Raw genomic sequence first — 144,179 nt, forward strand, 5'->3', positions numbered from 1 at the left:
GGAATTCTTTGTTGTAGTACGAGGCTGGGGTTTTTGACAATACTGGGTCTCTTTTTCCAATTTCCAACAGTTTGTTACAATATAAATGGTAAAAATTTAATGCTAGTCTCATTTAGGGACTAATGCCACAAACTTTTTGTTTATTAAAAAGATCACAATCTAATGTGATAGTCAATACAAAAAAAACAAAACAACCCGTTAGTTTTTACCCAAATTGTGAATCACACCCGAAACCTTTTGCACGGCAGTTGCGATTATGGCCGTTCAACCAATAAGACAATCAATACATTACAAAGCTACTATGACAACTAAACTTTTAGGCGTGAAGTTAACAAGCTGTATTCTTCTAAAAAGAATAACAAAAGCGTGTAAAGTTCCGTCAAACAGCCTGCAATACAATGGTGGTAAATGTACGAACATAAAACAAATATAATTAACTACATACATACATACATACATACATACATATATACAGACCTACATAGGTAGGACGCGGACGAGGCAGTGCGCGAGAAAATTCACCTGTTCCCATAAATTATTTAGACATTTCACGAGTATTTATTTATTTAAACCTGTACGGAATTGTGTTAACGTATTTTAAACTTTCATAGGTTACATTTTAAGGTGGTTTTAGTGAAACAGCTTGATTGATCTGATAGTAAGAAGTGGGAGTGTTGAGTAAAACTCCAGCGTTGTTCAAGAAAACGGATCATCTGATGGTAAGCAATTAGCGTTACATATTATAGACACTCAGAACCCTTAAGTTGCAAGTGCATGTCCAGATCATTACGGTTCATGTCAAGACTTATAGAGTATGCAACGCATGCAACGTCACACCTTTTAACCACGCAGGGGTGCGCATTACGACACTTAATGCTACTACACAATGTACACCAGTCACCCACTTTTCCACCATTTGTGTTATAAGTACTTTTTAATCACCAAATAAAGTATTCTATTCTATTCTAATAGAAGGTGAACCTATTGGCATATACCCGGAACAATAGCAGAATGGGCTACCACTGAGAAATTTTCGAAATACCGAAAAAAGCTCAGTAATACTTGCCCGACTCGAGAATCGAACCCAAGACCGGCAGTCGCACTTGCCGCCACTGGTCCAACGAGGCAGTCTTATAGAGCTTTTCCAGTATTCGAAAATATACATATAACATTAGCACGCTGTCTGGATCCATACCGAATATAAAGCAGTAGAATATTGCACGAGACTCTTTAAATAATGGCGAAAAGTGGGTTACATCTACTACAAACCTTTACCTAATCAGAAAATAAAATGTGTAAACCTATATTTCACTTAAAGACCGGCAAAACAATTGCCCCACCTAGCCCATTTCTTTCCCAGCCCATTCTAAGCCTAGAGCCAAGAAATGCACCAAGTAAGCCAGGATAAAGTCTACCGATACGTATTTCACAGGCGGTTTGAATAGGCTTGCAGCTCGCAATATGCACCGGGATATAAGCCGGGTATAAATCTGCATGGCCGGATAATATCCGGGTGAGATAGTAGCTCTTAGATTATTAGCTGGATATTAAGACTTAAGTTTCTGTTATATCTGTTTGGATAGTTATATCCATGAAGCAAGTACTAAGAGGAGATGCCATAATGTAATTGTGCAGTGACATAAAAATACGGCCCTGCCCAATGATATTATAAGTAAAAAGGTGTAGATAGGTTATAAGAGCCCAGAAAATTGCAATTTAAACATTTTTATAGTATAGGACCGCTTTATTTATATATTTTTTTAAGGGGGGAATATCATGCAATGACTTCTCTCGGCTTAGGCTAGACGAGAGAGAGTGTCAGACTCTTACTAACAACAAACTACCCCGGTCCTATTCCTAGATAGAAAATAGAGAGGGACGTGGTTTGTAACGTCTCGCGCTCCCCGTAAAGTGTCACGCATTATGTTAAAGGGAAATCCAGTTATGAAATCTCCTCTTTGTATTTGCTTCATGGCTTGTGGGCATGTCATTGTGTGGTGTATGGTATATGTTCTATGTTAATCGTTTTATTGGATCCTTCTGGGTGATAGTATCAGCCTTGATGTGAGCCATAGTGTTGCTTATTAGTTGGGTTTTAAGGTTTAATTTTAAATTATAATATGTGAGGGTTATAAACTGTATAGAATATACGTGATTACTCGTTTAGTTTCAAGTCATATGTGGGGCCCATAACCGTGCGCAGTGCTCGCCTTGTGAGCCAATTATCTGCAATAAGAAAAGCTCTACTAGTTTCGAGTCACACAGGGACTCTTTATCGTGTATTCTCTCTCTCTATCTGTATTCTCCATTAATGTACGTATGTAAACCGTGATTTTAAGCTAATTTAGTATGTCACACGATAGGTATTATAAAAACATTTATCCGCAATGTAATTAATGTCTCAAATATTAGTGATATAGATCACTAAAACCAAAAATTAAAGTCTAAAGTCACATCATCAATCACAAGTGTAAAATATCTTTCAAACCACGAACTAAAATAGCCCAAAACTGTTGCCAATGAGCCTCTGACACTATCATCTATCAACTTCTAATCTTTTAAAGTATTTCAATCTTAGCCCCTATTTCTAGGGACCCTAAAATCTTCTATAAAATATCTATCAGTATAATGGTAAGCGTCCACAGGTCCGCATCGTACGCATCGCATGACTGCGTCCACTGTATCGGCAGCGTTCGGATTGCCGACGCGAGTATTAGCAATCAGATTGCCGATGTCACTTTCACTCGGATTTTTGGCATCGGCATTCCGTATGACGTCATCGGTACGCATCGCATGTAGGCATTGCCGATGAGCAGTCCGTACGATGCGGATCAGTGGACGCAGTTATATGAGTTTCTATACAAGACTAACTAAAATCCGTTGCGTGCGATGCGTCCGATGCATACGACGCGTCCGATGCGTACGGTGCGGGCCTGTGAACGCTTACCTTAAAACAGCCAAGTTTTCATTACCTACAACTAGCATTAATTTCATTTTGAACGTATTAATAAAATAATTCATCAAGTCTGCACAATTTACTTAAATTTATACATGAACTTGACGAAGATTTTCTAAATTAAATAAGCCCTTTCCAAATAATTTAAGTCATTTCTAAGTATTCTAAGTTATCTGAAAGTGTAATATTGTTATTAAAATAAAATATTGAACGCTGAAAATCTAATTAAGTGTATCTAGGTTTTAGAAAGTTAATCAAGACTAGAACGAGTACTAGACTTCTTTTTTAAGTTTAATAGAGTACTAGATTAGTTCAAAATAGGAATAAATTAATATTAATTTCAATTAGATCATCGTAGATGCTTTTCAATTTAAGCGTGTTTCGTCTATTTCAACTTGTATTCTGAATTCTCATAAATATGAGAACCCGCTGTCTGGATATGTATGTTGTATGAACATGTATGTTTGTAAACGCACTCACGAAATAGGAGAAAATTCTAGTGTGGGGCAACGTTACAAACCAAAAAAGAAACTGGAGTCAAGGATGAATCTATTATATCAATACCCACTCAAGTACTAAAACGCCTTTACTTTCAAACCAATACGTTAAACCATAATACTATCAAAATTTAACTACCTTCTTCAAAATTCCACTCAAAAGAACTATGACATAAGCGAAGCCACGACCAATAACTAGTTCATCAGACAAAGGTTTTACAACAACTTTTTTCTCTATTGCGTGGCTTAAATAGTGACAGTGATAAGGTACCATCACGATTGGTACAATAAGGGTCTGGTATCAAAACAAAAGGTTTGGCGCAATGCGGCCATTGTGGGTACCTGCCAATGATCCGATCACAATGGAAAACACCGCACCACTTGTAACCCACACTTCATAATACAATGCTGGAATTGTTTACATGGCTTCTCTGGCTACTGCTGGAAAAACCGCAGTGGATGTTGATTTTTTTTTGATAGGAGAGTTCATATGATTTTATGTTTCGTTATAATATATATTAGTGGCGTTTGTAGATGAGACGGGTTAAAAAATAAAGATAATTAGCATATAATGACACTAAGATTTACTTACATACATACATACATAACCTCACGCCTGTCTCCCATAGGGATAGGCAGAGATAATGGAACGCCAATTGCTACGAATCTTATAAAATTACTTAAATTAACTACAGCTCATAAGTTAGTATGAAAACTACTCATTTGTTGCAGGTAATGACACACATCATGTCCACTACATAGCTATTAGGTGTTCACAAAACATCAAGTTACGCAAAGAATGTCTATGTTAAGAGACTATCGACGCTCTTCCATAGCGATTTTTTTACAAACTTATCAGTTGCAGTGTTTACAAAACGTAACAGATATTAAAAAGAAAAAAAATATAATGCTTTCTTTAAGCCAATAAATATTAGTACAATACATGCGTTATTAACTCACGACTTTGTCTCATTGTGGTAAAGCAATGTCTCAGAAAGCCCGACTTAACATTCTAACTACTTCAAAACCTATTTTCATTTATCTCTTCGGATATTTCAGCAAAACTTTCCACAATCCAATAGCATAATTTAAGTACAAACAAAACACAAGTTCCCAACAAATAATCTCAGACACAGGAAACGTGTAGGCAACGAGAATCCTTTTAGAAATTACCTAATATCTGTAGAACATAAGGCCGGCACGACACTACATTTTCGTGAAGCTATTAATATGAAAAGTTTGATCAAAAGCCAAACTTTACCAATCCCTGTCTGCCTTTTGTTGCCAGCCTAAATTAATGGAGGTTGCAAACAAGAGGTCTCCACAATATCGAGCATGTAACAGGCCAAGTAATATTTTTGATAGCATTTTTAGTTGAACAAAGGTCTTGTCATTATTAGGTAGAATACCATGTCCGTTGTTCCTGCTATAGATAACAATGAGACGTATTGAGTCAAAATAAGGAACTATGAGGTAATATCTAATATTATAATACTTCCTAATATCAATGACTTTTCGTTTTTACTGCGACAGTGGTTGGTTGAAGTGAACTTAAGGTGATGTTAACGCCATCTAGCGTGAAAATTAAAGCCGTTATTATAGTTGAATATGATGAAGTAGATTTAAGTGTGGGAGAGCCGTGCCGAAGCACGTATGGGCCGACTCGACCGGAGTGATACCACGGCCTCACAGAAAACCGACGTAAGACAACGTTAGCGTTGTGTGAATGAGGTTACCAGAGGCCCAAATACCTTATCTTCCCAATCCCCGATTTCCCCTACAACAAATTCCTTAAATTCCTATACTTGAAAGGGCCGGCAACGCACTTGAAACGCCTCTGGTGTTTCGGGTGCTCATCGGGGGCGGCGATTGCTTACCATTAGGTGATCCGTTGGTCATTTACCGGCTTATACCATAAAAAGTAAGGGACATTTATTCAGCAGTGGATGTCTTCTTCGTTAGTTAGTTTTGTATTAAACTTCACTTTCTTCAGTCTACAGAATATTCTCCCTCGTCTCGTTTCTCACATTGACTAAGAATTTCATAATTTGAATGGCCAATGCAATATTCATGAGGACAGAATAAAATCGAAGATATCTATTGAATTTTACATGCGCTTAGAATACAAAAACGGTATCACATTTAAGTTAAAATAATCAAAAAGTTTAACCGCCGTACTCAGAGTCATTTAATTGTTACTTAACCCAGACCTTAGCAATTGTTTTCGATACAAAATCGTTACTAAGGATTAGGTTAAGTAATCATTAATTGTCTCTGAGTGCAGCCTTAAGTCTTATCACCTTAATTGAAAGTTCAATTTTCCCTAACAGGGAAACGATCACAAAACAGGTCTTATAATACAGAATATTGGAATTGATCGTACTAATCAAATATAATATAATGTATAAATAGTAATAATTCTTGCTATATCACAGTTGGGTAGTTACCACGCATAGCTCTAATGTCTCGGAAACAATGACCAAACAATGTTCTTTCATCGGCTGCCATCTTGTGCTGCGTTTACATTTAAGTGAGTAAGCAAGCTAGTTAGTGGGAGAGTAACCAATGATAGATCAGTGGAAGAACTGAAGTCATACACAATTACACAGTTCAATTATAGTACGTAATAGAAGAAAATTGTAATCACTTCTACTCTTCACGTAGATAGGTGACATAAAAGCCAACTAAGGTTGTGTACTAAAACTTTTTTTTATATAACGTTATGGGTCGACGTTTGAACACTGTCTTGCCTAATGGTAAGCGGTGATGCAGTCCACATTCGAGCACGTCTGCCCGTGAACAACCCTTCGTACACCCTTACACTCCTTAACAGTTCGCATAAAGGAACTTGAAGTGAACTTCGTGCGAATGGGTGAGACATCCCGGTGGACTTCAGGAAATAGGACCTTACGCTGATCATAACAAGGTTATGGTAAAACCCCCTTTTACAGGGCCAATGTTGGAATATCAAGGACTATTTTTTTATGGACTAGGTGGCAAACGAGCAGACCTGTCACCTGATGGTAAGCGATCAGCGCTACCCATAGGCGTGTGTCCATCAACACCAGAGGAATTACAGGCGTGTTGCCGGCCTTTGATGATTGATAATCACACTAGTCCTCCTAGACAGTTCACTCGACCAACACAAACGCAGCACAACGATTTAATGAGCGATAAAGCTGTGTTTATCCTTATGTTTCTGTATTTTTCTTCGCTAACTTTTATAGGTCGAGTTGAGATAAAAACAAGATTATAGTTGTAGACTTAATAACGGTTCTTCTTAGATTTGTGCTGGTAGAATCTCCTTTGTTTCTCTTAAGCACTTGGCATGTTTTTGATCTAGAATATTCTAGGTCTTTTGTGGTTAAATTTCAACTTAGTGTTTATGATGTAAGATAGCGTATTAAGCAATCAAAGCAACTAAACATATTATAATGTTTTAAGTTTACCTCAGATCTTCAGCAAAACAATAATTATTTTTGTTGTCAAAGTAGCTAATTACCCCCTTTACCAATCTTCCCAATCTCCGATTCCCCAACAACCCTTAAATTCCTAACCCCCAAAAAAGCCGGCAACGCACTTGTAACGGCTCTGGTGTTTCGGTAGCGATTTCTTACCATCGTCACCAGGAGATCCGTTCGCTCGTTTACCGGCTTATACTGTAGAAAAAAAAAGCTATCACAATGCCTTTCAATATACACATTTAAAACAAAATCAAAAATATCGAAAGAGTAATCCTCACATACATACAAAATATAAATACTGCAATGTAATATTTATATGTTAATTTAGTTCTGAATATAAATATATTGGAACAATTGAGTGCAGAGAACGATAATCCCACTCGAAACCGGCGTATAACCGAGTCAGGTAGGTTCAATTTGCACAAATATGCACCTGTAACCGGGACAGGGTAGACAAATGAAACAGAGACTACCTACCTACTATTTAAAGTATATCTTTGAATAACAGTCACATTCCAATTGTAGATTGTCATATTTAAGACTTAATTGAGTCGTTTTTGGAATATACATACACGCCTGTGTCCAATGGGGGTTGGCAGAGACAATGGAACTCTTTTTGGAATATATTAAATGGAATCGCTTAACAGAACGTAGGTGGCCTTTATTACTATAATATATTAATTCCAGAAACGTTTTTTACTGAGTTTAGTGGAAATCATAATGATTTCTCTAATTAATAGAATAATCTACTGATGATGAGTCATCAGAGTCGCCAAAAGATAACCATAACACCAGAGGAGTCCCAATAGCGTTGTTAGCCTTTGCAGGGGAGAGGCTCCAGTAACTTCACTCACAAAGTCAAAAACAACACAATATCACTCCGGTCAGGCCAAAGTGTGACTGTGCCACGTGATCATTCCCTGAAAATTGTAAAACATTTTAGGTGGGTAAAAACAAAAACAATACGCTACCTACATGTTGATATACGAAAGGTGTCCAAAAATATTTCAGTTCCTAGCAAAAATATTCATTCCTGGAAACCTTACGAGTATAGGAATTGCCTAGATTGTAGTTTTGTTTTATTTAATCCGATTGCTAGGAGTTTTGTAACTAGGCAGTAACAAATACAGGATAACATCGTTCCGATTCTATTGTAGAAACATTGAGTATTTATATTTATTTATAGATTTACATAACAAAATATGTAATAGAAACAATTTGTAAATAGATTTACCTAGGTATATATTTTATTTAAGTTTTTAAATAGATTTATTATAATTTTGCTAAAATGGGTTCATGTATTTGTTATATCTATATAAACTTAGTAACAGAAGGTACTTTATAATATGTATTCTAGTTGGACCTACAACATGGGTAAAGTGGCTCAACAATGGCTTCAAACACAAGAAAAAACTTAAGAAGAATTCTTCAGAAACTGAAAATAGAAATTTTTTCTTTCTCTTGAATTGAGATGACCTACAACATCAATTTAAACAACTGAAGTTAATATCCGATCATCATAGTTCAAAATCCATCTTAATTGCGATCGGGAGTCAATAAGAGGCATTAATATCTAACCGCTCTGAATCTAAAATATCTGGAGTAATGAAGAATTTAGACAGAAACTCACTAGGATTAATGTCTAAAATCATCAAGAACGCACCACGATAAACCATTAGGTACAACTTAGGGGCGGTTGATATGTAACGTAAAATACGTCGAGCGTATCATTGGTTGAGTGAAAACAGTCAAATGTTTTTCTATACATTTGTCTGTTCTGGCGTTACGCGACCGACGCATGTTCCTGTTGAATAGTGAACGCAACCTTTTTCATTACACTGGCAATTATTTAATTTAATTTTATGTTGGCAACTCTGTTACTTTTTTATTGGCAAGTCATTATACATTGTTTTTCCCTCCAAAATAATCTTTTCTTTATAATTTACCTAAAGTAATCACTATAATAATTATACCTCTAATAATAATCCAACAGATATGAACCAACCCTTAGGACAGATGAAGTCTCTGTCCTTCCAAAACACGAGACTACTCTATGCGTACGTGTTAGAGACTATCCGGAATAAGCATACGATTTTCTGCAGTGCCTCTTCTAATAAAAATATTGCTGGGATTCAATCGGCTCGAGCTGTGGGCGTGGGCTAAATTATAATCAGCTGCGATATCGAAACGGAAGTCGTTTCAAAGGTAATCCCTTTGTCTGAGTAATGGGTAAACGATGGTAAAGGATATACTAGAATAAGGATAAACAACACTACACGTTGTTTGGAAAGATCAAGAAGAAGAAAATTGGTTTGTTGTAACTTGTAATGAGAGGATTTGTGTCTATGTTATTGGCTGTTTTGTTTTTGTTTAATTATAAAAAAAACTAATCCGTCATTTAATTAGATACAGAACTGCCTCGTTGGTCGATTCATAGATTACTGAGCAAGAGACGCAACGCGTAAGCACCGAATTTCGGGTGCGGAAATGTTTAAATTTTTCAAATATTTACAATAGGTAATAAATAGCCTTTAAATATCAGTAAATAAATGATAAATGATACCGGGATATTTATTTTGCAAATAGGTTATAAAATAACACTTACACGTCAATCTCTTAAATAACTAGATGAGGCCGGCATTTCCTATCCGACTACTCTGAGAAGAAATGCCGAAACAAACTCAGAGGTCATAGTCTCTTTTAAAGTCCAGACAAAATCAATTAAAGATGTCGGAGAAGTTGATTCTGTAGTGGTCTTTTGAGGAAAGAACCACAGCAGTTTGAGCGGACCTGTTCAGATGGCAGCACGCATGTGTCAGTTTACAATCAGCTCAGCTGACGCCTGTTGCTGAATGATCCGACGAACAACACCAACCAAAAGAACATTTGGGTAGGCCACACAAATGCTCAAACTGTCAGAATATAATTTACTAAAGATAGATTGGAGTGGAAAATATCCAATGCAAATATACTCTAGTGTTGAAGTAAATAGGTACGGATGCGGTATTGGCAACTTGGATATAGGATCAGTGAGTGAGTTGTGGACGAATCATCGTGTTGTAGTGAACTTTATGAATATGCTTATTTATAATGTCATTGTAGGTATGAACGGAGCGTGTTAAAGTATATCAATCACTCTATAATATTATAAATGTGAATAAATATAAAAGTTTATTTGTTTGGATTTTGTCCGTCAATCACGCTGAAACTACTGAATAGGTTTTGGTGAAATTTGGCATAGAGACAGGGTATGAGCGGACTTGGATAAAATGATACTTTTTATCCCACGACAATATGCACAAAACCACTGGCAGAAGCTAGTTATCCATAACATCTTTGCTGGTCTTGTAATGCAAACACTTACCTTGGGTTTGAAAGTAACACGGGTACAGCTATTACTCAATTCTCAACCAAAGAGAAATTCATACCTTATAAATCTGGAGCAAATGAGTAGACAAATAGCAAGCTAAAAGACCAGTGCACCCTAAGGACATTAGCAACAACAGAATGAAGCGAAAGAAGTGTGTAAGAACAGTGGCAATTGGCGTTCCATTGTCTCTGCCTACCTCCATGGGAGACAGTAGGTCCTGTATGTATGTAAAAATAAATTACAATACCATGTTCGTCACTTCGCAGCTCCTAAATAATTGCGACCTAGCGCCTGGCCGGAGAGAAAGGGGTGAAATTTGAGTCACGAGCAAACTAAACGTAACCGTGGGTAGGTAGCACTCATAAATATTGTAATCAGACCAAACGCAGTACCTTCCCCGACTGAAATATATTTAAATTCACCCACTTACGTATTCTTTGAGTTTTTTTAGCACCCATGATGAGTGTTTCTATTGGCAATCATAAGGTTTGGGTGAGGTTTTATGATGCCGCACTCAAATATTTCGTAGGAGAGTTATATCGAACTAAGCTGAGCTAACCTAAAGTAAGAATGGACTGAGGGACTGGACATTTGATAGAGACCGGGCAGCAACTCTGATAAACCCTGAACCTTTTATACTGAGCTCTAAGTCTTCCTGCTACTGCCAAGCGAGGATATTATGGCAAATGCAAACCTCTCTCGCAGGCAGCCGCTGGATGCCGGTCGCTTCCAACCGGCCTATCTGGAAGTCATTGGGGGAGGCCTATGTTCAGTAGTGGACGTCTTATGGCTGATATGATATGATGATGATGATGACGATAGTCCATTTCAGTTGAGGAAGGTTATGGGATATAAAACATTACTCTACGATAATGGATGAAACCGCGTGGAGATATCTAATATCTGATAAAACACGTTGGTCACATGGAGATAGCAAGGGCAAAAAGACACAATTATCCACCAGACTCTAGCTGTGCCTCTAGTTACTCAATACTTAATTATTTAAAGAAAATGCCAGCAGCCCAGCAGAATAAAGCTTCCCTGCAATGTAAAAGTAACAAAATTAAACGTGTTTCATTAATTTACTAAATACTGTACAAGAATAGGCACTTAACATTTAAATTATATTTACTTACAGCCCTGAAATATATCTAATTTCATTATTAATGTCGTTTGTATTAGTTAGGCCGTGTAAGCACTAAGTAAGGGCGGTATCACAGAGCTGAGAACTGTTTTTAATGTACATTTTGATACTTAACTCTGTTAATTAAGTAGTAAGTGTCATTTTTGTGTGATAACTATCGTGAGACGTGCTAAATTAATTAAACAAGCGGTATACTTACGTGAACGTCACCGCGGCGCGCACGCTGCTCGTAAATTAGAGTCCCGTTCTGACTTGAAACTAGTTGAATGTTTCTCCGATAGTTCACATTTACGTCATAATTACATTTTTATTTTCTTTGATTAATTTAATGTGGTGGAAACCCCTAAACAAAATTTTATAAGGAGCTTAGGCACACTACGCGAGCTGTGGACTGCCTAGCTGGTAACCGGGGCTCCGGCTCGAAAAGCAGGAGTAGAACCGGGGTGGTTTTTAGTCAGTATGAATCTGAGACTCCCTCTCGCTTCGGCCAAGGTGGGAGAAGACATTGGATGATTTTCCTTTAAAAAATGCACGATACACCATTGAAGTTTAATAAGAAAAATTAAGAGATATTTAAGATAGTCTCCAAAACAGTATGTCTACGTCTTAACTCAAGTCACGCATCACTCAAGCGACATATTAGACAGTATTCTAGGTCTCATTTTATCATGTTTGTAGTATATCAAACGATTCTACATTTATACACACACATGTAACCAGATAATTAGGCATAAGAGAAGAACAAGAATGTGGTTTGTTAGGAACCTGTTTTGTCTATAATTTTGTGTTTAAGTACTTATGTGCCTAGGTATGTTTTGTAATATGAATAGAGCTGTGTATTTAGTATTTAGATTTACTGCGTAATTTTTGGTCTGTAATTTGGTTGTGTGTTTAGGTAATGTGATGTTTCTGTGGTTTGATGTTGAAGTTGTTGAATGTTTAAATGTTGATGAAGCGAAAGAGGTACGTTAAAGTCGTAGCACAGCCTAGTAGATCTTCGTAGTATAGCTACGTAGCACATCTCTGGTAAAAAAAAAACCCTTAAAATGGCTGTAAAAAAGAGATAGAAAGACAATCCTCGTTTTATCTGGTTCTATTAAATATAATATGTACGTTTTTTTTTTTTTTATTTGTAGGAAAATGGCAAACATATCGTAAGCATAGAAATCCTTCACTGACTGTTGAGTAATATGTCTACACTACGTAATCCACACTGACATTTATCAAACCAAATGCGGGTAGTTCGAGAAAACGTATTGCTAGAGCCAATATAATTACACCCACCTACACACGATTGAGTCAGTGTTCGCATAACTATGATTGGTAAATACACCAGAATTAGACAGTTGGAGGTCAATAAGAAAATAAATACAACAACGTCACGCCTTTTATCCCTGAAGGGGTAGGCAGAGGTGCATCTGCACATTACGGCGTGTAATGCCACTTAACAATGTATACCCACTTTTAACCAATTGTGTTATAAGTCCCATGGAGTAAGAAAATAATGAGGTAAGTATTTAAAAATGTATGCAACATACCATACGACAATTCTTTCAGAATTTAAAAGTAAAAGAATGGCCACTAAAGAAAATTCAGAGTTCCTTTATTTAAGCTGATAATTCCTTACTTTTTTTAGCATCTAGCTGTTCTATACAATGCCATATTATAGTACAAAGGTAAGCAAACATAATGATGGTCGTATTTGGAGCGTAGCTCTGAAACAAAGCGAGCGTCGAAGGTCACGTACTGTCACTAGGTACGTGACCTCTTTTACTTTCTTTTGTTTTGAATCACTACCTACTTACCTAACCAAAAGGGTCGGATTACCTACCAACCTATTTAAATCCCGCAAAAACCAAAAATAATATTATTCCCATTCATATTTTACCAAGCATTCGTAAAACCTTACCTATAAATTCAAATATGTATTCCTTTAACGAAAAATATACGAATTCCTCAGAAATACTTGGTCCGTAGACGATTCAATGGACCCGAAGGGACTACATGAAAGGGATTAAATCATATAATCACAAATTAATAGGTCACTCTCTATACGAAACGTCGGTAAAGCAGTTAAAAGTGGCTTTTGGAAATTGGGACGGCTTGGCATTAAAACCGTCGTGGCGGTAGAGGTCAAAATTTCATTTTCCCTAATGAATAATATCCTCAGAGTGCGGTCATATATCTCGGGATTCATGAAATAATATCTACTTTGTGCTTCGTTTGCACAGGCTAGTGGTTAGGCGAGTAGAGTAGTGAAGGGTAGCCGAGCCGAGACAAAGGAATTAGAAACAGAAAGTAAAATTACTTACTTTTCAGTGATTGATAACAAGTCAAAAGTTTAAACTTTCATTCTAGTTTCGAGAAGTTCTTAGTTTAAATGTTTAGTATTATTACTAAGTCCATTAGGCCCCCGTTTACAAACTCCCCTAAATAAAACCAGTACACGCACCCTTCTAACAAAAACAGACAAGGGCTTTACGAGTTTTTTTTTTACAAAACTTAAGGGAGGGTTGCACATGCACTTTCCATCTGCCGTTCTCACAAAATTAAGTATGTAGTGACAAAGACAGGAATAGCCACATGGCTTAACCTATAAACCCCCTATGTTTTGAAATGATAAGATTTTCATACAGTTTTTTTGTCTAACTGTACCAAACGATTATAAAGTTTAAAATCCCACCCAAAAAGACAAACATGGGACGAGTTGCACAATAAAAATAATATTTATTTAGATTTTCTGCAAGTCGTCTTAAATGGGCCGTAGGCATGTGGGACGAGTTGATGAATTACCCAGTTTCTGTCATCTAGGTTCCTACGCATCGGTCGAATGAATCAGAAATCCACTAAGAAAGGAAAGACTAGACTACCAAGCGATTTTCGAGTGCGTTTTAATCCAGTAGAGTAACTTGCCCAATGTATTTGTTATTGGGCAATCACTAGCGTCGTGCAAACGGGTCTAAAGTGAGACTAATGTCTCATATCTTAATAGGAATCTCGGTCTCATAATGTCCAAGTCATCAGCGTTTTCCGAAAATACCCTTCTTAAAGACCACCGCCCCAGTTTTGCTGATTGCTTCATTTTTTTAATAACCTCGCTTCGTTTCAATTTGAATTGACTCCCCGTAATTGGGTGCAAAATTTTTTGAATGCAATGTTTATCTTAGTATTCTTAGTTTAAGTCGTGGTATAGACGAAGATGTAATGCTTTTGTTGGGTAAGTAATGTTATGCCTCCTAAGTCTAGTAAGTAAATAGGCACCTAACGAACCCTTGTTTAAAAAAATCCCCTTGTTTTAAACAAGGTGAGTTATGAACAAGACTTATTTGCTACTAAGGTACTAAGAGTACCTACATATAAGATTAGTATGTTAGGAACACATAAATGTTACAGAAGATGTTAGAACACAGAATATTAGAACACATAAATGTTACAAATGACAAGAAACTTTAAGAAATAAATACTTTTAATATAACACAATTAATGGTGAAACGTGGGTGTAGGTACTAAATGGCATTATAATGTGCACCTGCCTACCTTTTCGTGGATAAAGGGCGTGACGATACGAAGATACTTTTAAATAGATTGCTTCGTTATTATAGGATTTCTTAGTGTCATGGAACTTGTGGATATGCATTTACAAAAATATATTTTAGGTACTCGTGGATGCGTTTAAATAATTTCACAAACCACACCAAATTGTTATTAATAACACAAAAAAAAATATATTATATATTTTTTCTATAAGGAAATCGAAGACCTTTGCCCTGCAGTGGGCAATCATGAAAATAAAATATAAAGGAAATCGAACCCGCACTACCCCAGCAGCCGAATGTCTAACAACTGCACTAAAGTTTTAAAAATTCACGTAAATTAAATCCTATTTTTTTTTTCTCTTCGAGTAAATCACGGGTTAGTAACTCGCAGTATTTTTACTACAAAAATAAATTAAAGCGATTGAAATAGTTATTTGGTTTTACGCCCTCTGTGCCACGAAAAGATGATTATATAGAAAGAACTTTTGACAGATTACGGAGGTAGGAACGTAAAGTTATATTTTCTGTTACTAGATAGCGTTACAAGTACTCTCAACTCCCATAACAATTTCGGTTATTTATTTTATGTTGGTATGGTTTTAAGTAAACTTATTAGTTGTTAAACGTATGAATTTATCAATGTTATTAAATATGTTAAAAACTAATATTTACTACTATGTTTTGATTTGATTATCTGTGGATGTCGGTAAAGTAGTAAAATATAGTGACTTTTATCTGTGTAAAAGAGCCATCTACCGCATCTGTTACGAACTACGTTCACTGAGAGTCTAGAGAACATCTTTTGAATATACTGATAAAACATTTAACAGAACAATCCACTTTCTAGTAGATTTCCCTTTAATATCAATTATTTTTGAAATAATTATTCAAATATAAGAAAAATGTTAAATAATATTGATATTTCACGCAGATCCGTACAGTTTTTAGGAATTATTCTTACGGTAGTAACGACATCTTCTGGGTCAACTAATGAGTTTGGTATGTCATCTATCGGAAAATGTTGTCAACAATGGATTTAGTTCACATTCTTTCCGGGGCGCTCACAACCCAAACAATGAATACCAACATGGTGGCAATGTGCTACACAGTTTGAAAATGCAGGTCGTGTCATGCTTTGAAAAAAATCATTTTATACACGAATTTGGTGGAAAATGTCGGACCCTAAACGTGCTACTCTTATAACAGTGGGTGCTCCTAAAAGTGCAAAGAATAATGTGAACAAAACAGTGAGATTAACTATAAATTTGGATGAAAGCAACGAAAGTAAATATCCGGAGCTGAATTACAAGGAACTAGTCATTGCAGAAGAGGTAAGTTATAACAGAAAATCATAGCAATTTACGCAACCATACTGGTTTTCCAGCTCTTTGTAGTGCAGGGAATCTGCTAAAAAAAATTCAAGGCTTTAAGATTGTCAGGACATCGGCTACAGCCGGTTTCGTGAGGTCTAGATGAAATTGTTTTAGGATATTTTTTGCTTACGTTACACGGTTTTGTATTAGGTTTGTGACATGAATTTGCGTCCACGGGCTGCTCGAGAAGCTCAGATAGCGGTCGCCATGTTTGCAACAATCATAGAAGTTCGTTGTCGGCTTAGAACATCATTTTACGAGAGCAATGTTTTGATCGCTAACACGTTGTGATTAAAGTTGTTTTAGCTCCAATATGAATATTTTTTACATTGTTATTCCACATAAATAACTTGTATAATGATCAGACACGATAATGCATTGCGTACGATATCAATAAAACATGCGAAAGTCTTGATTTCAATGACCTAGGATAACCTACCAATTGTATACGGTATCCGGTAAAAGTAAGGTACAATTTTAGGTTACATTTTAAAATTTAATTAAAATATCTTATAAATGAAAGTATGAACATATGTTTGCAATATGAACGTACATAAGTAGTGTATATATGTATGTTTATCATATAATATGAGATATAGAATGCGTGTAGGGAACGGAGATACTAGATAGCGTATCGTTGTACTGTTCTAACGCATTATTGGGATAATGGGATTAATTTTGACCGATAGAAAGGGTTATTTATTATGTATTGAATGCGTATATAGAATGTTTGGTTATGTATTTGTTTTCAAACTTGATTTGCAATGTTGCCAAGTTGGTTTCGCTTGCAAAATGCAAGTTGGCAGATTAGTAGCTCGACCTTTGGTTCTTAGGGAGCTTTTTTTTAGTTTTCTTGTGCTTGTGGCTGTATATTAGATCGATAACAGTAGATAGTAGGTATTTAGCGAGCGTGCATAGGTTATGTACTGGCTTTATGTACGTTTGCGCGCGTGTGTGAGTGAGAATTTACTTGATAGGTAATCTGTGTGTGGTTTTATTTATTTTTTAATGTTTTTTTGTTTGTTTTGATGTTATGCGGGACGTATTTATTTATAGAGGAATCGTAGTTGCAGATTTTGTTCCGCTCTGCGGTATTGTTATTTTTAGTCGGCGGTGAGATGTATCATTTTATCAAACAGGTTTGGGTTGACTTTGTGGGAAGTTTGATATTTTTTTATGGGCGGCGCGCGTTCATTTATTGTCGCGCGGGTTCTTATATTTATGGCGCGCTTTTATCGCCGTTATGTCAATGCAGTAACGTCTATTATTGTATGATTTTTGTTAATGACATTAAAATATTACGGTATGCAATTTGTAAATAAAGTGTTTATGCGTTTTCTTTGTCTTATATCGTATTGATAGCATAATACCTATATTATGTATATTGTTAACCGGTTCTATTTAGTGTGATAAAAGTTTTTTTGAGGGAATAATGAGCAGTTTTAGGTATTTTATAAGATTGTAAGCATTTTTATAGGTATTTATGGACATAGATAATAGAGACTTCATGTTAGAACTGGTGTCGGATAAATCACGATCATGATGACGTAATCAGTGTTTTATGTTATTGTCATTGTACCTATTATCAATTTATCATCCTTAACTATTCAGGTATATGACTAATATGATTAAATATGTAACTGTTACACATTTATTTCGAACATTTTATTGATTCTCCATTTTAACTTTCGGCCGTTTCTTTATCAAGATTTGGCGCGAAGGGCCGGCGTGTAATCACGCCCATTCATTATAAAATTCAAATTGAGAACACTTAACGACAGTTATGAACTGCCATTAACATAAAAAAACTTCATGTTAAATACATAAGAAACAATTATGGTCCTTAAACCTTTTGTTATAAAGTTTAAATTACACTAATAAAAGTGGTAGGTAAATAAAAACTTTATCACTCAGGTATTTCTTTTGTGTTATGCATTGTCTGCTAGTAGTTGTTGTAAAAAAAGTTTCCTTTAGCAGTTTTAAATTGCACATCAATATACACTTTCTCTTGAAGTCATAATTAGATTAATTAGACCAATATTTACATTAAATTGTTTAACTCAAGTAGGTACCATACCTATTCAGGCCTAAGTAATTATTGTCTGTACTCTGTACCAATATTGGCTATCAAACGTTGGCCCCAATATTATACAAACAATAAATTTTATCTAGAAATCAATCTAGGTAGGTATTGTATTAAAAAAATATCTAAGTCTTATTGCATAAATGAAATATCCAGATAAGATAATCTTTAAGACATTGAGTCGGCCTTTGTGATATTGTCTATGAAGAAGACAAAAAATTATCTTTAACTTGCAAGGCTTGCAAATAGACCGAGACATAATCTTATGTTAATTTCAACCAATCAGAGCGCACTAATGGCTGCAAGTCAAACAAACATTCTTATTGGTTTAAAGTCATGTGACTTTTTTTTCAGGTAGCAATTTTATATAACTCTACATGAATTAGCATTTTTTTTTTTAAGTAACTACAATAGCTGAAAGTGCTGTAATTTGAAAAATCATGTGTGAGACTTAAAAAAATAATTTAATGATTAAAATCAATTATTTGTTCCATTCATTCAGACATTTACATAACTAGTGTTGCCATCTCTAAAATTTGCATCCAGAACAAGTCACAAAGAAACACCATATTTTAAAACTCAGAACCAGAACATATCAACAGGCTATTAGTCAGATTGTTCAGTTAGCTTCGATAGCAAATGAAACCCTAGCTAGAATTTCCCTAGTCGTTTTCTAAACTATGATTGCATGAAAATGTATGTTAGTTACTTGACATGACATCAATGGCTTCCAATTAGTTGAATTTAAAATTCTTGTAAACTCAACACTACATGAGTAGGGGTAACTATAACATGTACCCAAGTCTCAATGCATTAATGGAAATGCAAAATAATTTTGTTTGATGAATAACAAGAGTCATTAATTTCAGGCAAACTTAAATACCTAAATGTGATGTTTAGTGAATGGAATTACTAGAATTATAGTGATAAATGGAAATTCCATTAAGAGTGTGTGTAACCTCATAATTTAAAATCTTGTTGGTTATTTCCTTAAAATGTGACTGCAGTTTACATCAATGCCTATTTAACATAAAATATGTTCTTAAACATACACCATATTGCCTGTATTAATTTAAAATGTTTTTAATTTAATATTTGATCCTAAATGTATGTAAATGTATAACACCTACATACATACATAATTTTCACTGTATCCTATGTATGTATTTCATATACAAATATGTGTACCTACTTAGTAATTGTTTGTATAATCTTGACCTACTAATTGTATGCAGAATGAATCCTAGAAATCTATTCTATGATAGTTATGTTAATTGATATTGAAAAGGATTATAATATTTTATTTTTTGCTGTCATCTAAGTTATGAATTGTCGACATATTAAATTTTATGCACAAGTTTGAGACTAGTAGATCATATAATAATGGATGGTATCTTGTTTCATTATGTATATTGAACACTGTGCAACAGTCAATTATTATAAACCTTAAAGCATTCGGTTGCAGGTATTATTATTACCTTTTTTATGGAGACTGGTGCAATGAACAACTATCTATTTCTTAAATTATTTTATAAATGAAAGTAAGGTTGATTTATTCTTTATTTTACACCATTAGTGCCATATTTAATCCAGGTAACTATAATATAAAAATGAATAGTTGTGCTAATGAATCTGTTGCTAGACAAAAATCGCGAGAACAGCGGAACCGATTTCGCTAATTCCTTTTTTGTTGGGTTTGTATTGTCTAAGAGAAGCTTCTTAACTATGTAAAAAAAAACTTGACAGATGTGCAGAAAAATTTCCAAGGCGAAACAAAATTCGCGAAGACCGCTAGTTATCAATATTAATATTGAAAAAAAAAAAAATCTTATACATATAAGATTAGGTGCCTACCTATACCTATTTCTTTTTTATTTAAGTAATTATGAGTCTATGGTATAGTTTATGCTAATAAAAAAACGTGGCGCTACACTTGACCGACCTTCAACTCAAAACGTAACGATTTCTGTTGTTTGTACATTACGGCCCAAGAGAATGCGACGCTCGAGGCCACAGGTTCATAATGCATTAATCTTTAGCGAAATGTTCTACATAAGTACTCGACGGCACGTCAAGTTATCCTAGTATACTTTTAATTGATTTTCAACCTTATTATAGCGTAATTAAATTGGAAATTTAATAGTTCGGGCTAACTCGATATGCTAGTACCTGATCTTTAGTGAAATGTTCTACATAAGTACTCGATGGCACGTCAAGCTATCCTAGTATAATTTTAATTGATTTTCAACCTTGTTATATCGTAATTAAATTGAATAATATTATGTAAGTAAAATCTGCTAAAATAGTATTATTAAATTATTACTTTATTAATGATTAATGCCTAAGATTTGAATTTGATAGTATTAATTGATGTTACCAATGTTATAAATTTTAATATATATTTTTTTTATGTAATTTTGCCTATAAATGTTGTAATTATAATTTTGATACTATTTAAACAATGTTACCAATTAATATGTAAGTAGATTAAGTACTTTTGCGGTGCCCAATAGGGCCCATAGTTGGAACATATTACTATAAAACTGTCGACCAAATTGTACACTATGGATGCATTAAAGTGATTTGATTTGATTTGATTTGAACATTTAATAGTTTAGACTAACTCCATATGTATCTGAACTTCGCCAAAGTACCTGTTCAGAGACTAATAGCGCTGATGTTGTCAGGTTAGGTATTAATATTATTCCAATTTGTATTTCCAGAGAAAGAAGAAAGTTGATAGAGAGAATGGCAAGACCACAGCAGGGCTGGATCCATTCTCAGAGAGTAATGATGATGTGGTCCGCGTCGCCAGGCAGTTTGAGCAGAAATATGTAAGTAAAAACAATTTAATACCTTTTATAAGTAGACTATAGAATAAGACATGCTGTCGTATTTGATTTCAACGCCATCTACCAGATTAAACTGTAAATCTTATTGTTCTGTCTTTGCAATAGTTTCATTAAAATTAGTCCGGCCGTTTCTGAGTTTACTTGCAAATAGTCATATTTTTAACGGACTTAAAAAAGGGGTTCTCAGTTTGACCTGAAGACCTGTTTGGTTGAACCGATTTTGATGCGGTTTTCAGCATAGTATTTTTCAGACTTGGAGAAGGTTTTAGGTATATTACTCGCCTTAAAAAATGAAGGCGGTTCCACTTTTTTTAAGTTTTATTATTAAGCTTATAATAACACAACCTGATGATGATAAATGATGGATGATGACTAATTTAATCATGTTTGTTATTTTCCAGGGCGGTAAAAGTACATATGGCCGTAAGGGCAGGTCGAAGCATGATGATTTCGCCGACATCGGAGCTGGCTACGATGAAAATGATTCCTTTATCGACAATACGCATGGGGTAAGCTCTAATTGTATAATTTCCTAAGCCAAAAATATATAATTTTTAATAAAATACAATAAAATATCCCAAAAATAGTACGACGATTATATTATTTTTATAGCATGTTTTTGAGTAATAAAAATATGCTAATTAACGCAAAAATTTGATGACTTCTTAAGTGCGAGCGACCTATTACAAAATTCATAGAAAACGGATCGTTTTTAACATTTGGATAAAAGTATTGAATTTGACTGGTTGAGTAACTAACCAACATATTAATATGGATTCTATTTCATTTATTTGTTATTTATTTCCTATATTAAAACTATAATGAATAATTCTAATATTTTTACATACCATTTGTGTTTGGGCATATAGTGTATTGTATTTCTACCATTAGTTAGAATCCTTTCTTGCATACATATTTTGAAATGAGTAGGTATCTAGTAATTTGCTACAACACATTAGTGATGCGTATAAAATAATAAATTCCAATTGTACCGTTACCCATATTTCTCCACGTACCTACTTATAAAATAAATTTTACCGTACCGCCACAGCAATTATGGGCAGAGCTAAACACTAACTGGGTCATTGTATTTTAAAATAGGGACTGTCGTACCGTACCGAATGTTTTCAGAATGCCCGTTTTAGACTTGTGTTAGGTCAGGTTGACACAGTTCGAAAATAGGAATCAAAATGGCCTTTAGAAGTCTAGATATTGACATAAGATCTGCTGCCATAACATAGGGAAAAGCCTGCTAAAAAGGCCTGGTGGTAAGCAATCGCCGCCGCTCATGGCCACCCGAAACACCAGAGGCGTTACATGTGCGTTGCCGGCCTTTTGAGGGTTAGGAATTTAAGAGTTGTTGGGGAATCGGGGATTGGGAAGGGTAATTGGGTGATACGTATTATCATGCAATACTAATGTTAGCTATCTAAATCGTACATACGTAAAGGTTTTAATAGTGTCACTTTATATTTATTTCGAACTTAATGAGATTAATCGGGTTTCTGGCTTCCTTTGTGTTATCTCTGCCTCAAACTAAACTGTCGGCTATTGAATGTCTGTCTGTATATTGTATTTTATTTAAACACACTTTTTACCTGTTTTATATATAATTTTATCCTTATAGGAATAGTTTATATAATAATATAAAGTATATACCTAGCTCATAAAACCTAAATAGGTCATAATTATGATAATAGGTCTTAGAATACGGACATGATCACATAGTCTTTTATTAGTGGCACCATAGGTTGGTATGGGTGCGACTTGTTCTATATAAAGAAGGTATACTGTAACATGTATGGGCTTTTAGTATACACTCTTCTCATACGGAGTATGTTGATCATCACACTTACTGAAGACCGGTTTGCTATTTCAGAATGTTCCATCAGTACACATAGGTTTCTTTACAAGGTTTTCCTTTACCGTATAGCAATGGTGCCTAAATAAAATAAACTTTAAAAAACCCAGGAACTCTTATGCTCTTATAAACAAAGAAAATGTACCTAAAAAAATACCTGAAAGTAATATTCAATTTAAATTCCAGTACGACGAGATGATCCCGCCTGAGTGCGACACCTTACACGGTGGATTCTACATCAACTGCGGCTCGTTGGAGTTCAAGAGTGTGGCCGACCAGTCCGCGATATCTGATGCTGAGCCCGGAGGCAGTCGGAGGAATAAGGTTAGTAAGAAAATTGATAGAATTTCTAGCAGACAGTACCAAGTCTAGCTCAGAATCCATGATTATGTCTTTGGACCCTCTCCTAAGTAGACTGACTTTAGATCTTAGACCCTAGATCTCCGGATCAGTCTAGCTTTTCATGGGATTTCAAAGAAAGAAAACCATTATGTAATATTATAGTTGCAAAGCTTATGCTACCTGGATAATATCTCTATCATTATCATCAACAGCCCATAAGTGTCCTCTGAGCAAAAGCTTCCTCACACATGGGGAAGGTTGCGCATGAAACATCGTCTCACTCATAAATGTTACTTTCTCCACAGAGGCGTATATCTTCAAGCAGTAGTGAGGAGGATTCGTCAGACAGAAGTTCTTCGGAGTCCAGCCAGGATGAGAAGGATCCCAAGGCGATAGCCAACGGCGATGTAGACTCGCACAAGACTGAACATCGGAAGAAGGTAAGAAAACATCTGATTTAGAATAATATAATAGAAGACAACTTTAGAATATGTAACATTCATGCAGCAAGTACAAAGAGAGAGTACACTGATCATACACTGTGACTAATGTTATTATAAGTAAAAAGGTGTAGATAGGTTACAAGCGGTCAGAAATTGTAGTCATGTGGCATGAGACGAAAATGTGGTCAATTGGCAACATGTGTGGCATGGGACTGCATGTTGAAAAATAATGTATAACGTCCCGCGCTCCCCGTAAAGTGTCACGCATTGTGTTAAAGGGAAATCCAGTTATGACATCTCCTCTTTATATTTGCTTCATGGTAAGAATGGCTTGCTAGAAGTGGTTTAAAGTTACATTCAAAGCAATATATCCTATTGGATCGTTGTTAAGAGAAAACTTCTGAAAATATAAATTAAGTATCCGCTCAATATAAATTAATGTATAAAAATTCTATCTATACTCTAGTTAGTCTAGCTTCCTATAAGTTATTTCAGAACTAATGTTCTAACAAAGACATACCAAATTGATAACTCCTATAACATACAAGGTCACACAAAGGATAAACACATAGCTAATACATTTTTTAACGTAAATTATATTACGTATAGATAAACGTTTGTTCCGTACAGATAAGATTGCTAATATGTTGCATTTGGTTGACAGAAAAACAAAAAGATTGATAAGAAAACGGCCAAGAAAGTGCGGCGCACTGACTCATCGGCCGCTACGTCTGGCAAGCAGACTTCTGATGGTATGTGTATAACAAATCAGGTATAACTATGATGATTTTCTTTTAGGTTTAGTTACAAGTTAAATGGGTCAGGTCTTAAAAATAAATGATTTCTATTCTATTCTTACCAAGATAGATCAATTTGCTGACCTGTATCCCAGCATTTTATATGTACTTACCTAAACCTAAAAAATACAATGTCATAAAGTATCTTTGAAATTTTAATCATATACGCAAGATTTGTTGTATTCTTATAGTAAAATGTTAACCAAAAACATGCAGATGATATCTAATCTTCTCTCCAAAACAAAAAGAACTACAAATTCAAATTTTAAATCTCTGCCTACCTTAATAATTCTTGCTCTTTCCAATTAGAACTCCCAAATTATAAGGATTTTATGTCATAATACATGGATAAAGCGAAATTAATTATCGGATTGTATTAAGCTATCTATAATATTATCTAATTTCCAGATAATGCTCACGGCGACGGTGAGAGCGCAGACTCGCACACGTCGCAGTCAGACTCACTCACATCCAAACCCACGCCCAGCTCCGAGAATGCTGCCACTTCAGATAGCTCAAGGTTAGTATTCATAAAGTAAATATTGATTACTTAGCTATACATCATTAATGTTGAAAGCCAGGTTTATCGTCAAGGTAGATGTTTGTAAGCAATAAATCAATAAATAAATAGCTGTGACATACGGACGGACGGACAGATAGACAGACATGACGAATCTATAAGGGTTTCGTTTTTTTGCCATTTGGCTACAGAACCCTAAAAAAGTTGTTTAAATCAGCCGTGCTATGCTATGTGCTATGTTATATTGCTGTGGATGCGTTTGGCTTTCACCAATCATATTCATTGGTACACATAGCTTAGCACTGGTGGATATGGACTCGGCTAAGATATGTTTTTATATGGAAAGATGCGTGCTATGGATATCGATAGTAGGGTAGTCAACCCTACTATCGATACATCGCATACTCGAGCTGCGTATATTCATCGCACAGCTACATAGTTTAGTATTAGTGAAAACGATCACATAGTTTCACAGCTTAGCTACTTATTACATCTTCGTAGTATAACCACCTAGCACATCGTTGGTAGAATAGCGCCCTTAGTCTTCCGTATTTCATTATAAAAAAAGTAAACACTTATTTGCACCCTTCCCACAGAGACACAGAGACCAAAGTGGAGGTGAAGTTGCCGGCGGGCGTAGTGACCGTGTTGGAGTCGCTGGAGAGCTTCGTGACGCGCCAGCTCGCACAGAACCCCAACACGCCCAGGAAACAACTGCTCGCGCTCACCGACGAGTACATTATCAGGTAATCATATGCTACATGGCTAATGCAGATTTATATATTAATATGTAATGTTAATGTTACACAAATAACCGGATTTATAAAGTCTATAATAGTTTTATGGATATGTTTTAGTGCACAACTAACATCTTAGTTAGATTACATGAGTTTGAAAGACTGCTAGACTGCTAAAAATTATTTTAAAATGATTCAGTGTATCTTTTCCACTAGCTAGATATTTTATTCATAATTCATCTATTATTTTTACAAATAGAAAGTATGGTCAAATCAATGACCATACTTTCAATGTACTTGTAATGCTTTTCAAACGTATTTCATTATGGATTAACATGATAGTTTGTTAGACTTTTTCCTCGTGACATAGCATCAAATACAGCAGACAATTATATTAATATCCTTCTATCCTGCCCCCAGACTGGAGCAAGTGGTGTCGGAGTCGTCGTGCGAGCCGCGCGTGGTCCGTGCGTGCTGGGCGCGGGCGGCGCGGGCCCTCGCCACCTCGCGGGGGAAGCTGCTGCAGCGGGCACGGGCTAGGGCGCAGCGACCCACACACAGTCAGTATACTACAACATTCTACTTCTTCAAAAGGGTTTTAACACGTTCAGTGCCAGTTAAAAAACGCACACTGAAAGTGTTAAACTGATATCGTATTAAACGTCGCCTGTTTCGTAAAATTAAATTTGTTTTTGACGAAATTTGACAGACATGAACAGCAAACTGCTTATGTTTTTAATCCATTACTTAGATGGGGCACCATTCCACACATAATGCCACTAAAGATGGACAATGTTTGAAACTTACAAAACCTAGTAGCAGTTTACTTCTAAACAGAATTAAATTTAAGATACATTACTCGACAATGTTGCTTATTGCTACAACAGTATTTTAAATCTAATTAAAATTGTTCACAGACTCAACAATTGCTCAAGCAACCTCAGGAACGAACACTGCCAACTCGACTGCCCTATCCACATCAACAACAGTAACAAACCACAACAACAAGAGGAAAGCTGATGATGATCTCGCTGACTTTGATCCGGACAACCTGACTGATGGAGAACGAGAGGCTTTACTGGTTGAAACTTTGTTCAGGTCAGCATCAAATCATTGTCAGTTTAAGAGATTCAAAAGCAAAGTAGAAGGAAAGGCTATAATGATGGCGCATTTGTTGTAATGAAATAAACATTAGATAATGTTATCCAATCAATATTCCAAATTTTAGTTTTATAATTAATCTGAAAGGAATACTCCTGAACATTACTTTGCTTAAATAGAAGATGGAATGCAGTGTTCTAGTATAATGGTTGTGTTCCATTCCAAATAATTCCTTACATGGTCATCAAGCTTATAAGGTATCACCAGAGGCTTCTGGTATTGTCAATGGATACTACAGTCACTGTTTACTAACAGGTAATTTTGTTGCATGAATCCATGTTAAAATTACTATACTTTTCTAAGAGTTAAAATAATTGGTTTCAGGTTAAAAGCGCTCATTGATGAGAAGAAACCAGCGATGATAGCTAATTACAATGCAGAATGTGAAAGAGTACAAGAAGAAAGGTGAGGAAATAAGACTTCTTATTGTTAACATTCTGAATTTTTAAATATAATTTTGTTTAACTAAACAAAATCTATTATGATTCATATGATATGATTGATGATTATGATTCTTGGTTCATTTTGTGTACAATTATAAGGTAAACTATATTGGTGTTTATGTTTAGATTAGTGTTAGTAAGTTATCAAACATATTTCCAGAAAAAAGATCCAGATAGCATCCGCGGCGGAGGGCGTCCCCGTAGTGGAGAAGCGGCTCCCGAAGCGAAGGTTCCCGTGGTGCGCCCGTACCCGCGCCCTGCTGGCCCGCGCCACCACCCTCGCCGGGGACCACGCCTCAAGGGTACTCATCGCACGCGTGTTGCCGCTCTTCCCGCAGGGCTTCGTCAGGATGCCCACCCTACTGCGCCAGGCCGAGTAAGTCAGCTACCGACACCATTGTAATTCCAATAAAACTATAAACTTACAAGTTATACAATGTGTCGTTCTCATTCCAGTGTCAGTAAACAACTGAAAGCAACAGACACCAAGCGGCCGCGGCTAGGCTCAACGTCCCAGCCGGCCGCCCCGAGCCAACGAACTGAAGCTCCACCCGCGGCGCCGCGTCCCGAGCCGACCCCGGCCGCAGCCGTAGTCCCAGCCCCGGCCGTCGCCCCTGCGGCCGCGGCAGCCCCCGCGTCCTTCACCGAGCCCATCCACTTCCCCAGCTCGCTCACCGTCACCACTACCACCACCAAACAGTCTCCAGACAAGATTGAAGCTCCCGTCACTGCTGAAGACAAAGCCCCCTACAAGACAAATTCTTTGATCTTTGGCTCCTTAATCAACCCTATTTCTCTCAGCAAGGACCTCATTGTAGATAAAAAAGACAGTGACAAAAAAGAAGAACTATACATTCCCCCCAACAATATAGGCAGCATAACTATTACACCTGTACCTAGTAATCCCCCTAAACCTGAGAAAAAACTCACAAATAACAATGTCCAAGCATCGACAGTGGATAAGTCAGGTTTAATTAGAGTTAAATCACCAGCAGCCTTGAACGAAATGGTGAAAAAAGATAAAGTTAAGAAGCCAGAAAAGAGTCAAGTTAAAGAGAAAAGAGTAGATTCGCCGTTACATGTAGATACGAGTTACCAGCCGAGTAAAAAAGACCCAAGTCCGAAACATAAGGAGGAAATACCACAGAAGCAGATTGAGAGTATGCGGGTGAGTGAGAACAACATCCCGAGACCGGCGCTAGTTCCCGTTCACCACTCGCCGACGTTCGCGAAACCTGACAAACGGCCGCCCGAGGTGAAGCGGAAGAAAGACGTTGTCATCATCTCGGACGTGGACCCGCTGAGTGAACAGGAACCTGTCGCGGTCGACGACAGCAGCAGCGACGTGGAGCTAGTGGAGGACAATAGGACTGACAAAAGTGAAAGTAAACGTGATAAAAGTGAGACAGTGCCTTCCAAGGACCGCGTGAACTATGACGCTAACAAAAAAGTGAATAATGTGAAGTGTAAGAAAGATAAGGAAGTGCATAAGAGTAGTGAGAGTGAGGAACCTACCAATGATGATATTGATACGCTCATGAGGAATCTCAGGGAGATGGAGGTAATGTACTCTAATATCTTAATTGACCCCATATCTTGCTAGTTTTTGTCGAAAGAATAGGATTTTTTTTCATTTCTTCGCCTATTTCCTAATATAAGGCTGGAATCCAACATCCTAGTACACACTTGATGATTTCATTCTCTTGACCTTACCCAAGAATTGATTGAGTCCATGTCCTTTTGCTATACATCCATGTCCATGCTAGCAAATACTTCTTTGTATATAAAACTTATTTGTGTTACTAATTTCCTAACATTGGTGGTGGCTTCAAGGCCTAGTCGGCCTCTTTCTGTATTTTATACCCTTTCTTTACTAAAATAAATGCTAACTGAATACTGATTTATTCATAAAATTTACCTTTATTTTGTTATAACATGCTTTGTCATATTGTTATAAACTGTAATTAATTAGTCTTGGACTGCCAATAGAAAACCCTCCGCTAATGTGTGTCACCTGTGACCCCTATAGTGTTTAACATGTTAATCAAATTAAAACATAACATGACTTGTTTATTCAATGTTTATGAATAATACAGTAAATAGTTTGCAATCACATCTTTGCACATACATTTCATTAGAAAAATTACATTATGTAAATGCCTCATATTCCTTGAAATGTACTGCTTAATGCCTGAATATCTGTTGTACTTACTCTCAAGCTTAGTCGATTTTAAACTCCAATGTATAAGCAAAACAGTTTATTTTGCCAAGTTATTATGTTCTGGAATCTGAGACAGTCGCAAGGAAGTAATTTTCGATTCCTTACACATTTCAGCATTCTCAAGAGCCGACAAAGTTCAACAGTAATTCTTATGGAGGTGTGATAACCAACGGTAATTATTATTTTCAAATAACTTAATACTTATATTAAAATATTTGGCTAAATAGATGTGCCTAGATCATTCTCTCAGTTCTCTTTGGGTTAATTTTATTTATACTCTTGTTTCAAAATGGGTTTATTTTAATATTTTATGATTTTATTATAACCTAATGCTTTCAAAGGGGTCTTTTTAACTTAAACTATGAACATTATAATTCTTCATTCTTGGTCACAGTGTAATTGATTAGATAGTCCATTTACTTCAGCCTCTAATATGAAATGTTAGTGCCTAACACACTTTTGGGTTTAGATTGTTGACCGTTCAATCAGTGAAGTTCCTTTAAACCTAGAACCTTTGCAATTACATTCAATTGTAACTATTTATTCCCATATTGTATCACAAAATTAGTCAAGTAACTAATATTGTCCTTAAATTGCTATTAGACAAATTACACTGTGACAAGATTAACAACTGTTCTTAGATCACTTAGTATTGCTAGGAAGGGCTAACTTAGTCTGAATCAGTTGGGTAAGAATACGATTTATGTCAACTAGTGAAACACGAGAGGTCTTCCAGCCAGCCCGCGTTCCCGCGGGGCGCTGTCTTCGAGGCCCGAGACAGAGACAAGCTGTAAGTGCAGCATATAGACGTCACTCAGTACATAGGCAATGGAGTGTTTTAGTGTCAGGTTCCAAATCATTTAGGTTCTGTATCTTCTAAAATACATAGTTCACAAAGTGGATCGTGAATATTTATGTAGAAAAAACTAGAAATTGTGAAACATTGGTTTAGAAAGTAGTTAATGAAAGAATGGCATTTTGAAAAAAAGTTATCAGCATTGTCCAATGTTTATGAAATTAGACAGCAAATAAGCTACAAGTCCTAATTAATACACAAGTGAAATAAAAAGATGTTTTTAATCAGGCATTGCTCATTGAATTTTCAATTTCAAAAAATCATATTTATTACTCCATTGGCTTGTTACTCTGTGTTCGATCATTGTGCTTGTACAGCTTCTAATAAGGTTGTAACGAGTTTGCAATTAAATTCTACTTAATTTCAAAAATTAATATAGGTATTTCACTTTTAAATAGTGAGCAATAATAGTATGCTCATTTGAAAATAATTTTAAGTGAGCCGTTTGTATATTATGGTAATTTACTCTTAGCCAAACCTCGTTACAACCTTCCAGCCTCGATTTCATGCCCTCTGCTTTATGTAATATAGAACAAAATAACTATGCTATCATTCTGATTAATTTAATGTATTCAACTACTTTGTCGAATTTGTCTTCTAACTGTCTGGAGTATTGAGAATCGTAAACTTTTAGAAGAGATGATAATTAACTTGTAGGCTTACTTACGTAACTCTTGGCTGCACAGCGCTCAGTTATGGGCCCCTGAAGTAACTTGAAACTGGTTGAGTGACCTCGTATAGTTACGTGAGCAAGCCATATTAAATATTTCTCACAATAGTTTTGATCCGACTTCACCGCAGTTAAGAAGACATTTAAAAAATGTAATTAATAATTCATGTATTCCATGTAAATAACTTACATAAGCTTTCATATATGTACTAACATTTATGTATGTATTGGTACTTACTGACTCGTATTTGTATTATATTGGTTTAATATATGCTAATTAAGGCTCAAGGATTTGTATGCAATCCTTTCACATTTACAAATCTTCACCTTTAAAAAAACATGCAATGTATTTATGTTATGTTAACTTGATATCTTATTAATCTGTTTTAACCACGCTCCTTGTATTAACAACTAATTAACTATGGATCTTGTCTGTCTGTCTGTCTGTCGTTAACTCACGTGGTCAGTTTGCTAAGTAATGTAATAACTTTTAATAGAAAGTCGCTTCGGTTTTTTGTCGGACGTCGGACATTTCGCCCCTTCTACCTCTCATCTGGAAATCCCCTTCAGTCTAATCCTATTACCTTATATGTATTAAAAAATAAAAGTGATACAATGTATGTTTTATGGCTATTTGAATGCCCTCCGTCTTTGATTGTATAATATTTGTTATTGATGTACCTATTATTTTTTAAAATATGTAAATGTTTATTATTGTTTATACGTGTGTTAAATATTCAGAAATCATTATAATAGAAGTTTAATTACTTATGTATTTTACAATAACATTTCTTTGTCTCAACAATAAGGGTCAACAAAAACTATCAGATGACCAATAGTTATTTGTCATTTACTATTTATGTATATCTCATGTATGCAATATGACTGAATTCTTTAACTGATTATAATTGATTATATTTAGTTATTTGTAGCAAATATTGTACTGTTATTTCAAATAAATGTAGGTAACTTTTAATGTCATTGAGATATAAACCTATAATTAGCTTTTTGTTAAATTATACCACATTCTTTAATCAAATTGTACAGCTGTTGGTTTCCAATATTATTACCTTAATAGATGTCCCAAAAGTATTTAAAATTGTATCCTGTAGTGGTTCATTACCATGCTAGTTCTTCAGATATGTATTTTGAATAAACTAAGTTGTAGTTACTCAAAACAACCATTTTGAATTATATTTCATGAAGCCATACTTTGATGTAGTTAAATATTTTGAGTTGACATATTGTATGTAAAATATTTTGAGTTGTATACTATTGCAAGCAATGTCTATAGAAGGTTCCTTTGTTTCAGTACAGAACGCACTTCTTTGAACAAAATGGATGGATGTAATGGCATCACAGGTGAGGGCAATACATTTTATGTTCATAATTAGTTAGTTGTTTTCCATTCACTGCTAGATAGGACTTAATAATAGCATTGAGCTCGGTGTTCAGATCTTATGCAATAATTTTGCACTGTATTAAACTATAATAAGGGATACTATCTGCTGGACCAATAATGTTTAGTATTTTAAAGTTTGGAATCTCCCTGCAACCTGAAACTACATATTTATTGAATGAAAACTCGGTGACCCCTTGATTAGTAGTTGTTACATTGAATATGTCCACCTCCATCATAATAGTTGATTACAAAACTGCTGAATGAACCCTAAGGACTTCTTTATAAGATCCAGCAACTCCGTGCCAAGTAATATTGTAACTAAATATATTTTTCTCTCATTTCAGGCTGAAAAGCGGAGCAGTAGAAATCACAAGGATGTTGTAACAGTTACATGAAGAATAGTATGTATATCACAACCGAACTAGCCGCTACTGGATTACTGAAACTGTAATATTGACGCGTCTCTACAAGTTGATAGTTCGTGTTGTAGCCAACGTATTATATTCTAACTAGGTATGTCATATAAATGATACTTTATAAACCCCAAATAGACTACAGGACCCTCAGTACGGGTTGGTTTTACGTTTTAACGAAATCGAAACGAGACCATTTTCGGAGCTATTATTGGCCGGCTTCAGTGAACCAACCAATCAGAGCGCCGAACATGATCTCGTTTCGATTTCGTTGTTCGTACTATACTCGTACTAAGCCTCCAGAATTGCACTTTTATACATATTTTAAAAACTACGTAATTTCGACATTTGATAACTGTCTACTCTCTCGCACTGAGATCAGATTCTGTTTTAAAATTCAGACAAATATGTTTTAATGGAAAATCTTATGACAAGTCTATTCTGTAATGGTCTTTCTAAAAGAAAGGACCATACAAGTTTGAGTGGCCTTGTCCAGTAATATAAAATACTTATTCTATTCCAGTGAATATCATATTTTAATGTGATGGCCTAAAGTAGTTCTTGATTTTGCCATGAATTGGCCCTCTTTTAATGTTTTAGACCTCATTTAAGAAAATTTTCCTAATACTCTTCTATACATTTCAAAAACGTTTTCAATATAATGTCAACTGATCTAATCAAGTGACTAAACCCTGTTCTCATTAATTTGACTTATTGCAATCTTTCTTTCATTACCTTTTTTAGATATAGACAAAACTGTCTTTCTGTCCAGTGCAATAATTTTAGTATTTTATAAAATGAACATAATTCAAGTATTATGAACTAAAATGAATACCAAAGTTATCATTTATAAGACAGAAGTAACCTGAATAGGACAACATTAGCGGCATATTGTGACGTCATTACTATCAAATCGAATTAATTGAGTAGATTCAACCAAAGAGGATTGTTAGAATCATGAAGCAAATACAAAGAGGACATGTCATAACTGGATTTTCTTTTGCGTGACAATTTACGGGGAGCGCTAGACGTTACAAACCACGTCCCTCTCTATTTTCCATCTAGCGGTCCCATACTACAAAAATGTTGCCAATTGTCCACATTTTAATGTGCCAGTTTCTGAGCGCTTATAACCTATACAAACCTTTTTACTTATAACATCAATGGACAGGGCCGATTTTTGCGTCACAGGCACAATCACATTATGACATCTCATCTTTGTACTTGCTTCATGGTTAGAATAGTAACAAAAACCAATAAAATTTTTACTTATAGAACACCAAAAAATTAATTAGCACTGGTAAAAAGGTCTTCCTAATCTGATTTTCTTTACTTAAAAATTATATTTTTTAAATAATAGAAGTAGTGCCAAGAAACCCTCCAGTAATGTGTCTAAGTTACCACAATATGTTTTCAAGCGAATGTGTGACATATAGCCTTTCAAATGATACTGTAATGTTGCATAGACATAGTCTAGATGGAAATTAATTACAACTTAGTGTACAGCTGTATTGGCTTAACAATCCTATTTATTTTTCTTGTGTTTATATCTAGTTATATCAGCCAGTACCCTTAGTATGAGTTCACTTTATGTTTTAAACGTAATGGTACAGTTTGTTTTTTTTAGACAATGACAACCTAATTTCTGTCATTCTCCGGGAAATAGTACTTCGAAAATACTATTTAATGTATGTTTGGCCCTAGTCTATCCATTTAGGGAAACCAGGTTTATGCCTGGAATTCTTCTATCCTAATTCATTTTTATTTTACCTCAGATATTAATTAACGAAACTAAGAAAATACTTTACCTTTTCGCCAATAATAAACTAAAATAAATAGGATTGATGTCTCTAAACCTGTCACTGAATACAGAGTGTTCTGCCTACCCCCTAGGAGGCATTTTAGCTGTGATGTTAATGTCATACAAAATATATAGTTCCTTACTAGAAACACTGTTAATTACATTACACACGATATTTTTCTAATTACACAAAAATACGATCTATCAACTTCGATAAATACGCGTTAAGAGTTCAAGCACGTTATTGTGTCGATAAATCGGTAATATCGATACTCAAGAATGTCGATAGTTATCGATATATCGATATAATTGACCTTAGCGATACACTATAGAGAGATATGTCGATTTTTGACATTTATAAGCTGTTGTCGGGTCCAGAGAGCACGTGTTTTAATTTCTGTATTTTTCTGTTTGTACGACATGTTTAAGTTGAAATACCTTTTTCTTAATTTTGTTAGTGTCTTGATACCTTCTCTAAAAGAGGATATTATTACTCCTTAATTCATTGTACACTGTTTATGGCCACCTCTGGGCCCACGTGCTGGACAATATTACAAGAAATGTTTAATTTTATTGATACACTAAGTTTGTATAGAAACACACGTATTTTGTATAATAAAGCTATTAGTTTTACGATAAAAGGTTTAAAAACAACAGCAAATAGTACTGCTCCACGAATTCAAACGTCGTTTGCCTGTTGTATTAATGTAGAAGGATAGTTATTTTTTGTGTAAGCAACACTGCGAACGGCGTTTGTTGCTATCCTAAAAAATGAAATAAAAACGCGAACATGACAAGAAAATTAAAAAGTTGCCGAGCAGGCAGTCTAGTGATATACCATGGCCTATAAAAAATCGACTGCCCGCCAAGAAACATAACCTCAAATCTAAATCAGGATTATATTCTATGAATTTGTTATTTTCGCGGTTAAATCTAAATATCAATGTATATGTATACCTAAATATTGTTCTAAATCAAATGTGTATTGTGGAGCAGTAACATATTTTTACACGAACTCTGAATTATTATGAGAAATGTTTTATTTTGGTTAAAATAAAACGATAGATGACTTTTTTGTGATTTGAGTGAGTTGAAATCCTAAATTCCAAATTATGCCCAATGTAACAATTATGATTAAATATTTATAATGAATATGAATTGTTTGTTCTTTTATTTTAATATACCACTCTATGAACATACTTGTTCATTACGAAACATGACGAATCAAACCAAAGCACAAAACATTTAAAAAAATCAAAAAGTTGCCTTCAGGCTCGATAGATGGCGTTGGGATCGAAATAGATCGCGAAATGGTGTCGTTGCATCGATTTAGTTACGGTTCGCCAATTTGCTTGCTAATATAACGACACACCGACACCTTCAGTGGGTCTACCACTAGCTCCACCTATATTTCAACCTTAGATCAGTATGCAGTGGTTTCATTTAGCGAAACCATAGTATACACACCTCCGGAGTTCAACCCTTAAGCCCCAACTAGTGCTTAAAGCCTTGTCCCCAAGTTCATTGTTGAAACTGTTCCTTGTCACGGTGATGTCGCCCGACATCGTCCGATGTGTCTGGGGACACAACATGTCGCTCGACATTATTGTTCCTAGTGAAGACAAGGCTTAACACTATGAAAAGTAAATTATTCGTTACGATCAGTCGGTAAATCGCTTTTACTCTGTCACCCACAATGATGGTATTTTTGTTACATTAAATTTTCATTCCTATGGCCCAACCTTGCCAGTGTTTTATGTAAATAGGTAATAATTTTATTGTCGAAAGGTGAAACAAACAAAACACATGTGTATGAATATTTTTTTATTAATTTCACAAAAGTATTCATTAAAAGCCACAGTTTGAAGGCTTTTAAGCTGTCAAAGCGATGACTGTATATAACATCTTCCCGACCGTATTCAACAGTGAGCTAGAAAACAGGAATTCACAAGCTATCTAATAAACTACATAAACGTTTACTTTATAGAAAATATTGACCATACTCATACTTCACCCGATAAAAGGCCGTTGAAGCTTGCATTGTCACAATGTATTGCGCGAAGAGAGCCCTCATAAAACAACGAGTAGAAACATCTACGCGTTCCTCTATGAACACCCCGCCCTTAAATATTTATATATTCTTGTATAAATAATGACTTTCACTTAGTATTAGAGTGTGAATAACACTATACTAACTTTACGTATTACAGAACAGCTCAGTGTACATTATATTTATATATACCATATAAGTGTGAAGCGACACTGATTCTCTAATATTTGAAATATACTTTGAAGCTATTTTGTGATATTCTAACTCGAATGCCTTATTCTAGTGAAATAGAGCGACCTCTGAATAGGTATGCGTGATGCGAGAGGTCTTTTGAATGTCGTTGTTTGAGTCATCGAACAATATAATTGGAGTGACGTCATACTTTTTCAGAGGTCGCTCTGTCTCTCAATACACTATTAAGTTACCTATATTTGTCGAAGTGTTACAGACACAAAAACACTTGATTAAGTTATAATACGTTTCAAGTAACTTTGGAACTCATTTCACTTCCCATAGCTGACCGTTTTCCTAGTTCTCAAGTCTTAAGTCAATGGGCCAACTTCCAACTATGGCAAAGTCAAATTTAATTCGAAAATCGTCTTTTTTTTCATGGGTCCCAATTCCCTTTTTTCCGTTACAACTCTCCTTATGAAAATGTTTCTAATCTACGCAAGCCGCACATGGCAACTCGTCAGCCATTTTGTTTTATATTTTATGCATGTAAAATGGCCGAATTTAGGATTTGTTTTATTCTAATTTAAATACGAGCGGATTTGAATATTACGTATAAATATATAATATTGAAAGCTCAATGTGTTTCGAACACCCTTGTAACAATGAGGTTAGCGATTTGAATGGATCTCTAAATTATATGTCGATGGTAACTCTTACCATCACTCAACATTTAAAGTCTAGTTTCTGAATGATGACACCAGGTCTCCATACATTTTATACACTTCGACTTTAAATTTGAGCCCTCACAATGCAGAACTAAAGGGATAATTTACGCCCAAAAAGCTTAGATTTATATAAATATCATAAATACTTATGAGGTGATCATACAAAAAATATTTATCTTTAGCAATCGAAATCCTCAATATCTTAAAGCTTAAGCAAAAATAAACTCTTTATTTATAATCATAGGGTCCTATATTCGTTACAATTATACTACGAACCAAAGTTTTTTTTTGGAAACCATTAATGCCTTACTCTCTAGGTACATACCGTGCTCGACACCAATACTTCCCACACACACTGCAATATTACATCTATTCAAGTCAGCATACGATTGACTATCCATAGCGTGCTCCTACCAGGCAGCTCTCACCGGGAACTGCCCACTATCAATCCATTATCTACCTTATATCTACTCCCATTAAGTTTACAATTATTTACAAAGAACTTCCGACATCCCAAATTATGAGTCTTACAATTAATTTTACACAAAATCTATGTTAACATCAATAGTGTTGTGACGAGATATTATGTCACACTTGTAATATATAAATAGCGTAAAATTTACAAAAGCTTAACATACCTACTTCTATGGACTAGTAATTTATAGGGTAACCTTCAAGAGACCAAGAATTTGGTAAATCCTAACAATAAAATGTCAAAGTCAAATGTCAATCACGTGTTTTTATGACGAGTCATTCAACACTTGAATTTGACAGCACATCAATTTATTTAATACAAACATCAGCCCTAAATATTGTTTGATATCTGGACATCAGCGATTCTATTCTAAAACTTTAATCCTAACTTTAATTAATGGTTTAAAATTAACGCAATATTATTTCTATGTAGTTTGTGGGACAAACTTATAGAAAAATCGCCGTTACATTTTAAACATTAAGTACCAATTTTAATTAATTAAAATTTACTTCTAACACCAATTAGAGGCTTTATACAACTCGAGGTAACACATAGTTCAACAGAGTATAAGCAGGGAAGGTAGTAACAATGGGAGTATTTGGTAATTTAATTAATGTTTTAGTAATACTTACAGTCTGATTAAGTATAAATCTTAACAAACATAGGGCGTTTATAAAGTCTAGAAATGGAAGAAGCTAGCTTGCCTAACGTTGCGATAATAATCTGTCACTATAAAACACCAACTTACTTACTCTAACATTAATTAAATTAGTTTAAAAACTTCATTCAAACATAGCTAACTTCAGAGTGGTATTGTAGTGCTTTTATTAAACATGTCCACATCTAGTTCTAAGTGAAGTTAGCTTCAAATGTGAAGTTTGACAAACACACTCAATATTTCTATTTACAAGTTTAGATATTAAGAAAATTAACAAAATAACAGGAATAGTAATAATATTAAAACACTTTGCTGTTTATTTCTTAAAATTAATCCATAAAATTACCCATGTCTATTGTCTATTGCTATATATTGCACGTAATTATTTATGTAGATAAGTATTTATATTTCCACTATATATGGGAGCCTATTAGCGTAAAAAAACTAATAGATATGTTTATTGATGCAGTCGAGTTTGTATGAAATGTATAGTATAAGTCCTGAGGGCTTAGTATGAATTTGCTTTACGTTTGGAGATCATAACGACCGGTGTTCTGATTGGTTGGTTCGTTGGAGCCGACCAATCAGAGCGATTACGGTCTCGTTTCAATCTCGTTAAACGTAAAGCAAACTCGTACTAAGCCCTCTCGTTGTCAAATTATCGACTAATCGTCTTTATAATTTGACAAACTTGGATCTTTGTTCGTCAATGTTAGGTTAAGCAAAACTATGATAGCTAGTTTTTTTATTTAGTCAATGTTCTCAGTCGGCTTATAATAGTCTTGTATCGTTTTAACAAGTAAACGTTTGGATGTTGAAGAGGATTCAAATATGGCGGCAATATGGCGATTCGCGCTCTTTTTTACGTCAACTTAGGCTGTATCAATCACAAGACATTCTTTATTCTGTCTTGCATTTAATAGACCAATCTTAGGTAAGTTTTATGGGATCATAAGCATTACTGCAGTTGAGTAAAGGCGCGTAATGTAATAGTTACTTGGTTAAAACGATACATTAGCGGTGAGTATGACGTGACGAAATGTCGGCAAGCGGTGACACTATTGCGTGTCGGCAGCACTGTCGCTCGGGTCGCAGGCCGCCGGGCCGCACTCCTCCGGCGGTAGTGGCTCGTCTGGGGAACAAGATAAAGAAAAATAATAAAAACATAATACAGATTTAAAAAATAGTACTAGATCTTACACTTTAACTAGAATAAATTAATGTAGCTTAAGTTCTGTAGGATTATATAAGAGTATTGAATTTGGTAAATCTAAGCTGAAACAGAGGCAAACTCGTAATCAAGGATTGAGCCCCGCTTTGTCAATCATAGAAGTGTCCTTTTTTGAGAGGGCCAAATCCTCCAATGCCTTCTCTCGCCTTGAGTGAGGCGAGAGGGAGTGTCAGTCTCTTACTGACTAAACCACCCTGTTCCTACTCCTGCCTTCAAGCCGGAGCCCCGGTAAACCCGCAGCTCCGGATCAGGAAAAAGCGTCCCTGGAGTAGATATATCGTAACCTAAGTGCCTATACCTTTGGATCTTTTATAAACACTCTGTAAGATTATGAGTCACTAAAAGTAGTTACTTACACCTACTAATACAGTGCAGATGAATTTAGTTGCGTGAACACCGTAGCAAATGATTTTCTTGTTACCTACATGGTTTAATCTGGCACTATTCTTGAAGAAGAACCTACTGAAAGTTTCCAAATCCTTTACATTTAGCTTAAGTTATTAGATTTTTTATGACGTACCATCGGAGTGCGGCGAGTTGAGTGTAGTTCAGGAGCCCCTGCGCCCAGTGAGCGAGCCCACGAGGGACTTGAGTGCGGCGCCGATGGAGCCCCGGGACGAGTCGGAGCCGGCGGACCCGGCGCCCAGCGGGCCCGCGCCCAGCGACCCCGACCCGCCGTGCGCGTCCAAACATTTCTGGTAACGCAGCTGGAAGAAGCGAAATATCATTGGTACCTAAGTATTATTGTACGGTTATTTGATGTTTTCTATCATATACGAGTATCTATAACATCTGTAACATCTGGTTAAGTAGGTACGTGGGGATATTATTGTACGCATAGCTTGTTTAAGTGTACCAAATTAAAAATTAGCTTTCACTTCTATGTGTTTACTACAGTACCTTGGAGGGTGAAGCCCTGGAGATAATTATCACAATGTGCAAGCTAATGAGAGTCCAATGTTAGACTATGAGCCTCCTTCCTCTACAAAAGACAGGATTGTCATAATCTCCACGCTTAGCTAGTGGTTTAGAAATCAAAAATACTGTGTAAACACTTATAACACTGTCATAAAACTACTTATAATAAATTTGCAACAGAATTTTTACTAAAAATATCTTACAGTCTTGTTGGTGGGTAAGTTCCTCACCTTGCAAGCAGCCTCAATGGTCTTGCAGAGGGCGCCGGAGGAGGGCTCGGCGTGGAAGGCGTGCGCCACGAACAGGTCCTGCGCCGTGTGCACGATGAACGCGCAGCGCCGCACGTCGCGCCCGATGCCCAGGAACGACAGGTAGCGGACTCGACACTCCACTATAGGGGTTGTATCCTGGAAAGCATGGTGAAGAACATTATTTAGAAGAAAGTAGCAGATAGGTATCATGAGAGCCAATAAATGGCAGCCATTTCATATAAACAATTCGAATGTGATTTTATTGTAACTTTCGTGAGACTTACTAAATTAATTATTATGTTACTCACGTAATGTTTTGACAGTAGCAGCGCGACAATCGCCGCGTCGTGTGTCGCGGAATGCTGCTCATGAATATGAGCCTCTAGCATGGCTTGAAACTAGTCGAGTTCCTCGTCAAAACATTACGTGAGTAAGCCGATAACATAATAATTAATTCGAATGTGGTTAAAAACAAGTGACACCAAGAACAAGGCTTTTAAAAAGGCCAGGATAAACAAGACAATCAAAAGCACCAACCCCTTCATCAGTGATAGTGATCATAGAGGGCGCCACGGCGACGGCGACGGGGCGCCAGGCTGAGGGCGGGCGCGCGGCGGCGAGCCTCTCGAGCGCGTCGTTGAGCACGCGCATGCCGGTGGCGCGCGCCACCTCCGCGCTGCCCAGGTACAGCGCGCGCACCGTCTTGCGCGGCTCCTCCATCGGCGTCGGGAACGCTGCACCCACTGGAACATTCAGAAATAACTTGTAATGTGGTGAAGGATAAGCTAGAAATAACTAGTATCTAACTAATAGAATGGAAAGTAGGGCACTTCAATTCGAGCGTGGGTATATGCCTAATTCTTCTGAGAAAAAACACTAAACAAACTCTTAGGTCCCTTTTGAAGTCCAGAAAAATAAAATGAGAAAGAAGATAAAACCGTGCTTGTCAACGAAGGTCTTTTGAAGAAAAACTTCAATATTTTATTTTTTTGGGACAAGCCCGACACAACCTCCCAAACCGCTGCAACTCCTGTAAGCCAGGATCTACAGTAGATACAAACATGAAAACACCGGAACACTGAAGTCCGGTGCGAGAACTTCTATATAAAAACTATCGTATCTGGAAGTCATTGGGAAAGACTTACAGACTTTCAGCAATGGACGTTTTGTATCTCATGAATATAAAAGAACTCACCAGACAGTGGTCTAGGCCGCCTAGTAGCCGGTAGATCAGTGGGGCGTGGCGGAGGCTGCAGAGAGCGCTCGATCATGATACGTTTGCAGATGTCGCGCAGAGCGTTGGCGATGCTGCGCGCGGGCGCCTCGCAGCGGAACACGTGGCACATGTGCTTGCGCGTCGCACGGTCACGGGCCACGTATGCAAAGTCCCTGGATAGAAAAAAGATATTTAGAGTCGCTTAATTCTGATTTGCTGAGAGGTGCAGGCGTGCAGATGATTTTATGGTCTTTAAAGTCGGTAAACGCGTCTGATTGTTGTGGATTCGGACGCAGTTTCCAGAAATGTTGGATAATAAGAGAATTAGAAGTGATCCAAATAAAAGGACGTTTGGCTATTGCTGCTAATTTGAGACTTCTAGTAAGTGTGAAATGGAATCACCGCAAAGATTTGATGTTGCGTGTATCAAAGCCAAATAAATAGCACGTGAAAGAAGCTGAAGTATTTACAGTAAATAAACTAGAAAATTATAAAAACTAGGCCTCGATTAAGGCATTTGAAATTAACGTTAAAATCTTCCAAAAACAACTACGGAAAACACGCTTACGATTAAGAACTAGGAACAGAACAATGTCTTCAAAAAACAAAAGTCACAATCACGCCTAAAATTATACCTAGGAAAAGTAAAAAATCTAAAAAACCTAAGAACTCTTGGTATTTACCTTTCGCTATTCCAAGAATGCAGAGACAGAAAACGGATAATTTTTAGTAATTTCTGTTAAGAGTTCGTGTATTAAGATGTAAGGGTGGTTACTCACCGGCCGTTGTCTCTGCCGACTCCCCACACACGGATGGTGTGTATGGGCTGTGTGTGCAGTGTGTTCAGGCTCTCCGGGTCAATCAGCTTTAGAGCTCCGTCGTCTAAGTCCATGAAGAGGTCCTTGCCCTGTAATTTTAAATGGAAAATTCGGTGTGAAAAATTGGCGAGCCATTAAGGTTGTTCTGAGTACCCCTTATTACATAGATAACATACGAAAATCTAGGCAATCAAATATTAAAAAAAATATATTGCGCTATCTTTTAATCTTACCCATTTACGATGATATTTGACAGAATTTCTACAATATAGTGGATAACTTAAACAAATTCGTGCTCTATGAATTATGTCAAAATACACCAAATTTTTGACCTTACAGTTCAGTACAAACTTCATGGACCTTACAAATATGATCAACGAATTCCAAAGCAATCTGACAGTTACTCACATCACCCCAGCGTCCAACTTGATCCAGCAGATCGTTGCGGCCTAAACTGAGGTCCACGATGCACTTGTTAACCGCACGACTGGACCTTTCTGGAGTCAGATCAGACTCTGCAATTTCGACCCAACCCAAGGAGCGGACGAAAAACCTGACGGCACGACCGTTGTCTGGCTCTGGACGGGCTGGGAAACTGCGACGTCTGGGGAGAAGAATAAAAAATATTTAATAATTAAATAAAAAATGTGACATTGACATGCTGTTGAAGATTTTGTAAAATTTGCCATTGAAGAAAAAAAACTCCTGCCGTCAGAATAATCGAGTTTACGGATATTAAGTCTTTAATTGCCAATAGAAAACTGTTGACGGCAAATCCTCCGCTAACGTCGGTTACCGGTGACCACCACCGCATTCAACGTGTTAAATACTATAGGATCTGTCTAGAGACCATCACGTGACGTCTCACGATGAAGGAGACGTGTCATCTGAATTAAAAAAGCTGATTGTCCCATTACTAACAATTAAAAAATCTAATATTATAATATTACCTACCCAATCATAACTCATAACTTACTTGTAAGACATCTCCTCTTTCCGTTTTCTCTCGGCCTCCTGTCCATCATGGTCCAGGGCTCCACTGGTGGTACTCCTGGTGACTGAGCTGGTCATCATACTGCCCTCGTACTTGCTGACTTCGGACAGATTGGAACAATCCCTGACCATGGAAATGCGGGACTCCTTGGCTTCTATGGGCGGCATCTTCGGGATCTCTCTCTGAATTGTCCCACTCTTTATGTGCCAGTAGTAAGGTCCGTCGTTATCTGATGAAAACAGAGAATAGTTGATGTTTGGAATATGTTTTAGCTAATCTAGAAAGTATTAAATCTGTCTGAATTCATGACATTCCTGGAAGTCAGTTAAAATATCGGAATAAACAGGCAAATGGAAAGATGATCTTACGAATGAGTTTCTTCTCTAAGACAACTTTTATGCACGTTACGTAAATGTTCTAAAACTAAATAACTAAACTAAATGAACTTATAAGTAACGCACATTGATGTTCTAGCCACTCTGACGTCCATGGATACTATAGTATCCAAAGTGACGAGTTCTGTTTAACTCCCTCTAGTTTAAAATACGGTCTTGTTTGGTGAGTTTTGACTGATTATCTATACAGCTGAATAAATTGTTCGACGAAAAAATAAGACATGGCGTTGTAATATGCTTTGACAAACAAAATATAAATTTTTTAAGTTAGTTGACTCGTTTTTGAAGTGTTTTTGTGAGTTCCAACAATTATGTCGTAAATACTACAGTTTTGTTTAATTTATCTTGCAAGTGTTATACATCAAAATAAACTAGAAGATTTGTGCTTTACGATGATGTACAAATATCACAGTTAGCTGATAAATCTAGTCTAATTTTAACTTCAAACGATTGTTGTTTCGAAAAAAATGGCCGGTCTGGTGTTGGCCACTTTTAGTTTTGTTTATACATATTTTACATACTTTGCATTACAATAGTATATAAAATATCGAAATACATTTCGTAATAAGCAAAATAATACATTTTTCAAAGAGAAATATACTAAATTCATTGAAGATTCCATAATAATGTCAATGTGTTCCTCGGGTTTTTTGATGTGTAAAATTACGAGTAGTGTTTTCTTTCGATTTAATTACAATACTTAGAGTTAACCGAATATAATCATATATACATCAAAAGAAAGGGTAATGAGTCTAGTTTGTTGTAAAAATATTTTATTGATAAAATATGCAATAGTTGTGCCGTATATTCTAAAAAGGTAGAAATAATTCTGTTTTTTTTTCTGTGTTTCATGTTTAACCCGTTTTATTGTATTTTAAAGATTAACTAAAGATTTTAAAATATCGTTAAGATTGATCAGTATTCTTCAATCTTTTTTTTGGTATTCTTTTCTTTATTCTAGGCATTACGGTTCAGTAGCTATATAGGTTTTTTGTTACGACGAACTTGCGAGTCGCGCGCGGTTCGGATGCCGTGCGCGGCTGGACGTTAGAGTGGCTAGGCATGATACTCTACATTACAGTAGTCTTACGGCGCATTCCAATAAACTACCGATCGGTAAATTTGCTTACGAGCCGTAGAATTTTGACACATTTTGTATGGAGCTTATGTCAAAATTCTACGGCTCGTAAGCAAATTTACGATCGGTACATTGGAATGCGCCGTTAGTTCCTACATCGTAGGCTTGATGACGTATCACAAATATGGACATTTATCCTTTTCCTTTACTATCCCACAACAAAATGTGTAACTTTATATTCCACCAGCAAGCAGCATGCCACAAAACCAACTAGGGTTACCAGTTACCTACCTACAGGTCTAATTTAAATACTAAAACTAATCTAAAATCTACATATGAACTATGAACATACATTTCCGACGAGTACCTTCATGTTTCTCCCATCCTGGCGGCAGTTGGGGTTCCTTTTTAGGTCTCAATTTGACAGGAATGGCGTACAGGTCATCGTTTGGACCCTCAGCAGAGTGCGGCACTGGGGTAGAGTGACTCTTCTCTGAATCCTCACGATCTGCTCGCTCCTTCTCTGGTGGGGGGGACTCCTCGCCGCCATTTTGGGGCGGCGTGATAAGTCCGCTTTTGTCACTGTTAAAGGTAAAAGAAAATTAAATGTCATATCGTGTAAGAACCTCGCTTAATGTTTGTTTGTTTTTAAATTGTTTGCATGGTTGGTGCGATGGCTGGGCAACCGGCTGCCGCGCAATATATAGCGATTTCGATTGCCGCATGGAGCATTTCTTAAATTGTTGCTTCGGGTCTGGGTCTATGTGTTTTGTCAAGTTCGTGGATTTATATGACTGTAAACGCACCCGCGACACATGACAAAATCTTTATTTGGGGCAACGCTTAAAAAAAGTGTCTGAATTAGAATTGGTAAAATTATGACTCAAAATTATTGTTTGTAAACTGCCCAACACAGACATTTCAACGGACATACCATACCGTAAAACGACGTAAAAATATAAATAAGTACAGTTTGAAACAGAATTATGACAACACGTAATAAATAACCGAATTCCACACAACATATCTGGTCACGAAACGAAACAACGCGACGGCTCATTATGTACTTAGACACACTAAGCCACATTTATGCTAATTCATACATGATACACATTTGCATGGAAACCACACAAAGTGTACAACTGTACAAATTATTGTATCACTTCTCGAAACCGCGCAACAATTTATGATAATAAGTACCTACTCAAGATCAGTGTGCTTCGACGCGTAAAGACGATGCTAGATTTGTGCGAATTTAAAATTTGAATTATTTATGTAACGTTTTAAAGAGCGTCATATTTGTAATTCCTCAAAGTAGGTACTAAATAGACAGGATCCCTTTTATGTAACAAGAATCTTGCTTATTTACATACAATTTCATTGGTTTTCTGAGAACTTTGTAACTGAAATACTGAATTTGAATGTACAAAGTCAACATTTATTTAGGTATGTAACTCTCCGGAGCTGCGGACTACCTAGCGGGTTACCGGGGCTCCGGCTCGACAAGCAGGAGTAGGAACGGGGTGGTTTTAGTCAATAAGAGTCTGACACTGCATGATTTTCGCCACTAAAAAAGGCGTGTAACTCTATGTCTGTCCAACACTAATATTTTCTTAACATACTTAATAGTAATTTTTTGAGCCCAGAGTGTCATACTCTTACTGACTAAAAATCACCCCGTTCGTACTCCTGTTTCGAGTTGATCGACTGCAGTCTCGGTCAGATCTGATTAAAATGTTCCCTTAAGTGTGACCTAGCTTAACTATAGGTATTCATAAGTATCTGTAACACACTTTATACCGTACTGTAGCATACTTTGTACTTCAGTTTAATGTGGTTAGCCGTACATTGTTTATGAGTTAATAAAAAAATAAACAAAGCGGAGTACGTGACTAGCGTAGTGCGTCGGTGATTTTAAAACTTAATATAAATCATTTTTATAGGGTGCGGGTTTAGTGACGAGAGCGGCGTTTGTGTTGAGTGTTAGACTAAGTAGCGAGTTGTCGTAATATGGTCTCATAATATTTTTTTATTTTTATTTTTGGTGTGTTTTTGTCCATATGAAAACGTCAACCCCATCGTACCTTATTAATTAATGATCTCATGTTAGGTAGGTACCTATTTACATAGCTGTATTATGTAGTTTTTTTCCCCATACTAGGATATTTTCCTGTGTCGTGTGTAAGACAAATAAATATACATGTTCACATACACATCACACCCAGACCAGAAATAACAACTTGTGTATGACACAAAGAGTTGCTCTATGCGGGAATTGAACCGCTACACGTTGCCCAGCCACCGCACCAACTATGCAGTCACAAAAAATCGTGCACTCAGAATAAAAAGGCTACTAAGTATTATTACCCCCTACTTGCTCTATATGTCACTCAAAGGTCAATACATTAGAATGTGGCCTTGCACAATTACAGTAACAATCTTAGGTAAACACCTGCTTTCTAAAATCGCCCCGCTACCGCCTATCACTATGCGCTCAACGTCCTCGCAAGGTCGCGCACTCGGCACGAACAATTAAGTACATGTCTACCTGACCATGTTGCCGACCATAATACAGGTTCTGGCAACAATTAGTGACCGAAATAAGTACGTGACTTCAATGCCTGAGCGGTGCAAAGTTAGATTTCAGTTTCGAAATAGGTATTGGTATCTTGGGGACCCAGTGGTTTTTCATAACATACATATAGATAGGTAACATATAGATATGACTTGTATATACTATAACATCACGCTTTTTAATCTTTAAAGGGATAGGTAGCCGTGCACGTATCTTCCTTGTTACTTGCACTTTTCATTGGTACACATAGCTTAGCACTGGTGGAAACGGACTCAGCTAAGCTATGTTTTTTTTCTATGGAAAGTTGCGTGCTATGGATGACTTTCCTACTATCGATACATCGCATACTCGAGCTGCGCATCTTCCTCGCATAGCTACATAGCTTAGTGTCAGTGGAAACGGCCACATAGTTTCACAGCTTAGCTATTACATCTTCGTAGCATAACTTCATAGCACATCTCTGGTGGAAAAGCATCTTTAGGGTATAAAATTTTTAACCGCGTTCAAAAACCCATGAGTATAAAATTCAGTTAGTGAAATAAACAAAAAAAAAACTAACCGTATATAATGATACCTCCTTTTCCTAATAATCATTTTAATTTAAACTTAAACTGAATAGGATGCAGACAGTTATTCGCACGTGAGCAATACTTTGTATGCACAGCACTGAACACTGAACACTGAACACTGAACACGGCCACTTCGCGTAACAATAACAAGTAAACTGAACATTTCTGTACGTGTTTTCATGGTTCTGTAAATAACAGGTTTCTTTGTGAATTTGTCTGTTATTCAAATTGTTGACAAAAAGTGGTATTTCTATTATTTAGGCCTGGTTTACAAGGGTATTGGTTAAGTGCTTCGTTGGTCGAGAGTGCATGAGAGGTCGTAAGTGAGGACGGCAAAGCTAGAGGTCTCGGGTTCGATTCCTAGATCGAGCGTAGTATTATTAATAGAGGGAGAGCGATTTGCGAAATGGGCCAGCTCGACCGGAGTGACTACGATCTCACAGAAAACCGACGTGAAACAACACTTGCATTGTGTGAGTGAGATTACCGGATTCCCAATTACTCCCCTACCCAATCCCTGATTCAGCAGCAACCCTTGAAATTAAATTCCTAACCCCCAAATGGTTGGTTTTGTATGATGTGCTTATAATACATACATAACAACATTTTTACGCGTAAGGAACCACAAAACCCGAACACAACACAACACGCTCAAACAGTTAATTTTTTCTCGCCCAGCGACTAGGATAAAAACTGAACATCCAGTAGCTAGTTACCAGCTCGTAACTACATTTTTAATTACCAATTAAGTGTAATCACAGTCGTGTTTGAATGCTATGATGCAACTCTTTAAACTACTAGATTCATTTTGTTTTTGTCGACCTATTTGTTGAAAAACTGGTCATTGCTTTATAGTTGCGTGTGCGACGGTTAAAACACGCATTATTGGATTCTCGGGGTCAAGATAACGTAATCCCACCCAAAACATAAATGTGAAAGGATGCCAAGTTCGATAATATTGGAATGCTTCGCCTATAAAAGAAGTGAGATCTAAATAAGTACCAAGTTCCATACACAGACCTCAGTTAAAAATGATATAACAAGTTGGCAAGTTTTCACACACTTTTTATAAACCTACTAAACGCAATGAGTCAAGTATATAATTTTCTATTAAAACTTGCCAAGTTATATCATTTTTAACTGAGGTCTGTGTATGGAACTTGGTACTTATTTAGATCTCACTTCTTTTATAGGCGAAGCATTCCAATATTATCGAACTTGGCATCCTTTCACATTTATGTTTTGGGTGGGATTTCATTTATTTTTGTAAGGTTTATTTTCTTTTTTTCTTATTTTACTTTACTTTGACTAAATACAAACCTTCGTAACGAATTTTAGGTCGGTACGACCATTGGAAGATATAGATAAATTTTTTGTTTTAGCTTAGGGGTATGAATTTACACCTTCAATATTTTTAAAACCGACTCACACTTGGCCATTTTCAGATTTTTTCCTTTACCTTGACCTAAAGACCTACCTCCATGCCAAATTTCAAGTCAATACGACCATTGGAAGTGGTCTAGGTTTTTGATAAGTGAGTGAGTCAGTCAGTCAGTCAGTCCAGTGAGTGTATAGTAAAAATAGCGATTTTCTGACGTCAATATCTCAAGACCTACAATAGGTACATTAATGAAATTTTGTATTTTAGATAAGTAAGTAGATCTCGACAGATACTAGAAATTTTATATGCGTAGATAAAATAGATTTTGAGTTATAGGTGGGTCGAACTTGGCCCGAAATGGTTCGTGTAATATAACCCACGGCCGGTGTGTCGGTTTTTTGCTCGAACTTGGCGGACACACTGCCGTGTGTCTAGATTAATGGGGCATAAAGTAATGGGCCAGAAGTAGCCTAAACGGTTTTTTTTATACATCCTTTTTTAGTAGATTATTGAGTGTTAAGAAGTAGGTAATATGGTTATAATTTACACTGCCAGTAGCAGCACAATAGCCGCGTCGTGTGTCGCGAAATGCGTGAATATGATTCCTCGTCAAACAATTACGTACGTGAGTAAGCCGAAAAAGATAATAATGAAGTAATATCTCTTATTTTTAAGGGGTAAATCATCCAATGCTTTCTCCCGTCTTGAGCGAGGCGAGAGGGAGTGTCAGACTCTTACTGACTAAAACCCACCCCGTTCCTACTCCTGCTTTTCGAGCCGGAGCCCCTATCTCTATGATATACTAGCTACTTCCGCGCGGTTTCACCCGCTCTGCTCGGCTCCTATTGGTCATAGCGTGATGTTTTATAGCCTATAGCCTTCATCGATAAATGCACTATCCAACACAAAAAAAATTATTCAATTCGGACCAGTAGTTCTGGAGATTAGCGCGTTCAAACAAACAAACAAACTCTTCAGCTTTATAATATTAGTATAGATAGGTAGAGTTACTAGCTCCAGCAAAGCTGAGAATCGTAGTATAAAAAGTATCCTATCACCAAAGCCAGCTCATACCCTGTCCGTATCCAAATTTCATCAAAATCCGTTCAGTAGTTTCAACATGACTAACGATTAAACATCCAAACTTTTACATTTACAATATTAGTTTCATGTCTCCCAAACCTATGTAAGTACTACATTTTACATAAAAGCAACTCAAGTTTTAGGCTCTAAAAAGTGCCTAAAATTGTAGGCGTAACATTACAAAACTAGGCAGCAAAGTAAAACGATTGACAGTAAATAAATTAAAAGTAAATACACGAGGCTGGCGAGGCGAACCTTTTTTTTACAATTTTCAATTCTATTTTACGCAATTCAGTGTAAGACTAGAAGGTAGACAGGCTGTAATTAGATTTTCTGCTAGTCGTTTTTCAGACAGACCGATATTTGAAGGTCAGACGTAGAGCATTGTAAGCTAGATGGTACTCTACGCGTTTGGTTATAATAGAACTAATTTTTAAGTATTGTTTCTGAAATAGCTTCCTGACTTGGGCATGTAATGAGAAGGGTAGACAATCGTGGGCCGTATGAATAGTGTGTGAGGTACCGGAACAGGCAAGACACATAAAGAATGCTTTTCCACCAGAGATGTGCTATGCTACGTTGCTGTGGATGTGTTTAGTATCCACCAATCATACTCATTGGTACACTTAGCTCAGTACCTCCCTTACCCTCTCCCTAAAACCTTCTTCTAAAAATAAAAATACTATACTCAAAACCGCATCAAAATCAGTTCAACCAACCACGAGATAATCGTGCACGAACATACATACACACAAAAAGGTCAAACTGAGAACCTCCTTTTTAAAATCGGTTAGAAGACCTTTAATTAACACTTATTATCGGAACCCAAATAATTCAGTAGCTCATGGGTAAATAATCATGGTGGTCAAAACTAAAATTAATTAAAAGTTTTTTCAAAATAATAATATGTACCTGGTTTTTGTAACAGGCGAAGCTGCCTCATCCTCGACTCTGAAAAAAAAAGAAAATATTTTTAATCAAAATTGAATTAGGCTCTTCATGAGCACGACGCGACGCCCTAGTTTTTTAATTATTTGGTGCACGGAGAAAGTACTGGTCTTGGCCCAGATTTTAATACAAATAAATTAATTTTTCTTTCTTCATAAATATTCAGTTGTTTCTGTACTAAGTTACTGTAATGCTTATTAAATTAAATTTACCTTTATTTTTGTTCATTATGTTTTCATTTAAAAGACAAGTGAAGGAGATTTATGATTATAATATTAAATTAAGGTGACCTGTGTCATTAGTACGAGTGATTTACTTTTACCTAAATGAGAGCGCGTTCGACGCTCTGATTGGCCGGGTCGAATAAACCAACCAATCAGTACCCTTTATATGAGTGTTCGACGCTGTGATTTGTTGGTTCATTTGAACCGGCCAATTAGAGAGCCGAACGCGCTTACTTTAAATGTAATGCAAGTTCATGCTAAGGTTACACAGTTTGCTTATTGTCATACATATTTTGAGTAAATATAATAATGAATTTGTTTATTCGACATGCGATGTGAGACTTTACTTATTTAATAACCCTTTTATTGCTTTGAAGGACCAAACACCACTGGAATAACAATAAATTCAAGATCAAACTAACCGTATGAGCTATTATTAACACCCAGTGAAATTAAAAAGAAACTACTATAGTAAATCTAAATAAGAAACCTATGTTTTCACGTCCATTGCAAGAAACGACAAAAAATGAGATCCATTTAAAAAAAAGACTGTGCCAAAACTTCACCCCATTACCGTGTCCAATGGCCTATTTCACCCCCAAATTTGGACAAAGGGGCCGGAATGGGGTGTGAATGGCCAAGTTTTGCCAATTCCACCCCCTTTTAGGAATGTTAAGAGGAACAAGATACTTGGAGTTTAAAGTTGTTTCAGTCAAAAAGTTTGTGTTGTTGAATAATGTATTGGTTTGGTATTGTGTGGTGTTGTTTGTGTTGGTATTGGGGTTGTGGATGATTGATTACCTTTAATGAAGGTTTTGTTGAATGAAGTATTTCTTTTGTAATGTTTCTTTAAAATTTTTGTATTATATTTCTCTGCCGTGCTTGAGAGATAGTAGCGTAATAGATATAGATAGAATAGTGCTGTGATCGTATCTTCAAATTTTGGCTTTAGTGTGCTTTTCCACCAGAGATGTGCTATGTAGTTATGCTACGAAGATGTAATAGCTAATCTGTAAAACTATGTGACCGTTTAAGCCGATAATAAGCTATGTAGTTGTGGGAGGAAGCAGCAGCTCAAGTATGCGATGTATCGATAGTAGGGAAGCAGGATGGCTATGGATATAGCACGGATCTTTCCATATAAAAAAATTAGCTGAGACCTTTTTCACCAGTTCTAAGCTACGTGTACCAATTAATATGACTGATGGAACTCAAACGCATCCACAGCGACGTAGCACAGTACATCTACGGTGAAAAAACACCCTCACTATACTAGTCATCCTCGGGCTATCTATCTATCTAAACATAATAAGGTATGACGACACCAAAAATCAAATCAAGCTCCAATCATTGTAGACAGTGTCCATTTTAAACTTTTTCGTTACTGCTATCTATTGGTGCTCCTGGGTACAGGATACCTACAAGATTATTCAAATAGATATAACATCAAGCATTTGGATTTCTTCTGGATCTATCTACAATTATATCTTTCATTCGCACTTGGTTTGTTCAGGATGGTGTTATCCAAGTATTTTATGCATGTAGAAGCACTGAGGTCGTAAACTGTTCACCATAAGAGTCGGTCGCCATCTTGGCCCGTGCATGCAAACGGCACATAACCTCGTCTGCTGCAATCCCCGTGAGTGCGACTTCAAATCGTCAGTTTTGATGTCTGTCGTATGTAAACGTGAAACAATAAAATTAGCATAACTTCATGCTGTCTTTAGTAGGAAGGGTAAGTAGAAGTGTTAAGAGTTTGGCTGCCAACAAAATCTGTTGAAGGCAAATCCTCCGCTAGCGCCGGTCACTTTTGCTCCCCATGGCGTTTAATGTGTTAAGTATTAGTTAACTTGACTTTAGACTGACTGTGCTAACTGTGGATATTAGATCAATATCTGTCTTGATTAAAATTTCGATTAAAATATACATAATTTATTCCTCATTTAAACCCTTCGAAACGTGTTGTTTGCTGCGCACAGTTCATCATTATGAGTCCCGATGTGACTTGAATCTAGTCGAGCACTTTTCGAATACTCTACGCACTTAAGCCGTATATTGCAATGTAAACCATTTAGTTGATGCATAACTATAGTCCACAATAAAGATGATTTGATTTAGTCTCACGATGGAAAGCAACCAATACTCCGATGTAAAGTTTATGTTTTGTTTTGGATTCACTGTACCGTGTCTAAATGTATGTTGTGGTATCTCCCTACTACCGTGTTACGCACTCCATGGCTTTATGTAGATTTAATGTCCTTGTACGTTTATGTTACGTTACTCTACACATAGTACTTTAAATATGTCGGATAAACAAACATGTTAAACATCCATGTTTCTAGTCTGGCCACGGTTTCGTTTGAGAGTTTAGAGCTAAACTTTTTTTAATTAGGTGAATGGTGACATAATTAAATAATTTCCTACGCTAAATTACCTAAAAAAATTACGATTTACTCACGTACACAAAGTGAATGGAGAAAAGCTCTAGTATCGAGTCAGAAAGGGACTCTTCATGAAGTATCCCTCTTAAGTGAGTAAACCGTAATTTTTAGTTAATTTAGTATGTCTCACGATCGTAATTATAAAAATAAAAAATACGATGCGTGACTGACGACGTGGATACCGGGGGATAAAAAGTATTTATACGCCATCAAGGAATCAAACTATCAGTTAAAGTATTAACTGCCGAAAGAAAACTATTAAAGGCAAATCCTTCGCTAAGCATCGGCTACCAGTGACCAACGAAGCGGTTAACGGGTAAAGTAAGTTTTTTTAGGAGGGGAACATCATCCATATATTTCTCCTGCCTTGGGCGAGGCGAAAGGGAGTGTCAGACTCTTACTGACTAAAAACCACCCCGTTCCTACTCCTGCTTTTCGAGCCGGAGTCTCGGTAAACGCTCTGCAGTCCGCAGCTATGTTAAGTAAGTAGACGAATAATAAGACGTAGAAACCTATTTAATAATTTGCGTATGAAACAGTTAGAAACGACTTGTTACCCACACCTATTGTAGTGTACCCTTGAAACGAACAATACGAGATCAAAGAGTTAAACATTGCATCACTACTAAGTATAGATGTGGATTAAGCAACTTCAACATTTAATTGCACTGCACAGACAAAAATCTCCATTAATTATAATTTTTTGGTTTAAATAATAACCTTTTTTTAGTGTGAAGACGTAATTAATGATTGTCTTGACTGTCATTGTTAGTCAGAGTAGGAAGAATCTGAAAAAGTAATTAAGAACTTGTGTGAGTCAACCTAGCTGTGATTAGTCACCGACAGATTGAGTTATAGTATGAAATTCAATTTGCTATGGTAATATCCATAAAGGGGGTCGTCCATTAATCACGTTATTTTAGTGTTTTATTGACCCCTCCCTCTACCTTGGTGATATGTGATGAGGTTTTTCATTAACCCTCACACAACATGATGTGTATTTTTTTAATTATAATGTTTTTATATATATTTTTTAAATTCACAGGGGTTGAACACCGCTGAAATTCCTGACTCCGGGCTAATAATGGTCATTATACCATTATATCAGTAAATGCCTATATCACTTTTTAGCCGATCACCCTATCACTGTATCATCTTTACCTACAGTCAAAATATTGAAATAATATATTGAAAACCTACTGCCATTAAAATCTAACATACCATCCTATAGTAAGCAAAACAAAACACTAGTACACTAGTAAGAAAACTTCACAAACTACACACTGAAAGCTGAAACATTCCTGAAAAGCTCTCGATTACTTTCAGCCCGATGCACTACGTGACCCCTCTGTGATCTTCAGTAATGCTTAGGACACACTACGACTTTTTCAGCTGACTTTTTGAAATTACACTTTAAATTGCTTACGGTTAAAAGTCAGTAATAAACGGATTTTCCTACATGATATTTTATTTAGAAATGTGACAAGATGTACATAATATGTTTCTATGTATCATATGTTTGTATGTTGCTTTTGTTAACGTATTAAAACAATTAACCAGATTTTATTAGATTGTGTATTTTGTGTAATGGAGGAAGAGCCATGCTTTGGCACAAATGGACCAGCTCGACCAAAGTGAAACTACGGCCTCACAGAAAACCGACGTGAAACAACACTTGCGTTAGGTTTCGTTGTGTGAGTAAGATTAACGGAGGCCGAATTACCCCCTTCCCAATTTTCCTAATCCCTGACTCCTCGAAAACCCTTATATTCCTAACCTCAAACAGGCCGGCAACGTAGTTGTAACGCCTCTGGTGTTTCGGTGTCGATGGGCGGTGGCGATTGCTTACCAACAGGTGAACCGTGGGCTCGCTTACCGGCTTATACCGTTAAAAAAAAAATTATAGCAGTTTCCAAACAAACCATGAGATAAAGTACATTGTAATTTACTAATGCATTTATTTCTTTGTACCACAATATCTTGCGATTAGAAACCACTCCCGTTCAATCCTAGTCTAGGCTTTATATTGAAGTCGAGAGCCGACTTTCATAGACAAAAGGTTTTTGCCGTCGGTGAGGAGTGAGGAGCTAGAACGTCAATCTCCACGAGTGCTTTCGACACATACGGGGATTGGAAATGGGGGAATACTCGTAGTATCCCGTTTTGTGTAGATTCCATTTTTAAAAGGATGGGTTTTGGAATGGATTGAAAGTTTTTATTTGTTTCGCGTAAGTTACAGCATAGTGGGTGTCTGTTTTGAAGTTTTGAGATTTTAAATAGAATAGAGAGAGAGAGAGAGAGAGAGAGAGATAGAAAGAGGAGTGTGTAGAGTTGAAAATCTATTAACTTTTATGGCTTTATTATGAATCTGTATTTATAATGCATACCTGTGGTCTACAATAAAACTGATTTGATTTGATTTGACTGTCACTGTCTCACAAGACGCCATAGAATTTTTGTTATTACCTACGTCTCACTAGCAACCGTACTCAGAGTCATTTAATGGCTACTTAATTCAGAGCTTAACAAATGTTTTTAGAACAAAATCGTTACTAAGGAGCAGTCTAAGTAATCATTAAATGTCTCTGAGAGTAGCAGTACAGTTTATTATGAAGTTTAAGTATAACCATGTTTTAAAATCAACAGTAATAGGTATAATTTTACAACAGAAACAAACAAATATGTACATGTATATTAAGTGGATTGTACTAAATACACCGGCTTGCAGCAACTCGGCTTGTTTCTAACGGAAACCGCGCGGCCTTGTCAAGGCAACACCCTGTTTGAGTTTCTTATGTATAGTTATGTACCGGTGAATAGTTTGTTCAGTATATACTTGATATTAATTTAAGGTTGCTTTTGCCTCCAGAGATGTGCTTTGGTACGTTGCTGTGGATGCGTTTAGCTTCTTTTTCCACTAATCATATTCATTGGTACATATAGCATAACACTGGTGGAAAAGGACTCAGTTAATCTATGTTTTTTATTGTGCTATGGATGGCTTCCCTACTTTATGCTATAGGTACACACAAGAATCCCCATATAAAGTGATATTAAAATTAATAATTTTATTCCAACTACCAGCTCTATTTACTCACAATTAAGCCATGAATTTGGCAAAGAAACAACGTAATAAAACTTAATGTATTCCTCACACCCACCTCAAATCTTATATCCCCAGTTCAAAATCTTTTAAACCAAACATTACTAAAATAGACCCAACTCTATTCATTCAAAACAAAACTTTATAGAGTTTATTTTAAGAACTATTTTCATTATTTTGCAAACCAGAGCAATAACCTGTCTAATTAGATTGGGAAATGGAAAATTCGTTTGAAATTCATAGTTTTATAGTGAAATAAGGTCGAGAATTGTGTGGCAGGAGGATTGCAATTTCCGTCGCTAGATGGCGACACGATCTCACGGATGCATTCTGATATTGAAGCAGAGACGTGATCGCAATATCTTTGATGCTTCTCATAACTTGGAATACTTTTGCTATTTTTTAGTTTTGAAATTGAAAATGGCGAATGCTATCTATATCTGCATTGTTTTATAAGAAAAATAATATCCTTTTCTTGAGGAGGGGAAAATCATATAATGATTTCTTGCCTTAGACGAGGCGAGAGGGAGCGTCAGACTCTTACTGACTAAAAACCACCCCATTTCTACTCCTGCTTTTCGGTCCAGAGCCCCGGTAAACCCGCTAGGTAGTTCGCAGCTCCGGATCAGGCATCAGCCCTACTGGGCCCCATCTGTGGTGGTCTGATAGCTCTTTGAGACGCGTGAAAAATAATATCCAAGGATCTTAATTAATACTATTGTCCAGAAAAGTATTAGGCGTTAGAATTTTATTTATAACGGCAATCTAAGCCAGTAAAGCTTATTAGCAGATAGCCTTTAAAGGCATTAACCCATAAAAATAACCATTCTGGTGTTGTGGTGTATCCATCTGATGATTCGTTTGCCCATTTGATCCCGATCCACAAACTTCTCAATGATCCAACAACAAAACATTGTATGTAATTGGTCTTAGTTTGTTGCGTGTACCACGTTCTTTACAAAATGTCGTTCACCATTAAATCCTTGGCCACAGTGTAACTTAATCCCATACTGTGGTGGGCTAACTCCACCAGTCTGTAAACATCGTTATACGAGATTTTTACGATACATCGTCTAGCTCTCATAAACTCGTGTTCAACAACGTTTAGCTTGTGTTTACTGTTGCTAATATTAATTTGACTTGGTTGTAAAAGCGGGTTGAAATTTAGATTTTTGTTAATGGATATGAGACAGCTTCTTTCTTTCAACACCAGAAGTAAACGTATGCTTTTAATTTTATGGGGGAATTATCATCCCATAACTTCTCTCGCCTTGAGTGAGGCGAGAGAGAGTGTCAGACTCGTATTGACTAAAAACTACCCCGTTCCTTATCCTGCTTTGAGCCGGAGCACCGGTAACCTGTTATGTTGTCCGCAGCTCTTGATCGAGCATCAGCCCTAATGGAACCGATCTGTGGGTATTTGTTGAGATTGGTTGTCTGTACTTCCTACTGACACGACAAAACATAACGCTTCCTTTGCTTTACGCTGGTGATTGTAGAATCCCTTCAGTGGAGCCGGCTGATCTTCTCTTTCTATTAACTCTTGCCGAATACAATATATGGTACTGCAAGAAGGGAGTAAATAGGCTTCTTAGGAGTCGGCAAAGCGCGTGTAATGCCCCAAGTGTTGCAAGCGTCCATAGACCACGGTAACTACTTACCATCAGGTGAGCCGTGTGCTCAATTCTAGCAATCCTACAGAATGTCTCATCGAGCTAAAACAGCTTCTTCATAGACATCTTCGAGAGTTTAAATTCCAAAAGTACCTTTTTACAATATTTTATCTAGTCTTCGAGTCTAATTGAAATAAACGATCGCACTTAAATGCATTTAGCAAGACCAGCATGAAATGAACGTCTTGAGTGATTCAGCGTCTGCCTGGCAACACCGCAGTGCATCGCTTTATCTTCAGGACGGATGCTCAGTTCGCTGGCTTGCGTGCAGTGGGGCCAGTAAAATAGCGAGTTAATAGCATAAGTAGGAGAATTATTGTTTTGATCTGGTTTTAATTTATTGAAATGGTGTTGGATTCATCACTCATTAGTATTGTATTTTAATGTATTAAATTATGCGTAATAAAATGTGATAGAGATAAACATGTAAAGTGGTCGTGTTGGCCCAGCGGTTTAAGACCACCTCTCGTAGGTATAATATGGATTCGAAAGCTACCAACGGCAAATGCCAATGTGACTTTTTCTGAGTTATATGTACTTTCTAAGATTATTTAGACACCACAGACAAACGGTGAAGGAAAATATTGTGAGAAACCTGTGAAATAGATTAAAATCGCCAACTTGCATCGAGCAAGCTTGGCGATTAATTCCCAAACCTTCTCCGTGTGAGAAGAGGCCTTTGGTCAGCAGTGGCCACTTACAGGCTGTTGATGTATGTCCTATAAAAGTTATTATTTAAGGAACTGTAAAACAATCGAACTCTTCTTCTTTAAATCTTCAGGCCTATCCAAAATCTTACGTATAGATGGGAAGATATAAACCTCTTTGAGTTTATAACTTGCACCACACACCACAAGTATTATCTACAGGCGAGCGGATGTTGTTCTGTTCGGTGGTTGCGTGCGCAGCGTGAGGCCACGAAACTAGCGGTTTTTGCCAACTTCAGTTTTATATGAAAAATACTCTTTGATTTATTGCTCGTAATTGCTAAAAGTGGGGAAGTTATTAAATATTAAAATAGGAATATTTAAACGTTTAGTTTTGGCGTTATCTTATACATTTTGACGTAAATAAATGTTTTTCTTTTCTAATCTCTTTCTATCTGTGATGAAGTGACGCCAGCGAGAGAAGTATAGTCTTTCTTTTAATTAAAAAATAGTTCAAGCGGCATTACGTGCCGTAATGTGCACTTCTGCCTGCCACTTCAGGGATAAAAGGCGTGATGTTCCAACTAATAACAAATTGTTCAATATAAATACTATGATGTAGAAAACCGATCTCCATTATACATAATTATTATAATAATTTTATTATAAAATTTTCAACCAAAAAAAATATAGAATAAAGTACATAGTTGCACGGTATCTCGGAGTTGGAGGGCCGAATGCACTGGATCGATGCAGCGACTGCGCACTGCGCGGGTCGATGCACCCGCCAGTGACGTAACCACGCACGTCCACTAGCCAGTTGCTATGGCAGAAGTGCCACTTGAAATGAAACGTGAACAATGAAAAAGGAATTAGTAGTGGCTTGTTTTTTTAAACGGTTAGATGTGATTTGTTTTTGAAGAGAAGGGCCCACTAAGAAAGATGTCATGTTGTTTGTTTGTGAATTTACAAATAAAGTGTTCACTAAGAAAGACATTAATATACACTGCTTTGTCCGACAGAGGTTAGAAGATATTTTCGAGATATTGAGACGCTCAATCAGGCAACACCTCGATGTCTGTTTGTCGCGGTGGCTGGGCAACTGGCTGCCATGTAACGTGTAGGGGGTTCGATCGTCCCACGGAGCAAAGTGATTTTTGTCTCAACAATTTTTTGTTTCGGGTCTGCCTGTCATATGTATGTTAAATGGTATGTTTGTTAAAGCACCCACGATACAGGAGAAGATTCTAGTGTGGGGCAACGTTTAAAAAAAATAAACAACAAAAAACATTAACAAACAACGATATACAACCCTAATTAAAAACAAATCGATGGTACTTCTGCACTACCCTGTAAAGTGTCCCTATCCTAATGTTTTGCTAGGTTTGGATCGAGGAATGCTCGGATCCGCCGCTCTGATGAACTTATGGAACTATTTGATGGAGTTATTTTAATCTCCATTGCGGTTATCATAATACAGTTCTGTCTGCAATATTACGTTTCTATTCTCAGCGTATTATTTCGTTGAGTTCCGTCCGATGGAATAATTTATATTGCATTAAAAGTAAGTTGAGTCTCTTAGTTTTACTTGAAATGGCTTTTTAACAAAGAAAAATAATAAGTTAGGCTTTTTATTTATTTTCACGTAACGATTTTTGCGTATATAGAATTTAAAGAGCTATAACTTAATGACCTTTTTTTAAAGGAGGATAAGATTTTTTTAAGATAGGCGAGAGAGTGTCATACTTTTACTGACTAAAACCACCACTCCTGCCTTTCGAACCAGAGCCCCGGTAAACCCGCTAGGTAGCCCGCAGCTCCGGAAAATTAATGACCTTGAGTTTTATAATTTCTTCAATTAACATCATTATATCTATTTGCTTCTAAATCATTACTCCAACAATTTTCTCCGTGCACCTTCACTTACTACACTACACTACATTACATTCTTTCTTTCCTTCCCATTCTTTCTCCCACTCACCTCCTGTTGTCGAGGTAGCTGTCGTACTCGTCCGGCGTGTTCTTCTCGTCGTGCATATCGTACAGGTCGCTGTATATCGCTGACTCTAGTCGAGATGGGTCCAAGTGGTAGTTCGGATTCTCGTACGAGAGAAGACCATTCTCTGTTGACAAAGAAGAAGAAGACATTAGATGAGGTTCTAAGATAGAAGGTGTTGTAATGGAGAATGTTTAGTATTATGTGAATTATGAAATTCACCACACATTTGTGTATAGTTTTAAAACTTACTTTACTTCTAAGTTCTAATAATAGTTTTAGTGACCATGTCAGTTTAAAAACTTACTTTACTTTTATTGTTTTTATTTTTCATTTATAATTTGTTTCTCTGTGTATTACTAACACCAGTCTATAAGAACATTGTTACTAACTAAATGGACACCATGGTCTGAAATAAATAAATGATTATGATAAAACATTGTTGAACTCGATGAACCTATAGGATTTCATCATTTAAAGTAGTAAGTAAGTAAATAGAAAAAAGAGTAACAAAAGTAAAATTATTCAGTGAGTGAAATCGGTAATAAATATCTCCTAATTTACACATCACACCTCTACCAGATCTCTCTTAAGTTTCTTTGACTGCCAATAGAAAACTGTTGAAGGCAAATTCTCCGCTAACGTCGGTCACCGGTGACCACCACGGCGTTCAATGTGTTAAACATAAAAATTTATCCAGCACACATTGCCTGAATCACCAAAAAATTGCAATCGCCTAAAAACTTTTTAGAATTTACTTTAAATATATTATTATTCTTAGAGCGTACATTTTCAAAAATCGTTGTCCCTGATCAAGATATATAGAGTCCATTACAATACATTGACTGTCTGGCAGTCTAATCTAGAATCTAGATTATTTTAGCTTTTATTTTCTAGATAACTAAGTCTAGATTTCAACAACAGACATGAGATGTCTTCAGCTGGAAAATAAAACGAAAGGATTGTGTAATTCATTTTGTGTTTTGAAGACAGATTTCTGTGGAATAATGTTTGTTTATATTTAATTTTAATATAAGGATTTTGGATGACATTTTATTGGGGTGTTTTAATGGTATAAGCCGGTAAATGAGTTGACGAATCATCTGATTGAAACGAATGGAGTTTCTTGCTCGTTCTTCTCCATTCGAAGCTACACTTTGGAACGAGCACCTAGCTTCACTAACGGACAGACTGACAGACTATTATTTATTTCTTAATTTGTTGACATTTCAAAAGTACCTATTTATGGTTTAGTTGGAATAAATGATTTGACTTTAACATGGACACCCCTGTCCTCTGTCTCTGTTAGAAATCCAGTTTTTATATCAAACTTTTCCTTCACCGCCTGTCCGATCATCGATCATACCATCTTATAACCAGGCAGTTTCATAAAAGCACGAACCTGACAGAAAACCCGCTCCAAACACCAACAGACATTTTCACAACAAAAAAAAAACAAACAAACACAATTAAAAGTTATTAATTAAAAAAAGCAGTGTGTCATCTTGAAACAATGTTATTCAAGTCGCGGCAGGCACTTGGCAGGCCTCATCGTAACCAGAGCTGAAGCCGTAACAATTGTTGCCCCCCTCCCCCCACAAACATGGCGGCCTATACACGATGTAATTGCTGTCATCGTGTCCATTATGGATGTAATTGTATAACAAATGGATGGACATGTAATGGGGATGGATTGGTTTGGAATAAATGTTGTATAGTCTCAACAAGGAATATTTCATTATTATTTTCAAAAGCCCGTGACAGTCCTGGCCTCCACTTCTTAGGAGTAAGCAACAATGTCCACACCTTGTATCCGTGTTGGATATCGCAATATCAGTTAATTTATTTTTGGCTACAACAGTCGGAGCTGCGGACTGCCTCGGAGCTACGGAGTCACTAAGAGTCTGACATTCCCTCTCGCCTCGCTCTAGGCTAGAGAAGACATCGGATGATTTTCCTTCTCCATAAAAAAATATGATACCAAAATCAAAGTCAAAATTATTTATTTGAAATAGACGGAGAAATGTCTGTCTGTCGGTCGGTAGCCACAGAAAAGAAGTGTGGACCAAATAAACGATGTATATAAGCCCTGAATAGATAATACATGTGACTGACAAGAGACTTAACTTCATGTAAGTGAATCTAAGCGCTTGTTAAGCGTCTGACCTATTTACTTAGTTGGATCTCGAAGACGATTAGTAAACTTCACTTAACTATGGAGAATTTGCCTCCAAGGGATTACACTGGAGTTTAATGATGTTGCTGTTTATATCGCTTTAAAGTTGAATAGCTTGTTGTTTAGATGCTGTAAGTGAAATAGTTAGAGTCCGAGAAGGAATTTTTATACAACTACGCCCCACACTAGCATTTTTTTCTGGGTTGTGAGTGCGTTTACAAACTTACAAGTACACATACACATGACGCCCAGACTCGTAACAACTTGTAGATCATACGAAGAGCTGCTACTTGCAGAAATCTAGCCAACCGTGCAGTCGAATTAGAATTTGTTATACAAAATGTGAGTAACATTAAATCTTTCGTCTTTTCTTTTTTTCTTTAAATAGACTTTTCGAAATTATGTTTTACTTCTAAATAAGTAAACGTTACGTCTGTGAGTTTTTTGAATGACAATCAAGATTGAAGCGTATTACGTGTTCTATAAGATAGGAATCAGTCTGACTGCAAAAAAAGTCGAAAAATTGCTGTAACTACCCAAACCTCTGCTTAACGCCTTCCCCGACATAATATTACATTATGTTATGGTAAATAAGACCATAAGTGTTTACTACTATAGTCGTAAATGGTATACCACGGTTCCAAGTGCCATGAAGTTCTATAGACGTATACTAACCATAAAATTACATTCAGATAAGGTAGTAATGTTGCTAGTTAAACTGTTGTGACTTTCCTATAAACATTACATTTGATTTTATCCGATTATGGTGATGAAATGATTTTGTGGTTTGAAGCAGTGACTACATAAAGATGTGTCATAGAGAACAATATTGTGCCTACTTTTCTCGAGTTGCACTTAAAATTATCAGTTGCGTACAAGTTCTATGCAGTAGCAAAAGAAAAAGACCCGTGCGGACGTGCCTCAAAGAGCCATCAGCCCACCACAGAAGTGACCCAGTAGGGCTGATGCCGATCGAAAGGCAGGAGTAGGAACGGAGTGGTTTTTAGTCAGAAAATGTTTGACAATCACTCTCATCTCGCCCAAGACGGAAGAAGATTGGATGAATTCCCTTATCAAAAAAAATGCATTAGGGAATAAACCATTGCTATATACCAGACACAATGTAAAGTTATATCCCGATAATTTAGATAATAGTTACCTGACATAGGAATACATACATAGACTACTGGCAGCATTTTTGCATTGAAAAACCAACGAGACAAACCATGTTATTACCACCTAACACTGTAATAGAGACGACTCTATAACCTCACGTTAATACACACAGCGATCGCGAATTACCGCTAAATTACAAATGCAACTACATCCCGCAGCGACAGAGAGGAACTATAAAACGATAATCAAGCCACCGACAAATTGCAATCCCCACTAACCCCCCATAAAATCCGTACAATTCCATTAAATTCCCGACCAATCGCATTAACACGCAACGATTGTCGAAATCCCCATCCCCGGATAATCCCCGAAACATCCCGTTATGGGGGGTATAACAAGCCGTTATGGGGGGATGACAAGGACTTCCAATAGCCGTTCAGTACAACCCTTGCATCGTAGTACATTGAACATTATGGTGTAATAGTTAGTCGCGTGTATCGGGTCATTGGTGGATGGTGCGAGTTATAAGCGTGAGCGATTTTGGAAACACTAGGCTAAAATTGATTTAAATTCGACTGATAATTTTGTGTGATTGAGTATAACATAACTTGCTATCATTGTCAGGACAGTTTCTTGGACACGTGGAACTGAAAATTTCAAAATTCTGTACTAAAACTTAAGATTGGAAATCTTAAATTGAAAATTGGAACCCCTTTCTCTTCCTTAGATTTGTAATCTCTATCAGTTTACAGATTAACCAATTATTTCTTTACTTCTTTCTTGTATAAAAGTATACAAGATATAGAATAAGGTAAATGTAGATCATAAATACTGCAACTTTTTAGTCTAACAATCAGTAGCAGCGCGACAATCGCCGCGTCGTGTATCGTGAATATCATGAATATGAGCCTCTAGCATGGCTTGAAACTAGTCGAGTTCCTTGTCAAACAGTTAAAAAGTGAGTAAGCCGATAACAATAATTAATTTAGTACGTCTCATGAAAATTATAATAAAACTCTTTAGTCTTCCAACAGTCTTTACTCTTCTATCCATAACAACAATAAAATCGACACAGCTAACGATTTGATTGGCGAAACTAATTGAATCAATCATAATTCTTATTAAATACTCTTACGTTATATTATATAGCACCTATTACGTGTAGTGTAAGCAAACAATAGAGTTATATAAGGTATGAAAATCAATTATTTACTGTGTAAACGATTCGCTATGCGTGGCCATATCGATACGTAATACAGGAAGGCTTGAAGAAAATATTGAATAAATATTTGATTGGGAGCGCGGGGTGAATGACCTTTTCATTCAGCTGAGAATGTATGTATGTGTGGATATTTAATGCAAGCTGTTCATGGTTTCTTTGTACCTAGTACGAAAATTAAAAACGTACATGTAGGGAAATGAATTGGGTATTAATTTTATATTTATTTATTTATTTTATAAGAGCGTAGTGGACCGATGATATCGTCAGAATCCAGCGGGGGCGTCGGGAGCCATTGGATACAGGTGGCGGTTTGTCGTTCTACGTGGAGGACTAAGAAGGAGGCCTTTTTTCAACAGTGGACGTCTTCCGGCTGATGATGACGATGATGATGATTGTTAAGGCATATCAACAACATAAACACATTGAAATTAAGAAACTGATAGAGATACAGACAGTACAGTAACGTGCCCTAAATGAGAATACAATGAGTCTAACAAGCAACATAGTAGGAGTTCCAAATGCAGTGTTTTAATTTTATTATTAATAAGCTGTGTTGCCTAAGTACTTATAAATAAAATAGGGTTACCAACAGTGATGGTAAGTAATTTACAGTCAGCACAGAATCAATCAAATTATCATTATCTTAAAAAATATAATTTGGGGACCTAAACATATAAATTAAACTTTAATACAGAAATAAAACAAATAAATCAAGTAAAGTGTGAAGTGGTCCCATTTAGTAGCATCATGAGTTACGCTCGAAAAGTTAGGATTACATGGTGTAGTGGTCCCCCTCGGTAGGGGTGGGCGGCAAAGCGTGTATACGGGGAGGGATGAGACATCTGTTGGATAAACACCTGTGATAACTGTTGGATGCTAACATATAATTATTGTTGGTAAATAATATTTTAGTCCAGTTTAGTTTTCACAGAAAAGCTGAAAGAGAGCTGTAAAGACAATTATTGTAAGCATAAAATGATAAGCTAAAAGTAGTTCGTGAGCTATATACAAATACACTTTTTTTATTACATTTCAACTTAAGTTTGAGCTTGATTTTTTATTTTATTGTAGACAAGACCTAAAACAGGATATATAGACTTGAAAAACTCGAAAACAGAACAACGACATTATTGTACTGTAACTAGTAAGACAAAGACGAAGTTTTAAAATAAAAGAAATTATATGTAACACACTCAAACCTTAACAAATCTGCCATAAAACTTCCACAAAACGCTACATCTCACCACTTAGACCACAGAATAAAGGCGTGGACACACTCCACGAATATAACGGTCGCGCCCGCTTCCGGCCTACAATGTACTAGCTATACTATAATTGATACATTTGCCTAATATCACTGTTGTTCACAATGATACTCGTTTGTGAATTGGATCCCTTTTCTGTGGGAAAGAAAGTAGAATGGATTTGTCCATTTTTGTCCCCAAAATGGATTCAGGGTGTGTTTTTATTGAAATGGTTTTGTAAATGTAAATTGTTGGTGGTTTTTGTGTAATGTGTTGTATTGAGTGACTGTGTTGAAGAATATAATGGGAGGAGGGGGGATGAATGAATGCTTTTGAATGGAAGCAGGGAAATTGATTGTTGGATGGTTGTTCTCTTTTGAGATTTATTATCTTCTGTTTTTTTATATTGTTGCGGTAAATGAGCAGACGGATGGTAAGCAATCACCGCCGCCGCCAATGGACACCCGCGACACTAGAGGCGTTACAAGTGCGTTAGGAAGATTTTAAATATGTATCTATGAACAATATAGGCTGTGCAACATCGCCACGTCTGAGCACGCTGCTCATGATGAGAGTCCCTCTGTGACTCCAAACTAGTAGAATTTTTCTCCATATAGTTTATTTAGTATATCTCACGATAGTTATTACAAAAAAATATTGTAGCATCATGAATAGACACAACTTCAATAAATTGGCAACAGACTAAGTATTCAACCGATGAGGTATAACGAAACATTACCAAACTACAATTCTATCTTCATCAGAATATTATACGAGTATTCTGTGAATGTATAATGAAATTGCATTTGTTCAAACAAAGAGTTCGTGCTGACCGCCATTATAGTGAGCTATGGTGCAAGAATGTGACATTTAACTTAACAAGGTTTGAGCTTTGAACTTGATATGAATCATGGCATCATAACGATACTATACTAATGAGGATCAGCAGAGTTCTAAGTGGTTACGTCTTTGATTTATCGTAGATAAGATCGTAGACTGACAAATTAGTTGTTCTAAAGTTAGATGACCTTAGTAAAGGTCACCGACAGACAGTCATTTAGAATGTAACCTAGGTCTTTCATAAAAAAAAAATATACAAGCAATTACAGAAGAAATAAATAAAAGCATTAAGTTACGTATACATTAAACAGCTCCACAGAAGCATGAAGATTGATGCTGTACTTAAATAGTAGGATCCTTGATAGATCACTACTACGTACCTAGTAGTCTGTCTATCAAATGAGATAAATAAATGTCTGAGACTGACACAAACTTTTACGGCACATTTAAACGAGTGTGTTTTGTTTTTTTATATTTCGACTGAGGGTGTTTTTCTACCAGATATGTGCTATGTAGCTTATGCTACGAAGATGTGAAATAGCTAAGCTGTGAAACTATATAACCGTTTCCACTCATACTTATGCGATGTATCGATAATAGGAATCAAACGCATCCACAGCAACGTAGCATAGCACATCTCTGGTGGAAAAGCAACCTGAGAGTGATACGAACTTTTACGACCCATTTAGACGAGTGTATGTTTTGTTTTTTATGCAATTCGACTAAATCTGAAATATAAGTTTTTAAACTGACATGGTCACTAACTAGAAACTCATAGAAATAGAAAAACATAGTAAATATCCCGTTTCAAGTTTTAATACTTAAATCTGAAATATCTCAACAACACCAAACTAAAAAGGGTTAAAAAAATCCATTTCGTCACCCCACCCAATACAATCCAGGTGAACCAATCGAAAACAATCAGTTCCATGATTGCCATATCAATCGAAGTGTACCATTGAAAGGTAAATTATTCACATACACGCCTGTAGCCAAGACAGGCGGTTGTATTGATTTTCCAAGCGACCTTCAGACGGCCCGACTACGCTTTTAAAACTTGAAGAATCCTAATTGAGGTTATGTTGGGTACTGTCAAGTTTTATGAACGGCTCGGTGAGCTCTGCCCGTTGAGTAGTATACGAGGGGGAATGCCATAATGGATCATTCGATTTTTAAATGCATTTTGTTAAAGGTTGTGGAATTATTGGTGATAATTTTTAATTAGTAGGTTTTTTTGAATTTTTTTCTACGAGCATGCATGGAAATGGTGACTGTTGATGAAGCGAAAGAGGTTTGTAAGATTCTTAGGAATTGGTGTTTCATTGTCGCTGCCTGCCCCTATGGGCGACGGGCGTGAGGTTATGGATGTACCTAAATATGTTTTTATAATAAATAGGTGTAAGTTATTTCCTCAAATCATGCATGCATTTCAGAGGGATGCGTACAGAGTATTTTACATTAGTAATTCTATCCGACTATAACTAATAATTAAGTTATTTGTTACTTCTATCATTGAAAATTTTGCAACAGCAGTTAATACCTTCTTAAAAATCATTAGTAATTTTAAGACTAACGCATTAGTTACAATTCGTTTAACAAAGTCAGTCATTAATATTTTTTACTTAATCTTAGTTAGAGTTTTTGCAACTGAATTCGAAGCTACCAGTGTGCAGTCTAAAGGTCAAAATTAAATACTAAACTGAACAAAAAATATCATAAAAACAATAACATAATTATCTAGACTACCGGAATCAGAATGATCAAAATAAAAACTTAGAACTAAGTAGGCATCTAAATGCATAGAGAATACAAAAAATCTAATATTCCAAATTCGGTTTGCGAGATTCTAGAATGTTCCAGAATAGAAATGTCAATTTCAAATAATTGGATAGGATCCTCATTCAAAAATAAATTATTACAACTTTTCAATAATTCAATAATAAAATAATCAAAAATAATCACACTTTCATTCATAAAGAAGAACTACTTAATTTTCGATTTTTTCTAGATACATTTCTAGAAATAAGTCTGCTATTTAACATAAAAATCTGATGACGTCATAATAGAGTATTTCAAACAAAGTTCATAGAAAATATCTTTTTTGACGTTTCGAAAATAGTATTGAATTTGACTAGTAGGAAACTACCCTATTCTTACTAAACCCAATTGGTTTTAAAATTGCCTATTCATCATTATGAATGGGATTACGGCTTTTGGCCACGTAATGTTTGTAATGATGCACAAACTCATTGCAATTGATTGGGCGAGACAATCGGTATATGGTATTTTCAATAGAACTGAAAAATATATGAATAGGAACTTTCTTTTAATACTGAACTTACTGGAGCCAAATATACGAATCGAGTGTAGTTTGAAAACTATGTGTGATGACAAGTGACAGAGACAGAAGTCGCACTTAGACGATCAAATCAACGGAAGACGTCATAAATCCTACATCGCACATCCGAAGTTTACATGCGAATAAGCATGGATAGCAAATACCAACGAAGTATAGTTGTGCAGAAAGCCCGCCAAGCATGATCACCTCGCCTGGTCGGAGGATCCTCCTTTTCTTAGGGAACTTTACTCTCTGTTTCCTAAAGTAAATTACCTATTGACACAAGATAGGTACATATGTAGCTAGGTGTATACCTAGTAATTTAAATACTCATCAAATATCCATGTAATCGATGGGTACTTCGCCACCATCAAAAAATCAACGTAGGCGTACCAGTACTATCAATATTCGATGAATCGAAGTAAAACGCGGATGAAAACATAAAGTACCATTGATAAAATCGAATTTATCCAACGAGCAGCCATTTTGGAGCATTACGCGGCAAAATTTGACAGCAAACTTCATTATTTGACACTTACATTTGAAATTCGAAAGCGGTGTTGAACTGTCATCGGCGTTCGCCGGCCAGTGATGTAACTTAATTGGTTTAAAAGATTCTGCCTTGTCAACGGTTTGCTTTACATAATTTTTACTTACTTCTTTGACATTTTTATGAAGTTTTAATGCAGTGTTCTCATTCTTTTCTTTGATGTTCTATGATCGATCGATATACGTATCGAAACCTTCAAAAAAATGTATATTTAGGCATTAGTCATTATTTATTTAGTCAATATTATAACCAAATATCTATTCTTTGTTCAGAGCATAAATACGTTGTCCTTAGTTCTAACCTGACCTAAAAATGTATGACAAGGGCACGGACCAAGAGTCCGTGGAGAACAAATATAAATATAAAAAACCTGACGTTACAAGCCCCTTCTCAGAAAAGCCTACAAAAAATGAACACTTTACCTCTTAAATATAAATAAATATCCCAACACACAAACAAATAATTATTATAACAACATGAATCAGTTGTTACTGAAAGAGTGAATTACTTTCATCTGAATGAATACAGCCAATCTGATATAATGACGTGAATTGTGGTGAGACCTCACGACTGGCACATATAAAACTGAATCATTCCTTAAAATCGTATCATAATGTGGCCTTATAAAATGGCCTTATTTTGAGTTGAGTTTTTAGATTACTCATTGATGAATCAGATGAATTGTTCAGATAGGTATGTGTGTGTATACAAAACTCATACCCTTAGTATGAGTTTGCTTTACGTTTTAAAGTAATCGAAACGAGAGTGCGTTCGGTGCTGATTGGTTGGTTTATTCGAGCCGGCCAATCAGTAACCTTAGTACGAGTATGCAATACGTTGAACAAAAATAAAACGAGAGCGCGTTCAGCCCTCTGATTGGTTGGTTCATACCAGCCGGCCATTACTGATCGTTTGTTGTATACATATTATATTTTGCACAAAGAAATTATAAAATAGTTATGTGCTATGAACATGAATCATGAAACTGATTCCTATTTACGCGTAAACAAAACACATTCATCAAATCCAGAGCGCACAGAATTCGTAGCTCAGTGCTAAAGATCGTTACTACGTGTAAAGTAAACATATGTCTATAGATAGACTTAAATGGACTGTTAAATATTAACATAGACGTTGTAAACTGTTAGGGTCGGTTCATATCTGATGTAAAATACGTCGAGCGTATCATCGGTCGTACTGATGTATCATCAGTTGAGTGTGAACGATCAATTGTTTTTCTATACATATAAGATTAGGATTGGTTTTTCAAGCAAATAACAAAAATGTGATTCATCTAAAACAAAAAGAGCTTTATTTGTAAAATATAATAATTAGTTTTTCAAACAAAACATAACTAAAGAAATGATTACTAACCTAAAACAAAAAGAGAATCAACAATTAAATGTTCATGCTTCCTTGGCTGTACTTTGCCCTGAATTAACTTTACTTATTTAGTTTCTTCATAATTCACAATGATGCGACGAAAACGATAATTCAAGATCATTATAAATGTTAGATGTCATTATCGATGTCAATGTCGATGTCAGTCTGTGCTTTCATACATTTGTCTGTTCTGGCTTTACGCGATGCATGTTCCGTCAGATATGAACCGACCCTTAACATTGACATATACTTGTAAACTGTTAACACTGACATAAGAAGAATCAATATTAAATATAACTTCGTCGCATGTACCGATAGCGACACTTTCTCAAAAGATGGCCAGGACTTATGAAAGTTTGTCGAAATCGATACTTTATGTTTTTAGTTTGGTATCGGTTTTTGTGTCGGGTAAAAGATACAATGTTATCTTCCAAAGGCTGAGAATTGTGTTCGGAGAATAAAATGATTGCACAGTTCTGATGAGTATTATGCCTAAGAATATTTATTTAATCAATGTCTAGGGTTCAACCCAGTTCGTCTTACTCAACATATCATCAAGGATCAAGGCAATATAAGTTAAAAAGTTTTTAAAAGATTCTGTAAATGCCAAAATTAACCCGATAAAAGAGAGTATCACAAACTATTCTAAAATATTACAATCACATAACAAACACCTTATGTCGATAAACTAAGTATTGTTATGTTATTTGAATAAGTAAAAAAATAAGTGTGTAATATTTTTTCATTACTTAACTAACGGACTAATTAGATTGTTAATTTTCATACCCCGTCACCATCCCTACTTTAATAACCACAATCAAAAGAAAATTCAAGAAAAAAATAACACTAAGATACTCACTTCCCCGCTTATGCAGTCCCATGGCTCCTTGAGATTTTATGCAACACCCGAGCACATCACTTTCTTCACTTTCAAATCATCACAATTCACTAAACGTAGTTCGAACAATCTCAGTTTACTTAGTACACAAAACAGATACACTAAAGGACACACGGGGATAAATTACGTAAAACTACGCAGACAGAATACCGTAGCGTGTTTCTACACAATTTTTACTGCAACTGAGTAAAATTACGAGGTTAGAATTTTCTTTTAAAGTAATTTACGTAAATTCTTAGGTAATGTGTAAAAGCGTAGGGTGCCTAGAATTTAATGTCTAGATCTAGTGTCTATATGCTAATTTTATTAGGATGCCTAGATTTTGTAAGGTCTACTTGAAACCTAATTATCTTCCTACGTTAATTTAAATGAAGTACTTAGGTGGTAAGTGCCTGGTAATGGATTTAAAACGCTGTGTAATTTAATTTAATATTGACATTATTTTTATGTATAATTTTTTTAACATCCTAATACCTTATTTTCCTTTTATGTTATGTACCTATAGAATGATTTAATAATTTTCCTCTGTTTCTTGTTGTATTATTCTTAAGCTATAATTAATTGTTGCTATTGTTTATATGTTTCACTAGCCATTTATTCACCTAATGTATATAGTGTAAACAATTTTTCGTCAACCAAAATAAATAAATATGGTAATCAATGATTTTATAAACATAATTTTTTAACACAGAAAAAATTCTTCATGTATTTTTGGTATATCAAGATTACATCGCATAATTTTTCACTTTATGGCGAAATTCACATCAAATAATAACACCACCATATTATTATAACTCACTTAAAACAATAATAGTTCTATTGTTTATATCTATTATTAAAATTCGCAGACATAAACCTAGTATTATTATTTAACAAGACGTTACATATACTGGATGTTATAATAAATTATATAATAACTGTTGTAAACGTCATATTTTTATTGTTTGCAAGGAAAGCTTGAGAAACTCTTTGTTTGAGCTGCATTCGTTTCCAGAAGTTTCTTTTTTAGCATATTTTTATGACTTGACGCTAATTTGCTCACAATTCTGTGCTAAGTTCTAACCTAGGTTAAGAGAGAGTTCCTAACAATAGTTTGTTGGTAAAGTTATTCGCCTCTAGGAGCAAATAAATGTTGAAAAAACTATGTTACAACGTAAGTACTTAATTGTATTTATCGTCATTCATGTTTTTTTAATCCAACCATGTTAATTATCATTTTTCAAATGGCGTCACAGCAAATTAACTTTTAACTCACTTAAAACAATAATAGTTCTATTATCTATTATTAAAATTGACATAAACCTATTATTAAACAACGGTTTACTCATGTAAATATATTGAGAAAAGTTCTCTATTAGTTTCGAGTTACCGAGGGAGTTTCTTTCTTAGCATATTTTTATGACTTGACGCTAATTTGCTCACAATTCTGTGCTAAGTTCTCGAGTTCCTAACAATAGTTTGTTGGTAAAGTTATTCGCCTCTAGGTACATTCTACGTAAACTAAAAGACTTAAGCTTTTATCGTCACATGTTTTCTGGATATGTTTAAATCAAAATGCATTTTTTCTTCGAATACTATGGTTTCCGTATTTTATTAAAAACGTTTTCTTTGTCTATTTCCATATTTTAATGAATAATCTACAAGATGTGACACTAAAATAAAAATTAGTCATCCACCCTATTCCTTTACCCTGGGAATTCTCAAAACCTCTTGCACAACTAGCCTCCTTTTTAGACCACTCGACCAAGTATTATCTACTTTTTCATACATTTAGTGTTTCACAAAGCGTGTATTCCATTGTGATTGTAATGTATCTAAAAGATCGTCTGGGTTCGAACCTGATTACCTAAACAATAGACATAAGTACATAAGCCTGAGAATTAATGAACAACTGGCTAGTTCTAATTACTCAATGAAAGTGGTATTCAACGCATTTTTTTTTTCGTCACACGCTAGAACACCGCAGATCAACATACACCTTACTTTGTGGGATTTTCAACTGTATTACTGAAGTATAAAGATGGAATTGGGTTGAGGGTTTGGTTTGGAAGGTGTATGTTGATGTGCGGTCTATGTACCTAGCTGCCTTCACTTTCATTGGCTCGTGATTTTTGTTAATTAAAGAAAATGTGTCGTGCGTTAATTGCGTCTTAATTAAATTGGGAACATTCTTGGAAATACGTTTTAAGAATTTATGTACGCGTACAAAAATGTACTTTGTTTCGTTGGGTCAAAGTGTATTTTTGTGCGGTTAACGATTTTTTGGGTCAAATTTTTGTTGAATGATTGGATTAAAATTGGCCTGGGTTTTGTAAATCCAAGGTTAAAACAGGCATTAATGCGGTCCTAAGGACCTTATACATGGCAGTAATCCCAAGGAAAAAATAATTATTATCTACACTATAATTATATTACTTATCTGTCAGTCTGTCTGAATTTGGAATGATGACTTTTTTCAACAATTTGTATTTTAAATGAAATCAATAGCTTATCACCTTTTCAGGCATTTCCCAGTTTTTTTGTTTTTTTTTTCTGGGAACAAGATTATACGATAAGTAAACAAAATTATTTTAATACATAACCTTATGTAAGTGCGTTGTATGTTTAAAAATATTGCTTGTAGCGTCAGGAGGACGTGAAATTAGGACTGAACTTTGTTTAAAGATTACATCACGCTTATTATATGACGCTTAATATTTCCTTTAGAGATAGGTAGAGGTGTATTTGTTTACCCACGTTTTGACATGTATTTTACTATAAATCTATATCTATACTAATAAATAAAGCTGAAGAGTTTGTTTGTTTGAACGTGTTTATCTCAGGAACTGCTGGTCAGAATTGAATAATTATTTTTGTTTTAGATAGCGCTTATAGGTTATACGCTATAAAACATCACGCTACGATCAATAGGAACCGAGCAGAGCGGGTGAAAGCTCGCGGAAGCAGCTATACCCAATGTATTGAAGACCTCGAATTCGGAAGTAATTTATGAGGCGATAGTATTGAGACAAGATTCAGAAACTAAACAAGTAACTGAATATTTCATTCAAAACATCAGAAAAATTTTACCAGTCAAAAAATCCCTTTAAATCTTCACAGTTAAGGTATATTTTCGTAGTTCAACCGTATCGAACGTGGTTTCAACCATGCCTGTATATAATTATAGCTGCAAACGGATATATAACATTACACGCACGCAACGTCACGCCTTTTATCCCCGAAGGGGTAGGCAGAGGTGCACATTACGACACGTAATGCCGCTATACAATGTATACCCACTTTTCACCATTTGTGTTATAAGTCCCATGTAATAGGGGGTGAGCCTATTGCCACATACTGGGCACAATTCCAGACTCCGTGCTACTACTGAGAAATTTTCGAAAACCGAAAAAAGCCCAGTAATACTTTGCCCGACCCGGGAATCGAACCTGAGACCCCTTGTTCGGCAGTCGCACTTGCGACCACTCGACCAACGAGGCAGTCATTACAACAGTATATATATAGTACATAGTACATACATACTATGTACTATGACTACTCGTGCTGGAAAATTGACCGCTCGATTGAAAACGTCCTTGTGCCGTCTCCGTGATGTATAGGAACTTGTATAGTTCATGTTTACAAACAAACAGATAAACGATTCTGGTTTACTAATACCATTTCTGAGTAGGAGAAAGTATTTATGAAAAGTAACATTCATTTTAAGTGTAGGAGAGCCATGCTTCGGCATGAATGGGCCGGATCGACTGGAGTGATACCACGGCCTCACTGAATACCGACGTGAAACAACACTTGCGTTGTGTTTTGTTGTGTGAGTGAGGTTACCGGAGGCCCTATTACTAGACCCAGAGTTGCCTAGCGAGTTACCAGGGCTCCGGCTCGAAAAGCAAGGAATAGCAACGGGGTGGTTTTCAGTCAGAATCTGACACTAAACCAAGGCATTGGATGATTATCCCTCCTCATAAAAGCTATACAGTCTTAGCTAGTCATATAAAACAAATTATAACAAAAATAACGACACCACAAATTTCACATCACTTTTTCAATCTCAAATCCCAACTAGTCACGTCCAGTCACAAGATTGTAATAATCATTAACCAACAATTTGCAACAATCTCACGCGCCGCGATCCGCGACTCTATCGCCGTGTCATCCGTCCATTGCTTTCTAACCACTTGTAATGGTGCTGCAGTTTCACAATCACCATTTATGGGATACGTGGTGTGGTTCTTGGGATAAAATTTCCTTACAAATCTGTTTATGGTTTACAATGTGCTGTGAAAACTATGTTGGAGCCTAAACGGGTAACAATGGTGTACTGGCAAAGAAATGCTGTAACATATTATAGTACAGTCATGTTTTTATCATCAGCCAAATCTAGAGCTGAATAAAGACTTCTTTAGACAGGGTTTCTACTAATCCCCAAGTTTGGCAGGTGACTAGGAGATCACAGTTAGATCATACTCACAATGGATTCATTTAGAAAAGGTTGCTCTACTCTAAATAAAATCCAAGAATAAATTGATTTAGTCCACAATTAAACTGCCAAAAAACAAAACATATAATTGTAGCATTTAACTTCTATCTAACGAGCGACTTATTATTTTTTTTAAGGAGGGAATACCTCCAGGTGCTTCTCCTTCTTCCAGCGACTTATTAGTCTAAAAATTGATCATCATTTAAGATTTTAATTTATCTATAAGCATGCCAAATTGCATCCAGACGCGTCCAACCCTTAAAACCTCGACCAGCTCGAATAAAGCAACCAATCATTGCGCCAAACGCGCTCTAGTTTCGATTACTTTAAACGTAAAGCAAGTTCATACTAAGGGTATTGATTGAAAAACCCCTATCCAACCTTTCGCATTCACTTTAAACAAAATTGTTGAGAGAAACCTAAATACAAAATACAAATAAATAAATACACTAAGCTTTCCAATAAGACATTTCATTTTATTTAAGTAAGCGCTGAATTTATGTGAGATTAAGTTTATTTTGTGAAATTATATTACACTTAGTGGCACTAAATGTTTGTATTTAACTTAATTGGAGGCCGACTTTCAAACGTACTTGTCTGGTAACTTATAAATATGTTATAAGTTACTTATAAATAACGTAACATGTCACCTTTTATTCAACGAAGAGGTGAGCAGAAGTGCTACAACGTAACAACATTTTTTTGTCAGTTATAGCTATGCTGTAAAGTCCCATGTAATGGGGTTTATTACCATAGCTACATTCTTAACTCCATGCTTTTTTTTTGAGGGGCGAAAATCATCCAGTTGTTTCTCCCGCCTTGAGCGAGGCGAGAGGGAGTGTCAGACTCTTACTGACTAAAAATTACCCTGTTCCTACTCCTGCTTTTCGAGCCGGAGCCCCGGTAACCCACTAGGCACTCTGCAGCGCCGGATTAACTCCACGCTACCAAGAACATTAATTTATCTAAACATCACTTTATCTGACCCAGTAATCGAACCACTGAACCCACTGACATAACCTCTCGACCAACAGAGACAATAAATACTAAATAAAGACGAGTCAGATACCTGATATTTTGCTTGAAGCTAGGTTACTTATTATTTAATCCAAGTTTGACTTTCAAACGAACTTGTCTGGGTAAGTTAGAAAAATGTTAAACGTATTATGAAACCTATATTATATGATATGTCATTACATAGCATAGCATAGACATACAAAACATTTGTTTGTCTGTGTAGCTAATTAAAAGAGACTGATTAATACAATAGGGATGACGAAGGGGTACGAAAATAAAAATCAATTTAGTGAGTCAGTTAATGAAAAAATACTAGACACATATTTTTACATAAAACGAATCAAAGTTTAGAATCCATTCTAAACGTTATTAATTACGAAATTACGTATTTAGTCCACTAAATACGTAATTTCTACATATAAAATGTACCTAGAAGTGATGTCACGCGATATTTCAAATCAATACATCTTCGAAATAATTTGCTCACTTAAAATAAAATAAAATGACTTCGTAAAATACTTAAACCTTTTGAACTTAGACATTTACACTTAGTAGATAAAAATAGACAGGTCGATCGAACAAAAAAATAAAATCTTGCTCTACCACTTTAAAACAACCTTGTACGAAATTAAAATTGAATTAATATTTCACTTTATGCAAATTATTTTTGATAGACACAAAAAAGGCACAGAAATCGATTTTAATAAAACCGTTTAATAACTTTTATTACTTAATTTATTTTATTGCTTTTAAAATTATTTTTTATTATTTAATAAGAATATGGTTTAATGGTTGTTATTTTTTATTTATTGTGGCGTTAAATTGAATTATTCTTATTCTGGTATTTATTTCTTTCTAATCTGCTCAATTTCGTTAAGTGATTGCTTCCTTTACACGTTAATCATTAATTGGTATTTTAATAACTTTATTAATTTAATTAATGGTTGCAGTTTTGGTTTTTGTCAATTTCAAACGCCGTACGGTCTAACTGGAAAAAATGATTTAGTTGATTCTGATTTTGTTTCAATTACATCAAAGTCGATGCAGCAGTTTTGGAATAACGAACAGACAAACTGACTGCCTCACTGCCGCACTCAGAGACATTTAATGAGTACTTAAACTAATACTTAGTAGCGATTTTGTATTGAAAACAATTGGTAAAGACTGGGTTAAGTAACCATTAAATGACTCTGAGCACGGCGGTTAGTAAAGTTTATCGTTATATTAGTTTGAAAGCTGTGAAGTATGTCAGTTAATTATTATTTTATAACATCAAAATTCAATAAATACTTGAAATTAATGGATACGAGTATTAAAGCCTCACATACACGATTACTTTCTTAACTGTACAATATTGTCAACGAATGAAAAATGGCGGCTTTCGAAACACAATCTTTAAGTAGACTTTATTTATTTCAGGTTTAGCTCTGAAGGTTGGATTTCCTTTTATGGATAACGTATTATTGACATATTTTTTTATAATACTTAAAAAGGTAATGATTTAGGGTCATAGTTACCAATACGAAACCAATTAGAATATTATTAGAAAGAAAATCATTTATTACTGGACATCTGCAATCTATGTCTCTATGGAACACAACAGACTGACTAATTTTAGTATATGCTGCAGTTCAAGCAATCTAGATATGTCATCATCATCAACAGCATATAAGTGGCCATTGTTGAGCAAAGCCTCTTCTCACATGTCATAACGTAGATAGGTACGAACGATTTAATACGCGGTTGGATAAAGTATTAAAATCAAAAGTAAAGTACTCGTAAGTTTTTCAAATTTCAAATATTATGGCTCTTATTTATTTGGAAACGTAGGTTCATCTACTTACCCCATAGCTAGATATGAGCAAAGTCGCACTATATGTTTATAGTTTATACATCTTCATATATGATTAGAATATCGCAATGATGTAACCAGTCTGCTAATGCAACCTTGACACGGAAACAACATTTTGCATAAACTAAGTAATAATAAAATATAATAAATGAATTCGCTAGACGTTGTGAATGATAAATATTATTGACATTTTATTTATTTCGTAAATCATATGTTTTATGTTAATATATTTGATATTAATCACTTGTGAACCCAATACATTTTTATCAATAGATCGGTGACCGTTGTCTGTGGACGAAATATAATAATTTGCTTCCTATATCTGAAATCTATGCCAATTTAAAGTTAAATAAGTAATGAATAAATATATACAACTTAGTATAACTTAAGTCTTTGACTGCCAATTGAAAACTGTTGAAGGCAATTACCCCGCTAACGTCGGTCATCGGTGACCCCCGTGGCATTCAAAGTGTTAAAACTTAAATAAAGACAAATTAATTAATAAAATAAAAATTATCTCCTTTTGGCGTCGAAGTACTCGTCTATCGTTCAAGTAATAAAGGTTATATTTAAATGTGCTAGGAACGGATAAAATTATTAAGATTATAATGAGGTTGGACGTGTTAATAAATGCATCTTCATAGGACACACCTTATCTCGCGTTTATGCATATTATTATTTGAGATTTTCGAGTTTGTAATATGACCAACATTAAAAATACTCTACCATCAATTCCTGATAGTCCAGTGCTGGCCTATGGGCTCACATCGCCATAATCAACAGCCTATAAGTAGCCACTGCTGACCAAAGGCCTCTTCTCGCACGAAGAAGGTTTGAGTATTAATCACCACGATTTCAAACTTATAATTAGAAATTATAAGCCCAAGTTTTCTCACGATGTTTTCCTTCACCGTTAGTCAGTGGTATCTAATTCAAATTATTAACTACCTACATGTTTAACGACTGCTTTTTATGTCTGTCTATAAAACCGATCTATTTTTGCTAGATGTGCTACTGAAGCTACTGTTGGTACATAGACAAAGCAACTAAAAATCATTTTAACATGTTAAAATCAAAGTCAAATCAACTAGAAATCACATCATGAAGAGTCCTTCTGTGACTCGAAACTAGTAGAGCTTTATTATTAGAACTTATTACGTGATATTTACCATGTTTATTAATTTTTATTTATGATAATCAAAATATCCTGTAATAAGTTCTAATAATAGTGTTAGTGACCATGTCAGTTTAAAAACTTAGTAGAGCTTTTCTCCATTAAAGGACGTGAGTAAACCGTGATTTTTAGTTATTCTTCTATATCTCAGGTCTCATGATAGTACTAATATAAAAACAAAGTCGAATCATTTATACATTTCAATTTAACCAATAAGACACTTTTCATAGTCAATAAATAAATATTCAAATACAAAAGTGTCTGTCTGTCTCATTCTAAAGTGTAGATTCATATGAAAAAAGAACGAATAAGAAACTCCATAGTTACTATACAATATATTTTGTCACTATCAACAATAAAACATAGTGTATGAATGTCATTCCTTTTAGAGCCAAATTGGTTGTACACACAAACCTATCTATACCTACCAATGTATATGAAAGTATATATAAAGACTAGTGCAGACTAGATACTTTTATCTGCTAAAGAAAAAAAATCATTGGTTACTTTTTTGTCAATTAATTAAAATGTCGTGGTGGTCCGGAGGTTTAAGACGCTCGCTTCTCATGCATGACGGTGCAGGTTTGAAACCTACTGGCAACAAGTACCAATGTGACTTTTCTCGAGTTAGAGTCACCACTGACAAACTGTGAAGGAAACCTTGACTTATAATTTCTAATTATAAGTTTGAAATTGCCAACTCGCATTGAGCAAGCGTGGTGATTAATGCTTAAACCTTCTCCGTGTTAGAAGAGGCCTTTGGTCAGCAGTGGTTACTTATAGGCTATCCTACATAAGCAGAACTGCCTTAAATCTTCACGCTTGGTAGGTGGATTGAAAATCATAGTGTAAGAGGCTTACGTTTAGCAGAGCACGCTGCTATCCGATCTTTGTCAAATGCGTATTCCCGTAGTTGGTTCTTACAACAACTATAGAAACAGGAGCGGTGTCGCGTGGCAGTGTGTTTTCCACTCTCTCACTCTCTCTTTGTAATAAAAGATCCGTGATAAACTATATGTATAACTCACAAAGAGAACTAAGTATTGCAGTTGCGTCAAATCAGACTGTCAAAATCTCCCTCGTGTGCACAAACCCTAAGTTATGTTTGCTGACTCACGAGTTCCGAGTTCAATGCCCCGTTTGGCCCATTTACTCGTCTTTATAGTCCAGTACATGTTTCAGACTTTATTTGCGCGAAAATCTAGTACTTTCGTCGTGAACTACACTTTGGCTAACAATATTGTCTGAGAGAACTAGGTAGTATATTCTGATTGTGCTTTTAGTATTTTGTCGTATTGTTGTTAGTTTGATTTGTGATGTTAATTTGGTAATGTTATTTAATATCAAGCTTTTTAAACCTTTATGGTACTATGCAGTTATGCTACGAAGATGTAATAGCTAAACTATGAAACTATGTGACTGTTTCCACTGATTCTAAGCTATTAAGCTGTGTGAGGAAGATGCGCAGCTCAGCGATATATCGATAGTAGGGACTATAGCACACACCCATAGCATGCATTTTTCCACATAAAAAACATTGCTTAGCTGAGTTCGTTTTCACTAATGCTGTGTTATGTGTACCAATAAATATGATTGGTGAAAGCCAAACGAATCCACAGCAACTTAGCATAGCACATCTACGGTGGCAAAGCACTTTTAAAGAACAAATAAGTAATCATATAATCTACATGTCTACAACGAACCTATTAAAATTTCAGACTTCATGCTGCTGTCATGAAAATCGTAGCTAAGGTTATACATATCTCAGAAATATTTTTGCATTAAAACTGAACTTAAAATTTTACACTCAGCAGTTTTATTTACGACCTAAACACATTGAGTGTTTAGGTCGTAAGTTCTCGGGCAAATTGAATGCGCGCTTGCCGATGGCGGGTCGTCAATTTCGGGCCTGTGGTAGGCCGTTTAGGGGTGAGGTTGGCTTCCTCCAACCGTCTCCGTACTGTCCACTCGCTGACAGCCACTCTTCGAACTCTTCTGAGTTCCTGTTGAACATCGACACCGGTTAAGTGACGATTTCGTAGTGAAGTTGAAATAATAAAACGGTCGTCTCTCTCCGAGGTGGACCGGTGGCGGCTTATTCTTGGTCTTCGATTGAAGGCACTAGTATCTTGATACTACCTGTACCCTCTTGATACTGCAGATTGGCTCAAACTCAGATGAGCAGCAACTCTTCGCTGACTTAGTCCTTGTTCCAGTAGAGCAACGACTTGAGCGGCTTCTTCTGGTGTCGTATCCAAAATTTTTGGAAATAAAATGAAGCGTTTTTGCGGAGATGTGTACGATCAACTTTCGATAAGCCACAGATAAAGTTAACCTTAATGTGGAGGTTTTATAGGGGTAGTTTGTGTTATACCTTGTTGGAGTCGTAGTGAGCAAATACTCTAGTCCGCTGAATTAAGTTAAATATTTTAAAAAGTACTGATACAATTTTTATAATAATGGTACCAATATAAAGCTGAAGTTGTAAGCTTTCTAATGGTATATCGGTTTTTAAAAGAAATTCAGTATATTTTTAAGAAAACATCTTCGAATGCGCACATGTAGGTTGAGTCGATTTGGTTGCTCGCGAGTGTAGTTTATACTGCAGTGTATCATGTTTACAGTGCAGCGGAAATAGTTGTTCCTATACTTCACCTATTATACAGATAGATGAAGTAGAAGAAAATATTTGATGTAGACAACCATGTTATATATTTAAGTAAACAGATTTTGTACAAATATTTTTTTTTCTTTTCATTAGTCATAATTAATTACCGTATTTTTTTCAATGTACACAATAAAGTGCGTTTCATTTATAATTAAACTGGCCAAGAAGTTCCATTGTACATAGCAGCTGTCGCTCCGCTCTCCCCTCCACGTTTTTCTACCTGTTCGAGATACTGCTATTTTTATACACAGGTATCTTTGAAAAATGTTCCTATATGTCTACTCAGGTAAGATTTAACATACAAATAAAAAAAAATACTGTTTAAAGTGAAAATATATGGTCAAACATTAATTTTTTATAATAATTTGTTTAAACAATAAAAAAATGGAGTGCACAAAAAAAATTTGGGTAAACATTGCAATTTATAGTTTGAAAAACAATATCCCACATCGATCATATTAATTCATTCACTGTAACTCTAATCCGAGGTGAAAACCCCCAGGCGCTCCACTACTACTTGTCTAATGTTTACAAATAATGTATAAGACGGACATTAAAATAAAAATGAGTCATCTACCTTATGGTAGGTGCACTTAATAGGTTTTTGACCAGATGCTTTTTGGTTTAAAGTTAGAAAATCTATCATATTTAAGTATAACAGATATAGTTTCTTACTTAGGTAAAGACCGATTTCTATCATAAATATAGTTTCTTACCTAAAGACCGATTTCTATCAAGTCACTATCAAACCATTCTAGGTCCAAACTGAGAACCTAAATTACTAAATCCACCCCTAGAACTAAAATTAACATATTTTACGTACATAGGTAAAACGTTCGTTCTATAATGGTCGCATTTAGTAAGGGCAACGCACTGCCCGTATTCAGGTCGGCACCGTACAATCAATCATGAACAGACCATTTCTGTTGAAGAATGTTCCTAATATGTGATCAATCATTTCACTGTATGTAGGTTAAGTAAGTATATTTTGAATTTCAGGTCAGTTTTAAGGTGGTATGGTAAAAAGGTACGTTGATAAAACTAAGCTGGATTTAGCTTAGTTATATTTATTCGTTTGTTTGTCGAAGAAGCGTGTTTGATTAGCTTCAGAAATGAGGTTTTACTGTTCTGTTTGCTATGTTTTTAAACCTTAATTAATTGTTAGTTTTTTTGACACCATAAGTTAGTTAGTTACTATAAATATGTTTGTTATTGTTATTTAGTTAATATGACTTATTTATCTACTAATTAGCAGATATAGTTTGTGATATCAATAAATTTTATGTGGCATCTATTTAAAATGTTGTAAAAGTATTATTTTAAAAGAACACTAACTACATAAGAGAATATTAAGAGATCGATAAATGTTTGACATTTTCGCTCCAACCGGAATCGATAATCATCAATATTAATTACATAATCAACAATTTATTTTTCTTTATTTTAGTTTCAAGTTATAGTAAGTTGTACATATTTATTTATCAACAATTAAGTATACATCCCCACTTCTACCCATCTCTTAACAGACATAAAAAGCTAGCATGACTAGGTATATGAATGAAAACTAACTTAAACTAATGAAAAGTGATCGTGTAAGCCTGAAAGGGTTTAATGGCTACCCTTTTAAATCCTAGTTCAACTTAGGTTTAACTTTAATTAATTGAAACTGATTTATTAGGAGATTGGCACGTGAATTGGTTTATAAAGGGAGTGGGCTTGATCAAATAATATACGTGTTTTATGGAAATTATATAAAAAAACTTATTAAAATGGATTTGAAATTCGGAGTTTCTAGGTTTAATTTTTGGAGATCGCTACGTATGACGTCATCAACGGTAAGTATATTAACTGAAATATTTATATTTCAGAGATAATTATTTTTGAAATATTAAGGTCCATTAATTATATTATATCGGCTCACTCACGTAACTGTTTGACGAGGAACTCGACTAGTTTCAAGCCATGCTAGAGGCTCATGTAAATCTAGACAAATGCATGTTTTAGTTGAAACTAAACTAAATAACAGTAAAAGCGAATATGATACGAATGTAACATTGTACTGAATTAGTGGACAGTGATTGTCCAGCCGTGACCGTGAACACTGGCTGGTGTGGGCATGACGTCACTCTCTATGTTCTCTATTTCAATGTTGTATTCTATTTGTTTTATAAACAAATCGTTGCTTTTTTTTTAATTTTCGGTCAATATTGTTTTAGTACTGATCGGTAGTAAAAAGATTAACTGCCACTCTCAGAGATATTTAATGATTACTTAACCCAGTCCTTAACAATAGTTTTTGAAACAAAATCGTTACTAAGTCGAATAGTTTAAGTAATCTGTGGCGACACATTGACAAGTAACAAGTGACAGATGACAGAAGTCGCACATAGACTATCGACGAGCAAATCAACGGATGACGTCACAAATATCCTGCATCGCACATATGAAGTTTGCGTGCGAATTAACAGCCTCATCAGGGACCACCACAACGAACAACAGTTGGGCAGAAAGCCCGCCAGGCTGATCACCTCGCCTGGTCGGAGGATCCTCCTTTTCTTAGGGAACTTTACTCTCTGTTCCCTAAAGTGGTGACCCCCGACGTGATTGAAACCAACCTTCACGGAGCAGATCAGCACCGTCATCCTCATCGCCACCTCCCTCACCCATCACTTCTCCGCTGAGCGGTAATCAAGTCGCAGCCAACCAGCATCCTCGGCCTCATCTGGGACCACCACACGCTACATCGAAGATATGCAGCCTGGTTCTTCCCTACGGCCTCATCAGCGTCTAGGCACAGCACTCTGCACACGGTCTGAGGACGTCTTCCTCCCGTCAACGCAGACGCCAGCCACTACGCACCTACCCTCGCAGCATCAATTCCCCGACTCACCGTGGGACACTGCGAGCCTCACTACTCCGACTCACTGGAGTATCACCCTGCACCGCTCACCCGACTCACTGGGCATTCAGCGGCACAGTTCCGACTCACTGGAACTAAGGGACATTCTACACTGGCTCTGGCACCGCTCATCTCAAGCATCGACAGCCGTCTCAACAGGATCGTCCTCCGGTCTTGGGGGGGAGTGATGTGGCGACACATTGACAAGTAACAAGTGACAGATGACAGAAGTCGCACATAGACTATCGACGAGCAAATCAACGGATGACGTCACAAATATCCTGCATCGCACATATGAAGTTTACATGCGAATTAACACGGATAGAAAATCCCAACGAACAACAGTTGGGCAGAAAGCCCGCCAGGCACGATCACCTCGCCTGGTCGGAGGATCCTCCTTTTCTTAGGGAACTTTACTCTCTGTTCCCTAAAAATCATTAAATGTCTCTGAGTGCGGCAGTAAGACCTGTTTTGTGGTACCTTAAGGCTTACTTAAGTATATTTGCAACACTAGAGGCATCACTGGTGCATTACACCATGCAGAAAATGGTAATAATTGAAAAAGAAAAGTTAATGAATACTTTTTACCAAAGTTATAAGTCCTATTACAACAGGGACGAGTATAATTAATTCGTAAGACAAATAAAGTATCACACTATGAAAAAAAATGTCAAAAGGTAGGTATAGAAAATCACAAATTCTTTGCCAAACCTCAATACAATGAATAACAAAGAAACTACATTAATCGTTTTTATAATTTGCAAGTTAAAATATGAAATATGAAAAAGATTATAAAAAGTGAAAAAAGAACTGGCTCTATAAAATGTCTACTTTGTCCTAATTGCATAAACGAATAAAAACAAAAAAAAAACCAGCGATTCGCCTTGAATTTGTTAAAAAGAGAATCTTGTTTTTTTAATCGTTTTATTTTAGTGTTTATGGTCAATCCATTTGCATGGCCAGTAACATTTAACGCTTTTTATGTCAACATTTCGAAAATTGAATTGAATTTCTCTTCGATGTTTAAAAAAGGGAAAATAAAAAACGTTACGCGATGACACATTTTCTTTAAAAAAACCGAAATTATGTTAGAAATGTTAACGATTTCTAGTCAAAAATTGTACTTTATTAAGTACTGAATGTAATGAGTCAGTTTCTCTAGTTTGACATTGATCGTTTAATAAGAAGAACATAATAACTGATTTTAATTACGGCAAACAATGAACGAAACAAAAAGTTCCACTCAAGGAGATTCAACTCATCTAATGCGGATCAATTAAAAACGTTATTATGTATTCTATTAATAATTAGTTTGATCAAATCAAGGTAATGCAAGAACACAAAATGTGGATACTACATTTAGTTTTTGGAAATAATTTTCATTATAAATGTTAAATAAAAACCTATTTCTTTCAATAAAAACAAACGCCGGCCATGTAAAAGGCAATAAAACAGAATATATCGAATAAAAAAGAAAAGGAATTTGCATCACACCGAACGTTATCAAACTCTCATGTAGAATTAACTGCACGAAAAACAAATTTCCTTCGAGCTACTATCCTAATAAATCCTCGGCCCACACGCTAATACACATTACTAAATTAATCACGTATTTTCTTGTAGAAAAAACCTTTAATTAAATAAAATTTCTTTTAAAAAAATTGCACTTAAAAACCTTTGTAAGATAGGTAAATGTCACTTTGTTTTTTTTTTCACTTCACTGTTCACTGTTTTTTTTTTGTCGCGGGCGAAGGCACAGCGCGCGTTCTGCCTCGTTTACGGCCAGTTGCAGACTGAGTGGTGGAGGGGCGCCCGCCCTACTGTTTAGTCCGTGTACACACGATACAGTTTTATTGAACAAAAACATGCTATTGAAGGAAAATATCGGATTTTTATTACTCAAAGGATTGATTGTTTTACATGAAAATGTTTAAATGTTATTGGGAGATTTTGTGTTGTAAAGAAATTTTGTTTGGAGAGTTCTTTAGGGGTGACCCGTAGTTTTTTCTGTTTGGAAATTTCAACGTTAATCAATACTTTTCAGTACCTGTCTTAGTACGATGACCGACAAGAGGTCTAATGAATACGTATTTGTATCTTATTGTATGTACATTATGATTTAGATGCATATTACATAATATAATATATGTTTCCATATCTTCTATAGTTATGTATCGACTATGATAATTATGTGTACTTCTATTATTATCTATTACCTTAACTTCTGTTCTTTAACTTGGCACCTTGATTGACTGTCAGGGAATGCCCATGGAGCTTAAGTCTGCCAATTTTACAGTGTATTTGCAATAAAGTTTTAAATAAATACGTGGACATTTCTATCGTTTACAAAACGTACAATTCTATTTCATCCATCTATGTTTTTCCGTACATGATTTTATATTTTTTATTTCTAAGTCAAGATTCTCCTCTGTGAGCCTTTGACCTTTTCAGTTGTAAGCAACTTCCACGAGTTGCGACGAGATTGCCTTCGTTTTACTTACAAGATACGATAAAATTTCACAATCATTTCTCCTCCTGTCTTAGATATTAATATTACGACAGTTTTATAATGATTCAGTTCAGTTTTAGAATGGTATTATTGTACCTATGTTATTTCTATTTAAGTTGAGCTATCGATCTGTAATCTTATATCAATTTTTAAATTAAGATATATTTTAGTGCAGCTTTAGGACTAACGCTTTGGTTTTGGAAAACAAACAATGCCAAAGTTAAAAATTTCTTTCAAATAATCGTTATTTGAAACGAATAACGTCAAATTGAACTGCCCGTCAGTCCCTAACTTCTATGACCCAAGTTAGCTCATACCTTGTCTGTATACAAAATTTCATCAAAATCCGTTTAGTAGTTTCAGCATTATTGACGCACAAATATCCTTACATCCAAACAAATAAACATTCACATTTATAATATTAGTGTGATACTGACATAAAAAGGGGTCAAACATGACCTGTGCATGCACCCCGGACCCTGCACTGCCCATTGCAGCTGACTGCACATGAATGTAGACCAGTTGCAGGCAGCCAGCAGAGCGCAACGAAGTTACACAATCACAACAAAGTATATACTTACTTATATGTATGTATATGTATTTATGTATGTGTAGTTGCGTCAACTTGTATACTGCGTGATTTTGTTCAAGAACTATTGATTTTAAAGTTGTAAATGATGATTGTTTTAACTAAAAATCACGGTTTAGTGTTTGGAGAACACCTACTAATTTCGAGTCACAGTGGGCTATACACATAGCTTTCCGGTAAGTACCGGAAACAGACTTAGTTAAGCTATGTTTTATTTCAATTAAATATTTGTCTATGGAATGGATAGGCCCTTCTATCGATAGCAATGTCATACATGGCATATTTGAGCTGCGTATCTACCTCGCACAGTAACACAACTTAGTATCAGTGGAAAAGGTCACATAGTTTCACAGTTTAGCTATTACATCGTCGTAGCATCTCTGGTGAAAAAGCACCCAAATTATGAAGCAGCTGCCTAATGCCTATAGTTCTTTAGATAGACCTAAAACCTAATTGAATGGATGAATGCGAAGACTAATTACAATGTAGAGAACAATAGCTAAACACAATATATCGTGGTATCCACACCAATATTAATAACATCAGAATAAATAGGAGTCTACTTTCCTATTGGATATCCCCGATACCCTGATGAAAGATCGTACGCTGAGCATATAATATAGGAAAATATATGAAGGCACTTAAGTAGCCATGCGGGGAAAGTACTTATCTATGTACTTCTCTAATCACAAGTTGAAATACTTTTATTTAAATCTAAATGGTAGGTAGACGGCCACAGAAAAGATGAATATAAAGAATAATTTCAAATGTGACTAGTTAGGGGAGAATAAGAATATTGTATCTACTCCTAATTATTGAGATGTATAAAGAATAAAATAGGTATTACTATTGTAGCGACGCACAGAAGTATGAGTTAACATAAATCCTACATCACACATGAGAAGTTTACGTGCTAGAAAATCCCAATAGTTTACGTTGCCACGATCACTTTGCGTGGTCGGAGGCTCCTTTTCTGAATTTTTCTCTGTTCCCTAAAGTGGTGACTTCGACCTATGTTACATATATGTAGCTTGTAAATAATGCCACAAATTAGACACTTAAACTAACTGATTTACTCTGGTATTACTTATTTATGCAGAACGGCCCATCGTATGGTATCCACTAACCACACTTAGATTCAATAGACCATCCCATGGATAACAGAAAGAGACTGGATTGCCTTGTGGGCGGGCCACGCGCGGAGGGTCGAGCGAACGTACATAGCGCTTTTATAACGCTCAAATGTTCATATACCGGCTAGCAATCGCTTCATGTTTTACAGCGTACGTATCTCCGCAAAAATATTATATTATGCCGTCTTGCGCTATATAACGTGTCGGAAAAGAAGCCAGGTGTGTAGCATAGCACGAGAAGGAATTTCTTTTCACCGGTAAGTCCAAAATCATAAAAATACTTGTAGATATTTGTAATATAACATTAGTATTATGAAATTTATAGACAAAAACGATATATCGAAGCAGACTAATATAATAATTGCCGATAGATGAGTACAATCTTGCACTACGTAGCAATCGCTAATGTATGACGTCCATTGCGAAGTCCCGGTACCGAAACAAAAGTTCATTTCCACAAAATCTATGACATCAAGTGTTGGGCAAATTTGTAACAATGTCGATTGTTACTATGAACAGTCTATTATAATCAATAGCACACTTTATAATTAAAATAATATTATTTATTAACTAATTAGTAATATAGATTATGAGTGAGTTTTACTTTCCTTTTTTTTTTTATAGAATGTGACATATGATTTATTTTAATATTGTGTTTTAGGTTTCCAACAATCCAGGTGTAAGAAAAGATTGACACAACTGGTAGAATTAATTGGATTCCTACTAAATGTAGCATATTTCGTTCGCAACATTTCGATGTTGATAATTACGTAAGTAACAAAGTCAGGGAAAAGAAACTTAAAATTAGGCGTTTATCCGCACAATATCGCAATGTGTAATTCAGTAAGTAAACTGATTTTATTTTAGAAAATTTTAAATTAGTCTCTTTAAATCAGTTTTTTTGTCTAAAAATGGCGATATTTAAAATATCATCTTTGTAAATTGAAAAAATGAAATAATATAACCATGTTATTTCAATGTGTTCTGTACTTTATACAAATTATTGTACAAAACACAACGCAAATTATTTCACGTTTGCTTTCTGTAAGGCCGTGGTATTACTTCGATCAAGCCGGCCCATTCGTACCGAAGCATGGCTCTCCCACACTTAGATTCAATAGACCATCCCAATAACAAAAACAAATGTCATCAATGTGACCCAAAAATTACTCTATAATAATATTTAACAAACATACTGACAGACATAATTAAACAATCGAACAATACAATGAAATCGAACCTCCGTTGTCTTGCGTATGACCAACACTGAATGACACATGTAGCCAAAATATTTTCAAAAACAATGAATGCTGTTGATAAAACTTTGCGTGGCAAATAGACTTGGTTATTGTCTGACGCATGTATAAGGCTAATGGAAAATCAATGGCGTGTATTGACGGCATATCAAACACGCTGTATAAGGTTACATTACTTAAACACGCTGTATAAGGTTACATTAATTGTGCTCGCCAATTATTATGATGATAATAATTTGTCATTTGCCGTTCGGTATTCGGGTGGGTTAAAAATTATTGTGTTTTTTGTTTTGTCAAATCTATACCAATATTATAAAGCCGAAGAGTTTGTTTGTTTGAACGCGCTAATTTTAGGAACTACTGGTTCGATTTGAATAATTATTTTTGTGTTGGATAGCACATTTATCGAGGAAGGATATAGGCTTTAAATCATCAACGCAAAATCGCTACGATCAATAGGAACCGAGCAGAGCGGACGAAGCCACGCGAAATTAACTAGTGTTAATAATATAGGAAGACAAATTGCCCAGTGGAAAACAAATCTATACTAGATAACATATAAAACTCTCTGGAACTAGTGGTCCGATTTGAATAATTATTTTTGTGTTAGATAGTTATAGAATTTATCGAGGAAGATTATAGGCTATATACCATCACGCTACGATCAATAGTAGCCGAGCATAGCGTGAAAACGCGTGGAAGTAGCTGGTTTAATATAATTAATGGGATTTAAGCATGGATTAAGCATTTCAATTAAATTAATTACATCAAAAAAAGAAAGAAGCTTTTAAATGTTTATTATTGCAAGCATAATCATAATAAATACGTTGAACAGAAACCAAGCCACTAGGATACAATAAATAATATACTATGTATTTTCATAAAAATCCTACATATTCTTGAAATTAAATAATACAAACTTACTTCTCACAGTCATCACAGGTTTAATTCTAAACGCGTAACTAAATAATCCAGAAAATAATAAAAACCGGCACATCACACACTCATTATAACGTATATAATGTATATAACGATAATTAACAATAATAATATAACACACTCATTATCATAACGAAAATTAACAATAATATAATCCTTTATCTCCAACTTAAATACGACCACTCACGCAAATAGTATGAATGAACTGAAACTAGCGCTACACTGAAAACTCACCCTTAAAAATTCAGATCAGTATACGGAAATACGAAGTTTTATCTCCGAGGTATTTAGGTTGAGAATCGCTTGACAAAGTGTTGAGTTATGACGTTTTGTTATAAGTAGAGTTGAGTTGGAAAATCCGTAGTGAGTCATAAGTACTGAAAACTCGCCAGGCGTGTGGGGGGGGGGTAAGGGGGTATGATGGCGCCTACCCCCTACATATTTCTTATTAATCAGGTGTAAATAACGAAAAATGGGGATTGAAAGTAATTTTACATGGTGTTTTTCTCTATGGGAATTTCATTAAGGTTTCATTCGGTTTCTCGAATTCGGTGTGAGGTTTTTAAATGAGGGTAACGGGGGTAATACAACATGGGTTGGGTAATCGATTTACGTTCGTGAAATAAAATTTGTTAGTAGTAAAGGTTGGTTGATTGAGTGCTTCCTATTTAAAAGGTTCTTCGAAAGAGTGTTAGTACTTATGTACTTATAATTCATTAATTTCGTTAGTCATGATTCTAGTCATATCAACATTTTTTGAGCATTTAGATTGTCCGTAGCCCCGGATAACAGCCTAGGTTACCATTTAATCAGTACGTAGGTAACTAGTCAGTTTACGAAATTTCCATTTTTTTATCTAGATTAAGTGTCTAACACGTCTGTTATTTAATAACTTAAGACTTAATAATACACTCGTTTCTCTACATACATCGTCATGTCATATATGTAACCAAGCGTGTTACTTTTTTATAATTAAAAAAAAAACGTTTTAGATCCTTAAACTGTTATTATCGTAATAAGTTTCAATAAAAAATAACAATAAGGATTTCCTGAAAAAACACAATGGCACACTTAGCTTTACTCGGAAACGGAACTTAGGACCTCACGCACGAACGTCACGTTTTGTAAGTGACGAGGAAAAAAATTACAAGTAGATTATAAGTTAAATATATACCCGCCAAATATTAAAATTTATAAAAACAAAATGTAATGAAGAAGAAAGTATACTATTCTATAGATATTTAGTTTCTGTAAATTTCTGAATACAGTTGTTAAAACATCAGGGTAACTTTCCACCGGAGATGTGCTACGTTGCTGTGGTAGCTATGTTTTTTTATTGGATGATGCATGCTATGGATGGATTCCCTACTATCGTTATGCACATCTTCACCGCACCGCTACATAGCTTAGTATCAGTGGAAACGGTCACATAGTTTCACAGCTTAGCTATTACATCTTCGTAGCATAGCTACACAGCAAATCCTGGTGGAAAAACACCCTCACACTAGTTTTCCACCCTAAATTTAGGACCAGAACCCAAAATTATGGCTTAACTATCATTATCATTAGTCTGTTTCCATCATTCTGGACATCATATTCAAGAATCTCTAATAGCACCAACATAATATGAATGCATAAAAAGTAGACCAAAATATGTAAGTATCTATGTACTACACATATAATAGGTCTTTATGTCCTAACCTATGTCAAAGTAGGCGAGTCCACAGCCATTCAACACAGACTTAATAATAAGAAAAACAAAATCATAATAGGACTTAACAATCCATTGAAGAATTCAACAAAAAAATCTTCTATGTATGGAACAACAATGGCGTGGAGTCGTGACCCGTAATGAGAATGTTATTATTTCGTAAGCTGACCGCCAAAATAATGCACCGCTCCACATATTGACGTGCCTTTCTGCGCTTGAGTTGAGTTATAATGAGTTTAAGATAGCATCTGATAATAAAAACTATGTATTGTTTGTCTGTACTCGTACTTAAGACAGTTAAGAATGTCTCATTGTAGAACAATAGTAGTAGTCGCGAGCGCCACTGCTTTACCGAGAGGGGTCCGAGTCGTTTCGGGTTGGGGAAAATTTCAGGCACCATGATATCTGGAGTTGTTTCTATGGGACAGATGGGATTCAAACGCCTCTTTTTTGTCTGTGACTTCATATTTCTTTGAGTATTTTAAGTGTTTATGTACGTTTTATTTTAAGTGTGTTCGGGAGTAATGATTCATATAGGAGATGCAGGAGATATACCATACCCAGACAACTAATTTCAATAACAAAGCACATTGTTATAGAAAAGATTTGTATGTACTTAATGTAGGAACAAAAGATAAGATAACTCTAGAAGGAACAAAATAAGACCTATTCAAGTAAAATTAACAAGTAACAGAAGCTGTGGAGATATTTGGAGCCATTACATTCTTGTGATACTGTCGACAGAAGCCACAAGGGACACAGCGTGCCAACCACTGACACGGGCTGAACCTATAAACAGAAACCTCTTCATTCCAAACATTCGTGACCTTTGATGACCTACCGCGTGACGTACGAAGAAAGAGACAAAACATACCCAGACAGCAAATTACTAAAGAAATTGTACCCAGACAGACAGAGATAGTCTCCAAATGAAATTGAACAAAGAAAAAATGCCTTTTACTTAACTTAGTTGAAAATGTTACGAATATTCGACCTTTTTATACTTGACGCACACACGTGTTTCATGCCCCAGGTACCAGGAGCTCATGACACGTAGGCGTAAGTCCACGAACTATGTATGAATCAATGCAAGGCCGAGTGACTAATCAAGCTGAATTAAAGGTAACAATGTGAAAATCACACCTGATAATGACTTTGAACATTTATGGAGCACTTTAAGCTTTAATCTGAACCTTTCTCTTTGGCCTTAATGACCTCGAACAAAAAGGAAAGAGACAGAGGTATGCCACAAACAGTGACTAAGTAAAAATTAGAAATTACCAGGAGTCCATAAAATGTAGGCGTTCAGAATCTATGAATCTACAATGCACCAAGGCTGCGTCAGACGATCGAGGGGGTGGGAGGGCCGCGGGCGCGGGCTGGCGCCTAGATGTCTGCCGATAGGGCTGCCTCGCGTGACTCCGCCGGACTATTTCGGGTGAAATACGAACAGGGCTGCCAGTTATTGGTATTTAGCTAGTTGATATAAATTTTCATAGATCTGGCATTCGAGGTAGCAATGAGTAATATCGATTTATTTGTTACTGCTCTTTGTTACGTAATGTTTATGTGTGTTATATAATTAGCTAATTAAGTACCTTAATATCAAAGTAAGTAAGCAGGTATAGGATTTATTAAGTATGTAAACCTAGGTTACTTGGGTACACCAAAATATATTGACATCACATACAAGTACAGTTTACTCTAGCAGTTTCCACCAATCCCTGCTACACCTTTATAATTATATAGATCTACCACAACATTACCTAATCCTTTGCAGATGCTTACGTAAATAGTTCAACAAGAAGAGAGCTCTACTCGTGCTTGTAAGCACTAACAAGGCATCCTTATGTCGAGCGCTCTTTTAGTCATTACAGCGCTATGTCGCGGCTTGGAGCCGTCAAAACAGTGACGTCACAATATTGCCGACATTTTATGAAGCCCGAACATTGACACGACGGATGCCGAAGAGTGACGGAAACGCCCGAAGGAAGATGGATTACGCAAAGTAGGACCTTGGCCCGATGAAGGTTGGGAAATTGGTCCTTTTATCTTATTTCGTGAGAAAAGTGTTTGAGTCTGTATAGCCATAGTAACATAGCCTTTTTTCAGTTTTTTGTAAGCTCATTATTGTTTTGAATCGGCTCTAATATCGATCGAAGTTAAAGATCATTTTGTAATGATAGAAAAGCCTTATTTCAAAATTAAAGATTTAAATTACATTTTCTCATTCGCTCATGATTGACATGGTGATATATTTCTAGTTCCTTGAATTGTAATTTCACTCTTGCTATTCCAATTTACTTTCGACATTGGCAGAATCAGCTCAACTTGCCACTAACAAAAATAGAATAGAATACACATGGTGGTAAATAAATCTATTTAAAATAATAAGCAATCTGTACAAGTTAAAAACTAAAACAAAAGAAGAAATTAAATTAGTTACATTTTATCAGTTCGTACTGGCGATCGAAGCCAAGACACTAGGAACTTGTCACAATTCTGCTAAAAGCAAACAGCTGACGCAGAAAGCAAAAAAAATGACCTCCCCTTTTCAACGTCAAAACATTAATACGCATTATGGTTTTCACCACAACAGAAGGCAGGGGTCATTGACACCTAGAATCCAGATAAGGCAAACGTTTGCAAAAGTCAGTTGATACGATCGGGGCGCAGTAAACGCATGTTACAAACGAACCAACGAGTATGACATTGTTTTAATGGGGAATTGGGGATTATGGGGTAAAATTACCCTAAAATGGGGTGGATAAAATCATGTGGTTTGTTAATGTGGTGAGAATATTATTCAGGGGAGGTAAGGGTGTGGTTTTTGTGGCTTTTTGATGAGAGATTAGCAAATTAAAGGTGACGCGTTGGTTGGTGGTTGGTTGCAAACGCATAGGAACGTGTTGAAACGGTCTTAGGGTATCCTGTTTTTAAGATTTTAACTTTGCAGTTTAAAAAGTATTAAAGTCTCGAGAACAACAACCAATGTTAGCTAAAATGTGTGAGAGTATTTTTAAAAACTGTGACTCGGAAATTGAACTCAAGAAAGCTTAACACTATCACCGCTCTCATTGTAGATTTATATTATGTAATGTAAACTTAAAGAGGTAGCAAAGTTATAAATTGAAATCAAAAGTAAAATAAGGCTATTAGACGAGTTAAGGCACTTGCGATGAAGGGAACAAACATCTTCATCAAATAACCTATAATTTGCAATACGTCTACACACCAATATACGCCTATCTTGTGGTACTTCCACTTCTTCCATCATACTGACGACATACTATAGGGTAATATGTCCACTTGTCCAGACATGGAGTACCTTCAAGCCCCTACTGTTTGTCTATCACTTACCTGTGAGAGCTCTTACAGGCAAGGTGCGGTTTCTTACTGAGCGAACAATTCTCTCCGATTTACTACCGTATTTACTGAGCTGAACTTAAACAAATGGCTGGAAACTACCAACTAATGTGGATGGAAACCGTTTGTGAGAAAATTAAACTGAGTAATAAGTATGTAAGTAGTTTGTCTAGGGATTTAGGTACTAGGAGTTTGGTCTAGATTAGATTATATAGACAGATTACACAAATTAATTTGTGACACACATTGAACGCCGTGGTGGTCACCGGTGACCGACGTTAGCGGAGGATTTACCTTCAATAGTTTTCTATTGGCAGTCAAAGACTTATACTTCTTTTTATGGAATATGAGGCAAACGATCTGGCGGGTTATTTGATAATAATCGATCACCGCTACCCTAGAATACCCGCAACACCAAAAGAGACACGGGTGCGTTGCCAGTCTTTAAAAAAAATACGCTCTTTTCTTGAAGGTTGGAAGGTCGTATCGGTTCGGAAATACCGCTGACGCCAGTTAATTCCACAGTTTTGTGTGAAGCTGTTTTTTTTTTATAGAATATAGGCAAATAAGTAATGGAATCGCCTGATGGTAAGCGATTGGCACCATCAATGGACACCCGTAACACCAAAGTAGGATTACGAATGCCTTTAATAATTTTTGTCAGCGATCATAAATGGTTTTTTTTACGTTTTATGGGTCGACGTTTGGCCGCTATCTCACCTGATGGTAAGTGATGATGCGGCCTACGATGGAGCACGTCTGTCCATAAGCAACCTATTCACTCGGGCTTTGAAGACACCCAGGTTGTACCCATCAGGGGCCTTAATCTGCTATTACAATTGTGTCAGAATGGTCGATCACTGAGCAGTGCGAGAGGGACGGAGCTATACAACCTTCATAGCTCCGTCCCTCTCGCACTGCCGACCATTCTGACACAATTGTAATAGCAGACTAAGGCCCCAGGTTAAGAAACATAAAGAAGAGAGTAAAGGTATGACTGACCTATGAAGCTGGCCTCATCCTGGCGGTCGTGGAGTGCGTGCATGACGAGGGCGGCGAGGAGCGCGGGTCGGGCGGCCGGCAGACCTGGTGCCAGGCCGCGCAGGGACACCGGCGCTGCGCTCAGGATCGCGCCGCTCAGCATTCCCTAGCGCGCCACCTTGAGCATTCCTTGCCTTGCCGCGTCACCTGGAACAACAGTTAGTAAATAACAGATAGAAGTTTAAAGGATTATGCAAAGTTCTACTATCGTCACGCTGCGTATGTATTAGAGTCCCGGTGTGATTTGAAACGAGTAGAGGTTTTCTCGAACAGTTCGAACGAAAACGGAACGAGAGTGCGTTCGGCGCTCTGATTGGCCGGTGCGAATGAACCAACCAATCAGAACGCCGAACGCGCTCTCGTTTCGAACTCGTTAAACGTACTAAGGGTACAGCTATGTCGTTCATTTCAGTTATTTTAGGGATATACAAATGGACTTTAACGGAGACTGGGCAGCAGTGTTCCCTGCTAAACGCGAAACTTTTAAGCTGCAATCTACCATCCTGGCAAGCGTGGAAATAATGTAATAGAGGCCGATATCTATATATTATGTAATAGCTACAACATAGACGTAGACTAGATAATACCTATCTCACAGCCACTGAAAAAGCAACGAACTTTGCATAAACCTATAGCAACTATCTTTCACAATACAATAGCCTTCCTGTCGTCAAGTGAATATGTTCACAATACAAGCCAAAATAACCTTTAAACCGCCACTAAAAGCTAACTACATATCTTCAACGAAATATTATAAACGTGTACCAAGCCTGAAAAGTGCTGTTTCATGACTCAGAACCCGAGGGAAGGCGACAACATAATTTAAACTTTATGTTTCCTCCCTTAACGTAGATATTCGATAAAAACAGAATTTAACGTTTCTTTCACTTATAAAGTCGGTTAAATAGTCGTTTGGTGGTTGATTGCCCTTAAATTATTGGTTGGTTATGACTTGTGTTTATTACTTTGGCTTGTCCATACTTGTTTATTATGAACCCACTATTCAGTTTGAGCCATTGCGCCTATTCCTTCCTGAAGGAGTATAATACTACATGCATGTATGCGCTTATATATAGACTGCCTCGTTGGTCAAGTGGTCGCAAGTGCGACTGCCGGACAAGGGGTCTCGAGTTCGATTCCGGTCGGGCAAAGTATTACTGGGCTTTTTTCGGATTTTCGAAAATTTCGCAGTAGTAGCACGGAGTCTGGAAATGTGTCCTGTATATGACAATAGGCTCACCACCTATTACATGGGACTTATAACATAGTGAAAAGTAGGTGTACATTGTACAGTGGCATTATGTGCCATAGTTAATTCACCTCTGCCTACCCCATCAGGGATAAAAGGCGTGACGATATGTATACGCTTATTACTCCTATTTAATGGAAGGAATAGCCTGCAGCCATACAGCAGCCTCATTTCCGGACTCCACAGTCCTAGTGAGAACTCCGTAACTCGATTTACGACCCCGGAAATCGAACGTGAACCCCTTGCTCAGCAACCTTCTCAGCAATTAAGCATAACGTTAGCGAAATTTAAATAACAAATAACTTCTAACGCCCGAATACTGAAATGCTACTCAATTTTAAGTTGTACAAATATCGTGCTATCTCTGTTATTTACAAAGGATTTGTAGGGACAGAACTATTCTTGAACGCGACTTAAAATTGAATGACGTTTGAGTATTTGACCATAAGAAATCATCATCATCATCAGCCGAGAGACGTCCACTGCTGAACAAAGGCCTCCCCCTTAGTCCTCCACGTAGAACGAATAAAGTAAAGTAAACAAAAACAAGAAGCTACATTAAACCAATCAATAGCCCGGTCAGGCCATCAATCAAACAATTGTTTTAGTATCCACGGCTATTGTTTTGATAAGATGCTCCATGGTAACCATCAGTTATTATGTCAAAATAGTTACTTAAAATATTGTCACAGTCATAATTATTGTCAGCTAAATCGATAGTTTTTGTGTTTCTGGATATTTCGTTGTTTGTACTGATGATGAAATTGGTATGCTATTAATTTCGGATGGATCCCTAGTTCGATTCAAGGTGAATTCTGATAAACTTGTTAATTAACGTTTTCTTTTAAACATCGCCCCATACTAGGATTCTCCTGTGTCATGGGTGCGTTTACAGACATACAATTTCTCATGCACATGACACCCAGACCCGAAACAAATCCATAAATACACAACAATTGTATTTATGGACACAAGAGTTGGTCCGTGCGGGAATTAAACCCGCTACACGTTGCGCGGCAGTCAGTTGCCACCGCGCCAACCGTGCAGTCAAAATGTTGAAATATTTAGTTGATTATCTCTGCACTGTTGCTACTACATTACTTATCGCGGGTATTTTGGAGCAATTCTTTGTTGAGATCCATCAATTGTGGTTCCAGGTCTTGTCTTCTTGAGATCTGTTAATGTATGCATGAAATATTTTCATGCAATCACGACACAAGAATAAACTCAAGTAATGCGTTAAAAAACAGAATAACAGACTAAGGACGTATACTACATACTAATCGTCGTACTCAGAGTCACATAATGGGTACTTAACCCAGTCCTTAATAAATATTTTCAGAACAAAAACGTTACTAAAGTATAGTTTAAGTAATCATTAAATTGACTCTGAGTACGGCAGTTAGTCCATAGTTCCATACAGTCTGAAAAACCTTTTTACGTTAACAGTTTTAAAGGGAGTTATTCTTTTAAACTTTAAACCGCTACCTACACAGACCTCCAGTTACACAAACAAGCACTAGTGTCTAAACTAATCCTAGCGTGACCTAGAAATCTATCTTCCCACTCATTGTGAACAAAAGCTCAAGCGACACCGGCGCTAATTAACGCGCTTGACATTTTGTAACCTGACACAAAAGAAGCGGCCATCTTGTGTACTTGGACTACAGAATCGTGATACTTTGATACAAAGAGATTGATCTAGGGTTCTAGGGACTAAGTTGATTGGGAAATTGAATTTGTGTTGCTAGAATTTTGATTTTGAATTCAAGTCAAAACGGTATGGTAAAGTGTGTATTACTTTTGTAATGCTAATGAAAACACACCGTTTTGGTTTTGGTTGAAGGAAACAACCAAATTAAATTAAGAGTTTTCAACGATCTCATTTCACGCTCTTGATGTGAAACGCTACTAGTAAACAATGAATTTTTATTTAATACAATATACACAATCAATAATATGAGTTCAGTTAAAACAAAAACGTTCCCATTTCAAATAAAGATGTAAATTACCTATGTCTCATAGTTCGAGACTGAAATAATTTTGACTGTAATGCTTTTTACTTTAGCTTTTCTTTTTATTTTTACAACTATTTCACACCAAGAGCGTGGCTTTTAATCAAATTTCTTCACAAATTTAATCATACTCGTAAACAGTGTCCGATACTTCGCGTTAAAACAGTAAAAAATAACAACTTTAAAATAACCACGTAAAATTGTCGTCTACCTCAGTGAAGTATTTTTATTTTTAATCTCCGTCCTTCCTGTAGTAATATCGGGGGAATCCTTGCTAATCCCATTAACCAGACGCCCAGGGGAGGGTGAATAAATCAATGGCCGCCGATATTGAATCCTATACCTTCTGTTTTGTCCGCCGTACGCAAATCTGTTTATATTTTTTTGCCAATGGGCTTTTGGGAACAGAATAGTCGTTTATTTTTGAGTATATGGTATACATCGAGATCTTAATATAATATAAATAGTTTCACATACACTACCATTGTCGGTGTAGAAATATTTAATGTTTATGAATAAACATGGTACATTATTACCATGGTATTAAATTCAACATTTTGGTATTTAAACAATTATCAATACCTATATCATATTATTAAATTATTAATTAGAGTAAAAACTAATAAATGAGTGAAAATATAAACAATTTCTTTCTTTGGAAGTCGAATATATAATTACATGAATGTAAAGTCGTTATATACAGACAGTCAGACAGACGTTGAGTCACAAATAAGATTGAGATTTGTGTATAGGCTACAAAGATAAGTATGAGACATCTTTATGGGGGTATTTTTATTGGGATTTTGTTAATGGCCACTAGAATTGTGATTTAGTCTGATTAATGCCTCACTATAATGCACGCTATACATATTACAATTTAACTGGGCGGTTTTAACAGTACAGTTCAACTGTTTACTCTACACACCTTACAATTTAGACCTATAGTTACAATTAAAACTGCACCGATGTGTAAGCTGTATAACACTATCGATCGTATTTTCACAAGATGTTTGTTTATCATTTTTACATACATAACATAACTTCACGCCTGTCTCCCATGGGGGCAGGCAGAGACAATGGACCGCCAATTGCTACGAATGTTAGGTACATATTCGCTTCATCAGTCTTTTCATGCCTGCACATCGGTTAAGGGGGCACTTTTATTTATTTTTGCCTTTATACTGAAATGTTTGCATTTTCATGAAAGAATCATCAGTGTTTATTTTAATATTATTATTGTAACTGTTTTTGTCCACCAAAATGAAGGCATAGCGTTTCACCTCGTCCAATAGTTTTGTTATTCTTTCAATTAAATTGTTCAGTTTTACACGAAAACACGAAAGGATTTTCATTCGTTTATTTTCTTCCTCGACCAGTTTAAGTTTTCATGTTATAGTCTTGGAAACTCCAGTTTTATTCCCGGGTTGTGCAAAACGTGAAAGCTTCCAGTAGAAGAATGAAAAGTTTTGCGTAAACTAGGTACATATTTTAGTTTGAAATTTCGCAAGAAAACTTGAAAAGTTCTGGGGGTTGTGAATCTAGGAACGGTTTTCTTTAAATACTGAGTTAGGTATTACATATAAGAACCCTTGTGTACCTAACGAAAGAACACATAGTTAAACTAATAGCTACAAATTTCTTTTGAAAATTAGTAAAGGTTCAATATTAAATATCCAATCCTAAAACCAAGTTTTTCTCCGGTACCTTCTTAAAAATTCTTGGAATCAGACCATATCTCTAAGAAGAAGGTTAGGAATTGCTAATATTGTAACCATCTTCTTCTCAATCACTCTATCACGTCAATATGGCTAAAGGGGTGGGGATGAAATTTGGAACACGCGTAGTTAATCAACTGGAATAATACATACTAGGCTTCACACGTTTATCCCATGGGAACTAGGGCGAAGCCACGGGCAGAAGATTATATTATAATTCTTATTATGCACCACATCGAAGACACCATAAACAAACTCAGACACCAAAATCACTGTCTTGAATTTCTGATATGAAAACCCCACCTATGTTGCCAACCTGGGAATTGAATCCAATCTAAAACTAAACTGATGGAGAATCTTATTGCTTTGGCTTTCAGTAACAATGTTATTAATAAATAACTCTATTTGTGATTGCTTTGATTTAGCTGATAAATCGACTGTGTATAGGTTTATAGATACAGATATAAGGATTGAATCAGATCCCTAACCCCCAAAGGGTTAGTAATGCATTTGTAACAGAATATTGTTTGCTCGTTTACCAGCCATATAAAATAATTGAAATAATTTTCTGTACATACTACGTTAAAAAAAACCCAACTTCAACCTCCTCTTACACGTAACTCAGATTTCAGAGTAAAGAAAAATAAAATTGAATTAAGGACGGCAAATGGATTAATATTAAGTGGAATACAGTGGACCGATTTTTATGCGGTTTTAGATATATTACCCGACTTTAAAAAATTGAGGTTCGTACTTTATTATTGAAGGCCGTTCCCTTTTTAGAAAAAAAGTTTTATTGATTAATTTACTATGTCTCACGATAGCTATTACACAAATAAGACCGAAGTTATAATAAACACAATACATTTACTTACACAATTATTACAACATCACAAAGGGTGTTCAACGTAATTCTTTTATGTTTCAACCAAATATATATACCCCATATATATGGGTACCTGTTTGTTCGTACCTAAACAAACTGAACTTGAGACTGTAACCCTTTGTGTTCCGTACATTTGAATTATTTGGTGATCCCCGGATTTCTGGATTATTAAGTTCTTATTTTACTTCGTAAGTTTGGGAACATGTTGTTACGGAACTCGTCAAATATTTTGTTTGTGCCTCTACGAGTATATTATACATACTGGATACTCAGGAAACAAGTAATTTTATCCTTATTGATTTAGGCCTGTACCTATTTTGTTTATTTTGATATTCAATTTTTAACTTATGAAGAAAGATTTAAGTGTGGGAGAGCCATGCTTCGGTACAAATGGGCCGGCTTAACGTGTGTGATACCACGGCCTAACAGAAAACCGACGTGAAACAACGCTTGCGTTGTGTAAGTTAGGTTACCGGAGGTCCAATTAATTTCCTTCCCAATTCCCCAATAACCCTTAAATTCATAACCCCAAAAGCCCGACAACGCGTTTATAACGCTTCTGGTGTTTTGGGTGTCCACATACTGCCACGATTCCTTACCATCAGGTGATCCATCTGCTAGATTAACGGCTTATATATTATCATAAAAGATTTTGTCGTTTAAGTGAGTCGTATAAGGCCTAAGAATTTCTAAAACGAAAATGCCACTTAATCCACCTATGAAATCAAACCAGATTTAGGCCCTCGACTTGCTGCATCATCGACAGATAATTCAATAAAAATGTGGGTACTTTAACATTAACCAATAAATGAATCGTAATGTAAAAGTCAGCGCCCTGCGCGGATAGACGCACGTACATCGCGTCACGTCCTATGAGGAAAGGAACGCTCCCTTATTGTGTTTCGACGTACTGACGTACAAAATCTTAATACATTTTATATTGTGTCAATATTTATTAGATGTGCTGAAGTCTGCGTTAGGAACGAATTAGATAGGAATTGTATTTACTTGGCCCATTTCTAGGAAAACTGCGTAGTTGTTTGCGACATTTCTGTTGGCTTTGGATAATGGATTTTAAAAGGAGGCTTTTTAAAGAAGCTAACTAGAAATATGTACTTATGTTATAAGTTAATTATGTAAAGTACCTAAGTTATAGAAGCTAGGCACGTATTTTACTTAGGGCAAAACCCACCTTTTTATTTCTATTGTGGTATTTGAAATCCAAAAACTGCAGCAATTAGATTAATTTTAAGTAATTACTAAGAGATACTTATTGCTTAAAATGGAAGGAGTTAATGATGCTTTACAACACTTCATACCTAATTGGCACCTACACACCTCGATGAATTACACCAAAACCTTTACCTTCTTGCAAAACCAAACGCGGAAACTATTCCCTCACACCCAAAACCAATTTATAGTACCTATCACACAAATTCAGTGTTATTTACGTTACTGGCCTTGTAGAAGTAGCAGGCTCCTCTAATTTATGTCGGAGAAGCAAAAGTTTTTGTTAAAATGTACCGAGTTATTAATTAAAGTTTTATAGTTTTATTAATAGCTGCAAGTTTCTTGTTTTATATGTTAAGTTTTTCGTTGTGAGGGTGTGTTTCGTGGCATTTTTATGTATGTAAGTTTACCGTGGGTGGGGTAAATTATGCATGTGTTTGGTAAAGGATGTAGATAACTGTGCAGCACCTAGCTGCTACGCTGCAATATTCTGTATAATGAAATCAAAAAGCTTGTCTAAGTACAATTTTAATGTAATCCAGCAAATAACTAGTCGGTAAACCAGCAGATGGATCACCTAATAGGGTAAGGAATCGCCGCCGCCCGTGGACACCCGAAGCACCAGAGGCATTACAAGTGCGTTGCTAACATTTTGGGGTTACAAATTCAAGGGTTGTTGGGAAATCGGGGATTGGTAAGGTTGGGAAGGGGGGTAAATGGGCCTCCGACATAGCTAAAAGTATTCAAATGAGCAATTAGGTAAAGTAGAAGTAAGTAAGTAAGTATCATAGAAAAAGGTCACTAGATTATAAATTCTTAATAAAACCTGTAAACACAACCACCTCGCCTTCGATTCGTTCGCTTCCATGCAGTTAAATAGATTAAGAGCCCATCGCCATTACGCAGTGCCCCCATAAAAGTAATTAGGGGAGACCTCTCCTACCCCCATGCTGCCCTAGTAAGCCACGCGACGCATACCAATACACAAATAAAAATTATAGGGGACAGTAGAACTGTGCAACGATCATGGAGTTTTAATGTTGGGTTATTACTCTGTTTGATTCTTAGACGAGGTATAGTAATTAAGGATTTAAGGATTGGTGTTTTGATGATGTCGGTTAAGAGGAATTTTGGTTGAAATTTATCAGAATCATTTATTTGATTTGAATTAAATAAAATGCAAGATTGCCACTATACAACGGGCTCTCGTTTTTGAACTGTGTGTCACTAAAAACGAGACTTTTTCTTGATTAACGGTTGTAGTACTAACTTAATATAGACATCATTAGTAAGAGATTTGCCAGGATAGCTACTTCTTGGCTAGCCTGTAGTGCTCTTGTGCTTTTTTCTTTGAGGAGGGCAAATCATCCAATGACTTCTCCCGCCTTGGGCAAGACGAGGGAGAGTGTCAGACTCTTACTGACTGTGGTTTTTAAACCACACCGTTCCTATTCCTGCTTTTCGAGCCGAAGCCTCGGTAACCCGCTAGGCAGTCCGCAGCTCCAGGTCATTATATGACAAAATGTATAAATACGTATTGCAAGTTAAAAACAAAAAACAATGTGAAGATCGTCGTACTTGGTATTCTAGTTTCTGCTTACCACCACGGCGCAAAGGCGTTCATATACGTGGTTATGATATAGTAAATTACTATGATGACTTGAATATATCACCACATACCCATATCTACAAGTCTAATGCATGATTGATTGTATATTTCGTTGGGCGAGTCCATTATTACTGGCGGTGTATAATTACGTTGGACTCGACCTATCATTCGCCTGTCATTACGTACTAATATTGATTCGTATTTGGTTTGTAATGGTAGTGGACATGTCAACCTGTAGTTTTTTGGAAACAGTCATAAAATCCATGATTTTTATTACTGCTGTAGCTGCTTGTTTAGGTTTAGTTTTATGGTCGATATAATAGTTAGTTTTACTCTTTGGATTACTTCAAAGGATATCTAAGAAGACAGTTCAGCTTACGGACTAGATAATTTTGTACTTCTTATACGAACAGTAAATGATAAATTATATTTATTTCTGCAAGTAGGTTACAAAATAACACTTTTACACGTCAAAATTTGAAATAACTAGATGAGGTGAATGATGATGAGATTTCCTATCCGACTACTCTGAAAAGAAATGCCGAAACAAAATCAGAGGTCATAGTCTCTTTTAAAGTCCAGACAATGAAATAGAGGATAATGTGAGAGAAGTAGCAAGACATCTTCCGACATGTCTGCTAGGAAACGGTTACCATAGCTTAAACACATGTATGTGTACATATAACACTAGAAGCAAAAGGTGAGCTTTGCCAGTTGCCAACCATGGAAGATTTTAATGACATCTTTTTTGCTATGCTAACAACCCGTGAAGAAACCATGACAAGGACTTTATTCAATAACCTGTGTGATACACAAATATATTTCCCAAAGACTATCTTTGGATGAACATCCTGTCGACGATGAGCAGTAGAGTCATAGAAATTCAAACTCAAACTCAAAATATTTATTTGCACGTTAAGGTAGGTATTACAGGTCTTAATTTAAATGTTATGTACATCTTAACTGCCTTTTTCAGGCGTTGCAAATGTAAAATTTCGCTAATACCATCGAATTTTGTAATTTCTAAGACATAATACATATGATGCCATAAGCTCAAGGACGAAGGTGTAGGTAGATGATCATGGAATCGGAAAATGACTACGACATACAATACACTATACGAGAAAAGGACTTGCTAACTGTTTCCTTAAACCCAGGTAGCCTTTCAAAAATAAAAGCCAAAAAACATATTTCCTTATTCTACTTTGTAGGGATCAAGAACACAAACATACATAGGTATAAAAGTATAATATGTACATACAATATAAGCTCCTATACCGTTTGTTTACTTCTGATATTATTTCTCGACACACAACCCACCTTGTTGATCTTTTAGCTATATTTCTTTTGATCTTTTATCAAAATATATTTTGGGTTCTCTTTGCGAAGGGACTTGAAGGTAAACATGGTGTTATTGGTGGGTACTTTATTAAGCCTCAACTTCTTTGTCGGGTCTGGAGGTTTAGGCTTTAAGGGGAGAATCTTGGAGTTGATTCTTAGGGTAGACGAGACAATTTTACTATGAAATGATGTTGGTTTATTGATTTTGAAACCTAATGTGGCGTTTACAAAGTTTTGATTACGAATTCAGACAAAACACTTTAAGGGAGTTATCATCGCACACATAAACAGTACCTACGGCGTTTTTTGTTTCGGAAACCATTAATGAAATATAATATCATATGAGATAAGATTTAATTCATATTTAATTTTAAATGACAAGTGTATTGCTGGGTTGGAGCGTTGTGATTTTTGGAACCAAATTAGAAAATGTAAACTTATGTAAAGTATCTTGTGTTGTAGATTTCAACTGCTTACCTACTATTGAGTATGCATTTGTATGTATTATATGTACCTAAATGTTTTCATCAGGCAACTGCCTGCTGTCTTAGTAATAACTATCAAATCAATACAAGAAAAGACTGATGACTGTTGATAAAGCGAAAGAGGTATGTAAGATTCGTAGCAATCGACATTCCATTGTCTCTGCCTGCCCCCTTGAGGCGTGAGGTTACGTATGTATGTACAAGAAAAAACTGTTTAGGTACCTTTCGAACCCAGCACCTCACGTGTAACCTATGACCTCTCGACCTATTGGACAGTTGTATGCTCACGTTCGTTAAACTGTGACGTCACAGTTGTATCCAATAATGTTGTGACGTCACAGAAATATGTCCTACATTATGAAGATAAAGATTTTTCAACGACAGACTGGCTAGTTGCTTGAGTATGAACCTTAAGTTATTAGGTGTAAGGTTTGCTTTATATTGTATTCAATATTTAGGTACTAAAATATCACAAGTTCGAGAATTGTTTTCGAAAGGAGCAAGCTAAAACAATTCTAGAATTTTCGACCAATCACAGCGATCAGTATGATCGCTTGAAGACTAAATGATAGAAAATCGAACTATAAGAGAAAAAAAGAGTTAAACAAAAAAAACAAAAAAAAACATACATAACATCTATTGTAGACCAACTTATGAGACATTGCGAGCTACTGACTTAAACTACGGACACATGCCGAAAAGTTTTGAAAAAAGCATATTTCTATGCTTTTTATCCGACCTTTGAACATTCATAGTCGAATCTTTGAACTCTCTTACTGTGTTTTTGAACACACCATCTCACCCTAGATTCAGTAAAACGTAACATCAAACACACGGCATGACACGAGCATCAAACGCAAACCTTCGTGCTTCCTTCATATACAATAGTAGTTATACGAAACTAACACATAGAAACTATAGACAAACACACACAAGCACAGACTTATTACGCATTACACGTGTCTGTGAACATTTCATATTAAAAAACCGACTTAATATAGTCTTAATATCTTTTTCCCTTCAAGAATCTTCATACAAATTACTATTATACACCATAACGTCTTGTACTCAATCTTCTAAAGCCCATTTGGTATTCTAATACATGCCCCTAGCACGTCTTATTGCCTTACATTACATACAAAAAGGTATATACGTAATTATGTACCGTTTATTATCGGAAAACACTCGTAGAAATAATAAAAGTTGAATTCTTTTCGTATTTTGTAATGCCCTTACCCGTAGGGGCAATTTTAAGTGACTTTAGTAGTAGAAAATTAAAATAAGAATGCTTGCTCATTTCAAGATACGAATGCTCATTTCGAAAAGGTCATTTTTATCGTTTCTTTTAAGAAAATCGTCGTAAACTCCAATTATTATAACGTTTTAATGCTTTTCAACCGAGTGTTTGAATGTTTTTTTAAGTAAATGAAAAATAAATGAAGTAAAAACACTTACCTTTGCCTTCGGAACACTTACACAATCTTGATTTAAGAAAAAAATATTACGTAAGCACACGCTTTTTGGAATAGTCTTTTGAATTCAAAATTCTAACGTAGAATCACTTTAGAACTCCGCACTTATTTCGGTAATACGCCTTGTAAATGTCACGCGATCACAAATGATTTTTTCTGTTTAGAAATATCAAATAAATGGAAATAAAATGGAGGATACGCTTTCTCGTATTGGGGTTAGTTAGTGTGTCGTAGTCGGCGCATGCGTAGTACTTACCCCATCCCCCTGTTTATGCTGCGTTCCGAAACGCACGCATTTTAGGGGAGCTAGCTTTGTTTGAGAATTAAATTGGACGCGTTTCATTTTTTGGTTTCATTTAAGATTTAGTTTTTGAACTAAATGTAATATCAGTAGTAAGTTTTGTTGATGTTAATAGATGCCAATAATTTATAGGTAAATTCTTTTACTGTTCCATTTTGTCCATATAAAACGAGACGCTGTCAACATGAAACTGTCAAGTACCTAGTTATTAGATATAGTTAGCTATATTGGATTCTTTGTACAGTAGAGGATAGATCCGATTGATCATTATAAATTTTATTACCAAAACCCAGCAAAAACATCAGGTCATATCTCATAAAGTCTTAACTTATAGAAAAGCAATAACGTCGCAGCTTTTAGACGCAACATGGGTAATCCTTTACTTTATTGTGGTCAGGCGTATGTGACCACCATTGTACATATCGCTAAACTCCAACCGCCCGAACTGTAGTGCTGATATGCAGTGATGATCGCATTTCAACTACTCGGCAGCAAGAAATACATCTTTTATAACTCATTTAAATTTTTAGTCAGTTCCAGTTTTAGCAATACTAAGTTCTAGTTCTAGATCGTCCTGGGCGAGTTTTCGTCGTCTCCTTTTTAATAAGGGGGAAATTTAAGAAAGCACGCAATCACTGCCACCGTCTTCCTACTACTGGTGCCCCTGGGTGGTCGCTCAACCTCGCCCTACCCTAACGCAACGTTCTTTGTGTTCGGCAAATAGATGTGAAAAGTGTGGGAGAACCATGCTTCGGCATGAGTGGGCTGGTTTCACCGGAGCAATACCACGGCCTCACAGAAAACTGACGTTAAACAACGCTTGGGTTACTGGAGGCCCAATTACCCCCTTGCCAATCCCCGATTCCCCAACAACGCCTAAATTCCTAACAACGCACTTGTAACACCTCTGATAGTTCGGGTGTCCATTAGCGGCGGCGATTGCTTACCATCAGGTGATCTGTCTGCTCGTCATACCATAAACAAGTAGCGTGTAATAGTCCCAAATATCTCAAATCAACAGCGGCTGTAGTGCTTACCCCGTGGAGTTTATTTTCAGACACACAGTGAACATTTTCTTGAATTACTTATCTACATGTGTTACCTAAGACTTTATTATAATCGACTTTAATATATCGTACAAAGACAAAGTACTGTTTGTATTTATGAATCTATTTGAACCAGTTTAATATTTATTACTCTAATGTTTTAATATTCACATTAATCCAGATTTAGGAAAAAACAAAGGTAGTATTATCTAGGTCTAGGTACTAAAATATATGATGCTAGGTACATCCTTGATGTAAATTCAAAACTGACACTAATATTATTAATCTGATTTGTTTGTTTAGATGTTTGGCAGTCAATCACGTTGAAACTACTGAACGGATTTTGATGAAATTTGGTATACAGACAGAATATGAGCTGACTTAGGTGATAGGATAGGATAAATTTTTAATCTGTGACTCCTTTGGTGTTACGGGTGTCCATGGGCGGCGCTGATCGCTTACCATCAGGTGACGTGCCTGCTCGTATGCTCCGTATCCATTAAAAATAGTTACCTACCTGTGACTTTTTTTTACATTTAAAGGGTCGACGTTTGGCCGCTACCTCACCTTAAATAAATCAAAACTTAGGAAGTTGACTGTCAATAATCTGTTGAAGTTTATATAGAAACAAAAGTCGTTCAAATTTATAAATTATTAAATTGTTATGACCCGGCCTTGAACAAAACTATTTCCGAGATATGATGACCTATATGTTCTCGTAGTAACTTTTGCAATGGCCAGCTGTGCTCAGGGTCACTGGATCGATCCTCGGGTAGACACATGTTAATATGTAGCTAACTATATTGTGTGCGTTCAGTCTGTGGCGCTTTAAATGTACTTTTGTAAACTGCTAAGTGAGTACCACATTCCACTTTACTTTTTAACATTTTCAGGAGTAATACGATGCATCATTAATAATACAACAAGTCTTTAGTTTTCATTCCGCTTGTAGATGTATTTTCAGCATGCGGTGTGCCACCACCGTCCCACCCGCATTTAAATACTCACGTCGGAAAGCACTGTCGAAAGGCAATTTTAATTACCTTTAGTGTTTTTTTTTTAAATTAATAACTTTTTATGTTATAGGGAGTTCTTTAAAAAAAAAAAAAACGCTAGTAGCTTTGGTCCTAAGTGTACTATTGAATTAAGTATACCAAATTATGCTTACGTAATTACGTAGCCTTTAGCCACGTATTTTTTTATATGTACTTAATAGGATGGCGTTTAGCCACCATCTCTCTTTTTGTTTTTAAAAAACCTTGCCACACTAGGATTTTCTCCTGTGCCGTGGGTGCATATAAAAACATATAAGTTCACATACAAAGTGAAACAACAATTTATATGAATCACACAGAGTTTTTCCGTGCTTGAATCGAACCTGCTACACGTTGCGCTGCAGTCGGTTGCTAGCCACCGTTACAACCAAGTCATCATCATCTCGCCTGGTGGTAAGCGATGATGTGGCCAATGATGGAGCATCTAGGAGCAACCTGTTCTCTCATTTTATAGGTAAGAGGATAAAAATAAAACGACACCAAAACTATATGAATAAAATTTGTATTCCGTCGTTCAATACATGAATAGTGACCGGTTCATACATTAATAGTGTTTGTTTTAATAAAATAGAAACTATTTGCTATATTATTATAATAATAACGCTCAAAAATACATCGCCTTAACGTCTGATAGACTATCAATTAATACATCTCATTAACATTCGATATTCGCCGATTAGAATGTTCTAAACTAATTACAACTAATTCATTATTTATTTCTTTTATTATAATTATTATAATATACTATGTGTAACGTTTTCTTACAGCAACTCCCCAACGTCCTGAAACATTGGAATAAAGAATTAAGACATTATCTTGCAGTAGATTTGATATAGCACTGGAAAATCGGACACCTATTATTTGCAAGTTTTATTAATATATATGACTTGTCTCCAAAACAATACATATTTAAAGGACATCAATGTATTTGTGCTGTAAAATGACACACAATAGTACCCAAGGAATGGAAAGAGAAAGAGAGGCAGACTACAAAAATGGTGGGACGACGACATCAGACAGGTTGCGGTTGGTATTTGCCACAGAAATGAAGAAAGAACGTAATGATAGCTTGAAATAGATTTTGTCATGTCATTTGTTATAAAATTAAGAATTTAATGGAGAATCATTTCATGGAGGACTTAAATAATAAATCCGAAATGGACTTAAATTAACTGAAACCCTAGCTCAAAATTATAATTCTGGACAAGAAATAATTGTATCGATTAAACGTCAATCCAAAAAGAGACTGCAAGAAGAATGCAATTTGCTAACTAAATGTATCAGACATAAAGTAAGTTTTACCTTGTACCTAGCACCAGAATTATTTGGTCATGCCCTGTTTCGCTCGCCTCTCCCACTCCGCCCTCATCTGCAGAATCCCTTTGAACTGAGGAGACGCATCAGCTTCGCCTGAAGGTTCCTTCTCTTTCGCACCTTCCTCCTTTTCTATATCTCCGTCCTTGTCTATCACAGCACTTTCTTTCCTGTCCTTTTCGACCGACAATCTGAATTTATCATCATTCTTCTGCCACGGCCTTTTAGTAAGAGTGTCGGCTTTATAAGCCATCGCTTCGCTTTTTGCTATATTTTTAATATCTTCTCTATCATTTGACGGGTCGGGGAACGTTCTATTTCTTAATCTCTTTTCTGGAGTAGAATCTGATACTTCTTTCTTATATTTATTTACTTCGCTTCTGTACACTGGAGCACTGTCCCTTTTAGGGTTTGATACGCTATTTATACTCACACTCCTCTGGTAGTGCGGTACTCCGAACTGACTCACACGGGCAGCAATGTCCACTAATCTCTTTTCTTCTTCTTTTATAACATCTTCATTCTCCTTGTCACTGTCCCTAGACTTTATAGAAGCATTAAATTCGTTCTTAAGTATTTTACTTCTTGTAGGTTGTGTGTCTGTCTCTTCTTTGTTATGGTTCGCGGCTATTTCTTGCGCAATACTGTCTGCTTCAGAATCCTTCAGCTTTAGAGATCTTCGTGCGAATACTTTCATCAGTTCTGGTTCATCATCGTTCTTCCTTTCGCTTCGAAGCTCTTTAGAGATAATGCCAGGCTTCTTACGGTACACTACGGTATCATCTTGCCTGTCTGGAGTCTTGATGTCATTGCTGTCCGTGCTCTGAATAGAACTCTTGCTTCCAAAACTAGAATGAGACTTCTGATCAATGGATATGTTGTCGTAAATTCTCTCCGTGCTACCGTCAGTGCTCATGGAGTTTGTTCGCGGTTTTTCTGGCCTATCCTGGAGTTCTACGCTCATTGCTTTTCTTTTGAAGAATGCTTTGGGCGTAGTAGGGCTCTGTGGCATTACAGGTATGACAGATTTCCTTCCACTTAGTGGGGAGCTCTTGTCCTCATTCTGAGTATTCTCAATAATATTGTCAACGAATTTGTTGCTCTTAATAGATTCTTTCCTCACAGGTAAATTCTGTGCCTTGGTTTCAGTGATCTGGAAACACTCAATGTCTTGCTCTTTTTCTGCTTGTGGACTATCAAGTTTCTTTGGCGTAACATTAGCTGTCAAAACTATATTTGTAGCAGGTTTAGCATCTACTTTATTCAACTGAATGTTAAGGAACTCTGGCACTCCAGGCTTTGTACCAGTTTTCTGTAGTTTCTCATCACTCTTATTAGTTTTTGTTGCTTCCACTGTTTTGACTGGGGTTTGTTCTTTATTAATATGTGTCACTGATATGAAACTTTCAGTTTCAGTTTTTGATTCTTTTTGCACATTATGTTTGGCACTTAGAGCGCTCTCGACGGATATAGTTTTCCGCCTATCTTCAATTGGCTTCTCTGGGCTACTCTTAACGCTATCTAAAGAACTAGACTTGAGTATTGGGGCAATAATGGGCTTAGGCGAACTAATAATATCATCAATCTTAGCCTCTATCTGAGAGATATCGCTGTCGCGCTTGTGTGCGCTATCCATTGTGATGTGGATACTATTGGTGAAGAGCTTCCTGTCTTCGTTAGTATCAGTTTTGAGGCTGTCCATGTAACTGCTGTCAGTACTCGGCAAGCTGTCATAGTTAGCCTCGGCATTGCTTTGTATTAAACTGTAGTTCTTGGCTGAAATCCTCTTGGAGAAATCGTTTCGTTCGCTCAAGTTCCTCCTGTAGTTGACTTCCCAGCTTTCTAACAACGGTTCAGAAATACCGACGATGGCCGGCAGACTAGGCATCTGGTTCTCTTGGGAGCTGATTGACGTCGACTCTGAGGCGTAACGGAAACTGTGTGACTTCCCGATGCTGCTGCGGGTCTCAACATACTCGTCTCCCAGAGACCTCATCGCAGAGGTGACGTAAGACTCCTCAGTTTTAGAAGTATGGCGTGCTGATTCACGTTTGCTTTCGATTAATTTCTCAGTAAAATCGGAAACGTGCTCAGACGACCTGTGTTTAATGTTCTCGGAACTCTGATGCCTAATCGTTTTGGGGGGTGACGTCGACGCTAGCATGCTTGGGTTGAAGTAAGGGATGTTCTTAGGCATGCTGCCACTAGTGAACATGTTGTAATCGTTATGAACAGTTTTGATGCGCATCGCTCTGATGGGCGGCTCATCATCTGAGATCGCTGGAGACTCTTCCTGTGCTCTATTCAATAGCTCATTACTAATAAATGCTTTGGAGGAGAATGGATCAACCAGCCGTTGGACTGAAGTTGGTCGCTTAGCCTTATCAAGGTTCAAGTTGAAGGACTCCCTCTTATCTTCAATTGTTTCTTTAGAAGATGTCCGTTTTGTTTTCTCGGCTTTTTCGCAGAATTCCTCGCGTCTGCTGTAGCGACTCCTCATTTCTTGGTTCAACATTTTATCAGTTTCTTCAGCTTTTTTGAGATCAGTTATATTGTATTCAACGCCGGGGACCTTGGCAGCGCTGTACACATCTTTGTACGCGCTGTCTTGCACGTAGGCGCCCTTGTTGTCCAACCTCTTATGCATTTGGTTGGCAAAGGCTTTCTGCCCGGCAGATTTGTGGGTTCTTTCAGCAGGTACAGGCTTGTACCCTTGTCCGTCATGGAAACTTCTTTCCGTGTCAACAGGTTTATACTGCGCTGATGTCTTACACTTCTTGATCTCTTGCTGTCCATCTCCATCTGTTTGATCCTTCTTAGACTTCTTCCCACTCTTCCTCAGCAGTAACCTGCTGAAGAATGACTCCTCCTTCTTTGAAGACTTTATAGCCTCGTTTTCTGACTTTTTGTCTGACTTAGATTTCTTCTCATGGCAAGATTCATCGGCTTTCTTCTCCATGCGATACTTTGTCATTCTTTCTTCCGAATGATAAGTTTGAATGGTCTCCTCATGGGTTCTTGACACATCTCTGAGAGCCTGCCCTTGCGAGCTTGACTGGCTCCTCTTTATAGAAGACCGAGGAGTATTGGATTCTGCTATACTGAGCTTTGTAGGAGACTGGCCGACGAGATGACCAAGTGCCAACCCGGGAGGTAAGGACGAGGATTTTAATTTAGTGTCATTCGGGGTCTCCAGAACTCTTTGGAGTTCCCTGTTCACTTGTTGATGCTGTTCTTTCACGATTACATGATGCTTCGTAGTGGTCGATGAAGAAAATGATTCTGAAACGAGAGGATTCCATAATAAAACACATGTTTACAGGATTATAAGCTTTATTCCATTTAAACTAGGTGTATTGTCGCTACTTACCAGTAACCACTTCTGAATGTTTGTGACTGACTTCAGGAGTAGTGCTTCGTATCATTTCTTCGTTCAGTTCGGGCGTTATCGGCAAGGCTGATGCGGCAATCTAGAAATTTAGTTTAGTACAATGAATATTTGTCAATTTTAAAGAGGGGAACATAGACGTAGTGAGGTTTGATGACTTCCTGACAGAAAACCAAAGAACCCACTAAGCAGAAAGCTTGGTGAACTGCAGTTTCATACTGCATTTGTAGAAGAATGGTGCAGAAAGCGGACAATTAATGCATCGCCCTAAAGTATGAAAATGTACTACAAACCTTTATAAAAAAATTATCATGTCCACCATTTTTGAATCGATGAAATCGAAGTGATTTGTTATGGAAGAGATTTAAGATGATCCATTACTACTTTAATGAACAAAAAATTGGCTCTGGGGAAGAATTAACGGACCATCTACTGCACGGCATACCAGATTATCAGTACCTAGATCTCGAAGATTTCCGATTGTGTTAGTAGCGCCACCTACCGTCGTTTTAAACACAAGACAGCTTACAAGCGAAGCGCGACAGAAGCGAGATGGGAAGACACCTACTTTAAAGTTCAATACTACTAACTGGGTTCGTTTTCTTGCGGTGGGGAGCGCCGTGCGTGCGGCGTGGCCGTACTGCCATCTTGTGTTTCGCGGCCGAATGCGACAGTGGCGCCACGCCTGTAGGCGGCTCTGATGTGTCTGTAACAGTTTGAGAGATGGGTGAGTATTTGTTGAACATTTTAATTTGAAATTTTGTGAAAGAATTTCTTGTCTTGATGTTTCGGTGGGGTTGACTGTCAATCAGGTAGTGGCATTGACATCTTAAATATTCCGTTTCAAGTTTCAATTCCAGTGTTAGTGACCATGTCACCAACTTATATTGACATCTTAGACGTCATAGGTAAGACTTCGATGTTTAGTGGTAAGTGAAATATATATTATGTAAGTATTATAATATCCAAACAGAAGATCACCTTCTATTATTTACATCATAGTTTAAATCTCAAATCGATTACAATATTATTGGGCTTTTCCGTTTCGAAGTAGGTCCGTGCACCATAAAAGGACAGCAAACCATTTTTGTAAGAATTAATGTCAGGATGTATGATGATGATTCACTATTTAACCTTAACAGACTGCATATAAAGCTAATAAATCAATTACTATTTACCAAACACGAATGACATAAGCCCTGAAATGTCTTAATTGACCAAAAAGTTTTTAAACTGACATGGTCACTAACACTAACATTAGAACTTGAAACGGGATATTTACCATGTTTATTTGTGTCTATGAGTTTCCGATATTTCGGCACTGTTGCAAGCGCCATGATCACGGATGAACTGATTCATCAGTTACCAAAAAGTGTAAATTATGAAATACTTAATGGAATCTACACAAATGATTTCAACATCAACCATATTACTAACACCTTTATCCGGAGCTGCGGACTACCCAGCGGTTTTACCGGGGCTCCGGTTCGAAAAGTAGGAGTAAGAACGGGGTGGTTTTTAGTCAGCAAGAGTCTGACACTCCCTCCCGCCTCGCCCAAGGCGGGAGAAGTCATTGGATGATGCCATACATTCCTTGATTTCAAGTCTTTTAAAAGTTCTATCAGTAAAGATACTTACTGTAGAAATCGAACTGGTCACTCTTGGAGTGGTCGTGCGAGTGATGGTGACCACTGCTGCTGTCCTCATCCATCTCCGAGGATCCGACGCTGAGGAGGGAACCGTCACTGCACGAGGACTGCGATATGCCTGCATGGTGCCGCTGTGGACAATAATGATGAAGAAGTCAGTATGAGGTAATGGAAAATTTGTAATGGTGGATAAGACCGGTAGAATGTTTGATTTTTGTTAAACAAATTTGGTATATAGCATATAAGAATAATTTAAGTATTTCCTTTACGGATACGGTGATAATATGTTCCACTGCACGATCACAACATTGAAAAAAAGAGCACTTTTTACAGTAAAAAAACATTCGTATATTTACTGGCTCATGTCTGAACATAGAAAATGACACAATACTCAATTCAATGATTACTTAAACTATTCCTTAGTAACGATTTTGTCCCGAAAACAATTCCTAAGGAATGGAATAGGTAACCATTAAATTTCTCTGAGTACGGCAGTCAGAAACATTTTACTATCCTTACAAGAACAACAACCAGAACACAGAATAATTATGTAAGTCACTTCCAAAACACAAAATATTAGATTACCATCAAGTTAAATACACGCTCTCGGTCGAAGAGACAGTTGCTACTGAGTGACTGGATGCTGTATCTCATGACGTAAGAGATTTATCAGTTCGAGTTGAATGTTGGCGATTATCGGACAAGATTTTGCTATCAGACGTGGATAGTGAACGCCCATCGCGTGCACTTGTGGCGTCACGTGTAGATATGGATTAATGCCTACTACTGGCCTGTACTGAATCAAATAACATTTCAGCATTCGTCTACCGAGAGAATAAAAATCTTAACATATGGACGAAATTTCTGTTAGTTCAGTAGACAAAGTGCTCATACGCGGATGGGCTGAGAGTATTGTTCTGATACAGTTGGAGAGCGTGGGCCTTCCAATTCGCGTACTGACTGTTAAAGATGTTTTATACCGTCAACGTTTCCATTTAAACCCGTTGTTGGTTTTTGAGCCTAGCTACGAAGATTGTTTTGTCCTAATATGTAATTCTTATCAACCTTTTTCAATTAATTTTTAATCGGTTCATCATTTTGTCTAGACTACCTAACGTTCTACGGAATACCTAGCGGGTTACCGGGGCTCCGGCTCGATAAGCAGGAGTAGGAATTGGGTGGTTTTTTAGAAAGAGTCTGACACTCCCTCTCGCCTCGCCTAAAGCGGGAGAAGCCATTGGATGATTTTCCCCCTTAAAATACCCTGTTATTAATTACCGACACTAAACACTAGTTGCAATAACAATACAATATTTTAAAGGCCAGTTGTTCCTTCGATTGTGCTATCGGTATCAGGAAACGTTAGATAAATATTTAAATCCGATATGTTATCGAATGATATAAACTTTCATTGTACTTATGTAAAATTTTATGCATCTGGATTTGGTAATCAATGTGTTCAAGGCCATGTTTTTATGTTGTTTTGTTATTGTTATTTGAACAATTTTCTCTACAATATGCAGAAGAAAATACTGAAGTTTAGGTTGCAAGTCAAGTAAAATATTATTGAATGGTTTTATAACATGAGACCTTTGTTAACTAAAAATCACGGTTTACTCACGTAAATATACTGAGAAAATCTTTACTAGTTTCGAGTCACAGAGAGACTCTTCATCATAAGCAGCGTGCGCAGACGCGACGACAGACACAGCCTACTGGATAGTTATTATAAAAATATGTGACCTTTAATTCCGTTTCTTCAACATGGGATTTTAAACGATAAAAACATCAGTTTCAAAATGCAACTAGACGAATTCTCAGTTACATGTGCAACTACACCCAACTTTTAGGCACTTCCCTTGTTAAACAAAAAGCATTATTAAAAGATGTGACGTAAAACGTGATTAACATTTAAAAAATAACATAATTGCATGAATATAGATATCAGTTCTGATAATCTTATTGACATAAATCACAAGCCGGATGCAGTGGCATTAGCATACACACAATAGGTAGGTACCGTACTGTACTGCATACTGCCAGCAACACACGTAACCAATATTATTGCATTTTTATAAAACACTAATTAGATATTTGCATATTTGTTTATCGAAAGATTAATTTAATCTGATAGTCTAACTGCCGCACTTAAGAGACATTTAATGATTACTTAAATTATTCCTTACGAAAACAATTGTTAAGGTGTGGTTAAATAAAAGTTTTGTCGTAGGCAGTCACGATTTAACACATACATACGTCGCTTAATTCAGAAGTCAATTTATTATTAAATACACCTCATTTCGCTAGTAATTTTGTTTTGGGCTCCATATAATAGCGAATATACATGCACAATCGAAAATCTTCATAATCTTTTACTCGATCCGGGAAACAGAACCCTTAGTTCGAGTTTGCTTTACGTTTAAAGTAATCGAAACGAAAGCGGATTTGACGCTCTTATTGGTTTGTTTATTCAAGCCGGCCAATCACGACGTTAAACGCGCACTCGTTTCAATTATTTTAAACGTAACGTTAACTTAAAGCAAACTCATACTTATCCTGTTGCACATACCATTCAAGGTTCACCACTATAGATTAAGTGTTTCTAAACCTATGTGTGACGTCACAATTATATTAAACATAAATAGTAAGTTATTAACCTTAATATTGGCACTAATATGCCTCCTCCGTGGTGGTCTCTTCACCGACACCTCCTCCGCCTTTGTCATATACAACATCATCTTCAAAATTATCGATTACACCACGCTTATCGATAAACGCACTCGATAAAGAACTTATCGATACACTCACATCACTATTTTTGTCTTTATTACTCTGTAGCACTTCTTATTCATATTTTACACTTTAATTAATGATTAATTGGTTTTTATTGTGAATATTACACACTGATGATGGCTGAAATGATGCAATTAGTTAGTTGGAATTGTTTTTGTTTTTGTAAGATTGAGGTTTATGATCCGATTTATTATTGACGTAAAGTATTGTAGAAGATATGATATTTATCAAATTGCTTATACCTACTTGTAAATGCACGTAGCTTCACTGAAGTTGGTACTGATAAACGAATAATTTTCATCCTGGAAAGTGACTTTTAGGTTGAATCGATCATTCTAACATGTATGTCATGTAAATCTTTTTGAATAAACATTTTTAGCAGTCTATTTCATTTGACTCTTTCATTTTATTGAAGAATTACTAGGTACTTATATTCCTATACAGGTTTAAGAGCCAGTGATATTAAATCTAACATCAATTAATATCACTGGATCTGTAAGTAACACTATGAAAAAGTAAATAATCTATTATAAAAGATAACTAGATAGAGTGATTGCATTAGAAGAGTTCATTTCTCTGGACTTTCACTATAGGAGATAACTTTATCTTGTTTTAATCCATATTTACAAACGAATCCATCAAAAAATAATTAGAGCATGCATGATGTATGCAAAACAATTGACATCTACATTATTATCAACTGTCAGACAAGATAATTCTGAATGACCGTCCGATTGATAACGCATCGATTGTTTTATATAGATTAGATAATATCAACATCTGATAACAAAGTAAAGGTACTTTCTAGAAGTATTTCAGTTAAGCGGACATGTGTAGGTACTCTTATTCGACTACCGTGTGGGGTAATTTCCCTTAAGTATCTACTGTTGACAGTGAAAGGAGTGTGACATTTGATATCATCAACCCTACACTTATAGAGGGTACTAGGCGATTCCGCAAAAAAAAAACACAAACAGTGAAAGGCGCCACAAAATTTGGTTGCAACAAATTAAGCCGTGTCACTGCTCTCAACCAATTCAATTAAAATAAGGATGATAATAAGCTATCGCGATGCTTAATAACGCGGGAGAATAATGATTTGTTAAATAAAAGTTGAAACGTCAAACTGAATTGTCCGTCAGTTTGTCTGTCAGTGACGCTAGGCGCTCGTTCCAAAGTGTAGTTTCGAATAGAGAAGAATCAGGAAGAAACTCCATCGTTACTCTTTTCAAAACATTATTTTTGCAATCTCACAGATAACAGTAATGAGTCAATTTCTTTTTTTAGACTTAAAATTCATTTCCCTAGGTTTACTAGGTTATTCTATTTATTTATCGTTTTTTAATTAAGGATTATCATATGAACTGCACGCATAGATATATAAACATATCGGATATATTAAGGATTATCAACGTCAATGTTACTGATTACGATACATAAGAAATGATATATTACGGCCGATTGATATGGATGTAAATTCAAATTATATGTAATCTACTCTATTTCTCAATGGCCTTGGGAGAGTAGTAAATATAAATTGAATATTAGTTGATATCGTTTTAATTGATTGTCATTGTGACGTCACTACTGAAGTCTGTTGTTTGTATAACAATACTATTAGGGCCTTATTTATATCAAAGGAGGCCTAATCAGCCCCATTTCGCATCCTCAACAATCCTCAAATTCCTAACTTCCAAAAGGCACCGCACTTATATCGCCTCTGGAGTTTCGGGTGTCCATGTGCGGCGCCGATTGCTTACACCTGCTCGTTTATCAACGATAAGTTGATTTAAAAATGCCACCTCATTAGACTCCAGATATATAAATGTCACCTCCAGATGCAGTACCAACTGCTGCGTACGAGGTCTCAATTGAATTTTGTTAAAAAGAAGCTGTCGTATCGCCGATTATAATCGCACTAAACCCAATTTTGTGTACGACTTAAATCTACATTTTACTGATAGTAATGTTTTATTTTGATATCGATGAACGTGATCGAAGACAGATAGTTGAAATTATTATAATTATTTTTATCCCACAACAACGCGGGCTAAACCTTTGGCCGAAACTAGTATGTTTATAAAGGTTGTATCTAAATTGAGTTTCACTAATGAAATTGTTCATAATTTAATTATGTATGTATGAATTTCTTTTGTCTAGCCTTGTGTGTATTATTCCACAGTGTGTCATTGAAACGACTTTACATATTTTATTTATTATATTACTGTGTATCTAGTTAATGTACATTTTTGTATAACATTTTCATGTTTTACTTGGAAATTGTTAGCTAGAATTATTTTAGGTGTGGTAATGTAACGTAATATGATGTAGAACGGGCTGAAATATAATGAAAACTCATTGGTTTTTTGACCAAATATTAGTATTACGAATGGAGTTTCTTACTTGATTCTTCTCCATTCGAAGCTACATTTTGAAACGAGCACCAGTTTCACTGACTGACACACTATTCTTTATTTTTATGGACGTTTCAAAAGTCTCTAATCATGGTTTAATTGGAATTAACTGGACTTTGACTTTGATAGTGTCATACAGACACTAACTACATTGAAACGAAACTCGATTAAGAATGTTAAAATCAAAAAACTAATGGGTGACTTCAAGGCCCCATTAAATAGGTTGCTCATGCGTAGACGTGCTCCATCGTAGGCCGCATCATCAGTTACCACCAGACGAGATAGCGGCCAAACATCGACCCATGAAATATATAAACATAAAACTAAATATCGCACACCACCACAAGAGGACATTAAAGACCCAACCAACAACTCATAGTTACCTTTCCAATTTAGATAAAAGCAAAAAATTACACCATCATTCACTACTAGGCACATTATTTACAAAAAAAAAAAAACACTATCACAGTCACAAATCGCATAAAATTACAGTTTGCGCCGGAAAAACGGGTTCATTCTCATTGTTAGTGATATGTCACAACACTAATTTTGCCGGTCTACCGGGCTGCCGGTCTACCGACGTGCTACCGGAGTGCTGGTAGCAATGGGAAGCGGAAGAGGGGACTATCTCATTGGAGATTGGAGCGGATGTCATCTGTCTGGGGTAATTATGTAGTTGTGGTTCACTCGGGCTTGTATTTATGTTATATATAGTATAATCATTTTGTATGTTTTGATTTTAATAGTGTCTTTTTTGCGAAAAAGGAATAGGATTTTTTCCTGTGCCGTGGGTGCATTTATAAACATATAACAATTTGTGGATCACACAAATCGGAATCGAGCCCGCTACAAGTTGCGTGGCAGTAGGTTGCTTTGCAACGTGCAACGGGCCAGCCAGCCCGCACCAATCGTGCAGGTTTCACAAATATCTGACCCCAGGTTTTTAAGAACAGACGAATATTATAATATTGGTACATCATTAGTACATAGAAGGACTGATTACCTAACAATTATTTACTTTCAATCGGTCACGTAGCCAGTTCAAAAAAGGACTTTAAATCCTACGTCATTAAGTCTTCAAAAACAATAAAATGTCATTATACATATTTAATGTGTTCCTAGTCATTATAATAAGACCTACAGCCTTGGCCAAAAGTATTGAGCACCCATGAAATCTTTGAGTTTTATGCGAAATATCAAATAGAAACAAAACAAAATGTTTTTTATATGTTTATTTTACTATTTATTAATTGAAAATGAATATTTTGTAAGTCCACCCTTTGCCTTAATTACGGCAGAATTTTTTTTTGGTATATGGCTAACAAGATTTTTACAGTCTTTAGCAGTAATCGCGTTCTATTCTAGGCATAGGTGGCGTTTCAAATCTTCTCTGTTGTTAATTGTGTGGCGCCTACCTCTGCGCTTTACTAAAACCCATAAATATTCTATGGGGTTTAGATCTGGCGACTAGGCAGGCCAGTCAAGAAGCTCTACGTTATTTTCCCGGAATCATGCCATAGTGCGGGCAGATTTGTGGCAAGGTGCGTTATCCTGCTGGAATTTACCAGTATCCATGTTCCTGTCGCCGAAAAGTTTCGTGAATGAAGGCAGGAACGCAGTTTCTATTAAATTTATGTACTTAGAAGAGTCCATGTGGCCCTCTCACACGAACATTTCGCCAACTCCAGAATCGATCATGCAACCCCAGACCATTATGCTACCGCCACCATGTTTTACGGTTGGTACCACACACTCTGGATTAAAATCTTCGCCCACCCGGCGACGTACAGAGGTCACAACAGGGGTACCAAAAATCTGCTATAAAGAGACAAATATTGAGTTCCAGAAAACAAAAGAACTTCATCTATGCGTTTGGATTTTAAACCATTTTATATTATTTTATTAGGGCATTAAATATACACTCACAGGCACATTTAACCGCCCACCTTAGAAATACGTCACCGCGTTAGTTTGCGATAAGGAATGTTTATCCCGATGGCTGTTATGTTTCAAGTGGCTACTTTGGCAATAAATTAAACACTTGATCCTTGTTTTTTTTAGAAGTTCCTGCATTCAGATGCATTTTTGTAACTTAGTTGAAATTTTTACATTCTCAGCGATCGGGTTAGTGTGAGTTTTAACCTGGTTATCCTGCTCTTTTTGGTGTGATTACATTTTGCTTAACTTACTACACCCCTTAATTATTGTAATCGAATAAAAGTGCCACTGGATGCAACTGGAGCTGCAAGAGCCGTAGCTTTTGCCGAAGCAGGGTACAGCCAACGTCACAATGCTCGGATGCTTGGTGTACCTCGAATCACTGTGCGGGATGCTATCACACGCTTTTGGGAGACGGGTTCCTACACGCGGAGACCGGGACAAGACCGTCATTGATGCACATCGGCTCGGGACGATCGTTTCATTGTGAACAATGTATTGAGAAATCGCTTTACCACAGCTCCCGAGGTTAGAACTCGCCTATTTGAAGTGAGAAATGTCAGCGTAAGTGAACAGACGGTGAGCAGAGGGTTGGCAGAGAGGAACCAAACTGCGTTTCGTCCAGCACGCGCCCCAGAATTGCTCACACAGCACCGTAGAGCGCGACTTCAATTTGCGCGAGAATACGCTAACTGGTCCACAGACCAATGGAATGACGTTCTGTTTTCAGACGAAAGCTGAATAGCCCTATGAGGTCCAGATGGGCGTCAGCGAGTGTACAGATGACTAAATGAGAGTTTGCCCCGTGTACGATATTGGAAACTGTGGGTTATCAGGGAGGTTCAATAATGATTTGAGGCGGCACCAGTTACGACGCTCGTACCGATCTTGTAGGGTTTGATAGGGGTAGTGTTATTGCACACAGGGATCTGGAAGAGGGTCTTCAAGACCATGTCGTGACATTTGCACCATTTATTCGTGAAAATTTTCAATTAATGCACGTTAATGCACGAAGTTATGGCGCTAGAACAGTGACCCAGTACCTGGACGAGGTCGGTATACGAATATTACCGTGGCCAGCACGCAGTCCTGGCCTCAATCCAATTGAACACATCTGGGACAACCTTAAAAGATGAGTTCGAGCAAGGGTTGCTGCACCAACGACGATTGGGGAGCTCAAGATTGCTGCAGTTGAGGAGTGGCACAACATCCCTCAATCAGACATCCAAGATGTCATTGATGGCGTTCCAAACCGACTGCAAGAAGTCATTAGAGCCAGAAGAGGTAACACCCAGTACTAAAAACCAATAAATGAGCCCAGAAACTGAAAAATAATAAATATTGTCAAACAAGAGTTTTCTACAGAAATCTCTAAAAATGTTTTTTTTAAATTTAAGTGATGAATAAATGCGGATTTTAACATTACTTCACAGTATTTAATTAACATAATATGTCTAGTTTTTAAAAAAAATATCAAACTTACCCAGATTTAAGTAGTGTATGAGAAAATTAAGAAAATCAAGGTGGGCGGTTAAATGTGCCTGTGAGTGTAACCTCTAAGTTAGATTCGTCTGACCACACAAAATTTGACCACTCTGAATTGGTGAAAGTTCGATGTTGTAAGGCCCATTTATACCGAGTTTTTTTGTTTTTGTCGGGAGCCATGGTTTCTTCCTAGCATCACAACCTTTTGGATCAGCTTCCTAAAGTTTTCTACAAGTAGTTCAAGCAGAAATTGATACCTTATTTTGTTCTGACAACTCAGCAGCGAGCTCTGAAGATCATTTTTTCCTATTTTTTAACGACTCTCTCGGTAACTGATGATCCTGACGGTCTGTGGTGATGCGTTTGCGCCCTGTTTTTGGTATATTTTGATGTGATCGGATAGCATAGAATCGCTGAATAACAAATTGCAAGGATCGGCGCGAACATTTCACAGTTTTGGAAATCTCTACTTGTGATATCCCTTGCTCATGCAGAAGCTGTACCTCCACTCGATTTTCTGAAGAAAGTTCGTTTCGTTTTGGCATATTACAACGATAATACTTATAACTTTGAGATAAAATACCAAAAATGCACCTGGATCACGGGATGATGTCAAAATGAGCGATGGTAGCGAGCTGATAAATAAATACAAACATTGCAAAAATCTCATTTTATTACACCTAGGTGTTTTATTCCTAGCTACGGCATAAATCATTGTTTTTAAATCTTTGTAGATAGCCGACAAACAAATACTTCAACAGTAGATTTGGTTTTCTGCCATACTTACCGTGATCCAGCGAAATTCGTAAGGTGCTCAATACTTTTGGCCAAGGCTGTAGATTACTTAATTAGAGATAGCAGCTGTAATCTAATTGTTTTACTGATAATATTGACAAGTTGATTTTGTAGATAATTTTGTTAAGTATAATGTATCGGTAGATACCTATATAGTGCTTATCTTTTAGGTATATGCGCAATTTGCATACGAAATTGGGTAATTGTTTTATTTACATGATTATATGCGGTACGTGCAATATGAATATAAGCTTTTTTATGGTTATAAGCCGGTAAATAAGCATAAGCAGGTGGATCATCTGATGGTAAGCATTAAGCAATCGCCGCCTATAGACACCCGAAACACCAAAGGCATTGCCGGCCTTTTGGGGGTCAGGAATTTAAGGGTTTTTGGGGAATCGGGACTTGAGCTCCAGTAACCTCATTCACACAATGCAAGCGTTATTTCACGTCGGTTTTCTATGAGGTCGAGGTGTTACCCCGGTCGATCTGCCCCATTCGTGCCGAAGCATAGCTCATATAGGTACAGAACTATAGGTAAATTATATTTTTGTTAATTATATCGAAATGGTAATTCTACGTCGTCTTTATCAGTGTAAATAAAATGCGTTTACTTTAACACGTTTACCCACATAGGTTTATCTTTAGGAAAATCCTAACTGCAGTAGATAAGTAAAGGATCAATGATAACTGCTCCTACACTTACTTTAGGTGCTCGATAGTAAGTACGACAAACAAAGATATTGAAAGTGAACATGTTTTAAATATAGAGAATAGAGAACTGTGGGTAGGCAGTGGAGACCCGGAATATTTTTGGTAATTAATGGAATAGATACTGGTTTTAAGTAAATACTAGAGTAAGGGTCGTTTCGGTCAATACACCATATGCAAAACACTTTTCATTTTTACACAGTAGCATTATTCAAACACGAGTAACAGTGAAGCTTTCTTTCTCGAGAAAGAACGAACAAAATCAGACCAGCAGTTTCGAAGATTGGCCTCAACAAATACGTAAACATACAAATTAAATTCTCTACGTCAATGCTAGACTATTAAACTACCAATTACGGCATTTCTCTTTAACTTAAACTTAGGATTACATCTAACTTAGTGACTCGTTATATTATAACTAAACTGTGAAAACAATTGAACCATGGAAAGCGCATAGAAAGCGTTCACAAGAAACCTCCATTATACCATGACACACCATCTCTAATAAAATATACTATGGCACGGGTCAATGTAAAATTGCCGTTAAGCACCATTTTATCTAGACCTCAGCTCGCTAATAAAATGTTTGGAATGTAAGGTCTTCATTAATTGGAGTGTAAGATTGATTTTTCTTATTATTTAACTGTTATGAAATATAGTAATGTCTAGTTTTACAGCTGTAAATAAAGGTTTTTAGTATTAATAGCATTGATAATTTTTCCCCAAAAAATACTAATCCACCAGTTATTTTAGGGCAGCTGCGGCCTACCATAGCAGGTTACCGGGGATCCGACTCGAAAAGCAGGAGTAGAAGCGGGGTAATTTTTAGTTAGTAAGAATCTGACATTCCCTCTTGCCTCGCCCTAGGCGGGAGAAATCATTTGATGATTTAGCGAAGTTATTTTAGCGCCCTATACGGACATAATATTTACCAGATTGACGGTATATTAAAGAAGGGCAAAAATTAAAATAGCCTTAACCGAGCAAGCCTGAAAAGACTGATGACTGTTGCTGAAGCGAAAAAAGTATATGTATAAGATTTGTAGCAATTGGCGTTCCGTTGTCTCTGCCTATCCCCATGGGAGACAGGCGTGAATTTATGTTATTTATGTATTCCAAAACTCCATATTACATTACATGTACACTTATATAATATACCTAAGTGAATTCATCGGTTTCATATCCGCAATTACGTCTTAAATGAGCTGAAACCAATTCTGCTAAACGTTAAAATTCAACTGGTTGTTTGTTTGTTTAAATATTGTGAAAGAAAACATTAATATTAAATAAATAGAATATAATTATTTCGTCACTATGTTGAACTTCAAATTAATGTATGTATTACGAAAATAGTTGAATTTGTTTAACATTTAACTATAGTTTATTACTTATTAGACGCCAATATTTAGTAGATACTATCCATAAACAAAACAAATTCTAGACTTCTTTTCAAGTATTTTGAAAGATAAAAACTCCAAAACTTGTCTCAGAATCACATCAACATCAACAGTCTATCATATAAGTGGCCACTGCTGACCAAACGCCTCTTCTCACCCGGAGAAGGTTTGAGCATTAATTACCACACTTGCTCAACGCGGGTTGGCGATTTCAAACTTATAATTAATTACAAATTAGCTCAGGTTTCCTCACGATGTTTTCCTTCACCGTTGGTCAGTGGTGTCTAAATAATCTTACAAAGTACATCATCATCATCATCATCAGTCGAGAGACGTCCACTGCTGAACCAAGGCCTCCCTTAGTCCTTCAGGTGACTTGTCGTTCTACGTGGAGAAAGTACATATATTTCGGAAAAAGTCACATTGGTACTTGGCTTTAGTAGGTTTCGATCCGCACTCTCATGCATGAGAAGCGGACGTCTTAAACCTCCTAGCCACCACGACATGACATGACTCAGGAGGCAAAGCCAAGATTCCTTAAGCACCAACCATAAGGAAGACTAGGAAGGTTTTCAAGACCACTAACCAACGAAGTTCTATTGAATACTGTATTCACTATTACAATATTTTATATGATTACGAAAGGAGGCCCAATAAAGGCGTTCTGTCTGCTATGACCTCTTAAAGTACCATCGTGAAGGTTTCTCCTCAATATTACAAATAAAAAGACCCTGTGTTGAATCGATTAAGTAGGTAATTCACGGGTAGTGGATACAAAACAAAAACAACAATATTTGTCTCCGTTTTCCCTAGGTTACAAAAAACTTAGTAATTTAGTAAGAGGTAGGTAAGCTTCATTGCACTTTGCAATTATAATTAGGTAAGTAGATTAGTACTATGGTTGGTTGATTTAGAAGTCTAGGACCCTATGTTCAGTAGTGGACGAAATGTGGTTGAAATATTATGATAATAATGATAAAGAAAGTTTATATTTTGTAAATATGGATTATACAATAAAATATGGTGTTTAAGTACATTGCGGGCTCAGCTATTTTTTTACCAAGATGCATGCAAATATAAATTATCAAACTTTATTATGTAGTTAAAAAATTAATGATAATTTCCCGTATAGGTAAAGGTAGCTTACAACTCCAACATTGTATAAGTCGAAGTATGAGCTTGTTATAATCCCAGAAACCCACTTTTGATATGTAGGTATCGCAGTTGGGTCACTAAAAATCTTTTATGCATACGAAAAAAATGTGATAGTGACTTGATATTACCAGATTTACTGTATAAATAGAATACGAAGACCTAGGCTACTTCTAGATAATAGTCTTTCAGTAGACCAAACCATGCAAAACAAATAGATACATAAGTTTCCTAGACCCCAGAATTTAATAGCAAAGCCTCAGTCTGTGGTCACATTCATCTTAAAAAGTAATTTACATAGAACAATTTAATTTTAAATTGAAACCAAAGAGCAAAGGTAAACCTATTTACGACGCCAGCGCCATTTTCATTTTCCCGCCATGAATATTGAAACAGTTTCAAATTGAGAACGGATTGGATTTTCAAATAACGAACGTTCCGTGTTCGCCGGATGTACTTCCGACATTAGTGATGCGCTTTCCAATGTTGCCATTACATTATTATTTTTGGCGATGCGAAAATTATTATGGACTAATTTCGTAATCGATTCTTGTGTAATGTGAATATTATGTGATTGTTTTATTGTGTGGCTAGTTCGTTTGGGCTGATGGATGGTATTGGTAAGTGCTGTAGTATTCTGAATAATCCATACAATTTTAATTTGCATACAAATCAAAAAATAGAGTGAAAAGTCTCCTTCTCTGAAGAATACAAAAAATGTGGTTCTAAATTATGATATAACTATCTGGCCTGACAAACTTCGTATCGCCTCAAACATTTTTTCTCGCTTTTTAGAACTTCCCTGAACTTCCACGAATAATTTTAGGTCACAATTTGCCAAATTGGTCCAGTCGTTCTCGAGTATCAGTTAACGAACCGCAAATGACTTTTATATATAAAGATTTTATAATAGAAATCGTGTACCTACCCTATAAAAAACCTACTCCACATAATTTATTAAAGATTTGCTTTCTAAATGTATTTTAAATAGGAACCTATCTATGTCACATTTACTATCTAACGTCCGGTTAATTAAAAATCTCCTTATAAAACTAAAATTGTGTAACAATGAAAATGAAGATAATTGATTTAACAACACCTCTTACTATTATTTAAAACAGACGTCCTAATTATTATGCAACAATTAAAGACACTAGTCGCTAAAAGAAACAATTGAGTAATCGTGTAATATAGTTTCAGTTGATGCACTCGAGCGTAACTTTACGTTGAAATGTACTCTAGCTAAGTGTCAGGAAACGTATAGTTTTGACAGATATTTCAATTTTCCTCATGTTTACATGAAGCCAGTCAATAAAATTTCAATTAGAAAACTATTAGAGTTAAGGTAATTTAGACATATGGGAAGTAAATAAATAACAAGTTGTCAAGTTTGATCGAAGCATTATTTTTACTTAGTTGTACATGTTTTATTATGGACAAATTCATAATATAGAAGACTAGTTTCTGACAGCGGCTTCACCTGCGTTCCAGGGGAATGAGAAGTATCCTATCATCCAAGTCAGTTCATAAACTGCCTAAGTATTTGTATACCAAATTTCATCAAAATCCGTTCTGTAGTTTCAGCCTGATTGACGGATAAACATCCAAACAAACAAACTTTTACATTTATAATATTAGTGTGATAATTGACTTAATACGTCAATGCATAGATACGCCTAATTATACAAATGAAAACTTAACTTAAGGCTTAACTATAAAACCAGAAAAGTTGAGATACACTCAGACCTCAAAACTGTTAGTGCATACAGAATTAAATTTTAGTCTAGCCTTCAAATAGACTACCTACACAATAGCTTCGTGACCTACCTCTTTGAATATAAATATGAGTAATATGACTATGATTATATATGTTCGCTTTATATTGTAATCATAAAATCACCATGACAAAAAAAAACCTATACCCATTCGTAGTTTCTGTCAAATAAATAACCAAAATATATTCTTACTCGTTCTTTTCTATAGTGTAGATCACTTTGGAACGCGAAAATAGCTTCACTAGGGGACTGACTGATCCAAACTTAAAAAAGTCTATTTAAAATAAATTATTTAGATTTTGACTTTGAATACAAAAAGCCCCATTTAACTGGAACGCGAATAACGCATCAGTGTCATAACATAATATTTTGAAGGAATTTACCATATTTTTTAACATAATTTATCGACAGGATGCGTAGGAGTCGGTTTTGTTGTATTACGGATCTACGCGTGACAAAACAATGCAAGTGGGTCAATGACTCTGATATTTCGTTGTTATAACATTATAATATATTATTGTAATTAAAATAATTACTTGTTAATAGGTAGAAAATTGAATAATGGGAACATTATTGTGATGTTCTGTTTTGAACTCTGCATAAGGCATAACATGGACTGGGGATTAGGGACTTTTGAAAAGTCAAATTATATTATCCACCTGTCTGTCCGTTAGTGAAGCTTGGTGGTCGTTCCAAAATGTAGCTTCGAATGGAAAAAACGAGCGAAAAACTCCAACGTTATACTCTTTTCAACTGGATCTAGATAGGTTTTGAGGATTTTCTTTAGCATTTAGATATGTAGGTACATTTTGAAGTCTGACTATGAATTTATGAAAAATCATCACCAATCTCAAGGCTTTTATTAAGACTGCCAGTACAAAAAACTACCAGGCAATCATGATTGTGACGAAGTGACTAATGAGGTAGAAAACGGTCGGAGTTTTTTACAAATTAGGTACAGGACGTAGTACCTACAATATTACGATACACTTTCGATTCTAGAACAATAACAGCTAATCGTTCAACCTATTAAACGTTAACCAAACAATTTAGTCCAAAAAAAAACCTACAACATAATCCATGTTATAAAATACGTAACAAGCGTTTTTCAGCCAATCAGAGAGCTCACACATAACGATAGTATCACGCACGCTACAGAAGGAACAAGCTGATTAGCAACGCTGCTTGCTTCGTGAACGGACTGGCATTGGCTGAACGCAAGGCCCACTTGTGTAACATTGGCTTTATTTGGGTTCCCTTGTGTTATCTGTGGATGTATTAGGCTGAATGTAGAGTTTCCTTTGCCAGGTGTTGTTTTGACAGCTGTCAGATAGATGTATTTTTTTGGTAAAAAAGGAGGTAGAAAATGGAATTGACATAACTGAAATATGTGCTATCCTAGTACATATTACATATACATATATGTATACTACGTAATATACACTTACATTTTTAAGTACATTTGGTTTGATAGTAGCTATTTTGACGTGTTTTCAGAACTTGATTGTCGAGATATCTAAGAACTTTTGCATTTGTAACAATAAATATCATGGTAAGTAATAATTATTAACAAACACGACAGTTTCTATCAATATTTCATAGTATTTTTACAATATTTCATACGGAACCTCCATTCAAATTAAGCGTGCTTTATTCTAATTAATGCTAGCAACACTCAAACTAAATCGTTTAAGACAATGGCGGCAATTAGTCTCATTTGTTTCGAAATTTAATTCGCTTTAGTAAATAAAGGCGGGGTCAGGGTTATTTGACAGATTTCTTTTATTTGAATTTATTTAATTACTGCGAGTTTATAATCGGATTTAGATTAAGACATGGATATTGTTTGTGACTGTTTTTTGGAGATGGCAATGGAGGATAAATAACATGACCTCAATAGCTTTAAAAAAAATGGGAACCGTCTTCAATTTTCTTTCAATTTTTCTTCAAGTAATACCTTTTCTTAAAACTTTTAAATATTATGCTCAAAACCACATCAAAATCAGTTCAGCCAAACGCGAGATAATCGTGCACAAACGTACTTAACATACAGGTTAAAAATCTTTACGTAGAATGGTTAATGTATTATCATTAGTCATTAGACATGATATTTTTCTAAAGAGTACTGAATAAACTTCATAGCCAGTCCTTATATGTATGTAGTGACAAAACAAAAGCTAAAAAGAGTCGAAACAACAATTCCACGCGATGTTTTTGCAACAACATGGGAAGAAACTAGCAACACATACTGTGTGCTGTGTAGCCAGGAGTAAAAACAATAAGTATTGAATGAAACTCACAGTTTCTGTTCATAGCGGTGAAACGCGAAATGAAGCATAAACCTCGATTATATGCTAAAACTCAGTTTTGTTGTAAGTAAACGTGATTAGTTTCATTGGTGAAAATGACCCTTAGATATTAATGTAAAGTCATGTTTTACTAAAGCTTCGTTTAGACTACAACATAATTAATAATACTTAATTTAGCGACTTATATTAAAGAAGGGCCAAATTAAAAGTACCCTTAACCGACGAGTATGCATGAAAATACTGATAATGAGGCGAAAGAGGTATGTAAGAATCGTAGCAATTGGCGTTCCATTGTCTCTGCCTACCCCATGGAAGACAGGCGTGAGGTTATGTATGTATGTATGTTAGAGACACACAGAGAAATTTTAAATTCAATACTTTTTATGATCTAATTCTTTACAACAATAACATTGATAATATTTATCATAACTCATAAATAAACTTGTGTGCAATTGTGCATTATAATATGACAGAATAAGTACATATTTTTTAATCATTTTGACATATTTAGTTGCCGGGGCTTCCCAGAAAATAATCCGAAGATACTTGTGTTGGGAATAAACCTCGTTCTTCCTCATTGTACAATGTGTGTCGCTATGCCAATTAATAAAATAAATCAATATTATTCTGAGCATTTTAATCCGAAGAAATCATTGAGGAGATCTAATGACTGCACGGCTGGCACAGTGGCTGGGCAACTGGCTGCCGTGCAACGTGTAGCGGGTTCGATTCCCGCACGGCTAGTCTTTGTATGAATCACAAATTGTTGTTTCGGGTCTTGAACTTATATGTTTTAAACGCACCTACGACACAGGAGAAAATCCTAGTGTGGGGCAAAGTTTTTTTTTAATCCGAAAAAGTCACTTGATGAGATCTAAGTTCCCTAGTTGATGTTTGTTGGTTAACACACCGACAGTATCATGCATCACAGTCTAAACTAAGCTTAAGGAGCTGGTATTGTGTTGGGTTCGATGTAAAACCTGATGTCTCACGTTTTTGTACCGGCGCGGCGTACGACTCGTACGCCGTTATTCATGGGTGAAGTGTCAAGTTTAACTGTTTGTGTTTCATTAATAAACTGGTAACGCGGTTTTCATTGATGGTGGAACTTCGTAGAGTGTTGCTTTCTTCTTTATATGAATTTGTGCTTTGAAATGTAGGTATTAACATCTCTAGAGTGATTGATGAACAATTTTGTTTTAATAATAACCTAAAGCATTTTTTGACAATATTTGGGATAGCAAACTAGTCTTCTATTACAAAAATAGATATAATCATTATAATTTATAACAACAACTCTTTTCGTAAGTAACAAAAACGCTTCATAAATATTATAAATGCGAAAGTTTGTATGTTTGTTTGTTTGTTACTTCTTCACGCAAAAATCGAGATGAAAACTTACAACAGAGATAGACTATGGTCTGGAATAACACGCAGGCTACTTTTTATCCCACGGGAACGCAGGCCAAGCCGAAGGCAGTAGCTATACTATGATATAACGTTTTAATAAAACATATTAAGTATCAACTATCCCGGTTATTAGCCTTTAACTACTAAGGAATGACAACTTTCTCTTCGAATGGTACCCGTAGAAAATGTGGACTTATCCGGGATGTGACATATTAACAGGTGGGATGAAGAAATAACACAGCCGTCCTATTACCTACGTAACTCAATAAGGGACTAGTTGATATGAAATAAGGACTGGATTGTCGGATTAATTTGTGAAAGCGTGTGATATTAGTTTTCGAGGACAAAATGGATTCATCTAATTTTATATAGGCTCACCATCTTATATATTATATGGGACTTACAACACAAATTGTGAAAAGTGGGTGTACATTGTACAGTGACATTACGTGCCGTAATGTGCACCTCTGCCTACCCCTTCCTTGATAAAAGGCGTGACGACCATTTTATATTTACTTATTACTATTATATGTAAAGCAGAAGAGTTTGTTTGATGCGCTAATCTTCGGAACTACTGGTCTAAATTTAATCATTATTTTTATGTAGGATAGTCCATTTATCGAGAAAGGTTATAGGCTATAAAACATCATTCTACAATAACAGGAGCCGAGCAGAGAGGGTGAAATCACGTTAAAGTAACTTGTAATTAAGAAATGAATTTCACGCGAAAAAATTGTGTTTATTTTAGGTTTTAAGGATTGGTAAAGAATGTATTGGATTATCTAATAATCTGAAAACTTTCCTCAAGACACAAAAAATGTATGATAAATATATTAATTAGTGATGGTATTAAAACCGGTTTTAATCAAGATTTTCATTACCCTACTTCATATATCACCGTTTTATATGAAGCGCTAGACTACATGGCCTAGTTATGAACTATTCATAAAAACAATCGACAATAAAACACACAATTTATTCACTTGGATTTTCTTGTATATTATAAAGAAGTCGTACAAGTAAGTATTTAGGAGACGTCCATTAAGGCTCAAATTCGTCTAACACGAGATTTTTAAACGTTTTACTATGAAAAAATTGTAATTTGTAATCTACTTATATTTTGTGTATTGAAATCATATCATTTTACTGCCTGTGTCTACCCACTGCTAGTTAAGAAGTCTGTGCCACAAGTACTAAAGGACTTAGGCAGTTAGTTAAAAAATACACGTGATGTTGGGTGGGAATGTGGTTAATTTAAAACCTCATCCACATTAAATTGGATTGGGGAGAGGGAGAGGCTTAAAAAATTGAAAAAACCTAACGTGATTAATGGACTTAGTAAATACTTTTATGTATATGTAGACACATCTACATAAAAACCATTTCGTTTTTCTTAATCTCAGTTACTTTTTCAAACAACCTTTTACAGATAACAAAAAAAAAAAACAACTAAACAGCACAACATGCAAAGCATTGAAGCGTTTAAACATGTCGTTCGTTAAACCGTTTTTTAATGCCCGTTACATAACAGCTACAACTGAATCATGTCACAGAATTAATTAATGATATTCTATCTGTTTCACTGTAAATCACTTTTGCTCTAAGTAAGGAAACGCAATAGTAAGTTGCTAGTTGCTTTCTATTGTCTATGCGTTAATGTCATTTTGTTTTTTTGCATTGTCATTTTATAATATGTCGCATTTTTTTGTCTTAGATTTGTAGTTATGTAGTATTCTATGTTAAATATGTACGTTTCTTGAATATTTTTAATGTTATTGGGTTTATTTTAGTGAAATTATAACATAGGTTAGATATTTCAATATGTAAATGATATAAAACCAAATATTTTATTCAAAGCGGGCTAACAAATAGTGATTCGATAAAAAAATAATGAATTGAAGATTCCATTTTAAATTCGTATTCGAAAATGGAACTGTTAGAAAAATAGTGATGGAAAATAAATTAAAAGTTACTCGTTTTTATTCGATTTATAAAATGTTTTTTTTTATTCGATTAATTATTTTTTTTACTAAATTATCTATAAAGATATAATTATTATGTGAGTATGTACAAACGATGTAAGATTTATAAGAGCAGTAAAATACCTAAGAGAACAATATTTAATTATAATGGAACGAACTAAGTGATACCGTATACTGTAGTAAATCTTAAAAGTGTCATGTTTTTTGTGCGTCATATATTCTATTATGCGAATGACTGTCTGTTTGTTCACACTACAAGTTTTCCATTCTTTCCGAGGAGAAATTCATATACAGCGAATCATTGAGTATTTGCAACTAGAAACAATAAACATTTTATCGTGAATAAATAAATAAAATCGATCGAATGTTATTTTAAAACAGAATTGCTGACTTAGTGTGTGAATATCTCTCATATTTATTTGCATTTTTATGTGAATTAAAGATTAGGTATGTTTATATAAAGATTGTTTTTAAATCGATAGAATAATTGGTTCTAATTGTATGTTAGTTACAAGAAAATGCGTAATGAATCTTATGCTTTCCATTATCTACTACTTTTCTACGGATCTTTTTGCGATTTCTATTAACGTGTGAACTCACTTGTGTACTAACTTAGGTGTGTGAAATTGTATTACGTATGTGCATGTTCCTAATATTTTACTTAATTACGTAAAGTGTTATATTTTAAGTAATTAACACTGTCCGTTGTTGATTTAGAGCCTATTATTATTTCAATCATGTAACGCCGACAGTTATTATTTTTATAAACTAATTTAATAATTAGGTAATTTATTAATTCGTCATAAACCTCGAATCTCACAAAAATATACAAAAACATATTATTTTTCGCATTCCCAATAATCTTACCAATACGACAAATATAGTCAAAACCAAAAATAATAAAACAATTTAACACTACACTTAAAAATAAATAAACTTCACTAAAAATCACAGTCACTTAAAAAAAAAACTAACTGTTGACTAAACAACACTATTTATAAACAAACAAAAAAAAATAAACTTAAAAAAAAACTACAAATGTCAAAATCACAAATTGTCAAAAAATTGCCGCGTTAAAATGAAACGTCAAAATAAAATAATAAATTGATTCTATGTTTTATTTTTTTTATCGCGCGCGCAACGCTGTGTAAGGTCGCGGTGAGACTGGCGGGATTGTTATATTAGATAGTGGAAGCCTTAAATGGTAGTGTCGGTGTGACGTAGAGATTAGCAGAGCTTCGCATTCGAAGTACTTACTTGGTGATATTGATGGAACATGTGGGTGTAGCCTAGGCCTTATAGGCTCCGTGGATGATGTGTCTTTATTAATGAATAGATGGGTAAATGACCCTGATTGTTGTATAGATCAAGTTTGATGACTATCGAAAAAGTATTTTGATGTAGCTTATTTTATGTAGTGGCAAATCGCGGTTCGATTCTCTTCTCGAAACGAACTCTATTCTATGTGATCCACGCACAGATTCTGGTTCTGGGCCTGGGCGTCATGTGTATATTTGTAAACGCACACACGACACAGGAGAAAATCCTAGAGTGGGGCAACGTTTTTTAAAAAGATACAGATAAAGTTATAATAATTATGTAGAATTTTCCTAGCGGAATCTTCTCCAACCACCATACAATTCCCATGGAACACCAAAGGAAGTGTCCAAGCCCCATAGCGCAGTGACTCATTGAGTAAGCCATACAACTCGATACTCATACAATATTTAATACGAGTGACGGTCAGGGTTGCTGCTGACGTCACCCACATGTCAAAGTACTATTGATTTACTTATCCTATTAAGTATTAGGTATTAGAGTGTCGCTTGAAAGTATTATGTTCGTTACTTCATTATTTTTCCATGGGTATAATGTTGCTTAAGTTATGGTAAAGTATGTAGGGTAACCAATGTTTGGCTTGTAACGGTAAAACGGGGTGAATAGACACAATAATAGAGTGAATATGTTACAATATTTTCCTAACATTTATTTACACCTCTTCCATATCTATTCACCACTCGAATTATATTCAGCCCGTTTTACGGTATGTTAAAGGTTCATGAAATAAGGATCAACTCAAGTGCCATATATTAGGTATACACTAGATGATAAGTTTTTACTAAGGCATATTTTCGTGGACGACTGATCTGATAACATAATTTAATATGATGATTACAATGACCAAGCTCAAGGTTTATCGATGAACCATCTTTAGCTCATATAACACAGCATAATTCTCCGTACGAGTTGACATAAAAATAATCTTCAACATTATCTCACTTTCCAAAAACAAGTACACA

At 35.9% G+C, this 144,179-nt stretch overlaps 3 protein-coding genes across 21 annotated transcripts in view; 1 reads left to right on the forward strand and 2 right to left on the reverse strand.

Moving 5' to 3' along the window:
• The first annotated feature begins 16,031 nt into the window (after positions 1–16,031).
• Positions 16,032–36,100, forward strand: LOC118271029 (ubinuclein-1). 5 transcript variants are annotated; one of them, XM_035586893.2, is made up of 17 exons: positions 16,032–16,298; positions 21,147–21,257; positions 21,677–21,784; positions 23,323–23,460; positions 23,784–23,918; positions 24,586–24,673; positions 25,127–25,238; positions 25,835–25,984; positions 26,396–26,535; positions 26,893–27,073; positions 27,461–27,541; positions 27,740–27,955; positions 28,036–29,140; positions 29,915–29,972; positions 30,515–30,590; positions 32,639–32,688; positions 33,073–36,100. In XM_035586893.2, the coding sequence occupies exons 1-17, from the start codon at positions 16,140–16,142 to the stop codon at positions 33,075–33,077; spliced, it is 2,913 nt and encodes a 970-aa protein (XP_035442786.2). In that variant the 5' UTR covers positions 16,032–16,139; the 3' UTR covers positions 33,078–36,100. The 5 variants fall into 5 exon arrangements, with proteins under 5 accessions (XP_035442786.2, XP_035442787.2, XP_035442789.2 ...); XM_035586894.2 differs by having other exon boundaries at positions 32,644–32,688; XM_035586896.2 differs by lacking the exon at positions 30,515–30,590.
• Positions 36,101–36,749: 649 nt separating this feature from the next.
• Positions 36,750–113,206, reverse strand: LOC118271078 (protein Fe65 homolog). Of its 5 annotated transcripts, none has more exons than XM_035586955.2 (13): positions 112,949–113,206; positions 100,925–101,110; positions 62,551–62,692; positions 52,446–52,484; positions 46,278–46,507; positions 44,435–44,681; positions 43,867–44,062; positions 43,420–43,547; positions 42,620–42,813; positions 41,962–42,167; positions 41,404–41,580; positions 40,776–40,962; positions 36,750–40,156 (listed from the first exon to the last, which is right to left on the reverse strand). In XM_035586955.2, exons 2-12 carry the CDS (start codon positions 101,064–101,066, stop codon positions 40,804–40,806), a joined length of 1,860 nt encoding a protein of 619 aa, XP_035442848.2. In that variant the 5' UTR covers positions 101,067–101,110; positions 112,949–113,206; the 3' UTR covers positions 36,750–40,156; positions 40,776–40,803. The 5 variants fall into 5 exon arrangements, with proteins under 5 accessions (XP_035442848.2, XP_050551767.1, XP_050551768.1 ...); XM_050695810.1 differs by having other exon boundaries at positions 46,293–46,507; positions 112,949–113,205; XM_050695811.1 differs by lacking the exons at positions 100,925–101,110; positions 112,949–113,206 and adding exons at positions 74,294–74,514; positions 90,095–90,235.
• A 2,647-nt stretch (positions 113,207–115,853) lies between these two features.
• The window catches only part of LOC118271346 (uncharacterized), a 147,763-nt gene continuing 119,437 nt past the window's right edge, over positions 115,854–144,179 (reverse strand). For 4 of the 11 annotated variants that reach the window (XM_035587403.2, XM_050695805.1, XM_050695804.1 and 1 more), the window contains 5 exons: positions 121,708–121,849; positions 120,660–120,775; positions 120,052–120,151; positions 116,670–119,963; positions 115,854–116,149 (listed from right to left, as the gene is read on the reverse strand). In XM_035587403.2, the coding sequence (XP_035443296.2) occupies positions 116,689–119,963; positions 120,052–120,151; positions 120,660–120,775; positions 121,708–121,849 (3,633 nt within the window). In that variant the 3' untranslated portion in view covers positions 115,854–116,149; positions 116,670–116,688. Of the gene's footprint in view, positions 116,150–116,669; positions 119,964–120,051; positions 120,152–120,637; positions 120,776–121,707; positions 121,850–122,303; positions 122,449–124,375; positions 124,632–142,746; positions 143,042–144,179 lie in introns of those variants that run through there. The other 7 variants (XM_035587405.2, XM_050695806.1, XM_050695807.1 and 4 more) reach the window with 5 other exon arrangements.

The sequence above is a fragment of the Spodoptera frugiperda genome, chromosome 9 (assembly GCF_023101765.2).
Source record: "Spodoptera frugiperda isolate SF20-4 chromosome 9, AGI-APGP_CSIRO_Sfru_2.0, whole genome shotgun sequence".
Classification (NCBI taxonomy): Eukaryota; Metazoa; Arthropoda; class Insecta; order Lepidoptera; family Noctuidae; genus Spodoptera; species Spodoptera frugiperda.

Excerpts from the sequence above, each read along its gene's own strand:
- LOC118271029 (XM_035586893.2), top strand. The coding sequence starts at position 16,140 with ATGTCGGACCCTAAACGTGCTACTCTTATAACAGTGGGTGCTCCTAAA. Across the intron at positions 29,141-29,914 it reads GGAATCTCAGGGAGATGGAG|CATTCTCAAGAGCCGACAAA; the intron begins GTAATGTACTCT and ends TACACATTTCAG. Across the intron at positions 29,973-30,514 it reads TGGAGGTGTGATAACCAACG|TGAAACACGAGAGGTCTTCC; the intron begins GTAATTATTATT and ends TATGTCAACTAG.
- LOC118271078 (XM_035586955.2), bottom strand. The coding sequence starts at position 101,066 with ATGCTGAGCGGCGCGATCCTGAGCGCAGCGCCGGTGTCCCTGCGCGGC. Across the intron at positions 43,548-43,866 it reads AAGTTGGACGCTGGGGTGAT|GGCAAGGACCTCTTCATGGA; the intron begins GTGAGTAACTGT and ends TTAAAATTACAG. Across the intron at positions 41,581-41,961 it reads TCACTATCACTGATGAAGGG|GATACAACCCCTATAGTGGA; the intron begins GTTGGTGCTTTT and ends CATGCTTTCCAG.